The following is a 144,179-nucleotide window of genomic DNA, read 5'->3' on the forward strand; positions in this document are numbered from 1 at the left end:
TCTTTCAATCCATGAGCCGGGATTTCTTTCCATTCTTTTATGTCTTAAAATTTAGGTTGGCAGGGGATCCCTGGGTGGCGCAGCGGTTTGGCGCCTGCCTTTGGCCCAGGGCGCGATCCTGGAGACCCAGGATCGAATCCCACGTCAGGCTCCCGGTGCATGGAGCCTGCTTCTCCCTCTGCCTGTGTCTCTGCCTCTCTCTCTCTCTCTCTCTCTGTATGACTATCATAAATAAAATTTAAAAAAAAAATTAGGTTGGCAGTGTTTGTGGTTTTCATTGCTAGTGTATATAATTGCAACTGATTTTTTGTGTGTTGTAGCCTACAACTTTGATGAATTTATTAGCTGTATCAGATGTGTGTGTGTTATCTTCAGTGTTTTCTACGTGTAAGATCATGCCATCTGTGAACAGAGACAATTTTACTTCTTCATTTCCAAACTGGTTGCCTTTTCTTTTCTTTTTTTCTTTTGCCTAATTGCTGGCTAGAAATTCCACTACTGGGATCCCTGGGTGGCGCAGCGGTTTGGCGCCTGCCTTTGGCCCAGGGCGCGATCCTGGAGACCAGGGATCGAATCCCACATCGGGCTCCCGGTGCATGGAGCCTGCTTCTCCCTCTGCCTGTGTCTCTGCCTCTCTCTCTCACTGTGTGCCTATCATAAATAAATAAATAAATAAAATTAAAAAAAAAAAAAGAAATTCCACTACTGTGTTGAATAGAAGTGGCAAAGGAGGACATTCCTGATCTTTTTTTTAAAAGATTTTATTTATCTATTCATGAGAGACACACAGATAGAGAGAGGCAGAGACACAGGTAGAGGGAGAAGCAAGCTCCATGCAGGGAACCTGATGCGGGACTCGATCCCAGAACTCCAGGATCATGCTCTAGGCTGAAGGCAGGTGCCAAACCACTGAGCCACCCAGGGGTCCCTGTGGTCTTTTTTTTTTTAATTTTTATTTATTTATGATAGTCACACAGAGAGAGAGAGAGAGAGGCAGAGGGAGAAGCAGGCTCCATGCACCGGGAGCCCGACTTGGGATTCGATCCCGGATATCCAGGATTGCGCACTGGGCCAAAGGCAGGCGCCAAACCACTGCGCCACCCAGGGATCCCCGTGGTCTTTATTATGTTGAGGAAATTACTTTCTATTCCTAATTTATTGAATTTTTTCTTATCATAAAAGTTTTGGATTTTATCATATGATTTTTTGGTTTATTGAGATGCTTGTGTTATTTTTATTCCTTATTATATTAATATGGTGTATCACATTGATTGATTTGCATATGCCAAACCATCCTTGCATCCCAGGGATAAGTCCTACTTGGACATGGCATATAATCTTTTTAATGTGCTGTGGAAATAAGTTCGCTAGTATTTTTTTGAGGATTTTTACATCCATGTTTATTAGGGATAATGGCCTATAGTTTTCTTGCAGTGTCTTTTGTCTGTATTTGGTATCAGAGTGATGCTGGCCTCAGAGGGAATTAGGAAGTGTTTCCTCCTCTTCAATTTTTTGGAAGAGTTGGAGAAGGATTAGTGTTGATTCTTCTTTAAATATTTGGTTGAATTCACCAATGAAGCCATCTGGTCCTGAGCTTTCCTTTGTTGGGAAATCTTTACTGTTTCAATATCTTTACTACTCATAGGTTTTTACAGATTTTCTATTTTTTATGGGTTGGTTTTGGTAGATTGTATGGGAAACAGACATATTTGTTTCCTCTACCAATTGAATACTTCTGCATTCCAAATTTGTGGGTGTTTTTCCCACACCAAGCTATTATCCTGGTCTCCGCAGACACCAACTGGGTATTCTATAACTTAACTCAATCTGACACTGTCTCCTGGAAATAGCATTATATCCCACAAGTTAAGGGCTCAGTCCCACAAATCTACCCCTATTTCAGATGCCAATTGCAAGTCCAGGTTGTCATTTGTGCTCCTGACTGACTAGCTACATATTGGGGGTCCCCATAACCCTGTCCTTATATTTGATAATTTGCTGGAACACCTCACAAAACTCAGGAAAACAGTTCACTTACTAGACTACCACTTTATTATAAAATAATGAGACTCAAGAACAGCCAGATGGAAAAGATACAGAAATGTGTAGGGAAAGGAGTGTGGAGCTTATATGCTTTCTTTGGATGCCCCCCTCTCAGTCCCTTCACATGTTCACCAACTTGGGAGCTCTCTGAACCTCTTCAGTTTGAATTTTTATGGACGCTTTATTGCATGGACATGATTGATTACATCATTAGCCTTGGTAAGGCTCCAGACTCTCCCCCTTCCCTATCCTCTATGTAAATGATTGATTCTCCTGGCTACCATCCCCCGTCCTGAGGCTATCTAGAAGCCCCTAGCTACCAGTCTTCTGGTTTATGGTCTTGTTCACATTTCTGTTTCTGCAATGACCAGCCTGGTTGTACTATCCATTATTGAAAGTAGAGTATTGAAATCTCCAACTTATTATAGAACTGTCTATTTCTCCTTCAGTTTTGTTAATATTTGCTTTGTATATTTTAGGGCTCTGTTCTCATGTTTACGAGTACTATATATTCTTGCTAGATCAAACATTATATCAATATGTAAAGTCACTTTTTTGTCTTTTGTGACCTTTTTATATTTAAAGCCTATGTTTTTCCTGACAGTAATATAGTCACCCCTGTGCTGTTTTGGTTACTATTTTCATGGAACATATTTTTCAATCCTTCTACTTTCAACCTCTTTATGTTCTTATGTATTTTTAAAAAGATTTTATTTATTTATTCGTAAGAGACACACAGAGAGGCAGAGACATAGGCAAAGAGAGAGAAGCAGACTCTATCCAGAGAGCTGGATGTGGGACTCAGTCCTGGGACTCTAGGATCATGTCCTGAGCCGAAGGCAGGCACTCAATCACTGAGCCACCCAGGCGTCCCTGTATTCTTATATTTATTTTTTAAATATATGTATTTTATTTATTTATTCATGAGAGACACAGAGAGAGGCAGAGGGAGGAGAAGTAAGCTCCATACAAGGAGCCCAATGTGGGACTTGATCCCGGGATTCCGAGATCACGCCCTGAACCAAAAGCAGACGGAGCCACCCAGGCGTCCCTGTATTCTTATATTTAAAATGAGTCTCTTGTAGACAGCATATAGATTCTGCTCTTCTTTTTTAAATCAAATCTGCCAAGCTCTGACTTTTACCAGGAGAGTATAACCCATCTACATTTAATGTGACTACTGATAAAGAGAAATTTACTTCTGTCATTTATCTGTTTTCTTCCCCTCACCCCATGAAACAACCTCTGCTCTGGTAACCATAAGTTTGTTTTCTACAGTTAAGAGTCTATTTCTTGGTTTGTCTCTCTAATTTTTTTTCCTTTTCTAGTTTGGCTTGTTTCTTAAATTCCACATATGAATGAAATCATACGGTATTTGTCTTTCTCTGACTAACTTATTTTGCTTAGAATTATATTCTCTAGCTCCATCCATGTTGTTGCAAATGGCAAAATTTCATTCTTTTTTATGGCTGAATAGTATTCCACTGTATACACATATCACATCTTCCTAATTCATTCCTCAACCAATGGACATGTGGGCTGATTCCATCATTTGGCTATTGTAAATAATGCTGCAATAAACATAGGAGTGCATATATCCTTTTGAATTAGTATTTTTGTATTCTTTGGGTAAATACCTAGAAGTGTGACTCCTAGATGGTAGGGTGGTAGTTCTATTTTTATTTTATTTTGTTTATTATTATTTTTTAAAGTGAACTTATGCCCAATGTGGGGCTTGAACCCCAAACCCTGAGATCAAGAGTTGCATGCTCTTAAAAAAAAAAAAGTTGTATGCTTACTGACTAAGCCAGCCAGGCAGGCCAGGTAGTTCTACTTTTAAATTTGTGAGGAACTTTCATACTGTTTTCTGCAATGGCTGCACTGGTTTGCATTCCCACCAGCAGTGCACAAGTGTTTGTTTTTCTCCACATCCTTGCTGACACTTGTCTCTTGTGTTTTTTATTTTAACCATTCTGACAGGTGTGAGATCTCATGGTAGTTTTGTATTTCCCTGATAATGAGTAATGTTGAGCATCTTTTCATGTGTCTGTTGGCCATTTGTATGTCTTCTTTGGAGAAATGTCCAAATGTTCATGCCTTCTGCCCATTTAAAAAATCAGGTTATTTGGGTTTTGGGTGTTGAGTTTGATAAGGTCTTTATGGATCTTGAATACTAGCCTTTTATCTGATAAGGCATTTGCAAATATCTTCTCCCATTCTGTAGATTGTCTTTTGGTTTTGTCAACTGTTTTTTTTAGCTATACAAAAGTTTTTTTTTAAATCTCGATGAAGTCTAAATAGTTCATTTTTGCCTCTGTTCCCCTTGCCTTTGGAGAGGTGTCTAGCAAGAAGTTGCTGCAACTGAGGTTGAAGAGGTTGCTGCTTGTGTTCTCCTCTAGGATTTTGATGGATTCCTATCTCACATTTAGGTCTTCCATCTATTTTGAGTTTATCTTTGTGTATGGTGTAAGAAAATGGTCCAGTTTCATTCTTATACCTATGGCTGTCCAATTTTTCTAGCACCATTTGTTGAAGAGACTGTTTTTTCCATTGACTATTCTTTCCTGCTTTGTCAAAGATTAGTTGACCATAGAGTTGAGGTTCTATTTCTGGGTTCTCTATTTTGTTCCATTGATCTATGTGTCTGTTTTGTGCTGGTACCATATTGATTTGATTACTACAGCTATGTAATATAACTTGAAATCTGGAATTGTGATACCTCCAGCTTCGTTTTTCTTTTTAAAAATTTTTATTTATTTTTATTATTTTTTTATTGGAGTTCAAATTGCCAACATATAGCACAACAACCAGTGCTCATCCCGCCAAGTGCCCCACTCAGTGCCCATCACCCAGTCACCCCAACCCCCCACCCACCTCCCTTTCCACTACACCTTGTTGGTTTCCCAGAGTTAGGAGTCTCTCATGTTTTGTCACCCTCACTGATATTTTCACTCATTTTCTCTCCTTTCCCTTTATTCCCTTTCACTAATTTTTATATTCCCCAAATGAATGAGACCATATAATGTTTGTCCTTCTCTGATTGACTTATTTCACTCAGCATAATACTCTCCAGTTCCATCCATGTCGAAGCAAATGGTGGGTATTTGTCATTTCAAATGGCTGAGTAATATTCCATTGTATACATATACCACAGCTTCTTTATCCATTCATCTTTCGATGGACACCGAGGCTCCTTCCACAGTTTGGCTATTGTGGACATTGCTGCTATAAACATTGGGGTGCAGGTGACCCGGCGTTTCACTGCATCTGTATCTTTGGGGTAAATCCCCAGCAGGGCAATTGCTGGGTCGTACAGCAGATCTATTTTTTTTTTTTAGGGCAGATCTATTTTTAACTCTTTGAGGAACCTCCACGCGGTTTTCCAGAGTGGCTGCACCAGTTCACATTCCCACCAACAGTGCAAGAGGGTTCCCCTTTCTCCACATCCTCTCCAACATTTGTTGTTTCCTGTCTTGTTAATTTTCCCCATTCTCACTGGTGTGAGGTGGTATCTCATTGTGGTTTTGATTTGTATTTCCCTGATGGCCAGTGATGCGGAGCATTTTCTCATGTGCTTGTTGGCCATGTCTATGTCTTCCTCTGTGAGATTTCTGTTCATGTCTTTTGCCCATTTCATGATTGGATTGTTTGTTTCTTTGCTGTTGAGTTTCATAAGTTCTTTATAGATCTTGGATACTAGCCCTTTATCTGATAGGTCATTTGCAAATATCTTCTCCCATTCAGTAGGTTGTCTTTTAGTTTTGTTGACTGTTTCTTTTGCTGTGCAGAAGCTTTTTATCTTAAGTCCCAATAGTTCATTTTTGCTTTTGTTTCCCTTGCCTTCATTTTTCTTTCTTTTTTTATTTTTTATTTTATTTATTTTTTAAAATTTTATTTATTCATTCACGAGAGATACAGAGAGAGAGAGGCAGAGGAACAGACAGAGGGAGGAGAAGCAGGCTCCATGCAAAAAGCCCGATGCAGGACTTGATCCTGGTAAGCTGGGATCAGGCCCTAAGCCAAAGGCAGACGCTCAACCTCTGAGCCACCCATGCATCCCTTCTTTCGTTTTTTTTTTTAAGATTTTATTTATTTATTTATTTATTTATTTATTTATTTATTTATATTTTATTTTATTTATTTATTCATGAGAGACACACACAGAGAGAGGCAGAGACACAGGCAGAGGGAGAAGCAGGCTCCATGCAGGGAGCCCAACGCAGGACTCAATCCTGATCTCCAGGATCAGGCCCTGGGCCTAAGGCCGTGCTTAAACCACTGAGCCACCCAGGCTGCCCAGATTTTATTTATTTTTTCATGAGAGACACATAGCGAGAGGCAGAGACATTGACAGAGGGAGAAGCAAGCTCTTCACTGGGTGCCCAATGTAGGACTCGATCCCAGGACCCCAGGATCACGCCCTGAGCCGAAGGCAGATCCTCAACCACTGAGCCACCCAGTGGCTTTATTTTTTCTTTTTTTGTCTTCTTTTTTTGTTGGTTTTTTTTTGTTTTTGGTTTTTTTTTTTAATTTTTTTTTTTTTTTTTTTTTTTATGATAGTCACACAGAGAGAGAGAGAGAGGCAGAGACATAGGCAGAGAGAGAGGCAGGCTCCATGCACCGGGAGCCCGATGTGGGATTCGATCCTGGGTCTCCAGGATCGCGCCCTGGGCCAAAGGCAGGCGCCAAACCGCTGCGCCACGCAGGGATCCCCTGTTTGTTTTTATTTAAGTTCCATTTACCAACATATAACACCCAGTGCTCATCCCATCAAAAGTCCTCCTTAGTGCCTGTCACCCAGTTACCCCAACCCCCCACCCACCTCCCCTTCCGCAACCCTTTGTATTTTTTTTAAGATTTTATTTATTATTCATGAGAGACACACAGAGAGGCAGAGACATAGGCAGAGAGAGAAGCAGGCTCCAAGCAGGGAGCCCGAAGTGGGACTGGATCCCTGGTCTCCATGATCAGGCCCTGGGCTGAAGGTGGCGCTAAACCGCTGAACCACCCGGCTGCCCTGTATTTTTCTTTTTTAAGGTTGTTTTGGCTATTTGGAGTCTTTTGGGTTTTCATACAAATTTTAGGGTTGTTTGTTCTAGTTCTGTGAAAAATACTTTTGGTATTTTGATAGGGATTGCATTAAATGTGCATATTGCTTTGGGTAGTATAGGCATTTTAACAATATTTGTTCTTCCAATCCATGAGCATGGAATGTCTTTACATTTCTTCGTGTCATCTTCAATTTATTTCATCAGTGTTTTAGTGTTTAGTGTTAAGTTTATTCCTAATATTTTGTTATTTTTGGTGCAATTGTTTTATTTTGTTTTGTTTGATTGCTTTCTTAATTTCTCTTTCTGTTGCTTCATTATTAGTGTATAAAAATGTAATGGATTTCAGTACATTGATTTTGAATCCTGAGATTTTATTGAATTCATTTATCAGTTTTAATAGTTTTTAGTGGAGTCTTTAGGGCTTTCTATATAGAGTATCATGTCATCTGCAAAATTGGAAGTTTTACTTCTTCCTTACCAATTTAGATGCCATTTATGTATGTATGTATGTATGTATGTATGTATGTATGTATGTATGTCTAATTGCTGTGGCTAAGCCTTCCAGTACTTTGTTGAATAAAAGTGGTGAAAGTGGACATCCTTGTCTTGTTTCTGACCATAGAGGAAAAGCTCTCAGTTTTTCTCCTTGAGTATGATTAGCTGTGGGTTTTTCATATATAGCCTTTATTATGTCGAGGTCTGCTCCCTCTACACTCAGTTTGTTGTGAGCTTTTATCATAAGTGGATGTTGTACTTTGCCAGATGTTTTTTCTGCATCTACTGAGATAATCATATGGTTCTTATCCTTCTTCTTATTAATGTGATGTATCATGTTGATTGACTTGCAAATATTCAACCACCCTTGCATCCTGGAAGTAAATTCCTCTTGATCATGGTGAATGATTTAAAAAAAATTTTTTTTTAGTAATCTCTACCCCCAATATGAGGCTCCAATTCATGACTCCAAGATTAAAAGTCTCATATTCTTCTGACCGAGTCAGCCAGATGCCCTGTGAATGATTTTTAAAAATTTCCTGTGGATTTAGTTGGCTAATATTTTGTTGAGAATTTTTGCATCTATGTCCATCGGAGATATTGGCCTGTAGTTCTCTTTTTTTGAAGTATTTTTATCTGGTTTTGGTGTCTGGATAATGTATGCCTTGTAGAATGAATTTGGAAGTTTTCCTTCCTCTTCTATTTTTTGGAGTCTATTTATTTTCCTTGTGCCTTATCTGCCTTATGCTGCCTTTGTTGGTAGTATGCCATTGTGATTTCCTTCTTTCCTTTTTGGAATATTTTAAAGTTATTTCCTTACTAGTTACCTTGGGGATTACAATCAACATCTTAAATTTATAACAACCTACTTTGAATAATACCAGCTTAGTTTCTTTTTTTTTAAGTTTATTTAAGTATTCTCTACACCCAAATATGGGGCTCCAACTCATAATCCCAAAATTAAGAGTCACAAGCTCCACTGACTAAGCCAGCCAGGTACTCCAATACCAGTTTAGTTTCAGTAGTATACAATTACTCTGTTCCCATCCCCATCTCTCCCCTTTATTATTGTTATTGTCACAAATTACATCTTTATATGCTGTAGACCCACTAACATAGATTTCCAATTATGTTTTATCCATTTGCCTATGAGATCGTATCAGAAAAATAAGTAATAAATCATACCAAGAGTACAATAATACTGGCTTTTGTATTTACTTATATAATTGTCTTTTCCAGTACCCTTTATTGTTTTTCATAGCTTCAAGTTATTGTCTAGTTGCTTTTCATTCCAGCCTAAAGGTCTCCCTATAGCTTTTCTTGTAGGTTAGATGTACTGGTAATAAACTCCCTCAGCTTTTGTTTATTTGGAAATGTCTTCATTTCTCCTTCACTTATAAAGGATAGTCTTTCTGGATGTAGAATTCTTGGTTTATATTTTTCTTTCAGAATTTTAAACATATCATCCTACTGTCTTACGACCTGCATGGTTTCTGAGGCAAAATCAGGCATTAATCTTATTGAGGATCCCTTGTACATGATCAGTCACTTCTCTCTTAATGCTTTAAAAATTCTTTCTTTGGTGCTCCCTTCAGCACATATACTAAAATTGGAATGATACAGAGATTAGCATGGCCCTGTGCAAGGATGACATGCAAATTTGTGAAGTGTTCCATATTTTTGAAAACAGTATGGAGATTCCTCAAAAAGTTGAAAATAGAGCTACTCTATGACTCAGCAATAGCCCTGCTGGGTATTTACCCCAAAGATACAGATGTAATGATCCAAAGGGGCACCTGTGTCCCAATGTTTATAGCAGCAATGTCCACAAGAGCCAAACTCTGAGAAAGCCCAAATGTCCATCAATAGATGGATGGATAAAGAAGATGTTGGGATGCCTGGGTGACTCAGCAGTTAAGCGCATCTGCCTTTGGCTCAGAGTATGATCGACCTGGGATCAACTAGGTTGATCGAGTCCCGCATCAGGCTCCCTGGATGGAGCCTTCTTCTCCCTCGGCCTCTGCCTATGTCTCTGCCTCTCTATTTCTGTGTGTCTCATGAACAAGTAAATAAAATTTTAAAAAAAGATGTGGTATAAATATACACAATGGAATACTATGCAGCCATCAAAAAATGAAATCTTGAAAAAAAAATTAAAAAAAAAAAGAAAAAAAAATGAAATCTTGACATTTGCAATGATGTGAATGGAACTAGAGGATATTATGCTAAGCAAAATAAGTCAATCAGAGAAAGACAATTATCATATGATCTCTCTCATATGTGAAATTTAAGAAACAAAACAGAGGATCATAGGGGAGAAGAGGAAAAAATAAAACAAGATGAAATCAGGGAAACAAACCATAAGAGACTCTTAATCATAGGAAACAAACTGAGGATTGCTGGAGGGGAGTGAGGGGGACAGGGTCACTGGGTGATGAACATTAAGGAGGGCATGTGATATAATGAGCACTGGGTATTACATAAGACTGATGAATCACTGACCTCTACCTTTTAAACCAATAATACACTATATATTAATTAATTGAATTCTTTGTCTTTGGATTTTGACCTCTTGACAATAATGTGTCTTGATATTGAGCTTTGAATTTGTCCTGTGTAGCATTCATTTAACTTCTTAGACGTATATATTCATGTATTTACTCAAATTTGGGACAAATTTGGCTATTTTTAAAATTTTTTTAAAAAGATTTTATTTAGGGCAGCCCCAGTGGCTCAGCGGTTTAGCGCCGCCTTCAGCCCAGGGTGTGATCCTGGAGACCCGAGATCGAGTCCCACGTCGGGCTCCCTGCGCGGAGCCTGCTTCTCCTTCTGCTTCTCCCTGTGCCTCTAACCCCCTCCTCTCTCTGTGTGTCTCTCATGATTAAATAAATAAAAAAAAATTTTTTTTAAGATTTTAAGATTTAAATTTTTCAGCCTTCTCTCTCTTTTTTCCTTCTAGGACTCCTATGTGAACTGCAGTGCATTTGATGATGTCTCACGGGTCCCTCAGGCTCTGTTATTTTTCATCATTCTTTTTTTTCCTTTCCTTAGAATGGATGATTTCAATGGTCTCATCTTAAAGTTTGTTGATCTCTTCTGCCTTTTCACATCTGCTGTTGACCGCTGGTGAGTTGTTTTTTTTTTTTTTTTTTTTTTTGATTTATGATAGTCACAGAGAGAGAGAGAGAGAGAGAGAGAGAGAGAGGCAGAGACACATAGGCAGAGGGAGAAGCAGGCTCCATGCACCGGGAGCCCGACGTGGGATTCGACCCCAGGTCTCCAGGATCACGCCCTGGGCCAAAGGCAGGCGCTAAACCGCTGCGCCACCCAGGGATCCCCTGGTGAGTTTTTTCATTTCAGTTATTGCACTTTTCAGTTCCAGAATTTCAGTTTGGTTCCCTTTTGTAATTTCTTTTTTTTTAAAGATTATATTTTAAAAATAAAAAATAAAATTAAAAATTTTATTTATGTGAAAGAGAGCCATGAGAGCGAGAACAAGCAGAGGGAGAGGGAGAAGTAGATTCCCCACTGAGAAGGGAGCCTGATGCAAGGTTTGATCCCAGGACCCTGAGATCATGACCTGAGCTGAATGCAGATGCTTAACCAACTGAGCCACCCAGGTGCTCCCCTTTTTGTAATTTCTATCTCTTATTGATACCCTCATTTTTTCATACATTGTTTACCTGATTTCATTTAATCCTTATCCATGGTTTCTTTGAGATTACTGGACATATTTAAGACAGTTTATTTAACATCTTTGACTAGTAATTCCAATGTCTGGGCTTCCTCATTCAAATCTTTTCCCTGTGATGGAGCCATACTTTCTTGTTTATTTGTATATTTTGTAAACTTTTAAAAAAGATTTTATTTATTTATTCATGAGAGACAAATGGAGAGAGAGGCAGAGACATAGACAGAGGGAGAAGCAGGCTCCCCACAAGGAGCCCAATGCAGGACTCAATCCCCAGACCCAGGATCACCCCCTGAGCCAAAGGCGGACACTCAACCACTGAGCCACCCATGTATCTCTATTTTGTAAATTTTTTTGAGAACTGGACATTTTGAGTATTACTATTGTGGTAACTCTGGACATCTAATACTTCCACTCCTCTGGGATTGATGAATCTTGTTTGTTGAGGGTTAGAGCCATCTATTTGTGACTTTTGCAAACTATTTTTATAAAGCGTGTATTATTTGTTATACATGGACACTGATGTTTCTATTCTGTTATATCTGTGGTCAGTCAGTAACCTGACAAAGATTTCCTTAAATGTCTCTGTATCTAAAGGGGGAAAAGAAGCAAAATATTTTTTTAAAAATCCAAGTACTGTTTCTTTAAATCCCCTGTAAACTGCCTTAGCCCATGGGGATTGAAACAATGGTCAGCCTCTGTGCCAGCCTCTCAGCCCTCATAAATAGCAATCAGAAATCAAACCACATAATCTTGATATTTAGAGGACAATGTCTTTATTGCCCACTTAAGCTTCAGGAAGCTGCACAAGGAACTGTCCCTTTAGGCACCTGACTCAGTGCTGGGGGATGGCAACTACTGGGTAAAAGGCCAACATTTCAAGAAATTTACCAAAACTTATAAGCCTCTTTATCAAGCTCTCCCCTAGACTCTGCAAGTATTTAACTAGAGTCCATAGTTCCAAAATTGTTACTTCAGACAGTTCCTGCCAATTTAATAATTGTTTCAGAGGATGGATGGTTTCCTAGAGCTTCCTGTTCTACCATCATCTATTATATCTGGCTGGTATTATTTTACTCCTTGGAATCTATTATTATTTTCTTGTAGCCTAGTACATGATCAATTTTATAAGTGTTCTATAGCCTTTGAAAAGAATGTATAATCTATTTTGAGGTGTAAATTTCTACACAAATCTATTAAATCCAACAAGTTATTTGTAGTTTTCAAATCTAAATCCTTACTTAATTTGGCTCTTTGTATCTGTCAGTCTGAGTAATGTCTGTCTCTGACCATGATTTTGTCTTTGTTATTGTCTTGTATTTCTAATAGTTTTTGCTTTATGTTTCCCTACTATGTTGTTCTATATAAAAAGTTCAATGACAGCTGTATCTTCCTTTTCGGTCAATTGTGTTCTTTTGCCAGTTTAAACAAATGGTACCTTTCTTGTATAACTTAACACACTTTGTCTTAAATCCCACTTTATCCAATATTAATATTGCTATTTCTCCTTTTTTTAAAGTTTATTTACTTATTAATCTCTACACCCAATGTGAGGCTTGAACCCATGACCTTGAGATCAAGAGCTTTCTGACTAAACTAGCCAGGTACCCCTCCATTTCTGCTTTTTTAAAAACCATATTTACCGGATGAGTTTTTATCCTTTTATTGTCAACATTACTCTGTCATTTTGTTTTAGGTCTGTCTCCTGTAAATAACATATAATTGGATTTTTAAATTTTTTTAAAGATTCTATTCATTATTTGAGAGAGAGCGAGCATGAGCCAGGGGTGGGAGAGGGCAAAGAGAGAGGGAGATACAGGCTCTTCAACGACCAGGGAGCCGGACAAAGGGCTTGATCCCAGGACTTCAGGATCATGACCTGAGACAAAGGCAGATGCTTAACCAACTGAGCCACCCCAGTGCCCCTGGATTTTTTTAAGTAGGCTCCACACCCAATGTGGGGCTTGAAATCACAACCTGAGATCAAGAATTGCATGCTCTACCTACTGAGCTAGCCAGGCACCTCATAATTGGATTTTTTAAAAACTCAGTTTTCAGGGGCGCCTGGGTGGCTCAGTTGGTTAAGCAGCCGATTCTTTTTTCAATTTATTTTTTCAAATTAAATTCAATTAGTTCACATATCATGTATTATTAGTTTCAGAGGTAGAGTTCAGTGATTCATCAGTCTTATATAATACCTAGTGTTCATTACATCACATACCGTCCTTAATGTCCATCACCCAATTACCCCATCTCCCCAACCCCCTCCCCTTCAGCAGCCCTCACTTTGTTTCCTATGATTAAGAGTCTCTTATGGTTTATCTCCCTCTCTGATTTCATCTTGTTTTATTTTTTCCCACCCTTCTATGATCCTCTGTTTTGTTTCTTAAATTCCACGTATGAGTAAGATCATATGATAATTGTCTTTCTCTGATTGACTTATTTCACTAGCATAATACCCTCTAGTTCCATCCACATCATTGCAAATGTCAAGATTTTGTTTGTGATGGCTGCATAGTATTCCACTGTGTATAAGTATACCACCTCTTCTGTATCCATTCATCTATTGATGGACATCTGGGCTCTTTCCATATTTTGGCTATTGTGGACATTGTAAGCAGCTGACTCTTGATTTTAACTCAGGTCATATCTCAGGGTCTTGGGATCAAACCCTGAGTTGGGCTTCACACTCAATGGAGCATAGGATCCTCTCCCTCTGCCCCTCCCACCACTTGCTCTCTCTCTCTAAAAGTAAATAAATCTTTTTTTAAAAAAAAATCCTCAGTTTTTACAGTATTTTTTAAATAGAGAAATTTACCTATTCTTGTTTATTGTCATCATTAATATCTTAGGTTTTATTCTACCAACTTATTTCATGTTATTTTATGCTGCTTTTTTTGCTTCTTAATTTTCATCTCATACCTTTTGCTTGACTGATCAAGTTGATTCTGTTCCTTTTCTCCCTCTAATCTAGTTCCTATTTCTAGTCAGTGAGCAATAAATTATATTTCCACACACACAAAAATTTACGTATACTTTTTCTGAAAATAGCATTAATTATTCAATATCTATAATCCTTTCTTCTCCACCTCTAATCATTTTGTAAAACCACTCAAAATTTTGGTTCCAGATTTATTAAAATTTTTGCCTATATGATCCCTTTATTTTAGGAATACTTTCTTGACTATTGTATATAAGTCATAACCAAATTATTAGAAAATATTTTTTTTTAAGTAGGCTCCATGCCCAGCATGGAGCCCAATGCAGAGCTTGAATTCATGACCTTAAGAGTCTGATTTAAAATCAAGAGTTAGACGCTTGGGACGCCTGGGTGGCTCAGCAGTTGAGCGTGTCTGCCTTTGGCTCAGGGCGTTATCCTGGAGTCCTGGGATTGAGTCCCACATCAGGCTTCCTGCATGGAGCCTGCTTCTCCCTCTGCCTTTGTCTCTGCCTCTCTCTCTCTCTCTCTCTCTCTCTCTGTCTGTCTCTCATGAATAAATAAATAAGATCTTTAATAATAAAAATAAAAATAAAAACTTTCCTCTCTTACTCCTAATCTGTGCAGGTTCTATTTCTAGGAAACAACTAAAGTTATCAATTTCTTGCATATTTTATCAAAGATATTCTTTGCATATACAAACAAGTATTCCTAGACTTTCTTTTAATTTTTTTCTTATTCAAATAATAGCATACCATCCACATGTTCTGAATCTTTACTTTTGTCTTAACAATATATCTTGGAGTTCATTCCCAACTATTTTTAAGCCTTTTATTGTGGAAAATATCAAACGCATACAAAGGAAAAAGAATAGTATAATTACCCCCCCATGTACCCATCACCCAGTTCAATGATAGTTAATACCCCATTATTATTGTTTTGTATATCCCTCTCTTATTAAGAATTGCTGGAGTATTTTATTTTGTTTTAAATAATTAATTTTTACTGGAGTAGTTTAAGGCATATTCTGGGCATCATATCATTTCACTTTTATGTATTTGGGCTCAAAAGATAAAGACTTAAAAAACACAACCATAAGACCATTATCATACTCCATAAAATATATAATTTCTCAATATCATCTAATACTTAGTCTTTGTTAAGTTTTCCATTAGTATGTAAAAAATGTTTTATGTCACAGTTGCCAATCTAAGGATATTTTTATTGACAATTTCAGAAGACCCACTGCTCCCATTCCTTGTTTCCCTTAAGTTCTTTCTCCTATTTGACACTGTTAATTATTCCTTATAACTTGTAAAGCTATTCTAGATAACCTTCTGTTCTAAATCCTTCTTTTCTCTTTTTTCTTGGCTCACTTACTTCCTCCTCCCTTCATCTTGAGGCCCAATGTTGAACTCTTTTTCTTTTTCTCTAACTTCCCATATTTTTAAAAAATATTTTATTTATTTATTTGAGAGAGAGGGAGAGCATAAGCAGAGGAAGAGGTAGAGGGAGACGGACAAGCAGACTCTCCACTGAACACTGAGCCTGTCACTGGGCTTGATCCCAGACTCTGAGATCATGACCTGAGCCAAAGTCAGCCACGTAATCAGCTGAGCCACCCAGGCACCCCTAACTTCTCTTCTTTCAAGTAACTAATCCACATTATTATTTCAGCTATCACCTTTGCTGATGACTCTGAAGTACTTTTCTCCAGCCCAAGCCTCTCATCCAAATGCCAGTTCTCTATTTCTAACTGTCTAGAGGACACCTCCGAATGAAAGCCCTATGGTAAACTCAAAATGAAAATATCCAAAATGGAACTTATCTTTCTCTGAAATAACTTTCTTTGTTGTTTCATTTCTGATAATGGCAACTTCATTCTCCCTGTTCCTAACCTTAACATCCAAGTTATTTCTAAAGTATAATTCTCTTTCATCCTCCTTGTTCAGTTAGTTACCAAGTTCTATTGATTCTTCCTTTGTAATGTCTCTGGTTTCTCTCCAGTCTCACTGTTATTCCTTAAACCTGAATCACAGACTTTCACTGGTAAACTAGCTACCATTCAGCATTATGCTACAAGTCCTAACCAATGCAGTGAAATGAGAAATCAAAATAAGAGATATAAATATTGGCAACAAAAGCTATAAAATACATTAAAAATATAGGCAATGATCTTACACAGGAGATGACCGAAAAAATAAATAAATAAAGGCACTAAGCATAAAAGAAAAATTTGAACATATTAAAATTTAAAACTTCTGCTATTTCATTTAAGAAAATGACAGGCAAGCCACAGAGCAGAAGAAAATATCACAAGACATATGTCTGACAAGGATTTTTTAAAAAGATTTATTTATTTATTTTAGAGAGAACACGTGCACACATGGCAGGGAGGGGCAGAGGGAGAGAGAGAGAGAGAGAGAATCTCTAGCAGACTTGTATATGAGCACAGAGCCGATCTCACACTCAGCCGGGGCACGATCTCATGACCCCCAAGATCACAACCTGAGCTGAAATCAAGAGTCAAATGCTTAACCAGCTGAGCCACCCAGGTGCTCCTGAGAAAGGATTTGTATCCAGAACAGTTAAAGAAATTTTACAGCTCAAAATAAGAAAACAACCTAATAACAAAATGGGCAAAAGATTTGAGCAGACACTTCATGAAGAAAGACATATGGATAGCCATTAAATAAATGAAAAGCTGGTCAAATCATTAGGTATCAGGGAAATATAAATAAAAACCACTGTGAAACATCACTATATGCCCATTAGAATTGCTAAAATTAATTACTAAATATTGGTAAAGATACGGAGCCACTGAGAGTCTCATACATTAGAGGGTAAAATGGTACAACCACTTTGATATACTATTTGGTAGTTCCTTATAATATTAAATATACAAAATTAAACATACATCCACCCAGTGGCCCAACATTTCTATTCCCTAGATATTCCTCAAGAGAAATTAAAACATATATTCACAAAAGACTTATAATTATTCATAGCAGCTTCATCCATAATAGCTCTGAACTGGAAACAAATTGCCATATATTCTTGCAATTGATATTACTAAGCAATAAAAATTAATGAACTACTGTTGTGCCTGACAATATGAATAAATCTCAGATACATGCTGAGCAAAAGAAGTGGATGCAAAAGAGTACATGCTGAAAGATTCCACTTACATGAAATTCTAGAAAGGCATAATTAATCTTTAGTGACAGTATGCAGAATCTTGGTCTTCTGGGGCCAGGGGTGATAGAGATTGACTGCAAAGGGATAGAAGGGAACTATTTCGGGTGATGAAAATTTATATCTTGATTGTGGTAATAATTACATAGTGCATACATTTGTCAGAAGTCATCAAACTATCAGGATGCTTGGCTGGCTCAGTTGGAGGAGCATGTAACTCTTAATCTTGGAGTCATGAGTTTGAGCTCTACATGGGGTGCAGAGATTACTTAAAGCTTTAAAAAATCATCATCAGCTATAAACTTAAAATGAGCTTATGTAATGGCATATAAATTATAACTCTATGAATTTGATTTATTTTTAAAAAATATTTATTTATTAATAAGAGACAGAGAGAGAGAGAGAGAGAGAGAGAGAGAGGCAGACATAGGCAGATGGAGAAGCAGGCTCCTCGCAGGGAGCCCAGTGCGGAACTTGATCCCAGATCCCGGGATCATGACCTGAGCTGAAGGAGGCACCCAACCGCTGAGCCACCAGGCGTCTCTATGAATTTGATTTAAAAGTACAAGTTGGCAATAAAAAGGGATGAAGTACTGATATGTGCTATAATGTGGATGAAACTAAAAAACTTTATGCTAAGTGAAATAAATCAGATACAAGAAAATGAAATATTGTGTGATACCATTTATGGGAAATGGTCAAGAAAGACACCTTTACAGAGAGAATTAGTAGATTAGTGGTTGCCTGGGATTTGGGAGCAGGGAGTGACTGCAACTGGGCAAGAGGGATCTTTCTGGGGTGATGGAAATGTTCTAAAATCAAATTATGGGACACCTGGATGGCTCAGCGGTTGAGCGTCTGCCTTTGGCCCAGTGTGTGATCCTGGAGTCCCAGGATCGAGTCCCACATCCGGCTCCCTGCATGGGGCCTGCTTCTCCCTCTGCCTATGTCTCTGCTTCTGTGACTCTCATAAATAAATAATAAATAAATAAAATCTTTAAAAAATAAAATAATATTGTAATGATAGCACATTGTCAATATACTAAAAATCATTTAGTTGTACATTTTAAATGGGTGAATTTATAATGTATAATTTTTTACCCCAATATAGCTGTTTTAAAAAGATTATTGCCCATTTGGGCCAGCAATAACATTCATATTTACCCAAATGAGTTGAAGATTCATGACCACACAAAAACCTGCACTTAGATATTTGTAGTGCTTTATTCATAATTGCCAAATCTTGGAAGCGACCAAGATGTCCTTCAGAAGATGAATGGATAAATAAACATGGTACATCCAAACAATGGAATATTATTCACTAATAAGAAATGAGCCATCAAGACATGAAAGACATGGAGGAACCTCAAATGCACATTACTAAAGTGAAAGAGCCAATCTGAGAAGTATATGTATTGTATGATTCCAACTATATGACATTCTGGAAAAGGCAGAACTATGGAGACAGTAAAAAGATCCATGGTCGCCAGGGATTGTATGGAGAAGGGAATGAATAGGCAGACCACAGAGAATTTTTAGGACAGTGAAACTATTCTGTATACTCTTATAATAGTGGATATATGTCATTGTACATTTGTCAAAACTCATAGGATATACAATACCAAGAGTGAACTCTAATGTAAACTATGGACTTTGGATAGTAACAATGTGTCAATGTAGGTTCATCAATTGTAATGAATGTGCCATTCTGGTGGTATGGGATGTTGAGATAGTGGGGTAGGCTGTGCTTGTGTAGGGGCTGGAGGTATATGGAAATTCTCTGTACTTCCTGCTCAGTTTTGCTGTACCTAATACTGCTCTAAAAAAATAAAATCTATTGGGGCGGCTGGCTGACTCAGTTGGTAGAGCATGTGACTCTTGATTGTGGGGTCATGAGTTCGAGTCCCATGCTAGGGATACAGTGTACTTAAAGGAAAATAAAATAAAGTCTATTAAAAATTAACCATATACCTGCACCCCGATGTTTATAGCAGCAATGTTCACAATAGCCAAACTGTGGAAGGAGCCTCGGTGTCCATCGAAAGATGAATGGATAAAGAAGATGTGGTTTATGTGTACAATGGAATATTACTCAGCCATTAGAAACGACAAATACTCACCATTTGCTTCAACGTGGATGGAACTGGAGGGTATTATGCTGAGTGAAGTAAGTCAATCGGAGAAGGACAAACATTGTATGTTCTCATTCATTTGGGGAATATAAATAATAGTGAAAGGGAATATAAGGGAAGGGAGAAGAAATGTGTGGGAAATATCAGAAAGGGAGACAGAACATGGAAGAGTCCTAACTCTGGGAAACGAACTAGGGGTGGTGGAAGGGGAGGAGGGCGGGGAGTGGGGGTGACTGGGTGACGGGCACTGAGGGGGGCACTTGACGGGATGAGCACTGGGCGTTATTCTGTATGTTGGTAAATTGAACACCAATAAAAGTAAATTTATTATAAAAAAAATTAACTATATATGGGGCCCCTAGGTGGCGCAGTCGGTTGAGCATCTAACTCTTGGTTTTGGCTCAGGTCATGGTCTCCTAGATCATGGGATTGAGGCCTGCATCAGGCTCCATGCTCAGTGGGGGTGCTTGAAGATTCTCTCCTTCTGTCCTTCTCCCCACTTGTGCACACATTCTCTCCGTATATATAATAAATAAATCTTTAAAAAGATTAATTGTTTAGGGCCGCCCTGATGGCTCAGCGGTTTAGCACCACCTTCAGCCCAGGGCATGATCCTGGGGACCCGGGATTGAGTCCCACATCGGGCTCCCTGCATGGAGCCTGCTTCTCCCTCTGCCTGTGTCTCTGCTCCTCTCTCTCTCTCTTTCTCTGTGTTTCTCATGAATAGACAAATAAAATCTTTTTAAAAAATTAATTGTTTAAACAAAAATAATAGCAATGTATTATGGGGTAAAAGTAACATGCATAACAACAGTGTAAAGTCCAGGAAGAGAGAAATGGAAATATATTAACATAAGTGCATAACATAACATATAACTCTTCTGAAGTGGTATAATACTTGAAGGTAGACTAATAAGTTATGGCTGTACATAATAAACCTATAAGCAACCACTAGAATAACAAAACAAAAATGTAAAGCTAATAAGCCAATAAGGAGGTAAAATGGAATTAAAATAATATTGATTAATCCAAAAGAAGGTAGAAAAGAGGAAAAAGAGAAGAGATGGGACAAATGGAAAACAAATTGCAAAATGATAGACTCAAACTTTAACCATATTAACAATTATGTTAGATGTAGATGGTCTAAACACCCCAATTACAGGGTAGAGATGATCAGGTTGGGTAAAAAACAAAAGCAAGACCCAACCATTTGCTGCCTACAAGAAATGTTCCTAAAATACAAAGACACAAATAGGTTAAAAGCATGTAAAAAAGATGTGCTATGATAACACTGGTTAAAAGAAAGGTGGAGGGGCTATATAAATATGGGACAAAGTAGATTTCAGAACAAAGATACCAGGAATAAAGAAGGTAATTTCATAATGATAAAAGGGTCAATAGATGAAGAGGACATAAAAATTATAAATATGTGTATACCTGATGTAAGAGCTTCAAAATACATGAATCAAAGACTGATAAACTGCATGGAAAACCAGACAAATCCACAAGTCTACTCAGAGATTTCAATACCCTTCTGTCAGTAATTAATAGAACAAGTAAGCATAAAATTAGTGAGGATATATAAGTGAGCAACACTATCAACCAAATTGACCTAGTCGACATTTTTAGAATACTCCACCCATTAACAACAAAATACACATTCAAGTTCACACAGAATATTTACCAGGATAGACCATATTCTAGGCCACAAAAAAAAAGTCTCAATGAATTCAAAAGGGTCAAGGCATACAAAATATATTCTCTAAAAACAATGGAATTAAATTACACACCTACAACCAAAAGATCTCTGGAAAATCCTCAAATATTTGAAAATGAAACAGTCTACTTCTAGATATCTCATGGGTTAAAGAAGAAATCAAGAGACAAATTAGAAAATATTTTGAGTGGAATAAAGATTAAACCACACATAAAATTTATGGCATTCTGCTAATGCAGTATTTATGGGGTAATTTAAAAAATATATTTCTTTGATTTATTTAGAGAGAGCGTGCAAGCACTCACGAGCTTAAGGGAGAGGGAGAGGGAGAGAGAATGTTAAGCAAGCTCCATGCTAAACAGAGAGCCCCAGGTGGGGCTCAATCTCATGACCCTGAGATTAGGACCTGACCTAAAATCAAGAGTTGGTTGCTTAACCCACTGAACCACCCAGTCACCTCTTATGGGGTAGTTTTTATGCAATAAAAACCTGTATTAGAACAGAAGAAACAATGACCTTAGCTTTCACTTTGGTAAAAAGAAGAGCAAATAAAACTCAAAGTAAAGGAATAAAAATAATGAAAATCAAAGTGGAAATCAGTGAAAAACCAGTAAAGTTAACAAAACCAGATTCTTGTAAGCCAATGTTCATAACAGCATTTTTCACAAGTCCAAAGTCGAAAAAAAAAACACAAAATGCCCATCAATAGATGAAAGGTAGCTAGAAAAGTCAAATTCATGGAGACAGTTGGTTCCCAGCAGCTGGAGGCAGGGGGAATGAGAAGTTATTGCTTAATGGATACAGAATTTCTGTTTGGGGTGATAAAAAAAAAGTTTTGGAAATATCAGTTGTGACAGTTTTGCACAACATTGTGAATGTACGTAATGCCACTGAATTATACACTTGAAAATGGTTAAAAGGACAAATTTTGTTATACCTATTTATCACAATTTTAAACGTTAATAATGTAACATATCAAAAAACATTGAATTGTACAAATTTTTAAAAGGATTTTATTTATTTATTCATGAGAGACACAGAAAGAGAAAGACAGAGACATAGGTAGAGGGAGAAGCAGGCTCCATGCAGGGAGCCCGATGTGGGACTCCATCCTGGGTCTCTAGGATCACGCCCTGAGCTGAAGGTAGAAGCGCTTAACTGTTAAGCCACCCAGGCGTCCCAAGTTGTACAATTTTTTTAAGGATTTTTTTATTTTGGGGAAGCCTGGGTGGCTCAGTGGTTGACTGTCTGCCTTGGGTTCAGGTTGTGATCCTTGGGTCCTAGGATCAAGACCCCCATCAGGCTCCCCGCGGGGTGCCTGCTTCTCCCTCTACCTATGTCTCTGCCTCTCTGTGTGTCTTTCATGAATAAACAAAATATTTTTAAAAAATAAAATATAGACTTTTTATTTGTAAGCAATCTCTACACTAAACCTAGGGCTGGGATTTATAACTCCGAGATCAGGAGTCACAGGCTCTATTGAGTGCACCAGCCAGTCACCCCTGAATTGTACCATTTAAATGAGTGAATTGTGTGGTATGTGAATTTATAGCTCAATAAAGCCTCTAAAAAAAAGAGTGCATACTATATGATTCCATTTACTGGAAACTCTAGAAAATGCAAAATAATACGGTGACCGAAAGGAACCCTAATTCACTATCTCATTTTTTTTTATCGCCTCCATTTTTCCTAGTATTTGTTTCTTGACTGACTCCTTAGTATTGGTTTTGAGGGAAACGGGGATCTGGGGAGAAGGGGACAGCCTCCCTTTGCCAAGGAAAAGATGAGCCTTGGGGAGCTCTGAAGCGAGTGACTCGTCTTGGGGTCCGCACCTGGGGGCCGGATCTAAGGAAACCTGGATTACCCCAAGGGGTGGTTCTAGAAGCCCGTGACTTGCAGACAGTGAGGCGGGCCCTAGAACTCCACTTCCCAGGAGGTGTCGGGGCACTCAGCGAAGACTGCGTCTGACGACTGGGTGGGACTCGGTAGCTGCCCGGATGTGGCGCCGATCCCGCCGAGCCTTGCCCACCCCGGCGAGAGTCTCCCGGGAGCCTCTGCCCGCCGCAGTGAACAGCGTAGGAGGACGACCACTTTGCCAGGTAATCTTTACGGGGACTCCCCGCCCCAACGTCCCCCCGCCACTCCCGCTCTTTAACTGAGTCTCCCCATCCTCGGTCTGTGAACCATTCCCTGGATGGAAGGCATTGGAGGGTGGGATGAGGTGTATGCCTGTAGGGGAGACTGAGCCAGCTCTCCCTATTTGCGAATCCCATGTGGGGCATGACTCTGTCCCGGGCTCGCGAGTCCATATGAAGTCCCGGAACCAACTAGCCTTGGGGGAGAAAGATGTGAGGGAAGTGCCGAGCGGACTTGTGGTATTGCCGGGTCACTACCACTGCCTCTCTGGCTAAGTTTCCAGCCGCGGAATAGTCTTCTCCTGGCTCCGGTTTGGGGAGTGTTCACCAGGCTTCCTTGGCCCGGAGAGTCCTAAAGCCTTCTTCCACTGGACTTGAACCAAAGAAGTCAGTCTTCAGTGTGAAAAAGCTTCCCGGGGGTAGTGGATTAATGTGGAGAGTAATAAATTCAAATGGGGGTCTTCTGCCGAATTGTTTTGGTTTCAGAAAGTTCCAGAGTAATTTCAAGTGAATTAGACTTGGACTTATGGAAAGGGGGAGACTTGGAGGAGAATGTGCTAGAAACAGGAATACTTTGAGCTGCATTCTTGTCTTGACTGTTACTGGGTCTTTTACATTGTGTGTCCAACCTAGGAGAAAATTGACTCCTATGCAGACTTGTACATGTGAAGAAGGATGCTTTGTCAGAGATAGAAAAATTTAGAAGAAACTGTTAATATCAAGTCACTGCGAATGACTGACTTGGAAGGCAACTTTTTTTTTTTAAATTTTTATTTATTTATGATAGTCAGAGAGAGAGAGAGAGAGAGAGAGAAGCAGGCTCTATGCACCGGGAGCCCGACGTGGGATCGCGCCCTGGGCCAAAGGCAGGCGCTAAACCGCTGCGCCACCCAGGGATCCCGGAAGGCAACTTTCTGAGGGTGCTGGTTTTCTGCAGCACCAGGCCTCTCCCAATTTCCAATCCTAGGGGCATACCTACAGATCTCTGAGCTGCTCTTATGTATACTTCATGGTGCCACTGTGAGGCTTAAATAAGATAGGTAAAAGCACTTGTTCCTTTTTTTAATGTTTTGTGATTTTTTAAAAAGATTTTATTTATTCATGAGAGATAGAGAGTGGCAGAGACATAGGCAGAGGGAAAAGCAGGCTCCCTGCAGGGAGCCTGATGTGGGACTGGATCCCAGGACCCCGGGATCACGATTTGGGCCGAAGGCAGATGCTCAACCACTGAAGCACCCAGGTGCCCCTATAAACGTATTTGGCACAATGCCTCTAACCAACTCTCATTTTTTTGTTTTCCTTTGCTTCCCCCTAGCAACATTTTTTTTTCCTGTGAGCCATGCATTACTTTGTATTATTGTTTGCCTTTTCATAGAAGTCCTGTCTTTACCACAAGATTGTAAGCTTCTAGCAGTCTTTCTTTTTACTCTTTTCTGAGTCCCTTCTAGCAGTGCATTGCCCGTAGTAGTACCTGGGAGACTGTAGATAGTGGTGGTGATGAGGAGGGGAAAGCTGTAGGTATTCTGTAACAGGACAGCATTGTGCTAGATCCTGAGGCTAAGGTAAACAAACTTTTCTCATTTGCCTTTCTCTTACAACTCCTAGTCTTCTCTCAGAGCTCCAAACCCTTTAAAAATATTTTATTTTTAGTATTTTAAGCCATTTAAAAATATATAGTACAGTAGCGTTAACTATATGCATATTGCTGTGCAGTAGCTCTCTAGAACTTTTCATCTTGCAAAACTGAAACTTTCTTTTTAAAGATTTTATTTGAGAGAGAGAAGGTGTGAGCACCAGGGGGGGATGGACAGAGGGACAAGCAGATTCCCCACTGAGCCTTCCAATGCAAGGCTTGATCCCAGAACCCTGAGATTATGACCTGAGCAGAAATCAAGAGGAAGATGCTTAACCGACTGAGACACCCCGCAAAACTGAAACTTTATCACAACTCCCTATTGGGGTGCCTGGGTGGCTCAGTGGGTTAAGCATCTGACTCCTTGTTTTGGCTCAGGTCATGATCTCAGGGTTGTGGGATCAAGTCCTGCGTCAGGATCCATGCTCAGTGGGGAGTCTGGTTGGAGATTCTGCCCCTCTCCCCACTCTCTCTAAAATAAATAAATCTTTATTTTTTTATTTAAAAAATTTGTTAAAAGATTTTATTCATTTATTCATGAGAGACACAGAGAGAGGCAGAGACATAGGCAGAGGGAAAAGCAGGCCCCCTGCAGAGAGCCTGATGCAGGACTCGATCCCAGGACCCTGGAATCATGATTTGAGCCAAAGGCAGATGCTCAACCACTGAGCCACCCTGGCATCCCTAAAATAAATATATCTAAAAAAAAAAAAGCTCCCCTTTTTCCCCTTCCCTATCCCTGGCAACTACCATTCTACTTTCTGTTTTTATGTGTTTGACCACTCTAGATACCTAATGTAAGTGGAATCATGCAGTATATGGCTGTTTGTGACTGATTTTGAGCATATGTCCTTAAGGGTTTTTTTTTTTAGCAGTTTTTTAAAAGATTTTATTTATTTATTCATGAGACACACACACACACACACACACAGAGAGAGAGGCAGAGACAGAGACAGAGGCAGAGAGAGAAGCAGGCTCCCTGCAGGGAGCCCGATGTGGGACTCCATCTTGGAACTCCAGGATCATGCCCTAGGCTGAAGCAGGCACTCAACTGCTGAGCCACCTAGGCATCCCTGTCCTCAAGTTTCATCCATAGTGTAGTGTATGAAGAGTTCCTTCTCTCTCTCTCTTTCTCTCTCTCTCTTTTGGAATTAACAGAGCTTTCTAAGCCAGGGTCCTTTATTTTTTCAAGAAAAGATTTTATTTATTGGGACCCCTGGGTGGCTCAGTGGTTGAGTGTCTGCCTTTGGCTCAGGGCATGATCCTGGGGTCCTGAGATCCAGTCCCACATCAGGCTCCCCGCAGGGAGCCTGATTCTCCCTCTGCCTATGTCTCTGCCTCACTCTCTGTGTCTTTCATGAATAAATAAATAAAATATTTTTTTAAAAAAACTTTAAAGATTTTATTTATTTATTAGAGAGTGCAAAAGAGAGAGCATGAGTAGGGGGAGGGAGGGCAAGAGGCAGAGGAAGCAGGAGGAGCAGACTCCCCACTGAGCAGGGAGCCTGACACCGGGCTCAATCCCAGGACCCTCAGACCATAACCCTCAGATCATGACCTGAGCTAAAGGCAGATGCTTAACCGACTGAACCACTCAGGCACCCCATCTCTTTTTTTAAGTAGGCTCTGTGCCCATTGTGAGGCTCGAACTCAAGGCCCTGAGATCAAGAGTTGCATGCTCTACCCATTGAGCCAGCCAGAGGCTCCACGATTTCCTCCTTTTTAAGGTTGAATAATATTCAAAGTTAAATATATCTATATATCTCACATTTTCTGCATGTATTCCTCCATTGATGGATTTCCACTTCTTGGCTCTTGTGCATAATATTGCCATGAATGTTGGTGCACAAGTATCTCTTTGAGATCCTCTTTCCAATTCTTTTAGATATATTTTTTAGTATTTTTAAACTATGGATAATTCCAAACATACATAGAAGTAAATAAAATAGTAATGAACATGCAGGCTGAATCAATGATTCAATTAATTATACAGAGGAGCCCCCCAAAATACCTGGGACTTCTCCTGAACCCCCCCCTTTCACAGAGAATTTGCTACAGGTGAGGATGTTGGGATGTTCCAGCTGCACTTCATCATCTAGGCCTTTAGCCCTCAGTGTGACTTGAAGGCCCATCTGCAGATCATTATGCCAGGACTGTTAGTGGAGATAAGCAGAAATGAGTGTAGATGCCTTTTCCTAATTACAGAGATGTGAGGAGCTGAGCTTGGGGTGCAAAGTGTTCTTTGGGCCTAAGAGTTTGCTCTGGTTCAGCAACTCCCTCGGATGCATGGTCATCCGGAAAACAGTCACTTTGAACAGAGACGTTGGATAATGGATGATACCAGTAGCAGGCTGGGAAGACGAGTTGTTCACGCAGTGATTGCTATAGGATAGGAACTCAGAGGAGAAAGAAATGAATCCAGCCTGAGGAAATCAAGGAAGGCTCTTCTCAGAGAATGTGATGGTGACTTTACCCTGTTTCCATTGACCTTGTATGTTTGAGCCTTATGCCTCTTCCTAGATGGAAAAAAACAGGGCTAATGGTCAGTGAGTACTGGAGTGGAATTACACTCTGGACTTTTACCTGTGGGACCTGTGCTAATGAAATGAAGGCTTCGAGGTGGAATGCCTTGTTAGTCAGAATTGGCTGTACCTCTAGTGGGGTTGTGTGAAGCGTACTCAGGCCAACTTTTCTTTCTTTTTTTAAAAGTTTATTTCTTTATGTATGTATATATGTCTGTAATCTGCACCCAATGTGAGGCTCGAATTCATGACCCTGAGATCAGGAGTTGCATGCTCTTCTGACTGAGCCAGCCAGGTGCCCCAGAAGGCCAACTTTTCTTTGCTCTGACTGAAAATTAGGTGTTTTGTTTTGTTTATGATATGGGCCTAATGTGGACTGTAGCTAATAAGACAACAGAATGAAGGATGTACCCCCCCAAATTCCCAAGGTGAAGAACTAATTGATTCTCAGTATTTTTTCTGTAATCAGATACATATGACATTTGTCCCCTTTCTTCCATGTTTCAATACTTGAAGAAACTAATGCTATCTGGATCAAGTCTGAAATTAGTGCAGTAGTTAAGAAGCTAGAGGAAATGGACTGCTTTGGGGGCGCTGACAGGGTAGGGGATTTTTTTAATGTTTTAACATGGGGGTATAAACGTGGGAGGTCATCTGTGCCTTACCATTAATTTTCAAATACTTGATTCATGAGGAAATGGATGGGGAAAGTACGGTGGTGGTATAACCAATGGTTTTGCCAAGATAAGGTGGGAGGGGATGAGATCCCTGATTTGTTTAGCATTGTAATCACATTACAGAACTTTTGCCTTCCCCAGAACAGTAGAAGAATTATTATGAAGTCATAGTAACTTCTAATACTTAAGGAGTACTTCCTATGTGGCAGATACTAATAAGCACTACACATACATTCTTTCATTTAAGCCACAGGTTAAAAGCTTGTCCAAGTTCACAAAGCTTGGAAAAAGAAAGGACTAGTTTTGGACTCCGGGTGGTCTGACATAAGAGCCTGGACTCTTAACTACTTCTCTGGATGGCTAAATCTGACTGGCCTACTTTTCTCCAATTTTATGATGTCACTGTCAGGAACAGGTTTCTTTGCTGAGTCTATGACCACAGACCCAAAGTAAGAGCCATATTTCTTTTGTTTCAACCTTTAAAACTTTTCTTTCTACATCAGTGTGTTTTTCTAAATATTTATTTGTTTGAGAGAAGGAGCACATGCATGCATGAGTGGGAGGAGCAGAGGAAGGGAGAATCTCAAGCAGACTCCGTGCTGAGCACAGAGCCCAACGTGAGGCTTGATCCCATGACCCTGAGATCACGACCTGAGCCAAAACCAAGAATTGGATGCCTAACCGACTGCACCACCCAGGCACCTGAACATCAGTGGTATTTAAAAATTAGTTTCCGGGATGGCTCAGAGGTTGAGTGGTTGAGTGTCTGCCTCCAGCTCAGGTGGTGATCCCAGGCTTCCCTGCAGGAAGCCTACTTCTCCCTCTGCCTATGTCTTTGCCTCTCTCTGTGTGTCTCTCATGAATAAATAAATTAAATATTTAAAGAAAAATAGTTTACATTTATGGAGCACCCACTGTGTTTTAGCACCTTTGGTAGAGTACAGCCAGATGTCATGACAACAGTGTAACATAAATATCTAAGTATATGAGTGGTTTTTAATCTTTATGGGCTCACAGCCCTTTGTGACAATCTGATGGGTTTTGGATCTTCTTTCCAGAAAAATTCACTTATGTACATACACATAATATTACATACTTCAGAGGCGGCTTCTAGGATCTATTGAAGTTTATCCTCTAGCAGTTCATGGACTCCACGGTAAGAACTCTTGCCCTATATAGCCTTTCCCAGCTGACTCTTCTATGGTGTTAAGGGGATGGGCAGTGGTGGTGGTGGTGGGGGTCTACACTCCTCTCTTTCTCCTCAGAGAGAAATGTTGACAAAGCTTAGGCCCTCCAGATGAACCCAGCATCTGTGAACATTTTTTCTTTCTCTTTTGCACACAGGACTCCAAGGGAAGAATGCAGACAATCAAATGTGTGGTTGTAGGAGATGGGGCTGTCGGGAAGACCTGCCTCCTCATCAGTTACACAACAAATGCCTTTCCTGAGGAGTATATCCCCACTGTCTTTGACAACTACAGCGCCCAGACCTCTGTAGATGGCCAGATCGTCAGCCTGAACCTGTGGGACACAGCTGGCCAAGAGGAGTATGACCGACTGCGAACGCTGTCCTACCCCCAGACCAATATCTTTGTCATTTGTTTTTCCATTGGCAACCCATCCTCGTATGCCAACGTGAGGCATAAGTGGCACCCGGAGGTCTCCCATCACTGCCCCAATGTACCTGTTCTGCTTGTAGGGACCAAGAGAGACCTGCGGAATGATGTTGAGACAGTGAAGAAGCTGAAGGAACAGAGCCTAGTGCCCACAACTCCTCAGCAAGGCACTTCCCTGGCCAAACAAGTAGGGGCAGTGAAGTATCTGGAATGTTCGGCCCTGCTGCAGGATGGAGTGCATGAGGTGTTTTCAGAAGCTGTCCGGGCTGTGCTTTACCCTGCTACAAAGAAGAGCACCAAGAAGTGTGTACTGTTATAGCTTCGGGGGGTGCTACTTGGAGACTGCACCTAGGGAGAAAAAGAGGGACTCCTTTGATAGCATTGGACAATGCCAGCATGAGCCATTTGTCTCTTCCCAGAAACCCTAGACTCCAGGCTATTGGAGGAACAAAGACAGCCTAGTTTATACCTGGCTGCTTGGAAGTTTGTGGAGGAAGAGAGAGAGAATGAGAGAGAGACTGACTTTCACCTCTAAATGTGGCTTTCCTAGCCATATTTACTATTGAACAAGTGCCTCAAAGAAGGACAAATCTACAGTTTTCATATCATGGCCTTAAGCTTCTTGATATACTAATTTTGGAAAGCCATCTTATGTGTGATTTCTGGGTGTTCCCAATGTCGGCATGTTCTTGAGATGAGACATGCTTGCAAAAGTGCTTAAGCAGCATTTTTTTTCAAAGTACTGGGAGATACTAATAGATAAATGTTCTGTAACAAGGTTCTGTGGTCAAATAAGTCAGGAACCAGTGGGGTGTTAAATGTTTATTTAAATCCTAGTTAGTTAACACACAGTGTACTATTAATTTCAGGTGTGCAAGATAGGGATTCAATACTGCCACACGGACCTGGTGCTCATCACAAGTGCCCTCCACCTTAATCCCCATCACCTATCTACCCCAGTCCCTCACCTACCTCCCTTCCGATAGCCAGTGATTTCAATAAAGCTGAAGTTTCCTCTGCTGCAGGAATGTATGACAATATTTGTATTGTCGTACAAATGTATGATGTATTTATTTGGCAATATTTCCCAAATTTATTTCACTGAACTTTTTTTGGGTCCATGCAACACCTGTTAACATCTCTAGAAACAATTTCAGAGATTCTGGGCTAATAGGAACTAGAAATTCCCAAAGAGGCTGTGAGAAAAAGCATAACTGTGGTCCTGTGCTTTTTGATGTTTCCTTCTTTAGGCCTTTGAGAGGAATTTTATCGCCATGGACTTGTTACTAGTTCCTCTCTGACCCTTAGGAGGTGGGTTTGGTACTTAGTCATGATAGTGCATTGGATGTGGGGTCTGATGGGCGGATCTGCTATCAGATTATGGCCCTAGTGATGTGGAATTAATCCCCCATAAAGCTGTGTCCTTGAGGTCTCTATGAGGCCCTTTTTTTCTGTCAGCTTCTGCTTTAGGGAAAGACCACTGAAGGTTAACCCCATAAATCAACCAACCCACCAACCAAAATGTTCTTCCAGTCATTATCAGGGAGTTATGTGATTGTTCTCAGCGTCCTACCTTGCTCTCTTCCTGTTCCTCCCTCCTCTATATTGTGTGTGTGTGTGTGTGTGTGTGTGTGTGTGTGTGTTTTCAGTCCTGGTTGCCTTTGAAGTCTTTTAGTTGCCCCAAGAAAGTTGGGAGTATGTAGGATCTCCAGACCCCAGGGCTGTCACATTTGTGGGGATTTTGCTGGAGTTGTTCAGCCTGCCCAGGTGCAGTACGAGTCAGATTCCTTACCCCAGTAAGCCTGCTTCTCCTTATTCTCCCTAGTTGTACTTTTGACCTTCATTTGATATGGAAGGAAAACTCTACCTGGCAGATGGTGGTTGACAACTCCACTCTGCACATACCCTCTCACCCTGCCAAAATAAGCATTGGATCTTCGAGAGTTTGGGAAATGGAATTAAAAGAATCACATACCTCCTTCTGTGGTGAATGAAGTGTCTCTGTTTTGCTCTGTGATAGTCTTACTGTTGCTCTTTGTTAATATATGATAAGATTAGTCCTCAGGTTAACTGAACCTCCTGGATACAGTTGCCAGATAAAAGAGAGTAAATAATTCTTTAGTGTAAGTAGGTACCATGCAATATTTGGGACATAGAATGAGAAATTATTTGCTCTTTATCTGAAACTCAAATTTAATGGGACATCATGTATTTTTATTTGCTAAATCTGGCACCCTTATTCTCTGAGAACTTGAAACCCAGAGGTCAAGCAGATACCAAGTATTGTTAGAAGGTAAAAGGTTACATAAGCTCACTATTCTTCCTTTTCTCCTCTCCCTCACCATAGACTAAAGTGTTCTGTTTTGCTTTTCCTTTATCACTGCACTTTCCACTCCATATAGTAATTCATTTCTACACCATTTATTGTCTAAAACTGTGGAGGATCCATGATGAATAGTATTGTCTCGTAGATGTCTTCTTTCTCAATTTCAGTGTACTGTATTTATTTCTGGTGTTTGGCCCAGAGCTTCCTGTTATGGGGTTGTAGGGACCCTGTATGAGCAGGTTGTTAACTGGAAGAGGGTGAGGGTGGCCCTCCTTAACTAAGGCCCAGTAACACTTTGGAAAGTGGGGGTCCATTATAGTAGTGTGGTGACTGTAGGAGTCAATTGGCCTGTGGGCATGTGTGCCAACTGCTCTGTGTATTCACTGAGTTTTCCTACAGGCAGCCAAATGAGGCACCTATTGCTTGAGTGTATTCTGGTCTCAGGATGTTCTGATTGATGCTGCCTGAGGTGCTTACAGGACTTCATGGTTGAAAGGGGCTAGAAACATGGCTGTCACTGGTGTCTGGGAACTTTCCATTTAGCTACTGAAATCTTTTTAATTGGCTTATAATAGTGCCTCCTGCTCTCACTTTGCGTAGCACATTGCCAAATGTAAGCCTGGGCTGGGTTTGGTCAAACTCATATCCTCTTAGGAATGGAGGTGTGACCCACAAGTCTGAGAGTATGGTTCTGTATTAGACTGATCTGATGGTCTTAAACATACACTGACATCTTGTTTTTATACTTAAAAGGAATTTGTATGAAGACTAACATGCTAATAGTCACTTTTCAATTGTTTGTAATGAATGGTAATAAACTTTTCTGATTTTACCGGGTCTGTTGCTTTCTAAAAATCAAAAATTCCTCAACCTTCCTCCTTTGCTCTGAGTGGTTTCTAAATGCCTTTAAACTTGCAAAGGATGAAAGGACTATAATTGTATTGCACATTACACCTGTGTGTAACTGTACTTATTTTTCTACCTCAGACAGGATAGGGAGCTGTCTTCCCTGCTAACATTGATTCTCTAGTTCCTGCTGGTTTTCACTAGTGACAGACCATTTAGTTTCCTGTAGGCGATTTTTCTCACTTATCACACTACATTCAGTAAATAATTATCAAACTCCTATTGTGTTATAGGTATTACAGTGCTAGGTGCCAGGGCTTGTAAATATAGGACATAATATTTAATGTCCTTTGCCTCTTGCAGTTATCTCAAGGTCTCCATCCTCTGTCATAAAAATGAACTGATACTGTTAATCATATATAGCGCTGGTGCACTATTAAGTGACTAGTAAGGAAGAGCAACTGATGTGTTTTGCTTTGAAAACCACATACCAAAAAAATTCACCCATTCCAGGTGTACAGTGTAATGACTTTTAGTAAATTTACTGACTCATGCAGCTGTCACCAAAACCCAGTTTTATTTTTTAAAAATATTTTTAAGTAATCTCTATACCCAATGTGGGGCTCAAATTTACAACCCTGAGATCAAGAGTTGCATGTTACCAACTGAGCTACCTGGGCACCCCAACTAACATCCCATTTTTATTTTTTTAAAGATTTTATTTATTCATGAGAGACACAGAGAGAGAGAGACATAAAAGAGGGAGAAGCAGGCTCCCTGCAGGGAGCCCGATGCAAGACTCAATCCCAGAATCCTGGGATCACAACCTGAGCCAAAGGCAGACGCTCAACCACTGAGGTGCCCCTAAAATCCAATTTTAGAACATTTCCATCACCCCAAAGGGATCCCTCATGCAGTTAATCCCACCCCCAGCCCTAGGCAACTAGTAATCTACTTTGCTTTTTCTGAGTATTTCATGTACATGGAATCAATATGTGGTCTTTTTTTTTAATCAGGAAGACCCTGAGAACAAGAGTTGCATGCTGTCCTGACTGAGCCACTCAGGCACACCCAATATGTGGTCATTTGCAACTCACTTTCTCTATTTAGCATAATGTTTTCAAGGTTTATCTATATTGCAGCGTATATGGGTACTTTCTTGGGGGGGCAGATTTTTAAAGTTTATTTATCATCTCTACACCCAATGTAGGGCTTGAACTCACAACACCAAGATCAAAAGTCACATGCTCCACTGACTGAGCCAGGCAGGCACCCCTCCTTCATTTCTTTTTATTGCTGAATAATATTCCATTGTATGGATATAAAATATTTAATCTATTTATAACTGAGGGAAATTTGGGTTGTTTCTATCTTTTGGCTATTATGAATAGTGCTGTTGCCTTGTATACAAGGTTTTTTTGTGGACATGTTTTCAGTTCTCTTGGATATAAACTGGAGTGCTGGGAATTGCTGGGTCATATGGTATATTTATGCAAAACCAAGTTTTGAGGCAAGAATACCATCTTGAGTATTTATAGTATCTGAAGTCCCCTTCCCCTTTCCATAAGCCTCCATCCCCCTCTTGCTGAATCTGCTTTTCCTTAAGCATAAGCATCTAAGAAGCAGTATAAAGTACACTTAGGGCGCCTGGGTGGCTCAGTTGGTTAAGCATCTGCTTTCAGCTCAGGTCATGATCCTAGGGCCCTGGGATCAAACCCTGAGTCTGGCTCCCTGCTCAGCGGGGAGTCTGCTTCTCTCTCTCTCTCTGCTGCCCATGTCCCCGGACAATCCTGGGTCTCCAGGATCACACCCTGGGCGGAAGGCGGCACTAAACTGCTGAGCCACCCGGGCTGCCCGGGAACCAGAATTTTAATTGTAAGAAAAGCAAGACAGAAATATGAAATAGGTAAAAGTGAAGGAGAACCCTGTGGTGTTGGACTTGAATTGGAGGTATTAGTATAAACTCATTTTTTAAAATTTCTATTGTTTTAAAAGTAAGCTCTTCACCCAATGTGGGGCTTGAACTCATGGCCCCAAGATCAAGAGTCACTTGTTCTACTGACTGAGCCAGCCGGGTGTCCTTTAAACTCATTTTTTTTTTTAGTTCTCTCCACTGAAAGGGCCTATTAAGCAATGATGCCCCAGTTTCTAAATATAATTCTCCACTAAAAGAAATCAGGGCTCCTTGGAGAAATGGCTTAAATCAGGTCTGGGACAGGGAATGTAGAGAGTAAGCCTAGAACATCTTGTGCCAAAAACCAAGGAAGTACTCCGCCAATAACACAGGAGCCAGAGTGAAGTGGTTCCCACTGGACAAATTTGGAACAGTTTGAGCATCAAAAAGGATAATGATGGTGCTACATTATAACACATAAAAATAAAAATGGGAGAAGGGAGGTAAGAGCAAGTTCTTTACTGAGTAAGTCCACTTAATAAATGTAGAAGGAGGGCAGCCCCGGTGGCGCAGCGATTTAGCGCCGCCTGCAGCCCGGGGTGTGATCCTGGGGACCCGGAATCGAGTCCCACGTCGGGCTCCCTGCATGGAGCCTGCTTCTCTCTCTGCCTGTGTCTCTGCCTCTCTTTCGCTCTCTCTGAATAAATAAATAAATAAATCTTTTAAAAAAATAAATGTAGAAGGAATTTAAGAATTAGAAAAATCATCATTTTGCACTCAACATAACTGATTCAGGCAAGGATCATTAAAGGATGCTAAACCCACTGGGTGAATATTCACACAATCTCAACCCTATTTACTAATTACAAAAGGAAAAATGTGCCTGTGCAATGGAGAGATCTGGTGCTCAAATAGAGCAGCACCAATTTTGTGACAACCTGACTTTTTGCCTTCTGATGGTCGGTGAAATATTTAACCTTAACCAATTCGAAGAAACAATCAGATGAATTCAGAATATGGGATATTTTCAAGACAACTTGCCTGGATTCTCCCCCCAAAAAAATTTAGTGTCATGCAACATCAAGAAAAGGCTGGTGTTTCTGGATTAAGGCTGAAGGGAGATTACCAAGTGCGGTGCAAGAACCTCAAATGGATCTTGGATTGAAGTGTAAAATGCTCCAACCAGGACAACTGGGGAAATCTCTCTTTTTTAAATTAATTAATTTATTTATGAGGTAAATACAGACATAGGCAGAGGGAGAAGCAGGCTCCCCGCGGGGAGCCCGATGCGGGATTCGATCCCCGGATCCGGGACCCGCACCCGGAGCCAAAGGCAGATGCTCAACCGCTGAACCACCTAGGCGTCCAACTGGTGAAATCCCAATATGAACTGTATGTTAAATGATAATGATTTAATACTAACTTTTAAGATGCAATAATTTTGTGGTTATGTAGAAAAATATTTTTAGGGCTGGAGAATCACAATATTTTTGTAACCTACCTTCAAGTGGTTCAGAAACTTTAAAAAAGCAAACCTGTAAAAATGTTAATCTAGGTGAAGGGTAGGTTCTTTTACTCATCTTTTTCACATCTCCCGAAAGAAAACGAGGGGGAGGGGACTCCATTTCCATGGGGAAAATGTCAATCAATTCAAAACAACTTGCATAGGTACCTCTGGCACAGTGCGATTGATGGCCAGTTTCTCCTTAACACGAAGCGGCAAAACAGCTGGACGAAGGAAAAGCCTGCTTCTAACCTTCACTTCCGCGTACCACGGCCGTGGTGAGTCGCAGTCACTAGGGCGTAGGCTACGTGACCCAGGCAGCTCCTTATGATTGGAGAAACAGCTGTGGCTCTACCCAACGCACAGAGAATGCTGTTGCTCAGATAAGTTAAAGGGGGCGGGACCAAACGTTTTCTTTGACCAACCGCTTTCCACATACCCAACCTCCTGATCGCGTATGGTCGAATCAGAAGCCGTTAGTAAAGTAGTGCAACCAATTTTCCTTTTTCGTAGGACCGCCCGTCTTTCCGGTTATTCCCACCACCACCCCTTTCCACATCCGGTAGGGCCTGGTGAGGTCAAGGAGCCCTGTAAGTCACTTCTGGGCGACTGATGTTTTTATTTCCGGTCTATGGGACCTGGCTGGGATTTGCTGCTGCCTGTAGCCGCCGGAGACACTACCAGCGCCATCATGTCAGACACGGACAGCGATGAAGATTCTGCTGGAGGCGGCCCATTTTCTCTAACCGGTTTCCTTTTTGGCAACATCAATGGAGCCGGGCAGCTGGAGGGGGAAAGCGTCTTGGACGATGTGAGGGGGGTGGGCGTCGGGATAGGGTAGGGGGTGGTGCGGCTGAGGAGAGGCGGTGGGGTGAGCAGAGTAGAGGATGGTTAGAGTAGAGCCTCTGTGAAAGGGCGCGGTTAATGTAAAGAGAGGAAACCAGAAACGGAGTGTGTATCCTAGTAGAGTGTCTATAACGTTGAGCGTGCAGGCTCAGTTGTGCGTGAGCATGGGGAGAAGAGAGATTTGTAGGGAAGCCCTCGTAGGCCGAGCGCTGATGTGGGCGGCTTTGGGGATGATATTCATCCTAACAAGGCAGCCGGAAAAATAGCGTGACCTAGTGACGTTGCTTTTAAGCCGTTGCTATGAGACCCTTGAAGATTCTTGAAACGGCACCTTCTGACCATCTTTGACCGGAGGTGGCTCTAGAGCAAGAGGACTGGACAGACCCTGTAACAAATCCTGTGGTTCAGGCCTCAGTTCATAGAACCGTGAATGTTTAAACTATTAGGGACAGACCCCCTTCTGGTCTACTTCCTAGGTAGTTTTCCCGGTGTTCACTGGCATTCATGAAATTGTTTTCTGTGTCCAGATGAGCCTTACCTACTTTGATTTAGGTTCATTTTCTCAAGGAGAAAATATTGATCAATATTCCTCATCTGCATCATACACAAACACACAAAAGGTAGCAAAAAAAGTTCTTGCCGTCCCTTCTCTAATCCCAATGATCTTGTTTGCTTTAGGCTTTAGAGAATTGCTGTTCCCTTTGTTTAGTCTTGGTGATGGTTCTTTGAATAATCTTATTAAAGCATGGTAATGAAGTTGGACATACTATGTTAATAAAGATCTGATTAATGTGTGGAGTTTAGCAGAAGATTTACTTTACAGTTCTGGAAGGTGATGCTCCTTTTAGCACACTGTAGAGTTGTATTTAATATGGATTTATAGCTTTGTGCTGGACCAGAGAAATAAGCCTTGTGGTGTGGGAAACTTAGGTTTAGTTGTTATCTTCGACTCTGGTGCTGTCCCTTTTTCAGGAGTGTAAGAAGCACTTGGCAGGCTTGGGGGCTTTGGGTCTGGGCAGCCTGATCACTGAACTCACGGCAAACGAAGAATTGGCTGGGACCGATGGTGCCCTGGTAAATGATGAAGGTGAAGTCTGGGGTCATGGGGAGTAAAGTGGGGGAGGAGGCTAGCCACTTAACCATGTACACACTTTTCAGTGGGCATTTACTTGCTCACTTGGGAGTGAGAGTTACTTGCTCTTTGTTGAAATATACCTGCCCCTCCTTTTATTTATAGGATGGATCAGGAGTACAGAAGATGCTGTGGACTATTCAGACATCACTGAGGTAGCAGAAGATGAAAGCCGAAGATATCAGCAGACAATGGGGAGCTTGCAGCCCCTTTGCCACTCAGGTGATTCTCTAGTGTCATCAGTAGAGCATTCCAGTTCATTTTCTTGCTGTGTAGTCTATTTTGTTTCTGTGTATGCTTTCTGCCGTTATTCCTGCTCTCTGTCCTGTGCTTCTCTCTGTCAGCTCAGTTCCATGTAGCTGCTTTTTTTGTTCTGGGGCATGTTCTCAGACATTTATTCCTCATAGTGGTTATTCCCAAATTCTTGGTGAATGCCAAGTAAGGATGCTAATGCTGTCCTTATCATCTGGTACTTAAGTACCTGCAGGGTTCATGGCACTGTTTTAGATACTATTCAAACTCAGCCTTTGCCCTTAAGGACTTGGTAGTTCAAAGAGGGTTAAGTATTTACAATGACATATATAAATGAGCACATGTATTTATTAGCTCCACTTCTGTTAATCACCCACCACCTGTAATGGTGACAGAATGCACTTAATGCTTGCTCACAATACAGATTTCTCTCCCTGGTGTAAGGTGCTACATGTAGAATCAGAATCAGAGCTGGAAGGAGTCTTAGTAATTATTTATTACTAACCTCATCACAGATTTAGACCTTGACTTTAATAAGATGTGAGCCTTTATTAAAAGTTCTAGGGACGCCCAGGTGGCTCTGTGGTTAAGCGTCTGCCTTTGGTTCAGGGCATGATCCTGGAGTCCCCGGATTGAGTCCCGCATCAGGCTCCCTGCACGGGGCCTGCTTCTCTCTCTGCCTGTGTCTCTGCCTCTCTCTCCGTGTGTCTCTCATGAATAAATAAATAAAATCTTTAAAAAAAAAAAGTTCTATAAGTTAAGTAGTGGCAGACCTTAACAAATTCAATAATTCAGATTACTAGACTTTTATTGAGCACCTATTATGGGCTATAAACTATGACAGTATTGTACAAAGATAATAAAATTAATTTTCCTATCTTGAGGAGCTTAGTTCTGTGGTCTAGAACGTAGGGCTACTGATCATAGTTCCTTTTTCTTTTTGACTTTTAATTTTTTACAACTTTTAATTGAGGTATAGTTGACACATATATAATTCATTGTTTCCACTGCCCTATACTCACTATTCTCACTGCTTGACACTTTTTTTAAAGATTTTAAATATTCATGAGAGACACACAGAGGTAGAGACATAGGCAGAGGGAGAAGTAGGCTCTCTGTGGGAACCTGATGCGGGACTCGATCCCAGGACCCTGGGATCATACCCTGAGCTGAAGGCAGATGCTCAACCACTGAGCCACTTAGGGATCCCTGCTTGACCCTTTTGTAGGAGGCTGCTCATTGTTTGTTCATTGTCCACCTTGTTGAATTAGATTTTAGGACCAGTCAATGGATTGGAGTGCTTGTTATATAGAGAGAATTAACTGTACCACATATACAAGAGGTAACCCAGAAAAAGAGAAGATACAGGTTTCACTGTTGTGGATATTATTATCATTTGGGGAAAATGGGATAAACAAACGTGAAGTGTAATTACTCATAAGAAGAAGACATAAGCCAGCTACAAGCTCATATTTCTGTATATTGTATTTCGTTTTGAGAGGTTGACAGAATATCTAAAACAAATATCATGACTATTATTTTTGAGCACCCTGACTTAGGCTAAGGGACAGGTGGTAGCAGCTCTGATTTTCAGGGAATATTGTGGTTTTTCAGGTTTGGGTTTGTTGTCTTGGCTAGGGACGTGAAGGAAGAGGAAGAGGATAAGTGCGGAATTCCTAGTTGGGTTTTATGAGCTAAAAAAGGAGGATGCTGCATTTGATAGTCTCAGTAATCTAGGATGCTCGTTTCCAAGTTCTCTTACTTAGTGAAGGTGCCTTCACCTGTGCCCTTAGCTTCCTCTTTCTCTGGCACTGGCCACTTCACATGGCTTGATTTACAAGGATTCTTCTTTGGAATAGTTTTGAGTGGAGGTCATTATAAAAGATATCATGGAGGTGAATTTTGAGCAAAATTTTGACAAAGTTTCATGGAGAGGGAGCAGCAGGGCATTTTGGTTTGGAAACATGGCTTGTCTAAAAGTTTAGAGACAGAAATAATTGAGTAGTGTGGGGGGTGGGAATTGGCCAGCAGGTTTTCTTGAAAGGAGTGGAAAACATAGTGCTAGATAGGAAGAACCAAGGGTAGAGCAGTTTGACAGCACTTGTATGTATGCCTTACTTGGGATTTGATGCTATAAAGGATTGTAAACCAATATAGATTGTTGAGTTAGGGTCAGGGTGGTATAATGAAAAGAAAATGGTCTTTGGAGTCAGAATGATAGATTTAAATCCCAGCTCCGTATTTAGTTTGATCCTGGGAAAGTTGCTCAGTTTTTGAGGCTTGGATTTGTAATAATCGCTCAGTTTTCTTGTCATCTATAAAGGTGATAATACCCAACCTATTAATAGGTCTTGTGTGGGAATTTAAGCTCATTGTCACTTGGTGTGAAAGCACCTACATAGTATGGTGTCATAGTGGGCATAGTGGGACTATTACATAGTCATTACAGATGCTCTGTAAATGTTAGTTGCCTTTCCTTCCTAAATGAAAATGAGAAGTGATGCTTGTTGCTTTGGGGTTTTGATTAGAAAAAGGGTAAAGGGGTAGACTTTTTGCCCACTAGATGTAAAGTTATCAAGGTCTGGGAAAGTGACAGTTGTGGAAAATGTTAAGCAGAATTAAACTTGCGAGTTGCTAATAAAATATCAGTAGGACTAAGTAAGTGAGGAAGTGCGTGAGAAAGCATATAGGCTTTGTTGTTCAACCAGCCTTGAATTCTGTCTTTGTCACTTAAAACTGTGTGACCCTGAGTAAGTCATTTTACTATCTCAGAATAATTCTTACTTTGCCAACATTCTTGGGAGGATTGTAGATAAAATAACTACAAATACCTGGCACATAATGGAAGCTAAGTAAATGGAAGTTGCTATAATGACTACTATTAATGATTGATTGGAAAAGGTGTGTTTTCCAATCACATAATGGGAACTAAGTAAATGGAAGTTGCTATAATGACTATTAACGATTGATTGAAAAAGCATAAGAGATTGATGGAAGGGACAAGAGACAAAGTCATAAGGTGGGAAAATAAGGATGGAAGTGGTATTAATAGTAAGGAAAGAGTTTTAAAGAGGTGAAGGATATTTCAGTGTGATGAGAGATGGAGTTGTGAGGTATCTGAGTGGAAAGGTTCTTTAGGCAACAGAACATGTACAATTATAGAGGGTGGGTAAGTCAGGACAAGACCTACAGATTGGAGTTTAATCTGGATAAGGGTGATTCTTGAGTAAGGGAATGGAGCTTGTGTAGAGGAATGAAAGCAAAATGTTCACCATCTGGTATTGAGTGATGCCAGAGGTTAAAGGTCAGTGAAAAGAATAAACTGCAGAAGGTAGACCAAAAAAATGTGTCAAAGACTTGGGGAGTGGGGCGCCTGGGTGGCTCAGTGGTTGTGGCTGCCTTTGGCTCAGGGCATGATCCCGGGGTCCTGCAATCAAGTCCCACATCTGGCTCCATGCAAGGAACCTGCTTCTCCCTCTGCCTATATCTCTGCCTCTCTCTTTGTGTCTATCATGAATAAATAAATGAAATCTTTAAAAAAAAGACTTGGGGAATGGGAAGAGAGAAAGTCCAATCTTAAAGGAAACTGACAGAGAAGAAAGAATGTTAAATTCAATTATGAGATTGAGCAGAATGAAAATAAAAAATTAAATAGGATTTGATCAGGAGAAGGAACAAAGGTTTTAGACAGTTCTTAGGAGCTCCCTAAATTTCTATATGTGGCATACATTGTGTCCTAGTATTTGGTAATAACGTGTCATCATCTCTTTCTCAAGGCAGAGGCTGCACCTCTTGTGTGTTCTTAAGGGATCTACGTAGTGTTTTGCGTGGTACTTTAAATTCTTGCGTAACAGAGGAACTCAGGACTGTTATGTGATATTTTGGGTATTGGGATCATTTTCCTGATTTTATTAGATTATGATGAAGATGACTATGATGCCGATTGTGAAGACATTGATTGCAAGTTGATGCCTCCTCCACCTCCACCTCCAGGACCAATGAAGAAAGATAAGGACCAGGATGGTCTTACCGGTGGTGAGTAGAGACTATCTTCTTTTGTCCAAGGAACATATTTCATTTATAGGTCTAGGCTTTTGGCATACCCATAGGGAGCTATTAAAATTAAGATGCTAGGAAAGGATACAACTTACGGAAGTAAGCATATAATTTTCAAATTTTAATGTTAAAGGGAAGTTTTAAAACATTTGGCAACAGTATTTTAATATTTACTCAAGAAAAGGTAGTTTAGGTCAGTGTTTCTCAAATCTGGCTGTCCATTACAATCATCCCAAGCATTTAAAAAAATAAGATTTCTGACTCTCACACCAGAGAATCTGATTCCGAAAATCAGCGAGAGAGCCCAGGAATTTTAAAATGTTCTCCAGTAGTTGCTGATGCAACTGATCTGCATACTGGTATTTGGAAACTACCTATTTAGATGACTCTCTCTAAAAGAAATGACCAAATGGGGAAGGCATCGTAGAATGTGCATAAATCATATAGAGCCAACTACTAGATTCAGAGATTTCAAAGGCAGGGGCTTTAGTGATCCTCTCCACCTTTCCTATGTTGGCCACAGTAGTACAGTAGTAACTTTGTCCTAGGCTAGGAGGTTGCAGAGGAGCAGTGTCTTTGAGCTCTTGTTTTTTTGAGAATTATGTTAACCTAAATTCCTCCTATTAGAGTTTTAGCCATTTCTGCATTAGTCTGCAGGCTAAACAAGATCTGATAACTTTATGTTCTACATCTTATTTTATGTTAAAGAATTTCATTATCATCCTGTGGGCTTAAAAAAAATCTTCAGTTTATGTGTCCCTGAACTAGAAATGATAAGGCCTGATTGGTATAAAAGTATTATATAATTTTGCTATTGATCACATTCCTTTAAGCTAATACATGTATAGAAAGTAGTAAATGTAGTAATAGTGTTTGTTTTCTCTCATCACAACCCTAGGGTACCAGGTATAAGGTGAGTTGGGGATGGTGGGAGATAATGAGTTGGAATGAGTTTTCTGGGTTGCATACTAGTAATCTGGGTGCTTGGAACTATATCCCCTGCCACTGAGCCATCCATATAGCCTAGAGAGTGGGTATTGACTGAATCGGAGGAAATATGCTCACAGTTACATGCCAAAGGGGTTTCTCTTCCTTGTTGCAGTGTCTGAGGATGGAGAAGGCATCATCTTGCCCTCCATCATTGCCCCTTCCTCTTTGGCCTCAGAGAAAGTGGACTTCAGTAGTTCCTCTGACTCAGAATCTGAGATGGGACCTCAGGAAGCATCACAGGCAGAATCTGAGGATGGAAAGCTGACCCTACCATTGGCTGGGATTATGCAACACGATGCCACCAAGCTGTTGCCAAGTGTCACAGAACTTTTCCCGGAATTTCGGCCTGGGAAGGTACTTTCTGTGGAGAAAGCCCACATTGCAAACTCCTGACCTCTCCTAAATACTGAGTTCTATTCTAAGATGTTGAATATAGAATGAATAAGATTTAGAAGTTTTGGGATGCCTAGGTGGCTCAGTGGTTGAGTGTCTGCCTTCGGCTCAGGGTGTGATCCCGGTCCAGGGATCGAGTCCTGCCTCGGGCTCCCTGCAAGGAGCCTACTTCTCCCTCTGTCCATGGCTCTGCCTCTCTCTGTGTGTCTCTCATGAATAAATAAAGAAGATCTTTAAAAAAACAAAGATTTAGAAGTTTCCTCATTCGACTGCGTTGTATTAGGTCTTTTTAAAAAAAAAAAAGTCATATGCATTGATGATAGTACATGTGATTTTTGTAGTTCTCATTAGAAATTGCCCTTGTCTTAAATGAATGAGTCCAAATTATTAAAGGATACTTCTTTACTTTCTCAGTAGATGTTATAACTCTGAGTTCAGCACTCCTGGTCCCTCCCCTACAGTCAGGTAGACCCCTCAGGGGAGTTTGCAGACCCAGACACTACTTTTTTCCTACCTGATACTGAGTCTTTGACTTTCCATGTCCTAGGTATTACGCTTCCTTCGTCTTTTCGGACCAGGGAAGAATGTCCCATCTGTTTGGCGGAGTGCTCGGAGAAAGAGGAAGAAGAAGCACCGTGAGCTGATACAGGAAGAACAGATCCAGGAGGTGGAGTGCTCAGTAGAGTCCGAAGTCAACAAGAAGTCTTTATGGAATTATGACTATGCTCCACCACCACCTCCAGAGCAGTGTCTCTCTGATGATGAAGTAGGCAAAATAGAGACCTGGGATCGAGACCTATGAGAGGAACAAATGAGTTCTCCCTAGCTTATGTCTAAATAGGAAGTACCACCTTAGCAGGCAGAGTCCTGTGCTGATAATGAACGAGAAATTGTGAGTTCAGTCTTAGTGGCTGTCCCTTCCCTATTACAGTAGAAAAGGATTGAGGGCAGGCAGTTGGTGATACACATCCTGGTGAATAGGAAAGTTTGAATGATAGGCAGAGTGTGGCATGATAGCACTCCATTGTTAACATTCTAACTCCAGTCCCATTGAAGAACTGTCCTTATGGCTTCTCTGACTTCCCTTCCTGACTATGGACTCCCTATGATAGCCCTAGGACATCTGGGATCAGGAAATCCTTCCCTCCTACTTTGTTCTGTTACAGATTACAATGATGGCTCCTGTTGAATCAAAGTTTTCCCAGTCAACTGGAGATATAGATAAAGTGACAGATACCAAACCAAGAGTGGCTGAGTGGCGTTATGGGCCTGCTCGACTGTGGTATGATATGCTGGGTGTCCCTGAAGATGGCAGTGGGTTTGATTATGGCTTCAAACTGAGAAAAATGGACCATGAGCCTGTGATAAAATGTAGAATGATGGAGGTAAGCGATACTGGTACGTAAGAAAGGAATCTGTGCCCAGGGCCCTTGCAGTTTTACCTAACTTTACTTTTCAGTTGAGGACATACCAGATAGGATATCTTTGGTGGGAGATGGAGGTGTTCAATTCTTTTGCTTGTTATATAATATTGCCCTGGCAACTAGACCCTGTTGCAAGGGTACTGTTTGTGTTGGACTAGGAGTGGGAGGAGGCAGATAATGCTCCATTATCAGGTTCTTTCAAGTCAAGGACTACATTTGATGTATCTCATGTGAGATCTGGAGTGGGAACTTTGACCGTTGACCACTCAGGGATTTGTTGTTCTTTTCCTGTTTCTGTAGGACTTGAGGAAATTTGAGGAAAACAATGGCTCTGACCTACTGGCTGATGAAAACTTCCTGATGGTGACACAGCTGCACTGGGAGGATGATATCATCTGGGATGGGGAGGATGTCAAGCACAAAGGAACAAAGCCTCAGCGTGCAAGCCTGGCAGGCTGGCTTCCTTCCAGCATGACTAGGAATGCCATGGCCTACAATGTTCAGCAAGGTGTGCTTCCATGCCAGCTGTGTCTAGCACACTGCCCTTTGCCTCAGTTATCCTAAGTGGGGTTAGGTGTGCCCTATGCTGCTGCTGAGGGACAGTGAAATGTTTCAGACCTGAGCCCTGATTCTAGTCTTTAATAAGTTTTTTTACATGATTACTAAGCTAGGATGGACTCTGATGTCTCAAAAATATGTGAAAACCAAAAAATAAATTAATTAAATTTTAAAAGAAAAATGTGAAAACCACTTTGAAGTTAAAGGTCTTTTTTGGACTAGAATAAGGCTTGATCTCCTAGTCTACTTTGGTTTTCAAAGCCAACCCCTTTGTTTTTTATCATGCTGGAATTTGCTTTTTCTCTCCATACGCCCAAAAAAGGTATGTCATGCCTAATGTAGAAAACTTTGAAAACAGAATACAGTGTCAAAAATCACTGATAACACCAAAGAAAAAAAAATCACTGATAATCCAGCTATCCAGAGATGATCGACTATCTATTAACTTTGTGGTACACTTGGTTTTTGATTTTCTGTTTTCTGTGTGTATGTGTAGTTGAGCTCATTTCTGTAGACATAGTTTTGTATGTTGTGCTTTTCACTTGACATAAATACTATTCTGTGTCATTCCGAGTTCTTCATAAAAATACTTAATAACATGGGAAACTCGAGTAAAAAAAAAAAACAACATAAAATGGCTTATACGATGCCCTGTTTGTGTGAGTGGGGAAAAAAGCACACTATGTTATAATCACAGAAAGCTGACTGAAAGGAAATGTGCTATGGGATTCACAGTGGTTATTTCTAGTTTGTGAGATCACAGACAGTTTCCTTTATATTTTTTTGTGTCTTCCTTCAGTTAACCTGGATTACTTTTATAATTCAGAGGGAAACAAAATTGTCTTAATTTTTAATTCTAAGAAATAGTTTTTTCCTCCTTTCATTCTATCTAAACACTTTGTTTATTGCATAGTATTATATGGATGTTTTCATAATTTACCAATAGTTACTCTGTTTTAAATATATTTTACTACCATTTATTGTTAGTATATTTTACCATATCATTTATTACTGTAATTTCTTTAGCCAGTCCTTTATTGAACACACTGGCTGTTTAAATTTAGTCTTTTTTTTTTAATTTTGAGTCACAAAAAATATTGCAAGAACATTTGCAACTTTTTTTTTAAGTGAGAAATAATACAAAGAAAAATAAAGCGAGAAATACACTGTGTGTCCTAGGTTCCTTTTCAGTAGCCCCATGAGTAACTGTACTAACATTTGCTCCTTTTCCCTTTGCTGGGATCATTATTGAAAGGGGCATAGATACTTTGTCGGTTATTAAGTGTTTCCTCCTCTTCTGAGTAGGTTTTGCAGCCACCCTGGATGATGACAAACCTTGGTACTCCATCTTTCCCATTGACAACGAGGAGCTGGTATATGGACGCTGGGAGGACAATATCATTTGGGATGCTCAGGCCATGCCCAGGCTGTTGGAGCCTCCTGTTTTGACACTTGATCCCAATGATGAGAACCTTATTTTGGGTATGGTATTGGCAGGGACCAGTGTTCCTTCTCCATAATTGAAAGCTTGCTGCTAATGTCAAGGGACAGGGAGAAATCAGAAAGGTTGGGAAGGTCAAGACTAGAAGCTTCTTGGAGGTGGCTGGCTGGCCAATTCTGTGGAGTATGTGGCTCTTGATCTCAGGGTTGTGAGTTCAAGCCTCACATTGGGTGTGGAGTCTACTTTAACAAATAAATTAGGCCAGCCCTGGTGGCTGAGAGGTTTAGCGCTGCCTTCAGCCCAGAGTGTGATCCTGGAGACCTGGGATCAAGTCCCATGTCGGGCTCCATGTATGGAGCCTGCTTCCCCTTCTGCCTGTGTCTCTCGTGAATAAATAAATAAAATCTTTAAAAAATAAATTAAAGAGACTAGGACTTTTAGGTAGCAGTTTGAGAGAGCAAAGTTGTGGCTCTTAGTTTCTAGTATTTCTGTTTTGCTTAGGGAAAACTCATAAAGTAGGAATATTGAAAAGTAGTACCTTTGAGATTCCAGGAGTGTAGTTTGGGCTAGAGGGAATCACCTACTAGAAGTTGTCTAGGATGGGATGAGACATCTGGTTAGGAAGCACAAAGATATCTGTAGGAAAAGTGAATCTTCAGGGATAGCATCTCCAGAGTGACTTTTGTTTCATCCTTAGAAATTCCTGATGAAAAGGAAGAGGCCACTTCTAACTCCCCCTCCAAGGAAAATAAGAAAGAATCATCTCTGAAGAAGAGCCGAATTCTCTTAGGGAAAACAGGGGTCATCAAGGAGGAACCACAGCAGGTCTGTGAAGAGAAAAGGGACTTAGGGCATTTAGAAGAACAGAGAAAGGTGATGGAGAAGGGTAGTCTAAGATTTATTTGATGTCCTGTCATTAGAACATGTCTCAGCCAGAAGTGAAAGATCCATGGAATCTCTCCAATGATGAATATTACTACCCCAAGCAACAGGGTCTTCGAGGCACCTTTGGAGGAAATATTATCCAGGTAAAAGTAACATTTTTTCTGGGATGGATGGGACCCACTTCCTTGTTTTGATAGAGGATATGGATAAATCTTGCCTAGGCTGGAGTTCGTATTTAATTTGAATTCTTATTTCCTGCTTTAGCACTCAATTCCTGCAGTGGAATTACGACAGCCCTTCTTTCCTACCCATATGGGGCCCATCAAACTTCGGCAGTTCCATCGTCCACCCCTGAAGAAATATTCCTTCGGGGCACTCTCTCAGCCAGGTCCCCACTCAGTCCAGCCCTTGCTGAAGCACATCAAAAAGAAGGCTAAGGTATGATTGAATTCTGGTTAGGAAAAAAACAGCTATAAAAGACATTAGAGTACAAACTGGGGAAATGGACTGGATATTAGGTGATTTTAGGGAATTGCTTTTTTCTCAGATGTGGTAGAATGTTATTGATGTTATTTAGGAGAATGTCCTTGTTCTTAGGAGATGCATGTGAAAATACTTAAGAGTGAAGTGTCCTGATGACTACAGCTTTCAAAAATGATTCAGTAATATCTATAGAGATAGTTTTAGATAAAACAAGGTAAAATAGAAAGTTATATCTAGGTGGTGAGATAGTTAAGTGTTCATAGTTTCAACTTTCTTTTTGAAACTTTTTGCATGAAGTTAAAAAGGAAGGCAAAATCATTTTTGGTGTCATTGTCTCAGTTTGAAGTTATTGTCCCATCAGGAGCTGGACTGTATTCTCTTTGTTCTGAGCAGATGAGAGAACAAGAGAGACAAGCTTCTGGTGGTGGAGAGATGTTTTTTATGCGCACACCTCAGGACCTCACAGGCAAAGATGGAGATCTTATTCTTGCAGAATACAGTGAGGAAAATGGACCATTAATGATGCAGGTTGGCATGGCAACCAAGATAAAAAACTATTATAAGCGGGTGAGTCTCTGCTCAGAAAACCTTCGTTATTAATACAATTGTAATTAGATATCCAGCAATAATCTGCAAACATATATTTTGTCTTTTTTTATACCGTAAATTTCTTGGGAAAAAGAAATAGTATTTTCTTTGTATTTAGTAATACTAGTAAAAGTTCAAGGAATATTTTGTGTAGGCTTATTGATTATATTCTGTGATAGTAATTGTGGGTCTTCTGTGTTTGATCTAGAAACCTGGAAAAGATCCTGGGGCCCCAGATTGTAAATATGGAGAAACTGTTTACTGTCATACATCTCCTTTCCTAGGCTCTCTTCATCCTGGTCAATTACTGCAGGTGAGGGATTCTTTCCTGTTTTAACTCTTTCCTAAGGAACTTGACAGGTGAGGAGCTAGTCAGCCCAGAAAGAACCAATTCTAGTTGATTGAGTAGTACCTTAGTCAACTGTGGGGAAGATCAGCATAATCCTCAAATGATTATAATCCCCAACATTCTTTGGATCTTCTTATTAAAACTTGCTCCTAATAATGTTATTTGTAAACTAACTTTGAAATCGTTTTTTAAGGGACACGTAGGTGGCTCAGCGATTGAGCATTTGCCTTTGACTCAGGGCGTGATCCCAGAGTCCTGGGGTCGAGTCCCACATCGGGCTTCCTGCATGGAGCCTGCTTCTCCCTCTGCCTGTGTCTCTGCCTCTCTCTCTCTCTGTGTCTCTCATGAAAAAATAAAATCTTTTAAAAAATGGTTTTTTGAAAACACACACTGGTACGAAGTCAGAAACATCTGGGTGGCATTTGAAAGTCAACCTGGGATTAATCATTTACTGTAGTGACTTAATATTTAATTTGTATCTGCAGGATTGGCAGGTTTTGATTGTATTAGTCATGGTCATTTTGAGTACTAAAGCACGCCTGAAGTGTGCCATTTACAGTCCCTAGCCATAGTGAAGTGTGCCCCCTCCCCTTTCTGTTCTGATGGGTGTAGAGAGGCCCTCTGGTAGTCTAGCTTTTACGTGTTAAAGGCAAGTATAGATATGTGCAAATGATATGAGGACATCTCTAGCACTCTCCTCCCTTGTTTTGTTTTGTTTTTTTTTTTTTTTTGTCCTCCATTTCATTTCTCTTGGTAGGCTTAACCACTTTTCCTTCTCTCATAGCTAGTGTATTCTATTAATACTGTTGCTTATTCTCCCAAAGCATCTTTAGACTGCTGGCATTTCTCTCCCTGTTCCTGGCACTTCTCTCCCTATAACCTTCTGTGGAGATTTTCTACCAATCCCTCCCTTCTTTTGTGGCTACTTTTTAAAAAATATTTATTTATTTATTCATGAGAGACACAGACTGAGAGAGAGAGGCAGAGACACAGGCAGAGGGAGAAGCAGGCTCCTTGCAGGGAGCCCGATGTGGGACTCGATCCCAAATCTCGGGATCGTGACCTGAGCCAAAGGCAAGCACCCAACCACAGAGCCACCCAGGCGTCCCTTGTGGTTACTTTTATAGCCTCTTAAAGATCCTCTTTTTTATCTTCTGTAATTTTGTTTTTCTCTCCATTTCACACTTAGAATTTTCTTTTTTTCCCCACACTTAGAATTTTCTATTCATATCCATATGTTGAAGATTTGTCTCTCTTCTGTCCTCCTTTCTGATTTTCTGAGAAGTCTTTCCTTCAAGTCACAGGTTTGATTGGTCCCCATCTGGCTGCTGCTTAAACAAGCTCAGATGTTTCTGTCCTGTGTGTTTAGTCTGTTTTTTTTTCTAGCACAGTTTCTACTCCACTAATTTTTGTTTTTGTTGTTTTATTTAACAAATGTTTTGGGGGATCCCTGGGTGGCTCAACGGTTTAGCACCTGCCTTTGCCCCAGGGTGTGATCCTGGAGTCCCGGAATCGAGTCCCACATTGGGCTCCCTGCATGGAGCCTGCTTCTCCCTCTGCCTGTGTCTCTGCCTCTCTCTCTCTCTCTGTGTCTTTCATGAATAAATAAATAAATAAAATCTTAAAAAAAACATGTTTTGATCTTACTTATATTATGACAGGAGCTATGCTGGGGTCTAGGGTAATAATATATACTTGTTAGTTTATAAAGTGATTTTCATATATAAGCATAGCAATTCTGCAAGGTATAGAGATTTTTAAATACCTAGATATAGATATAGATGAGGACAATTTTAATTTCAGAGATATTAAATAACTTATCTGACATTCAGTGAGTAGCAGAGTCATTATCATCTGAATCCAAATCCTGTGATTTCCCTACTACTGACTCTTAAAGATAGCCAGTGGGTAAAAAATTACCTTTTTTTAAAAATTACTTTCTAATCCTGTTTGACATTCCATATTTTAATTTGTTTATATTACTGGATAGATTTTAGATGGCATTATGGGGATGCAGAGCAAATAAGCTTCATTTTCCTTTCTCAGTTGACTAAATTTCCTAGGGCTTCTCTGTATATAATTTTTGTATTTTTACTTTTGTTAGGCATTTGAGAACAATCTCTTTCGTGCCCCAATTTATCTTCATAAGATGCCAGAAACTGACTTCCTTATTATTCGGACAAGACAAGGTTACTACATTCGGGAGTTAGTGGATATTTTTGTGGTCGGCCAGCAATGCCCCTTGTTTGAAGTTCCTGGGCCCAACTCCAAAAGAGCTAATACACATATTCGAGACTTTCTCCAGGTAAGAATGACAGAATAGGGAGGTGGGTCAGGATGCATATAACAGGGTTTGTGGATTTGGGGGGCACATCAGGAAAGATCAAAATGCATAGGGGCTTAGCAGGGGAAGGAGTCCTGGCAAGGACTTTTATCCTTTACTTTGCCAGATGAAAAACATTGGATTTGTTTGGCAGGTTTTTATTTACCGCCTCTTCTGGAAGAGTAAAGATCGGCCAAGGCGGATCCGAATGGAAGATATAAAAAAAGCCTTTCCTTCTCACTCAGAAAGTAGCATCCGCAAGAGGCTAAAGCTCTGCGCTGACTTCAAACGCACAGGTCATGAGTTGTGACTAAATATTTGTTTTCTCTTTCTCTGTCCAAGAAAGGAACTCTGGCTTTCAATGAAAGGATCAGCATACAGCTCACAGAATTAGAAATTGAGAGTCATCAAAAGAAGGAAATAGTAAATCTTTAATTATGGAGGCTCTGATTGCTTTTTGATTTTCTCCTTCCAGGAAGTTTATTGTATGTTGGATGTCACAAGGTATAGGAAACGTAGCAGCAGAGGTTTTCTTTGGTAGGCAGGCTAACTGGCTAAACCTTCTGGGAGATTGCTTGGTTCAGTCTTGGTTTGTTATCCTTGTTGCTGTCAGGGGAAGGGCCTTTGGGTTTCAAAATGGTCTCATTCTCTCTACTTTTTCTAGGGATGGACTCAAACTGGTGGGTGCTAAAGTCAGATTTTCGTTTACCAACTGAAGAGGAGATCAGAGCTATGGTGTCTCCAGAGCAGTGCTGTGCTTATTATAGCATGATAGCTGCAGAGCAGCGACTAAAGGTGAACACCTTCCTCTTAGGCCTTGCCTTTGCTCGTGGATTCGTGTCAGAGAGATGAGGATGAAGACTATCCTCACTGGCTTAGAAACGATGGTTACTAGATTATTAACCAGTTACTCAAAAATTCAGGCCATGAGGTACTCTGTGTATATTGGTTCTGAGGAAAATTATAGTGGAACTAAATAGTAGTGGGAAGGCTTAATGTGGGACTCAGGGCATATTGTTTCGTCCACTTGGGTGGTGACTTTAATCTTTGTTCTTTACAAGACAGGTATGTAAACAGGGCAAATACTTCTCAGTTGTTTTCCAGAGCCTTCCAAATGGGCAGAGATGATGGTGCTGGACATGTGCTTTAGAGAAGCACAGTATCCTTCTCAGGCCCAAACAGGAAAGGTCTAGCCAGGGTGAGAGAACACAGCTATACACCTGAGTTCATGAGTCTGCAGTGACAAGTGTCTCTACTTAGCTTTCCTAATGGGCCTTAACTATCCACACATCAGCTGGCAAGTTCCCTGAAACATAATATATCTTCTGATAGTCCAAGGATGTAGAATGGGGACAGATATAGTGAAGACTTTACAGAATCCATTCTCTATGCAAAAATATACTTTGATATTTTGTTCTTGGTATTTATTGAAACTTGTACATTGTGTTTTCCAGTGTGTTGATTGGTTTATGCTTAGATTTGTGCTCTTCCAGGATGCTGGCTATGGTGAGAAGTCCTTTTTTGCTCCAGAAGAAGAAAATGAGGAAGATTTCCAGATGAAGATTGATGATGAAGTAAGGCTTTACTCTAATTTTTAAAAAGATTTTATTTATTTATTCATGAGAGACACAGATTGAGAAAGGCAGAGACATAGGCAGAGGGAGAAGCAGGCTCCATGCAGGAAGCCTTCGGGGAGACTCAATCCCGGGATCCCAGGATCACGCCCTGAGTCAAAGGCAGACGCTCAACCGCTGAGCCACCCAGGCATCCCTACTGTAATTTTTTTAGCTAGTTAATATATTTATTTGAGAGAGAGAGAGCCATGTACACAGGGGCTGGGTGGGGGGTGAGCAGAGTGACAGAATCTCAAGTAGACTCCATTCTGAGTGTGGAGCCTAATGTGGGGCTCGATCCCACAACCCTGAGATCATGACCTGAGCTGAAATCAAGAGTTGGATGGATGCTCAACCGACTGAGCCACTAAGGTGCCCTGGCTTTACGTTAATTTTTATTAGTGTACATCCCACTTAGTCTTTTTTGTTAATTTATTTTTTCCCCATTTATCCTTTAAAAAAACAGCTTTATTGAGGTAAGATTGATACTATAAGCAGCACATTTAAAGTGTGCTATTTGATGTTGTGATGTATGTTTATACCTGTGAATCATCTTAACAGGATAGTGAATGTATCTGTCACCCACAAATGTTTCTTTGTACTCCTTTGGAATTCCTTTCTTCTGTCTCCTCCCTTCTCTCCACCTTCCTTATGCCCTGACAACCACTGATGTTTGTCACTATAGATTAGTTCACATTTTCTAGCGTTTTAGATAAATGGACTCATACAGCGTGTACTTTTTTATAACTGTGATAAAATATACATAACAAAATTTGCCATCTTAACTTTTAAGTGTACAATTCAGTAACATTAGGTACGTTCACACTGCTATATAACCAATCTCCAGCACTCTTTTCATCTTGCAAAGCTGGAACTCTATTACCCATTAAACGACAAGTCTCCATTCCTTCCTCTCCCAGCCTCTACAGCCACAATTCTACTTTCTGTCTCTAAATTTTACTACTCTAGGTACTTTCCCTAAGTGGAATCCTACAGTATTGTTTTTATGTGACTAGTTTATTTTATCCAGCATGATATCCTCAAAGTTCATCCATGTTGTAGCATATATCAGAATTTCCTTCCTTTTAAAAGCTGAATAATATTCTACTGTGTGTATATTCCACATTTTGCTTATCCATTCATCCATTGATGGACATTTGGGTTGCTCCTACTTCTTGGCTATTGTGACTAGTGCTTCTGTGAAGGTGGGTGTGCAAATATCTCTTCAAAATTCTTTCTGTTCTTTTGCATATATATCCAAAAGTGGATTACTGGATCACCTATTTTGAGTTTTTTAGTTTTTTTGGGGTTTTTTTGTTTGTTTTTTATTCATGAGAGAGAGAGAGAGGCAGAGACACAGGCAGAGGGAGAAGCAGGCTCCATGCAGGGAGCCCGATGCAGGACCTGATCCCGGGTCCCCAGGACCACACCCTGGACCGAAGGCGGTGCTAAACTGCTGAGCCACCCGGGCTGCCCTTTTTTTTTTTTTTTTTTTTTTTTTTAAAGCAGCTGCAGCATTTTACATTCCTATCAGTGGTATATAAGAATTTCAATTTCTCCACACTCTTGCCAACACTTGTTATTTATTATTTTTTGATAGTAGCCATCCTAATGGTTGTGAGGTGGTATCTTATTATGATGTTGATTTGCATTTCCCTAATGATTAGTGATGTTGAGCCATCTTTTCATGTACTTATTGAACATTTGTGTATCTTCTGAGAATGATCTATTCAAGTCCTTTGCCCAGATTTGAATCAGTTTGGTTCCTGTTGTTGAGTTGTAGAAATTCTTTATATTAGTGAAGATGAGATAAATCTTTTATGTTAATAATCTCTCATCAGATACATGCTGTGCAAATATTTTCTCCCAAGGTTGCGTTTTCATTCTATTGTGTCCTTTGATGCAGAGTTTTTTTTATTGAGATACAGTCCAGTGTATCTAATTTTACCTCAGTTGCTTGTGCATTTGGTTCCATATCCAAGAAATCATTGCCAAATCCAGTGTCATGAAGTTTTTCCTCTATGTTTTTCATCTGAGAGTTTTATATTTTTAATTTTTACACTTAGGTCTTTGATCCATTGTGAGTTAATTTTTGTATATGGCATAAGGTAAAGGTCCAGCTTCATTATTTTGCATGTGGTTGTTCTATTTTCATTTGTTGGAAGTACATATTCCTTCTTTCACTACTATTATGTTGAGATTTATCCAGGTTATTATTGATCGTTTGTTTTTTGTATTGCCATATAGCACTCCATAATGTGCATATATATCAGTTTAGCTGACCGCCTACTAAAGGACATTTTGGCCGTTCCCAGTTTTTGGCTATTATGAATAAAGTTGCTATCAATATTCATGTATAAATATTTAGACATTTTTCCTTTTTTCTTGGTTAAATACCTAAAAGTAGAATTATTGGGTTATATAGTAATTGTTTCAGTTTTTAAAAAATATTTTATTTATTAAAGAAAGCCTGAGTAGGGAGGCAGAGAGGGAGAGAAGCAGACTCCCTGCTAAGCAGGGAGCCTGACATGGGGCTCGATCTCAGGACTCTGAGATTGTGACCTGAACCAAAGGCAGATGTTTAACTGACTGAACCACCAAGGGGCCCCTGTTTCATCTTTGAAGGAACTACCAGACTGTTTTCCACCATGACTGCATTATTTTTACATTCTTATTAGCATTGTATAAGGTTCCAGTTTTTCCACATCCTTGTTAACACTTGTTATTTTTCTTTTTTTATTATTACTATTATGGCTCTCCTGTCAGATATGAAATGGTCTTTCACTGCAGTTTTAATTTGCATTTCCCTAAAGGCTAAGGGTGTTTAGCATCTTTTCATGTGCTTATATATCATCCAGACATCATCTTTGATCAAGTGTCTGTTTATCTCTTTAGCCCACTTTTATTTTTAGTTGGTTGCTTATTTTCTTTTTACTGAGTTTTGAGAGTTCTCTATGTATTCTAGGTCTGACTACGTATTCTAGGTCTGACTCTTTATCAGGTATGTGATTTATGAAGATTTTCTCCCAGCCTGTGGCTTGTCTTTTAATTGTTTTAACAGTGTTTTTTTCGAAGAACAGAAATCCAAATTGTCAGTTTTCTCTGTTACTTGGGGTTTTGATATGTCTAAGAAATTATCTAACTCAAGGATGCGAAGGTTTTCTTTTATGCTTTCTTCTAAAAGGTTTGTTGTTCTAGATCTTATGTTTAGATCATTTTGAGTTAATTTTTGTGTAGAGTGCAAGGTATAGATTAAGGTTCTTTTTCTTGCATATGAATGTCCAATTATTCCAGCACCATTTTTTAGAAAATTGAATGACCTTTTAAAATAAGAATTTAAAACAAAAATGTGATCATCTGACTTTCTTTCACAAAGACTTCTTTGGATCCTCACTTCTCTTAGAAGCTCCTCACATGATTTACAAGGTGCTACATGATTTGGGTCTTTTTTTTTTTTTGATTTGGGTCTTACATATAACTCTAACCACCTCTCATCTGTCCCTGCCCATCTTGTACTCTAAGCTCCAAACATAATAAAGTTCATTCAGTTCCCAAATTTCTTTCTGTTGCCTCCTGGGATTTTACAATGGCTTTTCCCTCTGCCTAGAATATTTTCTTGCCACTCTTCTACCATCCTATCTTCATCTATAATTTATATTTCATTGGAAGCTTACCCTGATTCCTGCCCTCACTCCCACCATTCATTCATATTGGATTATCATTTTTCTCTTCTTTATGTACATGTAACACTTTTTTAAAAGATTTTATTTATTTACTCATGAGAGACACAAACACACACACACACACACACACACACACACGCACATGCAGAGTAGAGACACAGGCAGAGGGAGAAGCAAGCTCCATGCAGGGAGCCCGACGTGGGACTTGATCCCGGGTCTCTAGGATCATGCCCTGAGCTGAAAGCAGAGGCTTAACCACTGAGCCACCCAGGCATCCCTTTTCTTTATGTATATGTAACACATTTTACTTTGCTGTCAATGCACTGATCGTGTAGATTAAATTTGGTTGGTTATTTGTCTCTTCCTCACAAATGTGAGGTCCATGAGAAAGTAGTGCCTGGCATGTGTGTTAGGTGTTCAATAAATATTTGTTAAAATCATTGAATGATTGTAAATGAGGTCAAACTGAATGAGTGAAGAAGCATCGTTGTGTTCTTTTGAGTTGGAGTAGAAAATGAGTGGATGTCTAAGAATTTCAGAAAGTAAAGATTTTGTCAAATAACCTTTGAGATTGAATCTTGAATAGAGAATTGGCCATTTTTTAGCTAACTGTGTATACTCTTAACTGGTCTGTGTGGACAAGCACATTCCTCTTAATTCCCTGATTGGGGCACCTGGGTGGCTCAGTGGTTGAGAATCTGCCTTTGGCTCAGGTCATGATCCCAGGGTCCTGGGATTGAGTACTGTGTCAGGCTCCCTGCAGAGAGCTTGCTTCCTCCTCTGCCTGTGTATTTCTCTGTGTCTCTCGTGAATAAATAAAATCTTTTTTTTAAAAAATTGCCTGATTATTTTGAGGGGTCAGTAAAATACTATTCAGGGTCCCAGGAGAGGACTTCTCCCCAGGAGAGAACAGACATTTTTGACCAAACCAGTGGCAGAGGTAGAAATGGACCTGGGGTTAAAGCTGCTACTTTGCAAAACATGCTTATTATTTAATTATAGAATATATTGGCTATTCTAAAAAAGCCTTTTGAGCAATTGGGCAGTCAAATGCATCATCATCCTCTTTGAGCATCATGAGGGTGGGGCAACACTGTCTCTGAGAACTCTCAATATATCCCAAGTGATATGGGGCTAAAGGGTACTGCTCTTCCACATATTCTTCCTTACATTGGCTGAGATCTTGATTTCTATTTAATATCATAAGTACCACAGGGGGAGGAAGAGTAAGCTGAATACTGGGCAGCTTTATGCAACTATTCTTTGTGGATAATTTAAGAAAGCATAAAATCTACATGATTGTAATTATTCCTACCATCTAAGAATTGGCTACACATAGAGCAAATGTTTCCCACAGCCCTTAGAATTTTTCTCTATACCTCAGGTTCGCACTGCTCCTTGGAATACCACAAGGGCTTTCATTGCTGCCATGAAGGGCAAGTGTCTCTTGGAGGTGACTGGGGTGGCAGATCCCACAGGGTGTGGTGAAGGATTCTCCTATGTCAAGATTCCAAACAAACCAACACAGCAGAAGGTGAGACTATCTGATATCCTAGAAGCTAAAAATCAAGGGAAGAAGAAAGGGAGATTAGGAGTGGAGGCGAATGGGCTGGAGGATCTGGAAAACACTTAGGTTGACAGAATGGTTTAGGTGCCTACTATAAGGAGTTCAGCTTATTAGAGTTCTTGCCTGTTTTGTTTCATGTTTGAGGTAGGATGATAAGGAGCCTCAGCCAGTGAAGAAGACAGTGACAGGAACAGATGCAGATCTCCGTCGCCTCTCACTGAAAAATGCCAAGCAGCTCCTACGTAAATTTGGTGTGCCTGAGGAAGAGGTGAGTGTGGAAGAGGACGACTTGAGTCTCCTAGGGGCTGTGTATATAGAGAGAAAACCAAGGAGGCAGATGCAAGGAACTATCTGAATAATTTTGTGGTATCGGTTGTAGTATACTGGATCTTGGGCACTTTTTCAGGAGTTAGCTTTCTCCAAGCTTTCTGTTTAACCTGCGTTGGGTAATATATATATATTTTTTGGTCTGGCTCTCTAAGTGCATGCCTTGGTTTATTTATTTATTGAAATCTCTGATGATTTAGGTATATATATTTGTGTCTGTCTCTCTCATAGATTAAAAAGCTGTCCCGCTGGGAAGTGATTGATGTGGTACGCACAATGTCAACAGAGCAAGCCCGCTCTGGAGAGGGGCCCATGAGTAAATTTGCCCGTGGATCAAGGTTTTCTGTGGCTGAGCATCAAGAGCGTTACAAAGAGGAATGTCAGCGCATCTTTGATCTACAGAACAAGTGTGTTGTTTTAGTGCTGCAGCAAATCCAAGCTGGAAAGGGGAGGGGTCCCAGACACTATATTATAATAAAGAGGAGGTGGTTAGGTATCTGAGATTTCAGGGTGGTGTCTGTTCATAATACTGCAAGAATACCTATTCCTTTCAGAGCATCTTGGCAAAGGTTATGCATTGGCAAGAGATACTCTAGGTTCCATGGCAACTTTTGTGAGTGGTGATAGGGGACAGTGAATGTTTTTTCTGAAGGCTTACTTGTGAGAGGCTGGTAATGCTCTGTTAAAAATAATCGATGTGCTGATGTATTTCTCAGGCTTTCTCTAAAATTCTTTTTCTCTAGGAATTTTGTTTTTTTTTAAACATTTTATTTATTTATTCATTAGAGATACACAGAGAGAGAGAGGCAGAGACACAGGCAGAGGGAGAAGCAAGCTCCATGCAAGGAGCCCAATGCGGGACCCGATCCCGGGTCTCCAGGATCACACCCTGGGCTGCAGGCGCCGCTAACCTGCTGAGCCACCTGGGCTGCCCTCTCTAGGAATTTTGAAAGAGTTGCTGTGCTATTTCATGTTTCAAACTTGCCTTGTTGAGAGATGTCTAGGAAAACTTTGTAAAGCTTTTCCGTTAAGGCCCTCATGTCTTAGTGGATTTGGGGTATTCCTTTTTAAGGGTGATTTCCCAATTTCCTGCTGTTGCCTAAAGCCGTATTTCTTCAGCTCTTTACATTCTTTCATGTTTCCCCTCATCTTAATTTTTAACATTGTTTTTTCTCTTTTTAGGGTTTTGTCATCAACTGAAATATTGTCAACTGACACAGACAGCAGCTCAGCCGAAGACAGTGACTTTGAAGAAATGGGAAAGAACATTGAGAACATGTTGCAGAATAAGAAAACCAGCTCTCAGCTGTCACGTGAACGAGAGGAGCAGGAGCGGAAGGAACTGCAGCGGATGCTACTGGGTGAGGGTAGTGACTTCACAGGCAAGAAAGAAAAGGATCAAAAAAGTATAAATAATTGCAGACTAATAACTGAACCAGAGCTGGAGAAGGAAGAAGTAGGGGATGAGTGGAGAAAAGCCTGTAGATGAGGTAGAGAGGTTACTGCAAACCAAACTGTAGGTTTGTCAGGAGGCACAGATTGAAGAGATGCTGGCAATCCACTGTTGCCTTTGTCCATATCAGGCTTGTCCAAGCCAGGGCTATCAGTGCTGTATATCAAGTGAGCTTTCTGATCATTTATCCTAGAGGGTAAGAGTTATTAAAAACAGATGTTGTGGGTGAATTTGGAGGCTCTTGAACCCTCTGAAATCATATGTAAAATTCTGTGCAAATGTGCCTTTTCTGAGAAGATCCCCGACTTTCAGAAGATTTTCAGAGGAGTCCTAGATCCTAAAAGGAGTTAAAAATCACCAATGAAAAATTGTGGAAGTTGAGAGTGGGGATTGATAAGGGCCTGAACTGGTTTGGGATATGGATATTGGAAATGAAAAGAGGTGAAAAATCAAGGTGGCCTTAAGATTTCACTCTGGGCTTGCCAGAAAGATGGTGGTACCATTGATTAAAGTAGTAAATTTCAGAGGAAGAAGCAGATGTGAGAAGGGAAGATGTAATGTGTGGAGTTAGAGGTCCCCATGATACTTCCAGTGTAGATGTCAGGCAGACAAATGAAAATCTGGATATAGATACTATGAGAGAGAGGATAGAGGCTGAAGATGGAGGCTTAAAACTGTTCTCACTCCTAGTAGTCTTTTCCTTTGTTTCCTCCTCTCTATAAAAGCTTTGTAAAATTTTGTGTTCTGACTACTTTGTAAAGATGTGATAAAGTCTTTTCATCAGTACAGTCCTACCAGCAGGATCTACATCACACAGGAGCTCATTAGAAATGCAGCTTCTCAGGCCATACCCCAAACTCTGCTGAATTGGAATCTAGTCTAATGAGAATCCTCAGGTGGATCCTATTCATTCATGTTCAAGTTTGAGAGGCATAATCTAGGCCTTAAGACTTGGGACTTGTTGGCACCATTTTTCCCTTTGGTGCTTTTCTTTAAAATGATCAACTACTTGCTACTTGGACTTTCTCCTTTTGCTACTCAGAGGAATCAGAATACAGCTGCTATTTTTCTGTCCGCTATGTTATAACAAACATAGTTCTTTGAGTTCCTTTCAGAACTTCATGCACTTTGGAAAATGGGAACAGTGGCAGTGGTAAAATGAAGTCAGGAAAGGACAAATTGGTATATTTTGGGCCTGGTTGTGACATTGATACTTTCTGTAGAATGGTACTTCTGTAGCATGTTGAGCTTCGAGGTCTCCACTCAAACCCAGGAAAATGACCATTTGAGTGGTAGGGGGAATGTGTGGAAATCTCTTTCTGCCTTGCAGCAGCAGGTTCTGCAGCATCAGGAAACAATCACAGAGATGATGATACAGCTTCTGTGACCAGCCTTAACTCTTCTGCCACTGGCCGTTGTCTCAAAATTTATCGCACATTTCGAGATGAAGAAGGGAAAGAGTATGTTCGCTGTGAGACAGTCCGAAAGCCTGCTGTCATTGATGCCTATGTGCGCATACGGACCACAAAAGATGAGGAATTCATGTGAGTGTGACTCAACACTTTCCATTATGATAGGGAGGATGATAAAAGTGATGGGGAAAGAGGATGAGGTAGGTGCTTGAGTTTTAGTGACCGGATTCTGTACAGTTGGAAGTTGGAGGTCTGTGTTGGTTGCGTGCCTTTATTTAGGTCTTTGGGTTCTTACAGGGCCAAATCACAGGGAGAATTTCAAATTTGCTACAAAATAAAGGCCTGTTTTCAGTTCAACCTGGGTCCTTTGCATTGTGGTTGGTTGGCAAAAAGCTTAGGGATGACTCAGAATGTCTTATTCTGAGAGAGATGCCTCTCTACATGTGGAAGGCTGATGAGTGGGAGAGTTGGGAATGCCAAGTAGTCCCTTTTATTTCTAGCTGGATGGATTACTTTAGTTCTGAGATGTTTAGCTATCATGACAGTCATCTTGGTTTGGCTTTGCTTACGGTCCCGTGATATTTTCCCCTTTGTTATTCAGTCGAAAGTTTGCCCTTTTTGATGAACAGCATCGAGAAGAGATGCGAAAGGAACGGCGGAGGATTCAAGAGCAACTTAGGCGGCTCAAGCGGAATCAGGAAAAGGAGAAGCTTAAGGGTCCCCCTGAGAAGAAGCCTAAAAAAATGAAGGAGCGTCCTGATCTAAAAGTAAATATAATGTGGTGTGACCATAGCTAACAAGGCAAAGGAAGGAAGCATACCTTTTCCCTTAGCTTTTGGCATCTTCCCTAACCTAGGAATAAGGGCAGTATTGTGGAAAGCTAGTTTGATTTGGTGTGGCTACTCAGGTGTTACCAGTACCAGTGTGACTGGTACCAGCAACCTAATCTGGTGCCATTGGGTGTCATTTTATACTTTATCCGTTGGAAATATTTCCTAGGAGTTGAGGTAGGCTTGGTTGAGATAGATTTTTTTTTAAAGATTTTATTTATTTATTCATGAGAGACACACAGAGAGAGAGAGGCAGAGGGAGAAATAGGCTCCATGCAGGGAGCCTGACGTGGGACTCGATCCCGGGTCTCCAGGATCACGCCCTGGGCTGAAGGTGGCACTAAACCCCTGGGCCACCAGGGCTGCCCGAGATAGATTTTTTTTTAATGTGCACTTTTGTGTATGTGTGTATACATACATACATACATACTTTTAAAATTGTGCATATTAAAAGAGGCAACAAAAAAATTACCAGTACAGGTTGCTTTCCATAACTTAAGTAGGATTCCAGACATTACTATACAAGGTAACTATAATGTACAACATAAAAAGAGGACACTGTGGTATAGTGGAGAGAACCATGATTTTGGAAACAGATCTGCCTTCAGGTTCTGGTTCTGCCATTTAGTAGCTCTATGACCTTAACCTTTACCACTATACCTGTTTTTTTTTTTGAAATGGTAGCTGTTTCATAGTGTTGGAGTGATATAATGCATGGGAGGTACTTTATAAACTATAAAATTCTCAGCAAATGTAAGCTGGTGGTAACATGTACTGAGGTGATTAAATATTTTCAAGTTGCTTTCTTATATATGATATAAATATACAGTTGACCTCATATTACAGCTGAAACTGAGGTCAGTTGCAAAACTGAGACAGAAACTTGGTATTATTGAACCTTTTCCTTGGGACTGAAAATACACCCATGCTTGGCTGCCTGTGCTGCTGAATACAGTCTTCAGCTTCCAACAGACTTTCTCCTGCATATTTAACATTTTCATACTCTACAACTTGACTCGAGAGTGGAAATAGTCTCCCTGTTCTTCCTCACCAGAGGAATTCAGTCTCTGGATTGCATTTTATTTTGAATTGTCATTTCCATACAAGCTCTTTTGTCAAGTGGCTTCTTGTTGAAAGGTGTATAATAGTTATGTTAAAACAAAAGTTCAGCACCTGCCTTGTATGTATTTTGTAAAGCAAACATTAGGCAGCCTGTTTACCTCTGACACGTTGATACTTTTTCTTTTTCAGCTGAAATGTGGAGCTTGTGGTGCCATTGGGCACATGAGGACAAACAAGTTCTGCCCCCTCTACTATCAAACAAATGCTCCACCTTCCAACCCTGTTGCCATGACAGAGGAGCAGGAGGAGGAGTTGGAAAAGACAGTCATTCATAATGATAATGAAGAACTTATCAAGGTTGAAGGGACCAAGATCGTCCTGGGAAAACAGCTAATTGAGAGGTAAGGGATAGCAGGCAGGAAGTGCTATGGAGAGATCTGTTCAAAGTTGATGATATCAAAGGGTGGCAGGGGTAGATATGAGTGGAAGTCAGAACATGGGAACTTTGATGGATTTTCCTCAGTAATTATTGCCAGTAATGACAATTATGGTCTTTTGTCATGAAGCATTCCTTTAGGTTCTACCACTTGCCTTGGGGCTTGCTACCTAACTTTTCTGAGTCTTAGTTTCCTTATTTTAACCAAATAAAACCACCCTTACCAAGGTAGTTATGAAGATAAAATGACAGACTATATAAACATGTAGCACAGTGCCTGGCATGCCGTAGGTGCTCTTCCTATTTTACTTTAAGGCACTCATCCTATATGTAAAGTCCCTAATCTCAGAGAGTTCCAGTAACTGACCATCCTAAAAGATGGTTATCACAATGTCCTTTATGGCCTGCCCTACCCCCAATTCAGGATCCAATCCCAGTTCAAACATTAAATATTTTGAGTGTGTGTGTCTCTCTCTCTTTTTTAAAGATTGTATTTTTTTATTCATGAGACACACAGAAGCATAGGCAGGGGGAGAAATAGGCTCCTTGTGGGGAGCCGGATGGGGGACTCGATCCTGGGACTCTGGGATCATGCCCTGAGCCAAAGGCAGATGCTCAACCACTGAGCCACCCAGGCATCCCATTTTGAATGTCTCTTAATCTAGAACTGTTCTCTCTGCCTATTCTGTTTTTCGTGGCATTGACTTTTTTGAAGAGTCCAGGCCAGTTGTCTCCTAAAATATCCTATATTCTGGATTTGTTTGGTTGTTTTCTCATTGATTATGTTTAGATTAAATGTCTTTGGCAAGTTTACTAAAGAGGTGATGTTATGTACTTACTATACCACATCAAGAAGCACATAATGTCAGGTTTTCTTACTATTTTGATCATCTTGTTTAAGTGGTGATCCCCAGAACCCTCTATAATAAAGGTATGTTTTTACCTTTGTAAAGGTACCTATGCATGTGGGCGAATATCCTGTACCCTAACAATCTTTCAGTAGTTGTAGCATCCATTGATGATTGTTGCCTAACTCAATTGTTACATCAAGGGTTGTAAATAGTGGTTTTTCTAATTATAGCATTCTTTCTATATTAACTGGCATTTTTATAAAGAAAAGCTTTCCTTTCCTTTCTGTTTGAGTATTTCTATAGATTCTGAAATTCTTCCTTTTGTAAACTTAATATAATTTATTAACACTGTTTTCAATTGTGATAACCATATTGTCTCACTTTTGACCTCTTAAAGCCAGATCCTGTGTCCTTTTGAAACAATCCTGTAAATCTTTGAGAACGTCTTTGCTTTCTGACACAAGATGTTTTAGGCTGTCCTTGAAATTTCCTTGTTCAAGACTTAGAATCAGCCATTCTTCAAGGAGCCCTGGTTCCTTTTATCACAGAATGGTATTTAGAACCAAGATCTAGGTGTTAGGTATGCTCATTGCCACTGAGATGTCATTGCTGCTAGGCTTTTAGTGGATAGGCTAGGAAATACACATAAATTATAGATCACATCAAAATCTCCAATTCAAATCGTATCTACAGATTTTTCCTCCTCTTTCCCCATTTATATCTGTATCCTATTCCTGGTTTCCACCATCAATATGTTTATTCATTTGCTCTGTCTGTATATCTGTCATATACAAAGTATTTTGGGAATTGTAATACCAATATCACTAACAACAAATTTATAAAGTAGATTCAAGGTGTTTTCTGTAGTTTATTGTCCTTAAACTATATACCATTGAAGTTGTACAGCCAGGGTATTCAAAATATATTTGAACTCTTTTTTGAGTATAACTTTTTTTGTGTGTGTGTGTATAACTTTTAGTCAATTTGACGTATAGTTATATTCATTTGTCTCTGATTGAGACAAAATTGATGGGTACCATTATGTAATTTTCAGATGTATGTACAGTGTTGTAGATCGGTATTTATATACACTACAAAGTGGTCACCATCATAAGTCTAGTTACCACCATACAAATTGTTTCTGCTTCTATTAAGTGTGGGTTTTTAAAAATTTTTTTTAAAGTTTTTTAAAGATTGTTTATTTATTCATGAGAGAAAGAGACAGAGACACAGGCAGAGAGAGAAGCAGGTTCTCTGTGGGGAGCCTCATGCGGGACTCAATCCCAGGACCTCAATATCAGGACCTGAGATGAAGGCAGATACTCAACCTCTGAGCCACCCAGACACCCTGGGTTTTTTTTTCCATTCTTGATTTAATTTATCAGTATCTATAGTAGTCATGTTTTGAAGCACACTATGAAAGGAAATTGTAGTGTCTTGATCCCATACAATGGAAAGGAAAAAGGTGAATGGGCTTTTAATGATTGAGGGAAACTCAAGCTAGTTTTTTTTTTTTTTTTGCATACCAGTTTTTAATTTCTTCCTTGTTTCCAGTATAAGTTTAGCTTCCTAGCCCTTGAACCCTGAGATAGAATGTTGGAGCTGGAAGAATTCTTAAAATTCCTTTAGCCTAGCTCCCTTATCTTCTAAATAGGAAACTGAGGTGAGGTTGTGTCTTGCCTGGTTCTTTATTAATTTGGAGATCCTATGAGGCCTTGCCTGATCTGAGCCTTAGAATTTGGATATCTAGGGACACCTAGTCCTACATTGGGCTTCCTGCATGAAGCCTGCTTCTCCCTCTGCCTATGTCTCTGCCCCCTCTCATGAATGAATAAATAAAATCTTTAAAAAGAAAAAAATTGGATATCTGGCCTTTGGTTTGGCTTTTCCTCCTCAGGCTCATGCTCAGGTACTTTGGACTTCTTCATTGTAGTTGTTTTTTTTCTGGGGACTAGATTTAGGGACTATATGCTATGAAAGTGTCATTGATTACAGTGCAGATGAGGTTCGAAGAAAATCTCTGGTTCTCAAGTTCCCTAAACAGCAACTTCCTCCCAAGAAGAAACGGCGAGTTGGAACCACTGTTCACTGTGACTACTTAAATGTGAGTATCTCCATTGCTTCTTTCTAACCAGGTGGGGTTCTCATTGATTCCTTCAGCCCTCTAACCCATGGCTCTAGCACAGCCTTAGATTCTTCCTTTGGCCTTGCCCTGAAAATAATGTGTACCGTTCATTACAAGATTTCTAAGCTATAGCTAGAAAGGATTGTTTTTCTTATCTAAAGAAGCACTCTGATTTCCCGTTTCTCCTTAGAGACCTCATAAATCCATCCACCGGCGCCGGACAGACCCAATGGTGACATTGTCCTCCATCTTGGAGTCTATCATCAATGACATGAGAGATCTTCCAAATGTGAGTTCATCACATTCATCTCTACAGTAGGAATGGCAAAGCCCTTTGTTCTATCTGTGATTTCAGATAGAGGGCAGTAGAGTATACTCATAGGTATATGGAATTCCTAATCTTTGGGATGTAGTTTTTTGGTTTGTTTTATTTTTTAAAAAATAGTTTAGTAGAGGAAACAGATCTACCTGCTTCATCTAGAAAGATTCCTTTGAGACTTGATGGCCAGGTAGACAGGTAAGATGTGAGAGTCTTCAGGAACTGTCTCTGCCAGGTGTTCTTTGCTCATGGATAATGCTGTCTCTTATTTGCACAGACCTACCCTTTCCACACTCCAGTCAATGCAAAGGTTGTAAAGGACTACTACAAAATCATCACTCGACCAATGGACTTACAAACACTCCGTGAAAATGTGCGCAAACGCCTTTACCCATCTCGGGAAGAGTTCAGAGAACATTTGGAGCTCATTGTGAAAAATAGTGCAACCTATAATGGTAAGAATCACCTGTTCCTTGACTGCAAAGATCACCTTTCAGATCCTTATTTGTCTCTAACTAGTCCTAAATTCAGACTAGATTGTACTGACTGAAAGGATCTACAGTGTATATGCATTTTGGGATTATGAAAATCAGTGCACATTTTTGTCCTTTAATGTTGCTTCTTGGAATGCCTGGGTGGCTTAATTAGTTAAGCGTCTGCCTTCAGTTCAGTCATGATCCTGGAGTCCCAGGATCGAGCCCCTCATTGGGCTCCCTGCTCAGCAGAGTGTCTGCTTTTCCTACTCCTTTTGCTTCTCCCTCTGCTCACGTGCTTGCTCATGCGTACTCTCTCTCTCAAATAAATAAATAAAATCTTAAAAAATAATAATATTGCTTCTTTTTAGTGCCACTTTTTTAATAATAAATTTATTTTTTATTGGTGTTCAATTTGCCAACATATGGAATAACACCCAGTGCTCATCCCGTCAAGTGCCCCCTCAGTGCCCGCCACCCAGTCACCCCCACCCCCAGCCCTCCTCCCCTTCCACCACCCCTAGTTCGTTTCCCAGAGTTAGGAGTCTTCCATGTTCTGTCTCCCTTTCTGATATTTCCTACCCATTTCTTCTCCCTTCCCCTCTATTCCCTTTCACTATTATTTATATTCCCCAAATGAATGAGACCATATAATGTTTGTCCTTCTCCGATTGACTTATTTCACTCAGCATAATACCCTCCAGTTCCATCCACGTCGAAGCAGATGGTGGGTATTTGTCATTTTTAATGGCTGAATAATATTCCATTGTATACATAAACCACATCTTCTTTATCCATTCCATCTTTCGATGGACACCGAGGCTCCTTCCACAGTTTGGCTATTGTGGTTAGTCCCACTTTTTAATGTATTCTCTGGAGAATTTGAAGTCTTTCTATCGAAATGAAACAGTTGCATGAAGATTAGTGGAAGGAGGAAGTGGGACTGATTAAATTGAAGGAGGAGACAGTATGGATGGAACCTGTGCAGAATGTGTGCCTATGACCATATTTGCTGTGTGTGAATCTTTGATTTGATCTATAGATTTGTTATAGGGGCTCTTACATGTTCACTTTGCTCAAGATCTGCAAAGAGAAGGAATAAGAAATCTGCTTTCTGTTCTTAAAAGGGGGGAAACAGTATAGCTTCTGCATATAAGGGATAAAGGTTTCTGATCTCCAGTTGTATCCTTGAGCACAGATTCATGTATTAGTGTGGGGATTAATAATACAGATAATGAGGGATCCCTGGGTGGCGCAGCGGTTTGGCGCCTGCCTTTGGCCCAGGGCGCGATCCTGGAGATCCGGGATCGAATCCCACGTCAGGCTCCCGGTGCATGGAGCCTGCTTCTCCCTCTGCCTGTGTCTCTGCCTCTCTCTCTCTCTCACTGTGTGCCTATCATGAATAAATAAAAATTTAAAAAAAAGAATACAGATAATGAGTCATGGCCCTGCCACTTACTAAGATACCCTAGACAAATTCTTAGATAAGTTACCTTAGACAGCCTCTCACAGCCTCCTCAGTTTTGTCATCTGTAAACATGAGACAATAGCAGTACCTAGATTCTTTCTTTCACAAGCATGCCTAACCCATTTATCTAGTCTCCTGTCCAGTGCCTGGCACCCATACGTACTAGAGACTCCTACCACATTCAGCATTATATTTCACTAACTCTCCTATGACATTTCTTCACGCCTCTTGCATGGTCTTTGCCCTGTCTGGAATGCCCTTTGTTCCCTTTCAATGGTGAATTTCCATTATTTCCAGACCAACTCATATCATTTCTTCATGAAGACTTATTCATACTGCCCAAAATACCCATTTTTTTTATCTTCTGTCCTCCCCAGTACAATTAAATCAACTTTTATGACTTTTCTTAAAAAGATTTTATTTATTTATTTATTTATTTATTTATTTATTTATTTATTCCTGAGAGACACACAGAGAGAGGCAGAGAGATAGAAGGAGAAACAGGCTCCCTGCAGGGAGCCTGATGTGGGACTCGATCCCTGGCCAGAGATCATGCCCTGAGCTAAAGGCAGACGCTCAACCGTTGAGCCACCCAGGCGTCCCAACTTTTATGACTCTTAACTGTGTTCTATATAATTACTGAATCTGAATTATTGTATCCGAATCTCCAGTCACTTTGTGACCTCCCAGAGAGACTATGTATTATTCATCTTTGTATTCTCAGGGCCTAGCAGAGTGCTCGACACAGAAGGGAAGAACACATTTGTTAGGCCCAACTGTCATTCAAGTTACAAGGATAAATACTTAATGGAAGAGGAATGAGAAGATGTTAAGAGTCGACTTAGAAAGTACAGAGCTGAGGTACCTGTAGGTCATTTAGGTAGAGATTGTTAGTACAAAATAAAAATCTAAGTTACGACCTTTTTACAGCCTGACAATTTTCTTTTTTTTTTAATTTTTATTTATTTATGATAGTCACAGAGAGAGAGAGAGAGGCAGAGACACAGGCAGAGGGAGAAGCAGGCTCCATGCACTGGGAGCCCGACGTGGGACTCGATCCCGGGTCTCCAGGATTGCGCCCTGGGCCAAAGGCAGGCGCCAAACCGCTGCGCCACCCAGGGATCCCCTGACAATTTTCTCTAGCTCAATCCCCTTTCTTCCTCATACCCGTTGCTGATAATAGAAGTAGTAGCAATGCTACCAGTGGCTCCAGGTGCCCTTCTGGCAACTCTATCTGGTTGCCTTATTTAGACTGATGATATTACCATCTATCTAGTTGTACATCCTAGACATGGTGGTCATTGTTGCTTCTACCCTCTCTTCTGCATATTCATAGGTTACTAAGTCCCATGAATTGTACTCTCTACATACAGTTTGCTGGAACACATCCCCTTCCTTTTGGTCTTTGTTGCTACTATCTTGGTTGAAGCCCTTGTCATTTATTTGACCCCTTGCAGCAGCTTCCAGATTTTCCCTTTGCTGCTTGCCATAATTCTTCACACTGTTGATAGGGTAATTTCTTCTAAAACACAGATTTGGAAATTTTTTCAGCATGGAATCTTTAGCGGCTTTGTATCATTGGCGAGATCTTTCTAATGTGGCCCCTCCTGCCTTTCCAAGTTCCATTTCCTGTTTATCCTCTACGCATACTGTGTTGCAGTTGTATTAAACTACTTATGGTTCTTGCGAAATGTGCTGCCGCATATTTCTGTTATTTTGCTTATCTTTGTATCTCTGTATACTTTTTCTTCCCTCTGGAATGTCTTTCCACTGTCTTGTCTACGTGATGGTCTACATGGTGGATCTCTACTCTTCACTAATGACACTACTCAAATGTCAGCCACAGCAAGCCTTTCCCACTTCCCAGTATGCAGATTTAATTGTTGTAAAGCAGCTTACAACATGTTTCATATGCAACCCTCCCATATTTCCTAGAAACCAGTGTATTTCTCTATTTGCACTATACTCAGTTTTTTAAAAAAATTATGGAAATTGTTAGGTATATACAGAAGTAGAATAAACCTCAGCACACCTATTCACCTAATCAACAATTACCCTCCTATGGCCAATTCTTGCTTATTGTTTAGTCTGTATTTCCAGACTATCCAGCTTATCGGTGCATCCATAAATATTTCAGGCACTCAGACTATTTTGGCAGTGATTTATTTTCATGTCATTTTCTTTGACCCAAGAGCTAAGGTAGGAACTGTGTCTTATTTTCCCTTTATTTTCATCATTGAATACATCACAGACTATCCCTAATCATTCATTGAATGAATAAACAAATAAATGCTAGATTAATTAATTAGTTGAGAACAGAGTTGAGGCTTAGGGTCTCGGGAACACTTACATAAACAAATAGAGAAAGATAGTCAAGCAAAGGATACTGAAAGGAAATAGTCAGAATTACTGCACCTAGATGAAAATGTTTTAATTATCTCTATAATGAGCGTAAATCAAAGCAGCCATAAGTGGGGACTGTAGGAAATAGTTCGAGTATTTTCTGAAGCTCTTGTTGGATTTCAAAGAAATTCAGTAGTCTGAGATGAGATGGAGAATCTTTTATTACAAAGGCTTTGGATTAGCCTCATGTTGGAAGGACATTCTAAACCATGAGTTGTATAAACAAAGATTGTGATCATGAATTTTATATGTTAAGTGTGGAAAGATTGTATCATGCATTCATGTCTTCAGCCATTCTTAAATTATCATTCCCTGCCGATAGTATTACTTTCAAGGTATTAAAAGCAGCAGTATCAATAGTAGTACTGTTGCATATATATAAAAATAAGAAAGAGTTAAAATTAGTTTATTTATCAATACTGTGTATCTGTCATGTGTTAGCACTGAAAAATGGAGATAAAACTAATATATCTGTCTAACCTAGCAGCTGGGATGGTGCCTGGCACATCCTAGGCATTTAAGTAAATGTGTTAAAAGTCTAGAGAGGTATTGGCAGCTCTCGTCTCCCATTTTTAAAGGCCTCACTTATTGTTCCTCTATAAATTTAGGTCCGAAGCACTCATTGACCCAGATCTCTCAATCTATGCTGGATCTCTGTGATGAAAAACTCAAAGAGGTAAGATTTTTTTTTTTTTTGAGGTAAGATATTTAAAATGAGAGAAAGCCAGTGGCTATATTGGCTGGTTCATTCAGAATATGGGGGTCATAAATTTGAATCCCATGGTGGGTGTAGAGATTACTTAAATAAATAAATATTTAAAAATAAATAAATAGGGGATCCCTGGGTGGCTCAGCAGTTTAGCGCCTGCCTTTGGCCCAGGGCGCAATCCTGGAGTCCCAGGATCGAGTCCCACATCAGGCTTCCGGCATGGAGCCTGCTTCTCCCTCCTCTGTCTCTGCCTCTCTCTCTCTCTGTCTATGTCTATCATAAATAAATAAATAAATAAATAAATAAATAAATAAATAAATAAATAACTCTTTAAAAAATAATAAGTAAATAAATAAAAATAAATAAATAAAATGAGAAAAAGGCGTGGAACTTGAGGATGGCTAGTAGCAGGATTGAGGAAGGAGGGAATGGTAACAGAAGGAAAAGTAGAGAAATGTAGAAATAGCAGATCTTTAGTATGTTAGAGAAATTATATAATCCAATTCCTTCTTTTGTAGATGGAAAAACTGAGATCCATAGAAAAAAATTACTTGCCCTGGGCAAGTAAATATTATATATTAACTATTAAATAGTTATTAAATAGTGTAGCTAAGAGTGAAATCTAGAACCCACAAAATGTTAAAAAGGGCTGAGAAAAGTGAATTCCCGAGAAGTCAGCTAGAGTTAAGAGACTGTGAGACTGTTTTGGCAGAGAGAAACTTTAATTTTTTAAAGATTTTCTTTTTTTTTCTTAGGGAGTGGGGAGAGGGGCAGAGGGAGAGAAAGAATCTTAAGCAGGCTCCACACCCAGCATGGAGCCTGACACAGGCCTCGCTCTCGCAACCCTGAGATCATGACCTTAGCCAAAATCAAGAGTCATATGCTTAACCAACTGAGCCACCCAGTGCCCCTATATCCATTTTCTTACCAAAAAAATAGCACCTTCCAAGCTTATAAAAAGTGGGAGTATGATGATGATGTGAATATTAAAGTAGACATTTCATAAAAGAGGATAATCAAATGGCTCATAAACATGGAAAGATTAACTTGATCAGTCATTGGGGAAATGCAAATTTAAACCATGTTTAGATGCTACTGTATGCCCACCAGAAAGGCTAAAATCTGAAAAGACTAAAAAATAACTGCTAGTACTAAGTGTTGGTGAAGATGTGGAACAATTACAACATAAACTTATTCCTAGTATAGTCTGAAAAGAACTTTTTGGGTTCAATTCCCATATGTAAAAGTCAGTAACCAACAGTATGTTCAGTGTTTTCAGCAACAGTTTACAGCAAAAACAGCATAATAGGGCAGCCCGGGTGGCTCAGCAGTTTAGCGCCTTCGGCCCAGGGCCTGATCCTGGAGACCTGGGATTGAGTCCCACGTCAGGCTCCCTGCATGGAACCTGCTTCTCCCTCTGCCTGTGCCTGTCTCTCATGAATAAATAAATAAAATCGTTATAAAAACAGCGTAATATTAAAACCTAACTGGGTGAAGATATTTTTGTTGTGGGAGCTAGTTATCAGTTCCCAGGGATGTGTATCTTTGTGACCTACAATAATAGAAGATAGAATACCTAAAGTAGCGGTTGGTACATCCCTTTTGATCCTTTCACTAGAATATCATTTCTCTTATTTGGACTCTCTGCCTGGAACTGAAGTTGAGAATTCAGTTAGGCTTTTTTGGGCAAGGGCAGTAGGTAACTGAACCGTAAATTATCAATAAGTTTCTGCGGTGATTACACATCAGGGAAACCTCGTTTCTTCCTTGCTTTGTTTCATATCAGAAAGAAGATAAATTGGCTCGTTTAGAGAAAGCTATCAACCCCTTGCTGGATGATGATGACCAAGTAGCATTTTCTTTCATTCTGGACAACATTGTCACCCAGAAAATGATGGCAGTTCCAGATGTAAGTAGTCTCTGTGCTAAATGTTGTGGAGAGGGGAGTCCCTGGGTGGCTCAGTGGTTTAGCGCCTGCCTTCAGCCCAGAGTGTGATCATCAAGTCCCGGGATTGAGTCCTGCATCGGGCTCCCTGCATGGAGCCTGCTTCTCCCTCTGCCTGTGTCTGCCCCTCTCTCTCTCTCTCTCTCTGTGTGTCTCTAATGAATAAATAAATAAAATCTTAAAAATAAATAAATAACTATTGTGGAGATAATACAGGGGAAGGGAAAGGACAGTAGAGTATATATGGGTATGTATGTTGGGGAGTCTGAAGGGTAGTGTTTATAAATGCAAACTGGCATATAATTTTAAAAACTGACCTTTTTGCTGTATGAGTGTTTTATCATTAAAATCAGAGGCCATGGGCAGCCCCGGTGGCTCAGCGGTTTAGCGCCACCTTCAGCCCAGGACATGATCCTGGAGACCTGGGATCGAGTCCCACGTCAGGCTCCCTGTGTGGAGCCTGCTTCTCCCTCTGCCTGTGTCTCTGCCTCTCTCTCTCTCTCTCTATGTCTCTCATGAATAAATAAATAAAATCTTTAAAAATAAATAAATAAAATCAGAGGCCAGGAATCTGTAGATATAGAATCTTTTTTTCCTATTGTTGACATTCAGTATATGAAAGCTCCTGAATAGCCCAGGAGAGAAATTAGGATGCCAGCTAATGGGAGGCTTTTGATTGAGAGGTGCTTCTTAACAGATGGCAGTTTATTAATTATCCAGTATTTGTTATCTTTTGTTTGATTTTTTTTTGTCTTTTACAAACTTTATGGCAGGACTACTATGTTGACTGTATCATTTTTTGGTAACGATTCTTCCTTAGGAATTCTGAACTGAGTTTCTTTTTGTGTTGTAGGCATATGTTATATATGTGTTCATGCTATAAAACTTCTGGATAGGACTGGGGAATAAGAAGTTTTAATTGTGAGTATAGAGCAGGGATTCTTCCTTAAAGGAATCCATGAACCCCTTAAATTGTATACAAAATTTTGTGTGTCTTTCTGGGAAAAGGGGTTCATAGCATTTGTTGGAACCTTTAGAATATTTGTGACCCAATGATGGTTGAGAATCTCTTGTATAAAGAATGGTTTCCATTTAATTTTTCGTGCTTTCTGTTTTCTAGTCTTGGCCATTTCATCACCCAGTTAATAAGAAGTTTGTTCCAGATTATTACAAAGTGATTATCAGTCCAATGGATTTAGAGACTATACGTAAGGTGAATGATTTGAGATAAAATGTCTTTTTGGAAGCCAGTAAATTTGTACATATATTTAAGTCCCTGGGTTCTTTTAATTACAGAATATCTCCAAGCACAAGTACCAGAGTCGGGAGAGCTTTCTGGATGATGTCAACCTTATTCTGGCCAACAGTGTTAAGTATAATGGTGGGTATTTCTCCTTTTTTTCCCCTTCCTATCATTCTCTCCATCCAGTGTTAGTTAGCATTACTAAAATTTAATTACATGAAGTAGCCTTGAAAAGTACTCTGCCTTTTTTTTTTAAGCAGGCATATGTTTTAGTGTGTTTTGTAAAGCTTGCTAATAACTGTTAATGATGAAAAAGCAATATACATATACTTTTTTAAACTTTGGAAAGCACAGAAAAATGAGAAGAGAATAAAAATCAAATGGATCTTAACTTTGGGCTTTGAGCTGTCATGCTTTCCATGAGATGTGAAAATTCACCTATGCCCTGGGCCCTTAGATGGAGCTTAAGGAAATGTGTAGCTATAGACCATAGTGAGCTTCCTCAGAGTGTGGAGTTTTGGTTCAGTACACAAACCGATAATACATGCCCAGCTAGTTACTTCCTTCTATATTAGCAACTGAATCTACTGGTCAGAAAGACATAGTTACTCTGCTCACATAATTCACAATCCAACTGACGGAGAGAGACTGTTAAAATGCAGTTTTACAAGAGCTGTATTAGAAGAATGTACAAAGTGCATTAGAGGAGAAAAAGGAGCATCTCAACCTAAGAATGAGGAAAGGCTTCATAAATAAGCTAACAAAGACCAATGTTGAATGACTCACTTGTTAGGAAACATTGATTGAGCACCCTAATGTATGCTGGCACCGATGGATGCTACAAATATAAAATCAAAATCAACTGACATATGATTCCTGCCCTCAAATTGGTTGTAGTTTATTTAGGGAAACAGAAAAGAAAATTTTATCTAGTTAAATATTATGCTAGATGTAGGCCTATAATACCATAGGGATACAGAGACACCATATCTAAATCAGAGTGGAATTCAAGGAAACTCTCTAGAAGAGAGTTTGCTTAAGCTGAGTTCTAAAGGCTCAGTGGAGTTGCCAGGAAAAGACTAAGGAGAAAATGTTCTAGACATAGAAAAGCAGCACATAAAGATACAGAGTCTGAAATTACATTATAGGCTTAAGAAACAACTGGTTGGGGTTGCAATGATGTATACATGTTGGTGAGTGACTGGTTCTATGTAGAAGTCTCTAGGAGTCAAATCCTAGAGACCTTTGTGTGTGCCCTGTGTCATATTTAAGGGATTTTACTTTATCCTGAGCAGAAAGACATTGAGGAATTAAGCACTAAAATGGCAATCTCATATAATTCCTTAAGCAAAATAGAAGAGGGAGCTAAGGGCATTTGAGAGAATTGCCTAGCATACTGAGGTCTCAACTAAAATACCCACGTGATTGTGTGACTTTTTTGCAGCAATATTCAGCAGCTGAACTAGTATGGCTGTACATTTGCTAGATACAAGGGACAGAGAATTGGAAGGAGGAGGTGAAGGAATGGACAGCCAGAAAGACAGATGAGGAAATGGATATAGAGAAGAGAATGTTTAATGCCATAGAGAAATGAAAGAATAAGCAAGTTCAGAGAATGATACTTGTCTAGAACTTATATATATCATTAAGGGAAGGTGATTGGAGATGAGCCTTCCATTTTTCTTCCATCTGGGTTGGTTTAAAAGAATCTGCTTTCTCCCTTGTACTCTTTTTATTGCTCACTGGAAATTAGAGAATGGAAATGCCCTTTGTTAAGTCAGTTATGCTCCATCATTTTCTCCTAAAAACACCTAAAGCTGATCACCCAGAATTCTGGCAAAAGAAGTGTTGAGAGGCTCACAGATGTCTAAAAATGATTGTAACAAGTGATAAAGCAAGAGTGTTAGAGAAAGCCTGCTTGGCCTTGGTGATGGCTGGCTTAAGATAAAAGGCAGATTTAAAAGGCGCTAATGTAAGACAATAAGAAAAACCCAGAAGACGCTAAGTGAAAAATGCACAGAGGGCAAACAGGCAGATCACAGGAGACTGACATGAAATAGCTAATGAACATGAATAAATACTGAGTTGCACCCAATAATCAAAGAAATGCAAATTGAAACAAAAAGATACCTTTTTCCCACCTATTAGATGAACTCAACTTTTTTTTAAATATTTTATTTCTTTATTCATGAGAGACACAGAAGAGAGAGAGGCAGAGACACAGGCAGAGGGAGAAGCAGGCTCCACGCAGGGAGCCCGACATGGGACTTGATCCCGGCTCTCCAGGATCAGGCCCTGAGCTGAAGGCAGGCGCCAAACCGCTGAGCCACCCAGGCATCCCTCAACTTTTTTTTTAATGAAAGTATTCAATGCGCATGAGGCAGGTGCTCTCACATATTGCTCTTGGCAATATGTAAGACATTTCTGGAAAGCTCTTTGGCAGCATTGAGAAACTTAAAAATAGGTAAGTAAACAGATTTCATAATCAAGTAAACTTGAATTTGAATATTGGTCCTACCACTTAATAGCAGCATGACTTAGGGCAAGTAACTTAGCCCTTGCTTTCCTGTCTATAAAATGGAAATAATAATAGTACCATCCTCAGAGAGCTATTGTGAAGATTCAGTAAAATAACACATGTAAGGGCAGCCCCGGTGGCTCAGCGGTTTAGCTTCACCTTCTGCCCAGGGCATGATCCTGGAGACCCAGGATCGAGTCCCATGTCAGGCTCCCTGCATGGAGCCTGCTTCTCCCTCTGCCTGTGTCTCTGCCGCTCTCTCTCTGGGTCTCTCATGAATAAATAAATAAAATCTTAAAAAAAACACATGTAAGTTTAATGTACATGTAGGGTATATCCAATATGGTAGAATACCCTAATCAGAGATACAGGCAAAGATATTCATAATAATGTTATTTATATTAATGAGAAATAATCTGAATGGTTAATGTTGAGGGAATGATTATTGTGCCATCTATATGATGGATTATCATATAAAGATTGAGCACTCTTTTTAAAAAATAATGATAGTAGTGTTCACAATGTTAAGTAAGCAAAACATAACACAAAACTTCTTTTATCTCAGTTATGCTTTTTTTAAAAAAAAAGATGTATACATAGAAAAAAACTGAAGGAAACATCAATGTGATAATAGTGGTTATTTCTGAGGTAGGGTTAGGATTTTTTGTTTGTTTGTTTTCATCTTTTGTATGTTTTCCAAGTTTCCTACTAGTATGAAAGACCGGAAATTCTTCCTAGAGGTTTTTGAATTTTGAAGGATGATGATTATAGTAGCTAATTCTATATTTGGCACCTTCTGGGCCAAGCTGAATAGTAAAGTAGAGAAGGGTGAAGAAATTCTAGGCAGGGACCACAAACAGAAAAGTAAGGGAGAGTGTCTTGGATAAGGGAAATGTAAATAGTTGTTTGGCTAGTATGAAGAGTGGGAGCTACTTTTGGTGATAAGAGAGGAGTTTTTCAAGGTAGATGGGGTCAAATCACAAAAGGCCTAGTATGTCACACTAAGCCTTTAAAAGGAAAGAGGATTATATCAGGTATTTTAATGAGATCATTCTGGAAGCTATCTAAAGGATAGATGAGAGGGGAATCAGGTATAGACCAGGGAGCACCTGGGTTGCTCAGTGGTTGAGCATCTGCCGTTGGCTCAGGTCGTGATCCTGGGGTCCTAGGATCGAGTTCCATATTGGGCTCCCTGCAGGGAGCCTGCTTCTTCTGCCTATGTCTTTTCCTCTCTCTATCTCTCATGAATAAATAAATAAGATCTTTTAAAAAAGATAGAAACCAGTAGAGAAACTATTGATAATAGTCCAAGTTAAAAATACTGAGGGCAAAAAAAAAATACTGAGGTCTTGGAGCACCTGGGTGGTTCAGTTTGTTAACTGTCTGCCTTTGGCTCAGGTCATGATCTTGGGAGTCCTGGGATTAAGCCCCAGTTGGGCTCCCTGCTCAGTGGGGAGTCAGCTTTTCCCTTTAACTCTGCCCCTCTCCTCCACTCATGCTGTCTCTCTCTCTTTTGAATAAATAAATAAAATCTTTTTTAAAAATACTGAAAGCTGGAGCCAAGGTTAAGTAGCAGTGAGAATGGAAAGATGGGGACAGATTGTAGAGATACTATGGAGGGAGAATTGATATCTTCATAAATGGTTGGAAGTTGGGGGTGTTGGGTCAAGGTTAGGGAGAATTCAAGATAATGCAAAGCACTCATGCTCTTGGGTAAAAACATAAATGGGTACAAACTTTTTAAAGGACGGTAAATGGGCATTACTTTTGATCAGTTTCACCTCTAGGGAATACTCCACACATAAATAATTGCAACATCATACAGTTGACCCTTGAACAACATGGGTTTTAACTGTACAGGTCCATTTATACACAGACTTTTTGCAGTAGAGTACTGTAAATGTATTTTCTTTATGTAGCATTTTCTTTTCTGTAGCTTACTTTACTGTAAAAATACAATATATAACATATAATATACAAAATATGTGTTGACTGTTAATGTTTATCAGTAAGGCTTCCAGTCAACAGTAGGATCTTTATCAGTTGTTAAGTCTTTGGGGAATCAGAAGTTATAAGCAGATTTTTGATTGCGTGGGGTGTTGGCACCCCAAACCCCTATGTTCAAGAGTCAACTTGTAATTGCAAAAACATGGGAACACCTTGAATATCCAACAATAGGAAATCAGTTAAATAAATCTTTAAAATAAATTATGGTACCTATATATGATGGAGTACTGTTTAGCTGTCAAAATGGGAAATTAGCTAACAAAGTAAGGTATACTTGTATATGCTGATATGAAAATGTATTCAGGATGTATTGTTGAAAAATAGATTACTCAACAGTATGTACAGAAGAGGTTGTAAATTCAGATCTTATAAAGGCCAGAGAGGTATGGGTGAAATGAGCACAGTAGGGACTGATTAACTGGAGAGGACATATCCATCTAAAGGAATCAGTCACTACTTGGTTTATTTGTTGCCATGGACTAAAATTACTAAAGCACTTATTTGTGCTTAGGTGTTTTGAGTTATTTTAATTGAGCACACAATACTTTCATAATTTAAAAAAATATTCCACTTTCAGAGGATGGATAAATCAGATGACATCTAGAATTCTGACTTGGATAACTGGTGGTGCCATTGACTAATACAGGAAATAGATGGGGGGGTGGTTTTGGAAAAAAAAGTGGTCAAGTTCAGTTTGGACTGTGTTATATTGAGGTAGAGCATCCAAACAAAGACTTAGTAGAAAGTTGGCTATATACATGTCCTAAGCTCAGAAGTCCTTACTGTAAATATGGATTTTTTTTCAGATTATTAGCATATGAAAGTAGAAGTAGATGAGCTCAAATAGAGATTAGGGGTATTTTCCTTGAACCCCCAATACTGTACGTAAAATTATGGTTGCATGTTTTTCAGGCAGAAAGACCATAGGTTTATCAGATTACTGAAGTTTTACGTAACCCAAAAAAGTTAAGACCCATTGATTAGTTGAGAGAATGTAGAATAGACTTGACAGATTTCCACATTAAAGGGACCAACCAGATGGAGAATACTGAGGAGTGGCCAGAATGAAAGAATGAAAAACTGAAGAGGCTAAGACTTGGAAACCAAGAGGAGAGGAAGATAGCCTACAGGTCAAGTGCTACACAGAAAACCAGGGAGAATGGTGGTTTAAAGAGCTGTTTCAGTGAGGTGGTTAGAATCAAAAGCCAGACTTCAGGGGTGCCTGGATGGCTCAGTCAATTAAGTGTCCAACTCTTGATTTCGGCTCAGGTCATGATCTCAGAGTTGTAGGATTGAGCCCCACGTTAGGCTCCGCACTCAGTACTGAGTCCACTTGTCCTTCTCCCTCTGCTCTTCCCCACTTGCACTCTCTTCTCTCTCAAATAAAGAAATAAAATCTTTAAAAGCCAGACTGCAAAGGATATGAAATGAATGGGAAGTGAGGAAGTAGAAACTGAAATTTGCCTGTGAAGGGAAGGAGGAAAATTGTAATCAATATATGGAAGGGGATGAATGCATTTGGACAAGGGACCTTCGTATAGGTGAAAGAAAAGAAAATTAAGGAAACGAAGTGAGTTTCTTGTGGAAGGTAGGAAGATAGACACTGAGAAAGTTTCTGCCCATAGCCTCTTATTTTTTCTCCAAAGTAGGAAATAGGGTCTTCTGCTGACGGTGGGTGAGATGAAGGGAGAAGGAATTTGAAGAGAAATGTTGATAAGGGTTTGAATTATCTGTTGTAGGAAGTTTATAAAGTAGCTGACTAGGGACATTACAGAACTATTGAGAAGCCTTTGAGGGTCCAGCTGATGTTGGAGACCATTTTTATAGTAGCATCAATTGGCATGGTTGTATTATAATTGTCAGGGAACTAAGAAGGCAGATGATAGAATTGCTTCAGGATTGGGACTTCGTTTTCTGGATGTGCTGAAAACATTGGAAATTGAAGGTGTCAGCAAGGGAAAAAAAAGGTTGAAGTTTGAGCTTCTCAAATTTTGTCACCAAAGGACCCTTTATAGCAGAGGATTCTAGTCTCTGGTTTGGGGGGGGGAGGTATTCCAAAGCAGCTCTACAAAGGCTTGACATTTCTTGGCAATTCATGTTTTTTCTTTAAAAGTTACTCAGATTTTGCCTTTGATACTTACACACATTTGGTACTTAGACACATTTCACATTTCTTACCAAATTATTTTCTTTTCTTCTTTTTAAAAATTTTATTTATTTATTCATGAGAGACACAGAGAGAGAGAAAAAAGGCAGAGGCACAGGCAGAGGGAGAAGAAGGCTCCATGCACGAAGCCCGATGTAGGACTTGATCCCGGGACTCCAGGATCACACCCTGAGCCAAAGGCAGACACTCAACCGCTGAGCCACCCAGGCATCCCTTATTTTCACTTTTTAAAGAGAGTTTACTTAATTATTTGAGAGAGAATGCGCACAAGCTGGGGGAGGGGCAGAGGGAGAGGCACAAGCAGACTCCTTGCTGAGGGCAGGAGGCTGGGACTGGATATGGGACTTGATCCCAGGACCCTGAGATCATGACCTGAGCCGAAATCAGGAGCTTAACCAACTGAGCCATCCAGGTGCCCCCAAATTGTTTTATCCCCCAGCCTCCATCTTCAAATACAATTGCTAATGAAGGGAGATATACCATACTACACATTACCTTACTTTTTAAAGCATGGGGAGTGATGAGGGAGGAAACTAAAGCCAAGAGAAGCTTGATAGATTGGGAAATAGGAATTAGTGGGCTTTTAGGCTTGTAAGTTTCCTTGAGGTCAGAGGAAATGAAAAAAAGCGGGCAGATAGAAGGCTGTAATTTAAAAAGGATATTGGTGGGGCACCTGGGTGGCTCAGTCAGTTAAAATATCTGCTTTCGACTCAGGTCATAATCCCAGGGTCCTGAGATTGAGCCCCATGTAGGGCCCCCTGCTCAGTGGGGGTGCCTGCTTCTCCCTCTCCCTCTGCCCCTGCCTGTACTCTCTCACTCTCTCTCCGTCAAATCACATCTTTTTAAAATGTAGGTTATTGGAATTGAAACTTTCAGAAGTCAATCTGTTTTCACTTAAAGACCACATTCTGGGTAGAGCCTTGGATATATTTGGCTAGAGTGGAAGTGCAAACTGTTGGCATGAAATTAGCAAGGATTTTGGTTCGGTGGTACATGTGAGCATTAGAGTAACCCACCATGATAGGTAGGGATTTGGAGCCAAGAGAATGACTCTGCCAGGTGTGTAGGCCCTTGGTGAATGTGAGTAGGTTCATAATGGTGAGTAGAGATGAAGAGCAGAGATCTCAAACTCAGGTGGCTTGCAGGGGCCAGGCAAGTAATAGAAATGAGTGAAGTGAGCCCAGTGTGGATTGTATTAAAAGAGTACTAGGGATCCCTGGGTGGCGCAGAGGTTTGGCGCCTGCCTTTGGCCCAGGGCGCGATCCTGGAGACCCGGGATCGAATCCCACATCGGGCTCCCGGTGCATGGAGCCTGCTTCTCCCTCTGCCTTTGTTTCTGGCTCTCTCTGTCTCTCAGTCTTTCATGAATGAATGAATGAATGAATGAATGAATGAATAAATAAATAAATAAATAAATAAATAAATAAATAAAATCTTTAAAAAAAAATAAAAAAAATAAAAGAGTACTATTCCATCTAAAGAGTCATTTTCTTCATGTGATCATTGCCCTAAGGAAATGAGTATAGTGTTGCTAGCTAGTTTCAATTTTTCAAGAGAAGCTGAAAATGTGGGTTTTTGTGTGTGACATTTCCCAATTTTTACATATTTGCAAATTTAAAATTTTTTAAAAATTCTGTGGGCCAATCAGAAAACCTCTATCTGCAGGCCACGTCTGGCTCCAAGACAGCTGGTTTTCAACCTCTGGCACAGTAGAGAACAAGTCTCAAAATAGGTTTTTTTTTTCCCAAGGTGGGGAGTAAATAATGATTTGGTAGCAACAGTGGACAGCTTAGAAGGCTGACTTTTCCCCCTCCTAAACAAGTTGATGAGAGTAGAAGAAACTTCTGACTAGAGCTGTAATGGTTCGTAGTATCATAGGATACAAGATGTGACATCTTTTATACTAAAAGGACATCAGTCTTGGAGTTGAAGGCCACAAATGAGATGTTTCCTACTATCAGGTACCATGTGTAAAATTCTGTATAAAATTTTGTTGATTTGGTCAGATTTGTTTGTTCTTTTTAAAGGTTTTATTTATTTATTCATGAGACACGCAGAGAAAGGCAGAGACATAGGCAGAAGGAGAAGCAGGAAGGAAGCTCCCCACAGCTTGATGCAGGACTCAATCCCAGGACCCTGGGATCACACCCTGAGCCAAAGGCAGACGCTCAACCACCGTGCCACCCACGCACCCCGATTTGGTCATATTTGAACATGCTCTGTTTTTTTTTTTTTCATGCTCTGTTTTTAATTAATAGTGATAGAGTTCACATAGGGTTTATTCCCTACTATAAAATTTTTATTTCAAAAAATTTTACTAACCAGGGATCCCTGGGTGGCGCAGTGGTTTAGCACCTGCCTTTGGCCCAGGGCGCGATCCTGGAGACCCGGGATCGAATCCCACGTCGGGCTCCCGGTGCATGGAGCCTGCTTCTCCCTCTGCCTATGTCTCTGCCTCTCTCTCTCTCTCTCTCTCTCTCTCTCTGTGTGTGACTATCATAAATAAATAAAAATTAAAAAAACAAAAAAAACAAAAAATTTTACTAACCAAAGTTAGTAGAATAGTATATCTAGTTAACATTATCTTGACTCTTTCCATTCAGAGCCTTCCCACATAGTATCACACTACATATAAACATATTCCTGTAGCATTTTATGTAACTCCATCAACTTATCCTATATTATCGTGTGTGTGTGTGTGTGTGTGTGTGTGTGTATGTGTATTTACAGTATGTAGCCAGAATGCTAGCACTGAGACTAGGGTCATTAGGCAATAAGTGGAAGATAAGTAATACTCCATGTAAAAGTGTACCTGGAAGGGTGCAGGACATGTCAGAGGACTGTCTTGTACTTACATGGTGGTGATGGCCTGCACACTAATAGAGTTCAAGCCCTTATGCCTCCTGCCCACCACATAGGTACTGAATCAATCTCAGAGCCTCTCTCCATGTTAAAGTCACATTTGAAAGGAGCATTAATAACCAGGGAAACCCAGAATTTGGAATTGGAGCTCTTTGCAGTAGCCTCAGAAGGCATAGAACATTCTGTGTTTGTGACAGGAGAGAGACATATAAATCAAGAAATCCCTTCTGAAAAACACAACCCAGGGACGCCTGGGTGGCTCTGCGATTGAGCATCTGCCTTTGGCTCAGGGCATGATCCCAGAATTCCGGGATTGAGTCCCACATCGGGCTCCTTGCGAAGAGCCTGCTTCTCCCTCTGCCAGTGACTCTGCCTTCTCTCTGTGTCTGTCATGAATAAATAAATAAGATCTTTTTTAAAAAAAAAGAAAAAACACAACCCAAACATTTTGCCAGGCTTTATAAAACCGTAAGGTCATAAGTTGTTGATAGAGATGAGTTAGTACTTAAATGTTGGGTTAAGTTTGAAGTGAACTACATTGTCTGTACCAGTAGGTGATGCCAAGCTATTCATAATATTTCTTTTCCCAAAGAATTTCCTAGCAAGTTCCTCCTCTGGTGCTCTTCAAAGCAAAAATCAGCTCTGATGAGAAGCCATCATCAGGGTAGGCCTAGGATAGGTAGATCATGTATCCTTAAACCCAAGACCCCAAACTTTTAGAATGTTCAGTGGAACCCTACAATCTAGATAAGATATAACTTTACAAAAAGAAAAGAAAACTGCCAAAAAAAAAAAACCCTAAAAAACTCCTGGGAGGGATTTTTTCCCCACTTTCATTTGAGTAACTCCCAACCCTGTTTGAGCTCTGATAGTTGCTCTGGTTAAAGAACCCCTTGTAGAATCTCATCCTAGACAGTTTATTATTCAGCCAGGGGCTCAAGGGAGCCTCTGCAGATCTTAGGTTATTTTTCTGTGGAGGTCTCTCCTCTCCAGTTCTACCCTGCTATTTCCAGCAGTCTTCACCTCCAATTCCAGTATTGATATCTGTGGCTCTGTTAAGACTGCTGTGCCTTGCTTGGGTTGAGTAGAAAGCTAAGGGCAATTGTAGAGCCCACCTCCTTTATTTCCCTTATCTCAGGGATCCTAGGCCCACACTTCTTGTGGGGCAGTGTTTGAAAATCGCTATTTCATAATAGGCTAGTAGCAGTTAGTCCATCCATCCAGTTTGTTTGTAATGTTTTCTGACACCGAGAAACTTGCTTTTTGAAATTGTATAATTAAAATAACAATGTTCTGTTAGTTTCAGGTGAACAGTAGGATTCAAACAGTTTTATACATTTCTCTGTGCTCATCAAGATAAGTGCAGTCTTTAATCCCCATCATCTACTTCACCCATCCCCCCACCCACCTCTCCTCTGGCAATCACTAGTTTGCTCTCTGTATTTAAGAGTCTGTTTGTTTGTCTTTTTCTTTATTGTTTTGTTTCCTAAATTCTACATAAGAGTGAAATCATATGGTGTTTGTCTTTCTCTGATTGCTTCACTTAGCATTATACTCCATAGCTCCATCCATGCCATTGTAAATGGCAAGATTTCATTGTTTTCATGACTGAGTAATATTCCATTGTGTATATATATATGTCTTTTGTATCCATCTATGCATGGATACTTGGGCTGCTTTCATACCTTAGCTATTGTAAATAATACTGCCGTAAACATAGGGCTACGTATATTTCTTCAAATCCATATTTTCATTTTCTTTGGGTCAATAGACACATGAAAAGACATTACTAATCATCAGGAAAATGCAAATCAAAACCACAATGAAACATCACCTTACTTACACCTGTCAGAATATCTAAAATCAAAGACATAAGAAACAAGTATGGATGAGGATGTGAAGGAAAAGGAACCATCTTGGTGCATTCTTGGTGGGAATGCAAATTGGTGCAGTCATTGTGGAAACAGTATGGAGCTTCCTCAACAAATAAAAATAGAAATACCATATGATGCAGTAATTCCACTACTGGGTATATACCCAGAGCAAATGAGAAACTTCGTTTTTATGTAGTTGTATTTATCATCTGTCTTTTCATTTATGATTGCTATCTTTGGTATAATTGTTTAAGAGATCTCCCCTATCCCTAAGATATCCAACTATGTTCTCTTCTAATACCTACCATATTTTAAATATTTGAATGTATATGTATATGAATATTTATTGATTTTTAAAAATAGATTCTATGGAATAAGGTAAATATCGAACTTCTTTTCTCTTCCTTTTTTTTTTAAAGATTTTATTTATTTATTCATGAGAGACAGAGAGAGAGGCAGAGACGTAGGCAGAGGGAGAAGCAGACTCCATGCAGGAAGCCCAACGTGGGACTCAATCCCAGGACTCCAGGATCATGCCCTGGCCTGAAGGCAGGTGCCAAACCGCTAAGCCACCCAGGGATCCCCTTATTTTCTCCTCCAAATGATTTAGCCAATGTCCCAAATTCTATTTATGGAATAGTCTGTCATTTTCTACTACATGAAATGATACCTTTATCATGTACTAAATTCTTACATATTACTGAACCCATTTGAGGTTGTCTATTTTCTTTTACTTACCTATCTAATACACACAATTATCACCAGATATTATCACTATGATCATCACTCAGAATTTATAATTTTAGCAGTGCCTGGGTGGCTCAGCAGTCGAGCATCTGCCTTTGGCTCAGTTTGTGATCCCAGGGTCCTGGGATCAAGTTCTGCATCAGGCTCCCAGGAGGGAGCCTGCTTCTCCCTCTGCCTATGTCTCTGCCTCTCTCTCTGGGCCTCTCATAAGTAAATACATAAAATCTGTAAAAAAAATAAAATAAAATAATTGAAGAAAGCCAAGGAATTTAAAATTATACTTTTTTTGCACTTAAAAAATTAATTCATTTGTGTGTATATGTTTCATGCAGTTTATGTCATCATGTAGCCTCCACTGCAATCAAGATTTGAGAACTGTTCTATTACCACAAATGAACTCCCTGATGCTACCTCTCTGTATCCACATCCACCCACATGCACCTACCACTGTCTTGTCACCTGGCAACCGCTTATATGTTCTTCATCTTTATAGTTTTGACAGTTGAGCATGGGTTTTTTTATTATTTTATTTACATTCAACTAATTAACACATAGTATATTATTACAGAGACAGAGTTCAGTAATTAATCAGTTGTATATAACACCCAGTGCTCATTCCATCATGTGTCCTTCTTAATGCCTGTTACCCATTTAGTCCCACCACCACCCCCTGCCCCTCAACCCTGAGTTTGTCTCCTCTGATTTCGTCTTGTTTTTTTTCCTCCCTTCCCCTATGCTCCTCTGTTTTGTTTTTTAAATTCCATATGTGAGTGAAATCATATGATAATTGTCTTTCTCTGATTGACTTATTTTGCTTAGCATAATACCCTGTAGCTCCATCCACGTTGCAAATGGCAAGATCTCATTTTTGATGGCTGAGGAGGATTCCTGTGTGTGTGTGTGTGTGTGTTATATATATACTGCATCTTCTTTATCCATTCATCTAGTGATGGACATGTGGGCTCTTTCCATAGTTTGGTTATTGTGGACATTGCTGCTATAAACATTGGGGTGAGGGTGCCCCTTCAGATCACTACATCAGTATCTTTGGGGTAAATACCTACAAGTGCAATTGCTGAGTCGTAGGGTAGCTCTATTTTTAACTTTTTGAGGAACATCCATACTGATTTCCAGAGGGGCTTTACCAACTTGCATTCCCACCAGTAGTATAAGAGGGTTCCCCTGTCATCACATCCTCACCAATATATGTCGTTTCCTGACTTGTTAATTTTAGCTATTCTGACCAGTATGAGGTTTTGATTTGTATCATTGTGGTTTTGATTTGTATTTACCCAATGCTGATATATTAACATGCCCAGATGCTCAACATCACTCAGCATCTGGGCATGTTAATATAAAAAATAATACTGTTTTTGACATTGACTTTTTCACTAAGTGTAATTGTCTTGAGATCTATTCAAATTGTTGTGTGTACCAGTAGTTCATTTTTTTCAAATTGTTGAGTAGCATTTCATTGTGCCAGAGTTTGTTTAACCATTCACTTGCTGGAGGTCTGTCAGATTTCCAGTATTTTGTATTGTAAATAAAAGCTGCTGTGAACATTTGTGTACAGGGTTTTGTATGAGTATAAATGTTCACTTCCCAGGGATAGATGCCCAAGAGGATGATGGTAAACATATGTTTTGTAAGAAACTGCCAAACTCTTTCCAGTGTGTCTGTACCATTTTACATTCCTACAAGCAGTATGTGAATGATCCAGTTTGTCTTTAGTATTTAGTATTATCATTTTTTTCATTTTAGACATTCTTTTATCTCCTTGTGGCTTTACTTTTCATTTCCCTAATGGCTGTTGGTGTTAAATATCCTTTTATATGCTTATGTACCATCCACATAATTTCTTTGTTGAGGTGTCTGTTCATTTCTTTGCCCCAGTTTTAATTGTGCTGCTTTCTTTTTTGTGTGTGCTGTTTTCTTTCTTTTTTAAAAAAATATTTTATTTATTTATTCATGAGAGACAGAGAGAGAGAGATAGAGACATAGGCAGAGGGACAAGCAGGTTCCCTGTAGGGAGCCTGATATGGGACTCTATCCCAGGACCCTAGGATCATTACCTGAGCCAAAGGCAGATGCTCAACCACTGAGCCACCAGGTGCCCCTGTGCTATCTTCTTATTAATGAGTTTTGAGGGTTATTTTAGGTAGTTGTTCTTTGCTAGATGTATGATTTTTTTAATTTGCATTTTTAGAAATAAAACCAAAATGTATTCAAGTATAGTTGACATAGTGTTATATTAGCTTCAGTTGTATAACATAGTGAATCACCAATACTATACATTATGCTGTGCTCACCAGGATAAGTGTAGTTACCACCTATCATGGAACATTATTACAATATTATTGACTACATTTCCAATGTTATACTTTTTATCCCCATGACTTACTTATTTTATAACTGAGTGTTGGCAAGAGCATGGAGAAAAAAGAACCCTCATGCACTATTAGTGGGAATGTAAATTGGTGTAAACACTGTGGAAAACAGTAAGGAGGTTCCTCAAAAAGTTAAAAATAGAGATACCATAGAATCCAGTAATTTCACCACTAGGTATTTACCCAAAGAAAATGAAAACACTAATTTGAAAAGATAATATGGGCCCCCTATGTTTATTGCAACATTGTTTATAATAGCCAAGAGATGGAAGCAACCTAAAGTGCCCATCAGGAGATGAATGGACAGGGTAGATGTATAATCTACAAAGATTTTCTCCCAATCTGTCTTCTCGTTCTCTTGACAGTATCTTTGGAAGAACAGAAATGTTTAATTTTGAAAAAGTCCAATTTATCCATTTTTTTCTTTTATGAAGTGCACTTCTGGTATATCTCTAGGAAGTCTGTTTAACCTCACAAATATTTTCTCTTATATTTTCTCCTAAAAGTTTACAGTTTTAGTGTTTCACATTTAAATCCACATCCACTTTGAATTAATTTTAGTATATGGTATGAGGTTTCGGTTGACGTTCATTTTGTTTTGCCTGTGGATGTCCAGTTGTTCCATTTCATTTCTTGGGAAGGCTGTCCTTTCTCCATTGAATTGCTTTGAGCACCTTTGTCAAGAATCAGTTGAGGGGCATCTTGGTGGCCCAGCAGTTGAGCATCTGCTCAGGTTGTGATCCCAGGGTCCTGGGGTCAAGTCCCACATCAGGCTCCCCCGCAGGGAGCCAGCTTCTCCCTCAGCCTATGTCTCTGCCTTTTTGTATGTCTCTCATGAATAAATAAATAAAATCTTTAAAAAAAAGAATCAGTGGAGTATATGGGTCTATTTCTGGGTTTAATTGTTCCATTGATTTATGTATCTATCCCTCTGCACAGTACTACAATTATTGTAGCTATTATAGTAAGTCTTGTCATCAGGTAGAGTGATTCCTTTCGTTTTATCTTTTTATAAATTGTTTTCTTATTCTTTTGTCTTTCCACTTAAATTTTAGAAGAGTATTTATATCTACAGAAAAGACTTGCCAAGATTTTGATAAGAATTTAGGTAAACCTATAGATCAGTTTTGGGGAAAATTGACATAGTTATTGATTCTGTCTTATTGTTAGTACATATTGCTTTCTCATCCTTTTTAATGTATTACATGGCATAGATGTATTAATTTATTTAACTCTCCCCTTGTTGGGTAGGTACTTCAAGTATTTCTATAATGCTGCCTTGTGAACAGCTTTTCACTATTTATATATTTCATTGATCATTGTGCACTTATAGGAGTATTTTTATAGGAAATTTTGATATATGTTCTAAAATTGTGTTCTAAAAATCTGTACACCTATTTATAGTGAAAAAGAATAGTGAGGAGAATGCCTGTTTCCTATAACCTCTGCAACATCGGGAATTATCAATACTTAAAAATCTTTACCAGTGAAATTATTTCTGTAAAATTCAGGTGTATAACTGAAACTAAATTTTTCCATCTTAAAAAATTACATGCTCATTTCAGAAAAAAAAATCAAACTATGTAGAATTGCATTAAGGGAAAAGGAAAAATCTTTATGTTTTTCTCCTTTTCCCACCCCAGTCTCCACAGTGGCCACTGTCAGGTTTGGTGCGAAGCATTCTGGATCTTTTTCTATACATATGATATACTTTTTCTTTTCTGACAAATCATATATTTACATTCTGTTTTACAGTTTTCTTTTTTCACTTGATAATGTGTTATGGACAATTTTTCATTCATGTATGTGATCTTGTTTAAGTAAAATCTGTTCATATTGACTCAAAGAAAAAAGTTAAATGAATGTCATTATGAATGTTTCTGCAAAAAGTATCTAGACTGGAATTCCACTTTAAAAAAATACTGTGGCTGAAGTAGAGGGAGATTGCTCAGTGGTAAATGTCATTTGATTTTTCATTTTTATGAGAATACTTGCTCTGTTCAAGAATTCAGTTTCTACTTATATTTGATAGGGACTGAACATATGATGTCCATAACTTGTTAGCTCTCTTATGTACTGTATTGAGTTAGTGGATAATGATATAGCAACCTGGTATAAGGCAGTGTCAGATAGCAATAACACTTACTTTTCCTCTCTAACTAGAACCATTTTTCGCGATTTGATGGAAAATCAGCTTTCCAAAGCTGTCATTGGAATTACCACTATTTAAGGACATTTGGATTTGAATTTTATGTGATTCTGTAGGTTACTGCTAATCCTTATTTGGAATGAGACAAAGTATAAATCTATTTCCTTAACAAGACATTTGCAATTGCATTGCTGTGATTTAATACGGAGAGAGTAAAAGCAAAGTATATGTGGAAAAATATTTCTTTTTGTAAATGGTAGCTAATTCTCCTGTAGGGCACAGTGATAATTCATAGATGGTCTTATCTTTTATATTCATTTTTGTATTGTGTTGAAAATTACTCTTTCAAAAATTAATTTTGGTCTTCCATGTGGAAGTGGTGTAGTTATAGACTCCTTTAAGAGTCTGATGAAAAACTATGGATATTCTACCCAGAAAACTGTATATTACATACAGAATTTTGTTGACAGTTTCAGGACATTCATGGATCTCTTTCTCTTACTACCACCCCATTCAAGAATTATTGGATATGAAAACATCTAGCATTTTACCCCGTTTTTTTGGGGGGGTGTACATTTATTTATATTTTTATTGAATCTTTTTGTCATTTCTAAGTTAATTTACCTCTTTAGTGATGTGAGAAGAAAGTCACAAGCATGGTGAAATCATATGGTATTTGTCTTCCATTGTCTGACTTACTCAGCATTATTCCCTCTGGTTCCATCTGTTATCAAAAATGGCAAGATTTCATTCTTTTTTTCTTAATTTTTTAAAATTTTTTTATTTATTTATGATAGTCACAGAGAGAGAGAGAGAGAGGCAGAGACATAGGCAGAGGGAGAAGCAGGCTCCATGCACCAGGAGCCCGACGTGGGATTCGATCCCGGGTCTCCAGGATCGCACCCTGGGCCAAAGGCAGGCGCTAAACTGCTGCGCCACCCAGGGTTCCCAAGATTTCATTCTTTTTAATGGCTGAGTAATATTCCTCTGCATGCGCACATGTGTGTGTGTGTATACCACATCTTATATCCATTCATCTCTCTCTTTTTTTAATATTTTATTTGTTAGAGAGAGCACAAGTAGGAAGAGCAGCAGGCAGAGGGAGGGGGAGCAGCAGGCCTTCCTGCTGAACAGGGAGCCCAACGAGGGGAGGGACTCAGTCTCAGGACCCTGAGATCATGACCTGAGCTGAAGGCACTCAACCAACTCAGCATTGCTTCCATATCTTGGCTAAATAATGCTGCAAAAAACATAGGGGTACATGTATCTTTTGAAAACACTAATTTGAAATTAGTGTTGACACTAATTGACACTAAATTGAATTAGTGTTTTCATTTCTTTGGGCAAATCAGATATTTTATCCTTCTTTGGTCTACTTTGCATATAGCAGAGTAACAGAGTTAAATAGCCAAACCCTTCATAATGCTTGAGAGCACAGACTGTTAAAAACTGAGGACACAAACAGCTAGTAATCCAAACACAGGGACAGGTATATCAGTTTATGTAAATAACTGTGTTTATATATATCCTAGGGTTATTATTAGCAGGTGTTTATCTTTAGAGTTCTGTGTTGCAAAGAAAATGGGCAAGGAAAAGGTCCCATCTTCAAAGTGGTTAAGAGAGAAAATTGTGCAAATACAAAAAAAAAACAAATTTTCCCTATATTTTAAATGAGAGCAATGAGATGTTAAATGGTTAGTTTATGTTTTAACTGAAGTCGAGTAAGGTCTAAATTCTTCACTTTTATAGGCTGGAATTGTAGCCACAAGGCAAGTTCCCATAGATAGAAGAGTCCATGTACCATAAGAAGCTGATGTTGTTTTGGCTAAATGAAGGCCTGTAGACTGTATGCAGCCTGTTTTTACCCTAGCATCACGCATTACTATCAACATGGACAAGCTTTCTGATAACTTTTACAGTCTGTCTCCATCATTATTTTGAGGACCAGCCTACTGGTGGCCCTAGGAGATTAGAACTCTGAAACTGGAGCTGCAGTCTTATCATTCACACTGTTCTTGATGGTGAGCCAGCTCTGGCTGTCTTTATACATGTCCTAAATATCTTGATGGTCAACTTTGTCTTCTTTCTGGTTTATTTGTGTTTGGCATAGCTTGTGTGAAGATACAATTTTTATTACGTCTTTGAGGAAACAGATGTCCTAGCTTAGGTTTTAACTGAGACTTCTTTGTTCATATAATAGTTTGTCATAATTAGAATAGGTCCAGCATGAAAGTTGCACATACACATCATGTATTATATATTTTATCCTTTGCATCCTAGTAAATAGTAAGTCTAATTCAGGGATCATCTCCTCTGTGAAGCCTTTCCTAATTCCTTTTTCCCTCTCACTTCCCATAATTGGCTGCTTCTTCCTCTGTACCTCTACTGAACCCTGTATGATTTTTCCCACTTCATTATATTGCCCTGTTTGTTTCTAGTTGTCTGACTGTCCTAGACCATAGGCTTCTGGGGGATATGGTCTGTATCATACTCATTTCTGCCTGGCACATAGAAGGTACTCAAATGCTTGAAGAATGAATGAACAGATGAATGACCAGTAAGTATATGAAAGAATATTAAAGTCAGATGCCTTCAGGGTCCTGGCAAAAATGAGTTAAGCAGACCTGGTAGGGAGTATGGTAACCTGTGGAACACACTATCTAAAAGGGGCAGCTGCTACTCAGCTCCAGCCCATTGGTGCTTTGCGGGATTGATGCCTTGGAGTTACGGCTTTTTAATTTAAGAGAAGCCAGACATTTGGGTTTTTATATGAAATTTCTCAATTATTAAATGTTGTCAATTAAGATTTTTCTAAAAACTTTTTATTGAGGTATAATTTGCATATAAAAAGTGCAAATGTTATGGATGTATAGCTCAGTCTGTCTTCGCAAGCTGAGGTGATTTTTCATGTGGACCAAACAAAACTGGATTGACTTAGAAGCTACCAGTTGACTGACATGCAACTCATGACAGAGACCATACGGGGAACTGTGTAGTCTAGTTAAGAATCACCTAATAGGGGGATCCCTGGGTGGCTCAATGGTTTGGCCTCTGCCTTCGGCCCAGGGCGTGATCCTGGAGTCCCAGGATCGAGTCCCACGTCGGGCTCCCTGCATGGAGCCTGCTTCTCCCTCTCCCTCTGCCTATGTCTCTGCCTCTCTCTGTCTTTCATGAATAAATAAATAAAAATAAATAAAATCTTAAAAAAAAAGAATCACTTAATAGGTAGTAAAAGTATCTCAAAGCAGTGTGTGGAATTTATTTGAATTATGATTCAAAGAAATCAAATGTGGAAGAACCTTACAAAACAGTTGGGGAATTTAAATGTTGACTGGCTATTTAATGATATTAGAGAATTATTGTTAACTATGTCAGACATAATATAGTTGGTTTGGTTTAGATACATAGATAGATGTATATATAGATATATATATAGAGAGAGAGAGAGAGACAGAGAATTTTTAGAGCAGTTTAGGGAACAATTGAGTGGAAGGTATAGAGTTCCCATACACCCCCTAACTCCACACATGCATAGCCTCTCCATTATCAACATCCCCTACAGGGTGGTACATTTGTTACATTTGATGAACCTGTGTTGGCACATCATAAACCAAAGCCCGTGGTTTACATTAGGGCTCATTCTTGTACATTCTGTGGGTTTTGACAAATGTCTAATGATACATATGTACCATTATATCCTCATATGTAGTTATATTTTAGAAGAGTTCTCAGAGATACATGCTAAAACAATTTATGAATGAAATAAGTGATGCTGGAATTTGCTTCACAATAATCTAAAAGGAGTATAAAAGTTGAGGTGTGAATGAAACAGGATTGGCCATGTATTGACAATCATTGAAGCTGGATAATGTGTACATGGAAGTTCATCATATTAGTGTCTCTGTCGTTGTATGCGTTTGAACTTTTCCACCTCCAGAAGTAGAGCACGAGTCCAAGATAAAGCTGAGGCATAGTTTTTTGAGTCTAGGATAACATGGGACACTACTGCTGGCAGAAGTAAATTTCTGAAACTGAAGTCTGCAAAAGCCATGGTATATTTCTCTTTTCTTTTGTAGGGCCTGAAAGTCAGTATACTAAGACTGCTCAGGAGATTGTAAATGTCTGTTACCAGACATTGACTGAGGTAGGTGGTAAAGAGAAGGTCTCTTTGGGATGTAGTATTCTGGAATACCTTTGTTCCCTTGGGTGAGGAGGCCTTCCCTGCCTCTCTGATTTTCAGATGTGACCTCCCGCCTCCTACCCTCACCCCACATCCCTCATTTCCTTTCCTGTTTTATTTTCCTACCTAGCACTAAATGTTTTTAACAAACTATATAATTATTTACTTTAGTTATCATATGTGACCTGCCATTAAAAGAAGTTCCATGAAGAAAAGGATTTTAGTCTACCTTATTTACTATTTTATCTATTAAGTAGGCGCCACACCCAATGTGGGGCTCAGACTCATGACCCTCAGATCAAGAGTCAGATGCTCTACCTATTGAGCCAGCCAGGCACCCTACTTCGTTTACTTTTATATGTCTCCGCTGCCTAAAGTGCATGTTCAGGGAATTCATTAATTTTCTTTCATTTCTCAGTATGATGAACATTTGACTCAACTTGAGAAGGATATTTGTACAGCTAAGGAAGCGGCTTTGGAGGAAGCAGAATTAGAAAGCTTGGACCCAATGACCCCAGGGCCTTATACACCTCAGGTGAGTCTAAAGACTAGGAACTGCCTCTTAAAGTTTTCTTATTGGTTTGGGAAATTGGGAACATGTCAACATATATTTACTGAGATACCCTTCTTCTCTGTCCTTCCTCTTCATATGCCTTTCGTGTGCTTTCTTGTCTTCTCAAAGGCTAAGGTGAGTGAGGGCCATGGGTCTTGGTGGCCTTGTTGAATCCAGAAGAAGCAGGTGTGGGATAAATGACGGGGTGGGGTCTTAGTTGTTGAGGCAGTATTTAGGAATACCAGATTCCTGACTGCTGTGGCCAGAGGTATCCTCTTGAGTCTCTGGAGTTCCCTTGCCCATGAACTAGGACATCCCTAGAGTAGAGAATTCTCAATTACAGACATTCGCCATATTGTTCCTGTGCCTCATAGGTACCTGATTAGTCATTTCCTCAGATGTATCTCAATGTAGCTCAGATGTCAGCCATTTTCCTGGATTGACTCCCTCTCCTTGTAAATAACGATAGGTAACATTTATAATATTCTTAAAGTTACATGTCATGAGAGTAGGGAGCAAGATTAATAAGAAATTCTTAATCTTTCTGTTCTGTCCCTTGAATATATTTGAACAGAAGCGTATGTTTCCATATTGGAAGAATAGGACTCACCAGAATGTAACCAGTGCTTGGTTTCTGTATTGAAAGCGCTATGGCAAAGTGGGAAGTACATGAATTTTGGCAATAAAACAGGCCTGGGTTTGAATCTTAGCCCTGCTGTTTGCTAGCTTTGTGAACTTGGGAAGTTACTTAAGCCCTCTTGCTTAGTCTCCTTTTCTCTAAAATGTACATTTCGAGATTATTATAAACATTAAATGAGTGAATTTGCCTGGCACGTAGGAGACATTCAGTAAATGTTTCTTAGTCTGTGTGAAAATTGTCTAGAGTTCTCAGACTTCCTTTCACATTTAACCAAATATTTCAATACAAAATTCACCAGATTTCCACTGGAAAACTTTTTTTTTCATTCTACTCTGAACTAACACCACAACCTGTATGGTCTCTGTTGGATTATTGCTGTTTTTATTTCATTCATGCACTCTCCCTATCTATCTTGTACTCTCTTTCACCCCAAAACCTAGGTTACTGAGGGGCCAAGTAGAAAGAGCCCTCAGATCCTACTTCCAAGCCCAGAACAAGGAAAGGCTCTTGGAGTGTGTGGGCAGATTGGGGCCGGGGGCTCGGGTGAGTGCTGTTGCCCAGGAAGGCCCTTTTTGCTAATAGGCCCACAGCTCCCACAAGGGCCCTTTCTGGTAAGTTAAAGCCTCGGTTTTAGCCATCATTCCTCAGAAGAGTCTAGCCACTGAGCAGCATATGGTTTGTTCTAGTCTGTGACAGCATAAACCTAGTCCTTTGATGAATCAAAACCTTAGACCCAAAGGTTATTATCCATCCTTTCCTGCCCCTGCCACACTGTCTCAGATGGCCAAGGAAAGCCTGGCACCTGTTCTCCCTTCTGAGCAGTAGCTACTGTTCGGTACAGTTAGAGGGTCCCCTGTGAAGAGTAAGGTGTAGATAGCACCTCTTCATTATTCCAGTTCACCCTCTCATCATTGCTTTCACTCCTATATACACGTTGTGAAATAGTAAACCCAGTGCATTTTCTCTTAACCTGAGGAAGACGCGCCTGAATGATTGCCCTCACTCATTGCTACTTTCAAATACAGATGTTACTAAAGAGTATTGGTGTAGGTTTAACCTGTCATAACTCTAGTTGTAGAGAAACATAACAGTAATCATATTTTACTTCCAGCCTTAAATGGTGGTAATAATGTATTTTCACTCACCTGTTTCTACCTAGCTTGGATTACATCATACATTCAGCTCAACACTTTATATTAAAATTGCTCACTTCGCAGTTTCCCACTAGTCCCTCATTCCCTGATATTCTCTTCTTCTGTTCAACCATTAGTTTACCTACTCTATAATGCTTTAAATTCTCTGTTGCCTCTCTTTTTCCAAAACCCTCTTCAGCCTTGCTTGCTTTTGATTTTTTTAAGGATTTTATTTTATTTATTCATGAGAGACACAGAGAGAGAGAGGCAGAGACACAGGCAGAGGGAGGAGAAGTAGGCTCCATGCAAGGAGCCTGATGCAGCACTCGACCCCAGGACCCCGAGATCATGCCCTGAGGCAAAGGCAGATGCTCAGCCACTGAACCACCCAGGTGGCCCACTTGTTTGCTATTTAAAAAAACCCACAAAGTAACACATATGTGGGAGTTTTTTTGTTGATAAAAGCAACATGTTCATTGGGAAATATAAAGGAGAACTACATCACCTGGAGTTAAGTCCACCACTCAGAAAGAACAAACCACTGTAAACATCTTGGTGTGTTTCTTTCAAATCTGAGAAGTGTGGGTGCGTGTACACACGTGGGGATGTAGACACTTTTTTTTTTTTGATGTAGACACTTAAAGTAAAATTGGTCCATATGTTTTTGTGTCTTATTGTTTTCATTTCATATTATATTTTGAACATTTTGTCTCATTAGTCTTTGAAAATATTATTTTTAAATAGCTACATAATATTTCTACCCTCTGCCAAAGTTTTAGAGAACTCTTTCCTACTTCTCCAGCTTATTTATCAGTTCCCTCTGTCCTCGTGTCACTGAAAAGTCCATTTGCTAAATTCCTGGTCTCTTCAGAAGAGGCAAGAGGAAAGGGATCTATAATTTGTTGAATACTAGGCATGGGCTAAGGAGCTTACACATATCTCTTCATTCTCCCAACAACTTTGGGAGGCAAACATTATCATCCATGTTTTATACTTGAGGAAACCAAGGCTTAGAGTGATTAAATAATTTGTTAGTTACTCAGCTAGCAAGTGGTGGATCCAGGACTCAAACCCAGGGTCTTTTATTCCAAAGCCCATGTGTTTTTCACCATACTATTTTGCCTCATAGCATCCTCTGATGAGCTCATAAACTATTAACCCACTATATGCTCTTATTAGAATTGAAATTTCTTTATCCGATTTCCTATTAGATGTCTCTAAACCAAACAATCAAGATTGTTTTGCACAGGTATGAAGCCCTAGACCTGAAAAACATAAGACAAGGCTTAGAAGACACTAGGTTATTAACCAGAAAGACTGTCAGGGCATAGAATTGTCCCATAGCTTTGTTGCTTTTCTGCTTCAAGCTTCTGGTCATATACATCAGATGCCTCTCTGCTAGAATGAGCAAGCATTTTTAAGATTCCTAAAAATCTGTCCATCAAGTTGTGTCAAACCATTTCTCTTTAAATGGATTGCTCTGCATGACTTTTTTCTGCAGTGAATGCTCTAAAGGGGAGTTCTGTATTTGCTCCCTTTCCTAAATAGAAGCTAAGTTGTACATTTGTGCCACAGCCTCCTGATTTGTATGACACCAACACATCCCTCAGTATGTCCCGAGATGCCTCTGTATTTCAAGATGAGAGCAATATGTCTGTCCTGGATATTCCCACTGCCACTCCAGAAAAGCAGGTGACACAGGTAGACTGTTCTTTTTCTCTTTGTGACATTGTTAACATGCTTTGGTGGGGAGTTGGGGAGTAATGGTGGTGATATATGACATGTATCATGGATAATTAAGCCCCTTTGACCCTGGGAATGAAGGCTTAGAAGTGTGATTTCAAGGTGGGCTGGTGGCAGGTCACATGACTGGCATTGTCTTCTGTCTGTCCCTATGGGCAGAGTCAGGCACAACAGACTTCAGGGAAGGCACAAGTATGAAAAGTGTATGAGGCATCAGAACAACCTCACAGGTTACTGGAAAGACCAACTGCATTCAGAGACAGAGTTCAAAATAATTGGCCCTGCTACTGTACTGTATGTATGCTATAATCTAAATTAAAATTATTTATAAAATTAAATTTTAAAAACTGGCCTGTTCTAGAGGTGTCAGAAGATACTCCTGATCTGAAGCCAAAAATCCTATCATCTAATCTCAGTCAGGGTTCCACTGGAGAGTCAAAAACCCAGGAGAGTTTTTCTGTCCTGAAGAGTCCCCCAAAAGAAGCTAAGGAAATCTTGGTTTAGGAAGGAAGAGTCTCCTTGTGATGACACAGCAAAAGCAGACCAAGGACTGTCCTATTCTTTGGGGTTTTTTTGTTTGTTTGTTTGGTTGGTTGGTTTTTTGTTGGTTTTTGTGGGGTTTGTGGGGGGTTTTCTAGTTTTTTGGGGGGGTTTCCTCTACCAATGATTTCCAAAGAATGAATGTGAAAAAGCACACATGCCTTGAGCTGTGTAAACAGCCCCCACTAACTGTGGGGTTGGCTGGGATATCAGGGAGGAGCATCCGCCCTGGGTGAGAACCCTTGGTTAACTCCTCCTACAGGCACGTCCCTCAATGATGTGCTATTTGTGTTCCTTACTCAGATGCGCCAGGGCCGAGGTAGGCTGGGCGAGGAAGACTCTGATGTAGATATTGAAGGGTATGATGATGAGGAGGAGGATGGGAAACCTAAGACTCCAGCCCCAGTGAGTATGCTTACAGAAAGCTTATGGTTACATTATACCCTTGTGTGATAGGAGCCCCTCTAGTACAGGGCAGGCCAAATCCCAAGGTGATACCAGGGTCTCCATAGTGAGGCCCAATCGGACTTTAATCCTTGGAATCAGCTGAACGAGTCTATCCACCACAATTACTTAACTTCTTGTGAGGCAGCAAGGGGGGTGCTGGTGGTGGCTTCTGAACTCTTACACGGTCAATTGATGGGACTTTGACCCTAACTGGTCTCATTCAGGAAGGTGAAGATGCAGATGGTGATCTTGCAGATGAAGAGGAAGGAAGTATGCAACAGCCTCAAGCCAGTGTCCTGTATGAGGATTTGCTTATGTCTGAAGGAGAAGATGATGAAGAAGATGCTGGGAGTGATGAAGAAGGAGACAATCCTTTCTCTGGTAAGTCTTGTTCCTGGGCTTCTGTTATAGGTAGCTCACCATAGCACCCTGAGGACTGAACAGATGACTCTTGGCCACATATGCTGTTACCAGAAGCTGCTCTTTTCTTGAAATCCCATTAGTAGACTCAGTCCTGGGCACTCACAGGGTGAGTACATTCGTTAGCCTTAGAGGAGGTGAAGAAATATAACAAAGAAGTGCAAAAGATGACAGTGGAAGAGGCAGTGCCCAAATAGCATCTTTGACTTGAATATTCATTATGATAAAGATGAGAAAGAAATGTTATATCTGTAATAGGGAAGGGGAAAATAAAGAAATAAAATCCCGCTTTACTCTGCCGTAAGAAAGAATGAGATCTTGACATTTGCAACAACATGGATATACCTAGAGGGTATAATGCTAAGGAAAATAAGTCAGAGAAAGACAAAATACCATACGATTTCACTCATATGTGGCATCTAAAAAATAAAACAACCAAACAAAGCAGAAACAGACCCATAAGTACAGAGAACAAACTGATGGTTGCTAGAGTACAGTGGGGTGGGGGAATGGGCAAATGGGTGTGAAGGGGAGAGGGAGATACAGGCCTCCAGTTATGCAGTGGATAAGTCTCGGGAATAAAAAGCACAGCATGTGGAATATAGTCAGTGATATTGTAATAGTATTGCATGTTGACACATGGTAGCTACACTTGTAGTGAGCATAGCATACTATATGCATTGCCAAATCACTATGTTGTAATCCTGAAACTAATAAAACATTGTGTGTCAACTACACTTCAATTGAAAAAGAAAGATCCTAATCAGTTTATTTTGTCAATTAATAGCAATGGCAGGGAAAAGTATAGGAGATGATAGAGGAAAAAGAGTAAGACTGGACTGAAACGAGAAAAGGAAGTGGTTGTTTGGATTCTGTTTCCATGCTATGGTCTTGCCAGTGCTGGCCCTAGGCACTCCTCCAAGCTGAGGGGAGTCCAGGCAGGATGCCTTTATAGATGTATGGCAATAACGGGTTTTGAAAGACCAAGCCAAAGACATTAATTCTGTCCAGCTAATCTCAGGACCTCCTTCTTTTCACAGCTATCCAACTGAGTGAAAGTGGAAGTGACTCTGATGTTGGATCTAGTGGGATAAGACCCAAACAGCCCCGCATGCTTCAGGAAAACACAAGGATGGGCATGGAAAATGAAGAAAGCATGATGTCCTATGAGGGAGATGGTGGGGAGGCTTCTCATGGTTTGGAGGATAGCAATATGAGGTAATCAGCAACGTGCTACAGGGGTATGGCATCAGTGCCCAGCTATACCCCTCTATATCAGAGGGCCCAGCATCAGATTATTTTCATCCACTGACTATTTCCTGAGCTGTGCTAAGCCCTTGGGGATACACAGAGGAGTAAACCATATTCTGCCCTTGAGGAGCTCACAGTCTAGTGGAAGCGACTAATAACAAACAAAATCATTACCCATACAGTTGTGGTAAGTGCTGTAGTGGGAGTTAAGTAAAGAGAGTGCCAAGTCACCCCTGAGAAGGGGGTGTCTCACTCTGCTTGGAGTGATCAGGGAAAGTTTTGCAGATGAGGGAACATTTGAACTGGACCTGGCAGTAAGGCTGAAATAGGAGTCTGCTAAGTAGAAAAGTGACAAGAGGTGAGGAGACCCTTAGAGATGGAACAGTATGTTCAAAGGCACAGGAATATAAAAAAAGATGTTCCAGAGTGAAGGGAATTGTGGCTCCAGAAGCAGCAAGGGATTATATTGTAGAGGACCTTACATGGCGTGTTGAGACACTTGGAGTTTGGGTAACGGGAATCATCACTTCAAAGAAAAGGAAGTAACATCATATAAATAACTCTAGGCAATGGTAAGAGTTTCAGCTGGGATCAGTTAGAAGTAGGGGGAAAGGAAGGGACATATTTAAGAGCTATTAAAAGGATAGATCAATTGGATTTAGGGTGGGAGATAGGTATATAATGAATGGGAATGTCACTGAGAGAGAAAAGAGAAAAAGCGCAGGTATTAGATGAGGTGGGAGAGGAGGAAAAAAATGAATGTGTCTTTGGACATGTTAGATTTAAGGTACATTGGATACATCTAGCTAGAGGTATCTAGCAAGCAGAGTATTTACTCATTAAGCAAATATTTATCACAAGTTCAAAAGCAACTAAGATGTTCAAGGCATTCGGTCTGGTGGGAAACCTAGAACAGGTTAACAGACGATTGTAGTGTAACGTGGAAAGTGTTGTGATAGGCAACCATGGTGTTTTTCCGGGAGTTGGATAGGAGTGGGGTAGGGGAACTATTTATAGAAGGAAACTGAGCTAACTCAGAGTAGGAATTAACTAGATGAAGAAGAATGCAAAGGACGCTTGAGCAAGAATAGCATATGAGGCATGAAATAGTTCTAGAAAATGCAAGCAGCCTGATGTGGCTGGAGCTTCTGATCCACGACCCATGTGATAGAGATGATTTACATAGGTAGGTAAGGACCAAATCAGGACCAGAAGTTTAGGGCAGATACTGAATGAGAGGTATGAGCAGATCTTGGTATGAGCAGTTTTGGAAAGAGCGCCCTGCACTCCAACAGAAATGCACACGGCCAATAAACAACATGAAGAAATAATGCTCCTAAGAATGAAAGAAAGGCAATAAAACAATTAAATGTATTTTACCTATAAGATCAACAAAAATTAAAATGAATGATAATACCTGGTGTTGGGAAGGTGTGAGGAAAAAGACATTCTCCAATGACTGCTGGTAATGTGACTTGATAAAAATGGGGTGGGTGGAGACCAGTATAACAGTTTATCATTATAAACCAAATGTAAAAAATGTGCATCTCCTTTGGCCCCCAAGATTCCATGTCTTGGAAATTATTCTATGGCAGTAATAAAACACCTTCATCCAGTTGTTTGTATAAGGAGTTTAATCACGGCATTATTTTTAATAGTGGGAATATTGGAGACAGCTTAAATGTCCTAGTGAGAGATTGGTAAATAAATCATGTTGCAGCCATATAGTGGACTACCATATAGCTGTTAAAATGATGCTGTTGATGTATGTTTATTGACCTGGAAAGATGCTCGTTATAATCATTAGTGTAAAAAGCGAGTTCCTGAAGATTATGTAGAGTATTCCAATTTTGTAAAATAAAATGTGTAAGCATCTAAGTTAAGTGCATTAGAAGAAAATTTGGACGGTCATATACCAAAAGATTATCTCTGGTAGAGTTACTAGTGATTTTTTTCCTGATATATGTATATATATGTATACATACATATGTGTATATATATATATATTTATTAAACCAGTGGACATGCATTGCTTATGTGGGTTTTTTTAAGTAAAATTAAGAATAAACAAAATTAAAGAGCACTTTTGCAGCAGTGTGAAGAATTAATTAAAGGAAAGCAAGACTACACCCAGTTTGCTAAAGACTGACTTGAGTGGCATGGGCCAGAGATAACAAAGGACTAAGCTAAGGCAGGCAGAGTAGAGATGGAAAGGAGGGGACAGAGACAAGATATATTGAAGAAGTAGAATCTTCAGGATTGGTGACTAATTGGATCCATAGATGAGTGAAGCTGTAAGTGGGAGATGAAACTATGAGGCCATCAGAGCACTTATGATCATGCCAGCCGGCAGCATGTTGTCCAGCTGTAGGGGAGTTTCTTTCATTTTGGGTTCTTGTGTATAAGTTGGCAGGTGGATGTTTTGAACAGGATCATTTTTCTCTCAAGTACCTAGAGAACAGTCTGGAACAAATCCTTTTAGTGTCTCAGGGAAGTGAGATGGGCTGATTCCTTGGTGGCACCAAGAACGGGACTGGCCGGCTAGAGGGTGGTGCCTGAGCTTAAGAGATGATGTGTTTCTCTTCTCAGTTATGGGAGCTATGAGGAGCCTGATCCCAAGTCGAACACCCAAGATACAAGCTTCAGCAGCATCGGTGGGTATGAGGTATCAGAGGAAGAAGAAGATGAGGAGGAAGAGCAGCGCTCTGGGCCAAGTGTACTAAGCCAGGTCCACCTGTCAGAGGATGAGGAGGACAGTGAGGATTTCCACTCCATTGCTGGGGACAGTGATTTGGACTCTGATGAATGAGGCTTCCTTTGGGCCTCCTTGGTCAGCCTTCCCTGTTCTCCAGCCTGGGTGGCTCACCTTCCTTAATGTGTTCATAATTGTGTAGTGTCAGATCCTGAAATCACCAGATTGACTAATACCTTAGCCTTTAAGAAAGAATAAATAAAGGATAATAAATCATCTCTTCTGACCTTCCTGGGGCAGTGTCACACCTTGATTTAAAGCCAAGTAACCCCTTTTCCCCTACCACTAACAGAAAGAAAGCAGTCTGCTCCTTCTCCAGTGCCCTCCTTTAGCTCCACTTGCCACTCATGTTATCACTTTTCCCTTGGGAAGGAGGAGAAATTGTGAAAGGACTAAAACTTTCTGTCCCCTTGGTGTATTAGACCTTTCCCAAGCATGATATCATCTCAGTTTTCTAATTTGCAGGCTGGAACTGGTGACCACCTCCTTATTGAGACAGAGAATTGAGTACTGGTCGACTCTGTGCCCCAGTAAACACATAAACCTATTGGACAACCTCCCTGTTACTTTATTATTCAATTATACAATGCCTTATTCCTAAATGGATTTGAGGCAAATGACTATAAATCTTTGAAACCGCCTGTATGTCAGAAATGATGTGTTGCCATGTGAAATGTGTTCTGTGGTAAGTGCCTTAGGGCAAAGACTGTGTGTCTTCTGTTTCTTTTCATGCTCAGGATATGGTTCTGTGCACAGTGGGTACTCAGTAAATGTTTGTAGAATCAGAACATCCTCGAAAGACGCGTCTTTGAGCATCTGCCCCGTGATAAGCACTGTATCAGATCCTTGGGATGCAAAGGTAAATAAGACACACTGCTTTTGCCCAAAGAGCTCACCCACAGGTTGGGAGAGGGGGAGTGGAATTCAAAACTTGTTTCTTAAATCATTGCAGTGGTGCGGTGAGATAAGTGCAATGAAGAATCTAGATAAAAGGAGAGGGGAAAACAGAGGAATGACCATGTCAGAAAAAGTCAGGGAAGTCTTCCTAGAGGTAATTGATAAGCTTACTGTTAAAGAGTGAATAGGAACTTGCCAGATAGAAAAGTCCAGGCAGAGTGTAACGTAAGTGAAAAGGCCGATAGCAGAGCATGTTCCTGGTCAGTTGGTTGGTTTGTGCCTGCCTTGTTTCAGAAAGGATTGGAAGGAGTTTATGCTCTAGTCATTTAATGCTGGAAAGGCTAGAGATGAGACTGAAAGACTGGCAGGAAACACATCCTCGATGACAACAGGTGTGAACTGTATATTTCAGGAAATGAGCACTAGTGGATTGATTTCATCATATTTGTGTTCTAGAAGTTTTCTGTATGTTGATTGTGAAAGAAATTGAAGAATCTATGTGTAACAGAAAAGTTTGACCCCACTTTTGTAAGACAAAACCACGGGTGTATATCTATATGTGTGTGTGTATACTTGTATATGCAAGGGAAAGGGTCTGAAAGGATATACACTAAACTGTTCACAGAGATAACCTCTGAGGAATGGGATCAGAGAGGAGGTGGCTATATGGTTGTATGTGTACTGGGAACGTACTGTGCTTTTGTTTCTGTATCGTTTGAATTTTTTTACAAGTATGTACTATTTTTGTAATAAAAAATTTAAAAACCCAGCTATAGTGTGGAGAACGGTTTTGGAGGGGAGCAAATCTAGTTCAAATAAGGGGTAACGGAGCCCAATCTAGGGCTGTGGCATGAAGATGCGGAAGAGGGGCATGAATCTGAGAGCTCTTTAGGGGGTAGAATGAACAGGACTTGATGACCAGTCGGCATTCATGGATGGAAAAGGCAGAATGGAATGGATGGTGGCTTTCAGAATTTTGGTTCGGGAGATTGGGTGGGTATGTGGTATTCATCCATTTGTTCATTCAACATATATCCAGCCCCTGTCTTTATCAAGCGGTCTGCTAGATGCTGATAAAAAACGTAAGTTCTAGTTTGTAATTGCAGGGAACTTTAGGAACTAGAATGAGAGACAGGTAAATAAGTTTAATAAAATGTGATCATGGCAATAAATAATGAGAATCTGTGGTCAGAGGAAGGAGTTAACCAACTTTGCTCATGGAATAAGGATGGGAAGGCTTCAGAGAAGAGATCACTGAGATGGATCATGAAAAGTAGGTAGGAGTTTGCTGGAGAGAGGGAAGAGCATTCTCGGCAGAGGATGTGAAATTACATGGTCTGTTTGTGGAACAAGTAGTTCTGGATGGTTGAAAGAGAGGGAACATGTAGTATGGTGATTACAATGCTCAGGATCAAATGCTCATTTTAGAGAGATCTCCCTGGTGGCACTTTGAGAATGGATAAATGGGGGAGAGGGTGATGCCAGATGAGATGATGGAAACTCAGGCTGGCAGAGGCATGGGCAGTAGAGAGGGGCATGGTGAGGCTGATTGATAATGGAAGGGAAGAGGGTGGAACCTAGATTTCTGACTTTGAGGTGACTGGGTCGATGGTGATGCTGTTCACAGGCTGTGGGGGGAAGGTAGGAGAAACAGCTAAATTTGGTTAGAAGCCTGGAAGTCAAAAGGACAATGGGTAGAAAGCTTAGGATTTGTGCAACCTCGGGAGCTGGTGAGATCAGCCAGGAAATGTGCAGGCAGAAGAGCATGGAAGACAGAATCCTGGTAAAGACCAATATTTAGGGTGGCCAGAAATAGAAGCAATACCGGAAGAGTGCCATTTCTCAAACCAAAGGAGTTTTAAGACAAAAAAGGCAACATGGATGCCACAAAGAGGTAAAGTTAAAGGAAGCCTGAGCAAGAGAGCCCTTGGTTTTGGTAATTAGGAGGGTCCCTGGTGATCTTAGCTAGCAAAAGCAGTTGTAGAGTTATGAGATTGCAAACCAGCCAGCAGCAGGGTCTGAGGAGCAGATGGAAGATGAGGAAAGTGTAGAGATCACAAGACTACTGTTAAGAAACTAGGCTAGAAAGAAAGAAAGAAAGAAAGAAAGAAAGAAAGAAAGAAAGAAGAGAAAAAAGAAAGAAAGAAAAGAAAGAAAGAAAAAGGAAGGAAGGAAGAAAAAGAAAGAAAGAAAGAAAGAAAAAGAAAGAAGAAGAAAGAAAAACTAGACTGTGAGGCAGGAGAGGGGGAGAGTCTTAAAATGGAAAATAAGTAACCATGCTTACTTAAGCTTAGGGGAGAAAGCAAGAGAGAGAGGTTGGGGGAAAAAAAGCCACTGAGAGGATAAGCCCTGTGTGAGAACAAGTGGGACTGTTAGGTAGCAAAGCTAGCATTCACTCTGCAGAAGAGATCCTCTCCCCTGAGACCAGAAAGGATGGCTAGAGTTTCAGATCAGTGTATAGATAAGGGAGATGGGAAGCTGGAGGAGTTCTCTGTGAGAGAGGGAAGAAGATCCTTGTGAGGAAAAATGAAAATGGGATGAGAGCTTGAATAAAAGTGTGGAACTACCAAGGGAGGTCATGAAAACCCGGGAACTAGGTAAGTGTCCACCTGTAGCAGACAGGTTGAATTATGGCACGTCCATTCAGTGAAATACCATGCTGTGGTTAAAAAAGAATGAGGAAGATCAGTATGTGCTAATATGGAAAGGTATTCTTGAAAAAAAATAAGAAGGTAGGCAGTGATGTTTTATTTCATTTGTTTGGGGGACAAAGGGGATATAATCCATGTTTGCATACTCACAGAAAGGAGGTGGCAAGAAGCACTTCAAGCTGTTAACAGCTCTAGGAGTGAAGTAGAGCAGGGGGTGGGGCTCAGCCTTTTCACCCAAACCCCTCTAGTCACATTGAAGTATTTCTCTTTTGTTTGTTTGGTTTGGTTTTTTAATGATCCCTGAGGGAGGAAATGAGGGCTGGAACTGACAGGATTTTTAAGATTGTATTTATTTATTCATGAGAGATGCAGAGAGAGAGGCAGAGACATAGGCAGAGGGAGATGCGGGCTCCCTACAGGGAGCCCGATGCAGGACTAGATCCCAGGACCCAGGGATCATGCCCTGAGCCAAAGGCAGATGCTCAACCACTGAGCCACCCAGGCATCCACAGACATTCATTTTATAATGGTAGCAGTTGGGATGCCTGGGTGGCTCAGTTGGTTGAGTGCCTGACTCTTGATCTCAGCTCAAATCTTGATCAGGTCATGAGTTCAAGCTGTGTGCTGGGCTCCATGCAAGCCCACCTACTTAAAATACATACATACATACATACATACATACATACATAGTACCAGTTTACTTTATTGTGTGATTTTTTTCCAGAGGTACTTAGCAACACAGCTATTGGTGTAGAAGCAAAGGTAAAGCAGTTTGGGGCGAAGACCCAAATATAAGAGCAAAATTGGTGGAATTCCTTTCAATCACTATTTCTTGACTACTCTCCACCAAGACTTTGCTGCTGTCATTGGCATATAGAGAGGCCATGTATTACTTTAATAAAGTTAAGATGTTTTTTATTTTTTATTTTTTTTAAAGATTTATTTATTCATGAGAGATGGAGAGAGAGGCAGAGACACAGGCAGAGGGAGAAGCAGGCTCCCCGTGGTGAGCCCGATGTGGGACTCAATCCCAGATCCTGGGATCACACCCTGAGCTGAAGGCAGACACCCAACCGCTGAGCCATCCAGATGTCCCTAAGATGTTTTTTAAAAATCTGGAAAGGTAAGCAACGAAAGAACCACAAGAGTTGCTTTAAGGGCAGCCTGGGTTGCTCAGTGGTTTAGCGCCACCTTTGGCCCAGGGCATGATCCTGGAGACCTGGGATCGAGTTCCGTTTTGGGCTCCCTACATGGAGCCTGCTTCTCCCTCTGCCTGTGTCTCTACCTCTCTCTTTCTCATAAATAAACAAATAAAATCTTTTTTTAAAAAAAGAGTTGCTTTAAAAGACTGGCCAGAGAAGTATGAATAAAACAGAACACACTGTTTTTAGGGAAGCCAAAGGAGAATTTCAAAGGATAGAGTGGTCAGTGATGTCTGGTACTTGCAGAAAGATTAATCAGATAAGGACTGAAATTTGTCCTTTGGACTTGGCAATTGGTGAACCTAGTACAGTTTTCCTTGGAATGGCAGGTACAGAAACCAGATGGCAAGTGGGTTGAAGAATTGAATTGAATGTGAGCATAGACACAGCTTGATTTGATTAAATAATAGCCATCATTCGCTGTGCCAGCCTCTATGCAAAGAGCCCTTCTTATGTGACCTCATTTAATCCTGAACCATCTATGAGATAGGTATTATTATTCTCATTTTACAGATGAGGGAACACATTTAGACATACAAAGGGTAGAGGGATGAGTCTTGGACTGGAGAAGGATCCCCTTTATTTATTTTTTTAAAGATGCATTTTAGAGAAAGTGTGAGCTGGGGACAGGGAGGGGCAGAGGCAAAGGGAGAGAATCTTAGGCAGACTCCCCACTGAGCATGGAGCCCGACATGGGGCTCAATCCCACAATCCTGAGGTCATGGCCCAAGCTGAAATCCAGAGCTGGACCAATGTTCAACTGACTGATCCACCCAGGTGCCCCAGAAGGACCTCCTTTAAATTAAGACTGGGGGCAGCCCGGGTGGCTCAGCGGTTTAGCGCTGCCTTTGGCCCAGGGCCTGATCCTGGAGACCCGGGATCGAGTCCCACATCAGGCTCCCTGCATGGAGCCTGCTTCTCCCTCTGCCTGTGTCTCTGCCGCCCCCCCCTTTATGTCTCTCATTAATAAATAAATTTTAAAAAATAAATAAAGACTGGGAGAATGAGTGTTGGATGTATCTAAGCAGTAGGAAGGAGGCAAACCAGGCCTCTAGGTATTGTAGAATCTAATAAGGAGTTTTGTCTTTATCCTGAAAGTAGCGAGACACTTTTCAGTGGGAGAGGAGTGGAGCTGGAGAAGGTAGTCTCAGCTTTGTGTTTCCAAGGCCTCAATCCCTTATCAGTGTAAAAATAGCCAATATTTTTCCTATTGGTAGTTTAAGTTTCTTTTCCAACTCCAAGGTCTTAGGTATCACAGTACAGTATTTGCCTAAATATAATAATAGTCTAACTTGTTTCCCCCTGACTTTAGACAACTGGTGTGCCTGTTAAAAACACTGCTTCACGGGGCCCCTGGATGACTCAGTTGGTTAAGCATCAGCCTTCAGCTCAGGTCGTGATCCCAGGGTCCTGGGATGGAGCACCCCTGCCTTGGGCTCCCTGCTCAACAGGGAGTCTGCTTCTCCCTCTGCCCCTTCCCCTGCTCATGCTTGTGCTCTCTTTCTCTCTCAAATAAGTATATAAAATCTTTAAAAAAAACCCCACTGGTTCCTAGGTCCCAATTCAGCCCTCTTGAGTCAGAATATCTAGAGAAGAAGATGCTGGTCTGTGTATTTTACTGATGGCCCAGGTAATAGAGGTTTGAGAAACTGATCCAGCAACATTCCCAAATTAATGCTAGTCTCTGTATCAGCTGTTCTTTTATTTATTTCAAGCGTGTGAGTGGGAGTAGGGGGGCGATGAGGAGCAGAGGGAAAGGGACAAGCAGACTCCATGCTGAGCACGGAGCCCAACACAGGACCTGGAGATCACAACCCCAGCCAAAATCAAGAGTTGGATGCTCAATTGACTGAACCACTCAGGCACCCTCAGCTATTCTTAAACTAGTATACATCCAGGTGACAGTAGGGGTCACTTACTGTAAAATCAAATTCCTGGGCTTGGAATGCAAGCCTTCAGTAATAATAGTAATTTTAATATGCATACCTTAATGTAATAATAGCAACAACATTAATAATAGTCTTTGGTAACTATAAGTGCTTTAGAAGAAATATACAATCACAGTTTTAAAATTATCAGGTAAATAATGCAAATTTATCGTTTGCTTTTTGGTTCATAAAAACACTCAAAGGTTTTAAAAATAAAAAGTTATTTTTTTTAAAGACGTTATTTATTTGTGAGAGTGTGGGGAGTGGGGAGGGGGTAGAGGGAAAGGGAGAAGCAGACTCCCCACTGAACAAGGAGCCTGACACAGGACTCAATCCCAGGACCTAAGCCAAAGGCAGATGCTTAACTGACTGAGCCACGCAGGTGTCCCTAAGTTACCTTTACTGTTATGTATCTCACCTATTATTTATAAATGTCATACACAAACTGTGACAGTTTAAATTACATATAAATTATAAATTCTGCAAGTTGGTATAAATAGATGTAAGACTTTGAAAATCACTTCTCTTGAATTTTACCTATATAGGTTTGGATTTTCTATAATTGGGGGACTTGGAATCCAGTATTTTCAATCAACTCCATTTTACAGCTTTTCAAGTTTTTAAAATATTCATCCATCCTGATTTGCAATAAAATAAAGATGCATGCTTTATAACCTATGTTTGTGACTCTCTCATTTCTATAGTACAAGTAAGACCTTCTACCAACCAAAAATTTGACAGAGGAAGCAGAATTATATTACATTTTAGTAGGTGGAAAGTAAGTAATATCAATGATCACAGAGCTGTTCCCTCTTCCTTTGTTTTCTTCTTATGAAATCAGGAATATTTTAAGAGGAGGAAAAGACTATATGGGAAAACTGGGAGCAAATAAATGTTCTAAAGTAGAGAAATAGTTAAATAATTAGGGAGGAAAAAGATTTTGCAAGTGAGAAATGCAGATTGCTAGGGTGCCAGATATATTTCCCTCAATTTTCCCAACTGCATTTCAGAAGAATGCATACCGGTAGTAAGTGTATTAGATGTTGTGTTTTTTAAGATTTATTTATTTATTAAAGAGAGTAGGGGGAGAAGCAGAGGGAGCAGGAGAAACTTAAGCAGGCTCCACCCCCCAGTGCAGAGCCAGACACCTGCCCTTCACACCCTCTCCCTCTCAAGAAAAAAAAAAAAAAAAGAAAATATGGTAAAAGCTGTGAACTCTTCCTCCAGAAAAAAATGTAAATATATACATAAGGTTATGTGTATAATATCATGTTTCTTTGACTCCTGGTTAAGAAGCTAATTTAAGGGATGCCTGGGTGGCTCAGGGGTCCAGTGTCTGCCTTCAGCCCAGGGCCTGATCCTGGAGACCCGGGATCGAGTCCCACATTGGGCTCCCTGCATGGAGCCTGCTTCTCCCTCTGCCTGTGTTTCTCATGAATAAATGAATAAAATCTTAAGAAAAAGAAGCTAATTTAAAAGAGGTGTGGCCTGAGGTCTAAAGAAATTTTCCCTCCAAAGGTGTCTAAATCTCAAAACAATAGAGCCTAATATAAATACTCCTAAATCTTAAGAATCATTAGCAAGTTACAGGCTGGATGTCCATCTAACAAGAGAAAGAAAAGCTGGGGCAACATATTTTCATTCTCTTGAGGTAAGCTTACAAGACATTCCACTTTCTACAACCTTCTACATGTCAGCTATAACTCCGGATTCCAATAAAATCTCTTCATGGACTACAGGGGAAAAAAACACATTTCAACAAAAGCCCGCATTTCCGATCCAGAAATATCTTGGAAAAAGTGTAGTGTGGTGGTTTGAAATACAGGCTTCAGGGATCCCTGGGTGGCTCAGCAGTTTAGCACCTGCCTTGGGCCCAGGGCCTGGTCCCGGGGTCCTGGGATCGAGTCCCGCATCGGGCTCCCTGCATGGAACCTGCTTCTCCCTCTGCCTATGTCTCTGCCTCTATGTGTGTGTGTGTGTGTCTCTCATGAATAAATAAATAAATAAAATCTTAAAAAAAAAAAGAAATACAGGCTTCAGGTTCACACTTGCGACTCCCATAACTTACTATCTGTGTGACCTGGAACAGTTAGCTAAAGTCTAGTTTCCTCAGCTACCTGACAGGGCTGTAGGGAAAATTAAAGGCGCTAATGCATAGAAAGTGCTCAGCAGGGTGCCTGGCACATAGTCCGTACTCAGTAAATGGTAGCTGTGATTATCACATATTCTGAATAAACAAGAGTTCAACAGACCAATTAAAGTAATTCTAACTCCTTAAAATGAAATCTTGAATTCCAAACACCAGTTAGTCTTACTATATTCCAGACTAAGTAGAAATTCTTAAGGAAGGATGGTTTGTCAGAATTACCCAAGAGAATTTTTCAAACTCCCAATTCTCCCATTAATCTTCTTATCCACATTCATATTTGCTTCCACCATCACCCCGAGTTGTATGTTGCCCGTGGCTGAAAATCAGTGCCTTGGTGAGCCACTGCTACCAATGAAAATGTGTAAAGGTAGAGGAAAGCTGAAAAGCTTCAGAACCACATACTGACCTCATTTCCTATTCCAGCAGGCCCAGAAAATTGAACTGTTCAATTTACTTGACTCCCCTTTATTGAGAATTAACTCTATGAAACAATCGAAATGAAAACAAATACCTGAGGGCTCTAGACATTTCCAAGTACTATAATACAGCCAAACTTTTGTGGCTATGAAGAAAGTACAAGAATTTCTTCATCACTAGCTTTTATTTCTTTATTTTAAAAATTTTAAGTAGACTCCATGCTCAATGTGGGGCCTGAGATCAAGACCCTGAGATCAAGCGAGGCATGCTCTACTGACTGAGCCAGCCAGGTGCCCCTTTATTTATTTACTAATTTAATTTTTATTTTCAGTAGGTTCAGCCCTAACTTTTGTAATTTAAATTTCATTTTAGCTTTTCTACAAGTGTCTTGATGTGTTTCCAGAATCCAAGTTTCGAATAAAAATTGGGGGTTTTTAAAGGTTGGCTTCTTGGGATCCCTGGGTGGCGTAGCGGTTTAGCGCCTGTCTTTGGCCCAGGGCGCGATCCTGGAGACCTGGGATCAAATCCCACATCGGGCTCCCGGTGCATGGAGCCTGCTTCTCCCTCTGCCTGTGTCTCTGCCTCTCTCTCTCTCTCTCTCTCTCTCTCTCTATCATAAATAAATAAAAATTAAAAAATTAAAAATAAAAAAAATAAAGGTTGGCTTCTTGTTTCCTCTTCTTATGATTTCCTTTTTTTTTAAAATTTTAGAATCAAATTATAGGTTATCAGATTTAACTTTCAGATCACCATGTAAGTATGGCTTCTCCTAACTTCGAGCAATAAATATCAAACTGGACAGAATGTATTTACCAGAATTAATATAATTCTTAAAAAAGTAAGATGAGATTTCTTTTTTTAAAAAGATTTTATTTATTCATGAGAGACACAGAGATACAGAGAGAGGCAGAGGGAGAAGCAGGCTACCTGCAGGGAGCTGATGCACAGCTGGATCCCAGGTCCCTGGGATCATGACCTGAGCCGAAGGGAGATGCTCAAACACTGAGCCACCCAGGCACCCCATGATGACTTTATTTTTAAGATTTACTTATTAATAAATAATTTAAAAGTGGGGGGCTCCTGGGTGGCTCAGTTGGTTAAGTGTCTGCCTTCAGCTCAGGTCATGATCCCAGGGTCCTGGGATGGAGCCCCATGTCGGGCTCCCTGTCCAGTAGGGCTGCTTCTCCCTCTGCCCCTCCCCCTGCTTGTGCTCTCTGTCAAGTAAATATTTTTTAAAATAATAATAAAGATTTATTTATTTGAGAGAGAGCACATGCGCAAGTGGCAAGAGGGGCAAAGGGAGAGGGAGACAGAAACCTCAAGCAGACTCCTGGCTGAGCAGGGAGCCTGACATGGGGCTAGATCTCACAACCCTGAGATCATGACCTAAACTGAAATCAAAAGTCAGATGCTTAAAACAGACTGAGCCACCCAGGGGCACCACATGATGACTTTTTAAATCGTTATTTAGAAATAAGTTATTACATAGTAAGACATCCATTTGATTAATACACATTTTATATCCCGGTTTAGTCTATTGACTTCTGGTTTCAAGAGCTCTTCATTTTCTAACATACGAAGTCTAGGTTTTCCCACGCAAACCTCTAATTATTAACATTCAAACACTTAAACTGCTTTTGATGTTGATTGGAGCTGTGGGACAAGGACTGCCTGGAGCTTTCCCTAGGTGTCAAGTCTTAGAGCCCCAAGACTGAGAAGATAGTCTCTAAATATATAGGCAAAAGAGACTAGGCTGCTCTGTCCCCTCGCACCCCCCCCCCAGTACTCATCACAAAATAATAATTGTGAATTTCCATGAACTCGACTGTTCTCCAATATATGCTATTCTTATGCATTTTGCCAGGAACAAACTTACCTGCCCAGTGTGTAATATTCTGCTTCAGAGCCTAGAGGCAGTTCAGAGATGCTTATGTGCATGATTTACAAAATAATTAGACAAGATAACTTCTGACATTGTTTTCAGATTAAGATAATACATCACAGTGCTAAGAACATGGCTTTGAAGCCAAACTCTTGTGCTCAAACTCTGGCTCTTTAAGGCAAGTCTCCCAGGCCTTAGTTTCCTCTTCTGTAAATGTAGGATCATCATAAAGATAAAATGAAATAACACATGGTGAAGTGCTTAGAATGATGTTTGGCACATAGTGAGCCCTCAATCTGTGTTAACTGTTATTTTAGTATTTACTATTATACTATTTAAATAACAATAACGGGTAGAAGAGAGGTAGACCTTCCCTTGTCCTGACTCCACAGCTGATGGATTCCTAAATCACAGTCTACCAGTGTTGAAGTTCAAGTAGAAAAACAAAGCATTCTGGTAAAACAGTGAATGCCAAACTACTGAGAGGTAGTAGGTTTACTCAAGGGCAACCATCTTGCCACCCAATTGGTTGGCCACTGGCAGCATTCATCCCAGTCCATGGCCTCATCTCACCAATCAGATGCTATTCCAAACCTTAAAGTGATTTATGAAGATTTACTAAATTGTTAATCAGCAGTGAGAAATTGAACACATAGACAAGGATTTGTATTTGCTCATCAGTACATGCTGTACTGAATGACAAATCTAGATGAGAAGACAATGCAATCAGGATGTTGCTGAGTGAGGAGAAAATCAGAACCAGAAAAGTAAGTTGGATTCTACTTCTAACTTTTCACTATAGAAAATTTTAAACATACTTAAAAATAGGAGAGTAGAGACGCCTGGGTGTCCCAGTCGGTTGGGTGTCTGCCAGTTCAGGTCATGAACCCAGGGTGGATCTCCATATGTTTTCCATCGCAGCTGTACCTGTCTGCATCCCCAGCAACAGTGCATGAGGTTTCCTTTTTCTCCACATCTTTGCCAACACCTGTTGGTTTTTGTGTTGGTGATTTTAGCCATTCTGACAAGTGTTAGGTGATATTTCATTGTAGTTTTGGTTTGCGTTTCCCTGATGGTAAGTGATGATGAGCATCTTTCCATGTGTCTGTGGGCCATCTGTACATCTTTGGAGAAATGTCTGTTCGTGTCTTCTGCTCAGTTTTTAATTGGATTATTCATTTTTTTGGTGGCCAGTTTTATAAGTCCTTTATATATTTTGGATACTAACCTTTTATCAGATATGTCATTTGTGGGATGCCTGGGTGGCTCAGCGGTTGAGTGTCTGCCTTTGGCTCAGGGTGTGATCCTGGAGTCCGGGGATCGAGTCTCACATTGGGCTTCTTGCATGGAGCCTGCTTCTCCCTCTGCCTGTGTCTCTGCCTCTCTCTATGTGTCTTTCATGAATGAATAAATAAAATATTTTTAAAAAATATGTCATTTGTGAATATCTTCTCCCATTCCATGGGTTGCCTTTTAGTTTTGTTGATTGCTTCCTTCACTGTGCAGAAGCTATTTATTATGATGTAGTCCCAATAGTTTATTTGGCTTTTCTCCCCCTTGCCTCAAGGGACCTATCTAGAAAAACAAGTTGCTATAGCCAGTGTCAGAGATGTTACTGCCTGTGGTCTCTTCTAGGATTTTTATCATTTCAGGTCTCACATTTAAGTCTTTCATCCATTTTGAATTTATTTTTGTGTATGGTGTAAGTCATGCAGTTTCATTATTTTGCATGTAGCTGTCCAGTTTTCTCAACACCATTTGTTGAAGAGACTGTCTTTTTAAAGATTTATTTATTCATTTTAGAGAGGGAGAGGGAGAGAGTGCCACAAACGTGAGAGGTGAGGAGTGGCAGAGGGAGAGGGAGAGAATCCCAAGCACACTCCACATGGAGCACAGAGCCTGGTGCAATGGCCTGATCTCATTACCCCCAAATCATAAACCAAGCCAAAATCAAGACTTGGGTGCCCAACCCCCAAAGAGATTGTGTTTTTCCCATTGGATATTCTTTCCTGCTTTGTTGAAGATTAATGGACCATACAGTTGTGGGTGCATTTCTGGGTTTACTATTCTGTTGCATTTTTCTATGCTCTATTTTTGTGCCAGTACCATACTGTTTTGATTAATACAGCTTTGTGATATAGCTTGAAGTCCAGAATTGTGATGCCTCCAGCTTTGCTTTGCTTTTTCAGGTCTTTTGTGGTTCCATACAAATTTTAGGATTTTTGTTCTAATTCTGTGAAAAATGCCATTGGTATTTTGATAGAGATTGCATTAAATCTATCCATTGCTTTGGGTAGTGTAGCCATGTTAACAATATTTGTTCTTCCAATCCATGATCATGGAATGTCTTCCCATTTTTTGTGTCTTCTTCAATTTCTTTCATAAATATTCTATAGTTTTCAGAGTACAGATATTATATCTCTTTCATTAGATTTATTCCTAGATATCTTATTGTGTTTGGTGCAGTTGCAAATGGAATCAACTCCTTAATTTCACTTTCTGCTGCTTCATTACTGGTCTATAGAAATACAACAGATTTCTGCATGTTGGCTTTGTATCCTGCAAATTTACTGAATTCGTGTATCAGTTCTAGCAGTTTTTTGGTGGAGTCTTTCAGGGTTTCTATATAGAGTATCATGTCATCTGCAAATAGTGAATGTTTTACTTCTTCCTTACCTATTTGGATGCCTTTTATTTCTTTTTTGTTGTCTGATTGCCAGGGCTAGGACTTCTAATACCATGTTGAATAAAAGTGGTGAGAGAGGACATCATCGTCTTGTTCCTGACCTTAGGGGAAAAGCTCTCAGTATTCCTCATTGATTATGATATTCACAGTGGGTTTCTCATATAAGGCCTTTATTATGTTGAGGTATGTTCCCTCTAAACCTATTTCGTTTAGGATTTTTGTATACATGTTCATCAGAGATATTGGCCTCTTTTTTTGGTGGTGTCTTTATCTGGTTTTGATTTCAAGCTAATGCTGGCCTCGTAGAATGAATTTGGAAGTTTTCTATCCTCTTCTATTTTTTTTGAATAGTTTGAGAAGAATAGGTATTAACTCCTCTTTAAATCTTTGGTAGAATTCATCTATGAAGCCTTCTACTTCTGAACTTTTGATCGTTGGGAGTTTTTTTTATTACTGATTCAGTTTATTTGTTTGGTAATTGGTCTGTTCAAATTTTCTATTTCTTCCTGTTTCAGTTTTGGTAGGTGATATGTTTCTAAGGAAATTATCCATTTCATCTAGGTTGACAAATTTGTTGGCATATGGTTTTTCATAATATTATAATTGTCTCTATTTCTGTGATGGTTGGTTTTTTTTAAGATTTATTTATTTATTTATTCATGACAAACATAGAGAGGCAGAGACACAGGCAGCGGGAGAAGCAGGCTCCATGCCGGGAGCCCAACACGGGACTCGATCCCTGGACTCCAGGATTGCGCCCTGGGCCGAAAACAGGCGTTAAACCGCTGAGCCACCCAGGGATCCCTCTGTGGTGGTTGTTATTTCTTCTCTCTCATTTGTGATTTAAAAAAAATATTTTATTTATTGATTTATTTGAGAGAGAGAGGCAGAGATAGCAAGAGAGCACGAGCAGGGGAGGAGAGGGAAAAGCAGGCTCCCCACTGAGCAGGGAGCCTGCTGCAGGGCTCCATACCAGGACCCTGGGATCATGACCCGAGCCGAAGGCAGACACTCAACTGACTGAGCCACCCAGGCATCCCATCATTTGTGATTTTATTTGGGTCATCTCTTTTTTTCTTGATACATCTGGCTGGAGGTTTATCAATTTTGTTGATCTTTTCAAAGAACCAGCCCCTGGCTCACTGATATGTTCTTTAAAAAGAGAGAGAGATTTTCTTTATTTGAGAGAGAGAGAGAGAGCAGGAGTAGGGGGAGGGGCAAATGGAGAGGGAGAAGTGGACTCCCTGCTGAGCTGAGAGCCCGATGCTGCTCTCTCCCAGGATCCTGAGATCATGACTTAAGCTGAAGCAGATGCTTAACCGACTGAGACACCTATTAGCTGATTTGAATGGCTGGTATCATCAAGTTGTGATAACCTCATGTGCCCATCTCCTCTATAGGGATGGATTTGATACCAGAACTTCTCACTACTAGACAATGCTGGTGAATACTGATGAATTTGGCCCCTATTGTGGACTCTCTTATGTGATGTCTTAAGACTACCCTTTTTCTGTTAATACATCATTTTATCAGATGAAGGTCATTATAAATGCTGAAACCAAAGCCTTCTATACTAGAACAATTCATCATGTGTTTATCTTATCTTAAATCAAATGAATTGAATTTGGAGTATTAAAAATTTCATAGATCCGGGATCCCTGGGTGGCTCAGCGGTTTAGCGCCTGCCTTTGGCTCAGGGCGGGATCCTGGAGACCCGGGATTGAATCCCACGTCGGGCTCCCGGTGCATGGAGCCTGCTTCTCCCTCTGCCTGTGTCTCTGCCTCTCTCTCTCTCTCTCTGTGTGACTATCATAAATAAATAAATTAATTAATTAAAAAAAATTCATAGATCCCTTACACAGATAGCTTAGTTTAGATCCCTTACATTTTTTATTGTTTATTTTAAGATTTTATTTTTTTATTCATGAGAGACACAGAGAGAGAGAGAGGCAGAGACACAGGCAGAGGGAGAAGCAGGCTCCCCACAGGGAGCCCCACGCAGGACTCGATCCATGGACCCCAGGATCACGCCCTGAACCGAAGGCAGATGCTCACCCGCTAAGCCACCCCGGCATCCCTCCTTTATTGTTTTTTAATTACGAGATAGTTCATGTGTATAAATGAATATAATGGATATACTAGATATAAAGAATAATAAAACCATGAAATGTACCTACCACCTAATTTAAGAAATTACATTTTTTCTTCAATTGTATTGAAATAATCTTGAATTTACAGGAAAGTTTCAAATATAGTACAGAGAATTCCTGTATACCCTTACCTGTCTTCCCCTGATGTTAACATCTTATCATGGCATATTTATCAAAACTAAGAAATCAGTATTATACAGTTCTATTAGCCAAACTACAGATTTTTTTCAAATCTCACTAGTTTCTTTTTTCTAAGATTTTTATTTATTTATTCATGAGAATACACAGAGAGGAGAGAGAGAGGCAGAGACACAGGCAGAGAGAGAAGCAGGCTCCATTCTGAGAGCCCGATGTGGGACTCCATCCAGGGTCTCCAGGATCACACCCTGGGCTGCAGGCGGCGCTAAACCACTGAGCCACCAGGGCTGCCCTCACTAGTTTCTTTTTTTCACTTATGTCTGTTTTCTATTCCAAGATTTAATCAAGGATACCATGTTGCATTTAGTCGTTATGTTTCTTTAGTCTCCTCCAATCTGTGGAAGTCTCTGGGAATTTCCTTGTCTTTCATGCTTTCCATGACCTTCATTCTTTTTAAAGGGTACAGGTTGGTAGACTGTCTCTCAATTTGGGTTTGTCTGATATTTTTCTCATTAGGCTGGGATTATGCATTTTGGGGAAGAAAACCACAGAAGTGAAGTATCCTTCTCACTGCATCACAAATGTCAACATGACTTACTACTGATATTAACCTTGATCATTTGGTTAAAGTTGCTATCTGCCAGGTTTCTCCACTATAAAATTACTATTTTTCCTTTTGCATATACTTTTCCTTAGAAGCAAATCATTAAGTCTAGTCCACACTCAAGGTGGTATTAAAAATTGGAAACAGGGACGCCTGCATGGCTCAGCAGTTTAGCGCATCTGCTAAAACTTTTTTGTTAAAAAAAATAACTATAGAAAAAGTCTGGGGGCACCTGGGTGGCTCAGTCAGTTGGATATCTGACTCTTGATTTCAGAACCTGAAATCAAGCCCTGCATCAGACACTGCATGCTGGGTGTGGAGCCTGCTTAAGATATTCTCTCTCCCTCTGCCCTCCCTGCTCATGCTCTCTCTAATAAAAAAGAAAAGATAGGGGAATATTTCTATAACATTGGTATAGGAAAGGATTTCTTGGGATCCCTGGGTGGCGCAGTGGTTTGGTGCCTGCCTTTGGCCCAGGGCGCGATCCTGGAGACCCGGGATCGAATCCCACATCGGGCTCCCGGTGCATGGAGCCTGCTTCTCCCTCTGCCTGTGTCTCTGCCTCTCTCTCTGTGACTATCATAAATAAATAAATAAAAATTTAAAAAAAAAAAAAGGAAAGGATTTCTTGGACAAAATATAAAGCACATTAACTGGAATTCAAATTAAAACTTGGGGCAAAATAATAAAAAGAAAAAATATAAAGCACAAACCATAAAAAGTTGATATATTTGATTATGTTAAAAAAAAAAAAAAACAACTTCTGGGCAGCCCGGGTGGCTCAGCGGTTTAGCGCCACCTTCAGCCCAGGGCCGGGTCCTGGAGACCCGGGATCGAGTCCCATGTCGTGCTTCCTGCGTGGAGCCTGCTTCTCCCTCTGCCTGTGTCTCTGCCTCTCTTTTCGCTCTCTCTGAATGAATAAATAAATAAATCTTTAAAAATAAATAAATAAAATATTTAAAAAGCCCAACTTCTGTTTATCAAAACACATTATTTAAAAAGGCTACAGGGTCTGGCAAATGATATTTGCAATTTACATAACTAATAAGGGATAACTATCCTGAATATATATTTAAAATATTATTTATCAATAAGGAAAAGACAAGCCACCCAACAGAAAATTGACCAAAAGAACTCAATAGATATTTCCAGAAGTGAAAACAGGAATGATCGATAAACAATGAAAAGATGAACCACCTCACTGGTAATCAGGGAAATGCAAATGACCATAATAAGATTAATTTTATACTCATCATACTGACAAATATTAAAAAGTCTAATACCAGTGTTGTTAAGGAGGTTGTACAATGGAAATCTTGCAAGCAGAAGTGTAAATAGGTATAATATTTTTTTCTTAGAGAAGAAGGAGAAAGCAGGGGAAGAGGGTCAGAGAGAGAGGGAGAGAACAGGCTCCACACTCAGCACAGAGCCCTAGGTGGGGCTTGATCTCACAACCTGAGCTGAAATCAAGAGTCAGATGCTTAACTGACTGAGCCACCCAGGTGCCCCATAACCACTTTTAATACATTTTTGCCATTTAATAAATCTAAAAATATGGTTATACTGTATGATTCAGCAGTTCTACCCCTAGAATATACCCTAGAAAAATATTTCATAAATGTATCAGAATATATGTACAAGAATTCAAGTGTGGAGGCATCTGGGTGGCTCAGTCTGTTAAGTGTTCGACTCTTGATTTCAGCTCAGGTTGTGAGATCGAGCCCTGTGTGGGGGTATACGCTGAGCATGGAGCCTGCTTAAGATTTTATCTCCCTCTCCCTCTCCCTCTGCCCCATTTCCCCCCACTCCCTCTCTAAAAAAAGTAAAAAAACAAAAAACAAGTGTGTTCATAGCAGCAGTGATCTTAATAACAAAATAACAAACATTGTAAGAGACTACTAAGCCAGAAATAGCCTAAATATCCAGCAGGATATTTGGCTTAATAAATTGTGGTGTAATCATCAAATGGAAAACCACATCAGTGAAAATAGATACCTACAGTTACAAATATCAATATGATGAATCCCACAAATGTAAAGAGAGCAAATTCAGGGGAAAATCATATGTCATGATTCTATGATGTAAAGAGCAAAAACTCAGGCAAGAAAGCAATAAAGAAAAGCAAAATTCCTGATAGTAGTTATATCTTGTGGGGAAGGAGAGGGATGCAATTCTGAAGGACATATAGAGGGTTTCAGAGGCTCTGCTGTTCTGTTTCTCAAGCTGAGGGATGGAATTGCAGGTATTCGCTTTATTATTCTTTAATTCGCATACACATTTATGATTTTATTCTTTAGATATATATATGGTTCAAAGAATCAAATCTGAAGACTACATATGTATGTACTCTTGTATTTGTGATACATTTTCTAAAAGTTTTTATGCTAAAAACTTAGTGATTAGAAGATATGGATATCTGGGAGAAGATCATTCCGGGTAGAGAGAACAGGACCCTGAAACAGTAAAGGTGTGTTAGACGAATAGCAAGGAGGCCACCTTGTCTGGCGCAGTGTAAACAAGGGGAGAGAGGCAGGAGATGAGGTCATAGAGGTTTCCAGGAGCCAGATTATGTAATTCTGTGTGGCCTGGGAAACCATTAGAAGGTTTTAAGCATGGAGCACATAGAGGGCCATAATTTTATTTATGTTTTATAAAGGATCACTTAGGCTTTGTGGTAAATACTAGGGGGCAATGGTTTTTGTTTTCATTTATTTATTTTTAAAGATTTTATTTATTTATTCATGAGACACACACACAGACAGAGACACAGGCAGAGGGAGGAGAAGCAGGCAGATGCACTTAACCGCTAAGCCACCCAGGCGTCCCTAGTGGGCAATGATTTTGTAAAATGTTACCATTTAGAGAAACTAGGTAAGGCGTACAAAGGATGTCTATTATTTCTTACAATTATCTCAATAAAAATTTCAGTTCGAAAAGAGTGAGCGTTCACAGTAGTCTCTTACAATGTTTGTTATTTTTGTAAAGTCCATAGTTTTGTCCCCTCCTTCATTTCTGATGTTAGTACTTTGAGTCTTCTCTCTTACTCTTTCTTAGTTTAGCTAAGGGCTTGTCACTTTCATTCTTCTCAAAGAAGTCGATTTTTGTTTCATTGAATCTTTGTGTTGTTTTTCTAGTCTATTTTTATCCTATAATCTTTATTTACTTCCTTCTGCCAGCTTTGGGTTTAGTTTGCTCTCTTTCATGGGGTAGGCTTTTTCATGTATCTTGTGCTTGGAATGTAGTTCATTGGGATTCTTAGATTTCTGTGTTTGTTTTTGTTTTCATGAAATTTGGAAAATTTTCACCTATTATTTTATCAAACATTTATTCTGTCCACCTTTTTCCTTCAGGGACTCCAATTACATGTATAGAAGTGTGCTTGGAAAAAAAAAAAGAAGTGTGCTTGGAGTCACCCTCACAGTTCACTGGGTTCTCTGTTCATTTTTTCAGTATTTTTTCCTCTGTTTCATTCGGTTTCTATTATGCCTTCAAGTTCACTAATATTTTTCTTCTGCAGGATGTATCTGCTATTAATCCTATCTAGTGTACTTTTTATTTTAGACATTTTTTTCCTTTCTTGAAGTTTGATTTGTACCTTTTTTATCTTTTATGTCTCTGCGTAACATACTCATTTTTTCTCTGCCATCTTGAATATATGGAATATAGCTAAAATAACTGTTGTGGGGGCGCCTGGGTAGCTCAGTGGTTGAGCGTATGCCTTTGGCTCAGGGTGTGATCCAGGGGTCCTGGGATCCAGTCCCGCATTGAGCTCCCCGCAGGGAGCCTGCCTCTCCCTCTGCCTACGTCTCTGCCTCTCTCTGTGTCTCTCACATGAATAAATAAAATCTTTTTTAAAAGACTGTTTTGTTGTCCCTGTCTACTAACCTTACACCTGTGTCATTTCTGAGTCTATTGATTGATTTTTCTCCTCATTATATTTTCCAGCTTCTTTGCATACCTGTTAATTTTTTTATTGGATGCCAGACATTGTGAACTTGACCTTGTTGGATGCTGGATATTTTTGTACTACTAAAAATGTGTTTGAACTTGTTCTGGGGATTTCAATTACTTGGAAACAATTTGGTGTTTTTGAGGCTTCCTTTTAAGTTTGTATTTTTTAAATATTTTGTTTATTTATTTTAGAGAGTAGGGGGAGAGGAAGAGGGAGAGAATCTCAAGCAGACTCCCTGCTGAGCATGGAACCTGATGCAGGGCTCCATCTCTCAACCCTGAGGTCATGACCTGAGCCCAAACCAAGAGTCAGATGCTCAACTGACTGAAAAACTAGGCAAGGTGCACTCAGGCACACCTTAAGTTGTTTTTTTTTTAAAGCTGGAATCAAAGGAGACTTTTAGCCTCCAACCAATTTTTTCCCACTACTGAGGCATAACTTTTCTCAGTATTCTACCCAGTGTCTTATGAATTATAATATTTTCCCGCTTGGGCGGTTGGGAATGCAAATAATCTGGTCCCTGTGTGAACTTTATTTTTCCCTCTAATCCCTTTAGGTGCTTTTTTTCTCCAAATTTTAGTAGTCTCTTACATTCACTAGCGACTCAGCTGAAGACTCCAGGGGGATTGATCCTCTGCAGATCTCCAGAGATTTCTCTCTCTGCAGTTCTCTTCTCTCCAATACTCTGTCCTGTGGATTTTAGCTACCCTGGCCTCCCAAGACTCTCAATTTTGTCTTCTCAGCTCAGAGATGCTAGGCTTTGCCTACCTCTCTATATTGTGGCCTAGAAACTCTTTCCAAGCACTGTGCTAAGGCAGTCATAAGACTCAGCTTGTTTGTGTCTCCTCTTTCTGTGATCATTGTAGTGAGGCGCCTGATGCCCAATGTATAAAAACAACGTTTCATATAGTTTGTCCATTTGTTGTTGTTGTTTCAGGCAGGAGGGTAAATTATTCAGTCTTGACCACAAGTGGAAGTCCCCTCTGGATTTCTGCGAGTGGGGATTACGATTTCAGAAGTCCCAATTTTCTGGTCCCAGGAAGCCTAAGACCTGGCTCTGAGAATGGAGGCTGAAGTAGAATGGAGAATGAAGTTCCTAGAGTAAAGGCAGAAAAAGAAATGGAAGGCTAGATTGTTAAATGAGTCATTCATATGGATGCTCAACAAGCAAACTACGTGGGGGTGGAACTGGCATTACAGACAGAGGGATGAGGATGGCAAAGGGCTTGGAGGAATAAATTAACAGTGGCTTTGGAGAACTGTAAAGCACTTCTTAGAGCTGGAATATAAAGTACCTAAGAAGCCATGTCAGAGAATAAAATAGATTGGTGACTATATTTGAAAAATGCTGTCTATCAGCTAAGGAATTTCGGTATTTTTCTTGAAAGCATTGAAAAGTCAAGAAATTGAGAAGCCAGAAAGTCAGATGGTCAACCAGATTAATGGCGGTGTCTTCTAGCTGACGATAAGACAAGGGATAGAAAGGAAAACTGAAAGCTGAATTCAAAAATTTTTGCTGAATAATGAGGCTGGAATGAGAGGGTTTTTTAAAAAGATTTATTTATTTATTTTAGAGAGAGAGAGAGAGTAAGAGAGGCAGAGAAAGAGGGAGAAAGAGAATCTCAAGCGGACTTCCCACTGAATGTGGAGCCCAATATGGGGCTCGATCCCACAACCCTGAGATCATGACCTGAGCTGAAGTCAAGGGTTGAACCCTTAACCAAATAAGCCACCCAAGTTAGGTTTTAATCCAGTTAGTTACCATACACTGTTATATTAGTTTCAGGTGTATATATAGTGATTCAACACTTCAGTACAATAACCTGGTGCACATCATGAGAAGTAAACTCCATAATCCTCATCACCAATTTTTTTTCTCTCATCACCAATTTAATCCAACCCCCACTCACCTCTCCTCGGATAACCATTAGTTTGTTCTCTATAGTTAAAGTCTGCCTCTTGATTTCTCTCTCTCTTTCCCTTTGCTCCTTTGTTTCTTAAATTCCACATATCAGTGAAATCATGTTTTTCTCTAACTTATTTCACTCAGTATTATACTCTCTAGCTCCATCCATGTCATTACAAGTGGCAAGATTTCATTCTTTTTTATGGCTAATATTCCATTATATATATACCACCTCTTCTTTATCCATTTATCTATTGATGGACACTTGAGCTACTTCCATAATTTGGCTGCTGTAAATAATGCTGCTATAAACATAAAGGTGCATGTATACCTTTGAATTAGTGTTTCTGTATTCTTTGGGTAATAGCCAATAGTTTGATTGTTGGATTGTATGGTAGTTTATTTTTAACTTTTTGAGAACCTCCATACTGTTTTCCAGAGTGGCTGTGCCAGTTGCATTCCCACCAACAGTGTAAGAGGCTTCCTTTTTCTCCACATCCTCACCAACACCTGTTTCTTATGTTTTTTATTTTAGCCTTTCTGACAGGTGTGAGGCGATATCTCATTGTAGTATTGGTTTTTATTTCCCTGATGGTGAGTGATGATGAGCATCTTTTCATGTGTCTGTTGGCCATCTGTAAGTCTTCTTTGGAGAAACATTTATTCATGCCTTCTGCCCAGTTTTTAATTGAATAATTTGTTTTTGGAGTGTGGAGTTTTATAAGTCCTTTATATATTTTGGATACTAACCCTTTATCAGATAGGTCATTTGCAAATCTCTTCTCACATTCCATAGGTTGCCTTTTAGTTTTATTGATTGCTTCCTTCAGAGGCTTTTTCTTTTTTTTTTCTTTTTTTTTTTTTTTCAGAGGCTTTTTCTTTGATGTAGTCTCAATAGTTTATTTTGGCTTTTTACCCCCTTGCCTCAAGGGACCTATCTAGGGAAAAAAAGTTGCTATGACTGATGTCAAAGAAGTTACTGCCTGTGCTTTCTTCTAGGAGTTTTATGATTTCAGATCTCACATTTAAGTTTTTCATCCATTTTAAATTTATTTTTGTGTGTGGTGTAAGAAAGTCATCCAGTTTCATTCTTTTGCATATTGCTGTCCAGTTTTCTCAACACCTTTTGTTGAAGAGACTGTCTTTTTTTGGATATTCTTTCCTGCTTTGTTGAAAATTAATTGTCCATATAATTGTGGGTTTATTTCTGGGTTTTCTAGTCTGCTCCATTGATCTATGTGTCTGTTTTTTGTGCAGTACCATACTGTTTTGATTAATACAGCTTTTAAAAATTTATTTATTCATGAAAGACACAGAGAGGCAGAGACATAGGCAGAGGCAGAAGCAGGCCCCCTCCAGGAAGCCTAATGCGGGACTCGATCCCAGGACCCCTGGATCATGCCCTGAGCCGAAGGCAGATGCTCAACCACTGAGCCACCCAGGTGCCCGTAAACCTATTCTTTACTCCTTTCCTCCCCAAGTTTTAGATATATGGTGTCATAATTTGCATCCTTTTATTTTATGAGTACATTGATTAATTTTTTAAAGATTTAAAAAAATATTTCATATATTTATTCATGAGAGACACAGAAAGAGAGGCAGAGACATAGGCAGAGGGAGAAGCAGTCTCCATGCAGGGAGCCCGATAGGGGACTCGATCCCTGGAATCACGCCCTGAGCCAAAGGCAGATGCTCAACTGCTGAGCCACCCAGGAACCCTCACTGATTAATTTTTAAAAAGATTTATTTATTTATTTATTTATTTATTTGAGAGGGAGAGAGCAAGGGATGGGTAGGGACAGAGGGAGAGGGAGAGAGAATCCCAAGCAGACTCTGCAGTGAATGTGGAGACTGATGCAGGGACCAATCTCAGGACTCCAAGATCATGACCTGAGCCAAAACCAAGCATCAGATGCTCAACCGATTGTGCCACCCAGGTGCCCCTGCTTGATTGCTTTTTTACAGAAATATTCATTTTTACCTCTTTTGTATTTACAACCTTCATACCGTCACTTTTGTTATCTCCTTTCCACTCAGAGAGTTCCCTTTAATATTTCTTGCAGGGCTGGTTTAGTGGTCATGAGCTCCTTCAGCTTATGTTTGCCCGGGAAACTCTTTATCTCTCCTTCTATTCTAAATAATAGCTTCACTAGATAGAGTATTCTTGGCTACAGGTTTTTCCCATTCAGGACTTGAATATGTCATGCCAGTCTCTTCTGGGTTGGAAAGTTTCTGCTGAACAATCCGCTGATAGCCTTATGGGACTTCCTTTGTATGGAGCTTTCTACTTTTGTATTGCTGCTTTTCATATTTTTTCTTTATCACTGTATTTTGCCTTTTTACAATTTTATTTATTTATTCATGAGAGACAGAGAGGCAGAGACACAGGCAGAGGGAGAACAGGTTCCACGCGGGGAGCCCAATGCGGGACTCGACCCCAGGACCCCGGGATCACAAACTGAGCCAAAGGTAGATGCTCAACCACTGAGCCACCCAGGCATCCCTATATTTTGCCATTTTAATTACAATATGTCTTGGTGTGGATCTGCTTTTGTTGATTTTGTTAAGGTTCTTTGTGCCTCCTGGATCTGGATGTCTGTTTCCTTCTTCAGATTAGGGAAGGTTTCAGCTGTTATTTCTTCAGATATATACTCTGTCCCCTTTTCTCTCTTCTTCTGGGACTCCTATAATACAAATGTTAATGCTTTTATTGGAGTCACTGAGTTCCCTAAGTCTATTCTTGTTTTGCATAATTCTGTTTTCTCTCCTTTGTTCAGCTTGATTACTTTCCATTACTCTTTCTTCTAGGTCTCTAATTCCTTCCTCTGCTTCTTCTAGCCTGCTGTTCATTCCATCAAGCATGTTTCTCATTTCCTTTTATTGAACTCTTTATCTCTGCTGTTATTCCTTATCTCTGTGTTAAGGGTCTCACTGATGTCCTCCTCCACTCTTTTCTCAAGTCCAAGGTACTCCTTATGATCATTGCTTTAAATTCTCTACCAGGCATGTTACTTATATCTGGTTTTGCTTAGATTTTTGGCCATAGCCTTGTCCTGTTCTTTTGTTTCGGGCAAATTTCTCTGCTTTCTTATTTTGTGTAAGTCTCTGTGCCTGTTTCTCTGTGTTAGGGAAGTCAGCTACATCTCCTGTTCTTGAGTGTAATGAATGGCTTTAGGAAGAAGAGGTCCTAAAGTGCCTTGCAATGTACTGACCCTTGTTTCCCAGGACCTGGCTCTTTTGGGAGTATTTCCAATGTGTGCTGCGTGTGCTCTGTTGTTGTGTCCTGTGCTCTGTTGTTGTGTCCTGGCCCCTTTATCCTTCAAGCCAGTTGTCTGAAGAGGCTCTTTTTGTTTGTTGTGGGCAATGTTTGGTTCCTACTCTGATTGTGGTGAGTTTTAACTACGTGTGCTCTGGTCTGCTTGTGAAATTAACCTGTCGCCCACCTCCACCACAACCAAAGCTCCACAAAATTCCCAGGTAAGGTGACATGGTGTGGATTGGGTTTAGGCTGGTCTTCTGGGGGAGGGTACCCACCCAGCTGGGACTGATGTTAGGGTGACTGGGAGGGGTAGTTCCACCGGAGTGCAGGGTTTGGGGGCTTGGTGTAAGCAAGTGAGGTAGCAAATTTGGGCACTGCACTGGTTTCCACAAGTGGCCCTGTACTTATGCTGATGGGTGGGGGAGGAGATGGTGCCTGCTGGTTCCTTTGTTCCTGGAGGGGTCTCTGGGAATGCTGTCTCTCTGGGACACACTCTGCTCCCAAATGAGTGACTAATCTCCCCACTGTACCCCAGGTGCTCTTCAGATCACTGTTTTCATGCTGTGTCGAAGTTTATTTGCCTACCTTCTCTCCAAAAGCAGGACAATGGTCTCTATCCCACTCAAGCCCCCTGACCTTTAAAACTCCAGCCTTGGGATGCCTGGGTAGCTCAGTGGTTGAGCGTCTGCCTCTGGCTCAGGTCGTGATCCTGGGGTCCTGGAATCAAGTCCCACATCAGACACCCACAGAGAGCCTGCTTCTCCCTCTGCCTCTGCCTCTATGTCTCTCTCTCTCTCTCTCTCTCTCTCTCTGTGTGTGTCTTTCATGAATAAATAAATAAAATCTAATAAAAATAAAACTCTAGTCTTTAAGCCCTGCTGGTTGACAGAAGTCACAAAATTTGGCCCCTCTCACTTTTCAAGGCAATTGCTATGGGAATTCATTTCCCCCTGCACTCCCCTATTTGCTAGTCTGTCTGTTGTCCTTCTCTATGACCCTGTTCCCTTCCCACTGCAATGGCCATGATCTGTTTCTCTCCTAAGCTGTGTCTCCATACTTCCTACCTGTTTTAATGTGGCCTCTCCTCTACATTTAGTTGTGAAGTTCGTTCTGTCAGTCTACAGGTTGATTTCTGGGATATTTAGGATGATTTGATAGTTATCTACTTGTATTCCTTGGACAAGGTGAGCTGAGGGTCCTCCCATTCTGCTGCTGTCTTCCTATCTTTGCTCCTGGAATGATAGTCTTAAGGTTGCACAGAGAGTTATAAAGCCAAATGCCATGAGCCTTGAACAAACAGAAATTGTTTATTCATGACTGGTCGACTTTACAATGGGGTGCAAGGAGAAAGCTTCCTCATCCTCCCCTTCATATCTTTTGTATTCAGGTTATGAGAGAAGAAGGACTCTCCTTCTGGGAAGACTGCAGGAAAGAGCCTCAGTTCAGTGAAGGCAAAGGTTGGAGGGGAATATGCAGTTAAAACCAGGGAGAAGTGTAATTTGTTTCTCTTGAAACGGGCTCCAGAGGGCATAGTGGAAAAGGCTCTGAGAAAAGCAAATGATGGGGAAAACAGGTTGGGGGGTATGTGCAATAAACAGAGCATTTGGAACTCTCATATGAGATATTAGCTCCTTCCCAATCTTGTGAAAGTGGCAACACCTACTCTACTGTCATTTTTTTAATGCCATTCTTTTTTTTTTCTTTAGAGAGGGAAGGGGAGGCGGAGCAGAAAGAGAGGGAGATAATCTTAAGCATGCTCCACACTCGGCATGGAGCCCAATGTGAGATGCGATCTCACAATCCTGAGATCCTGACCTGAGTCAAATCAAGAGTCAGACACTTAACCAACTGAGTTACCCAGGCACCCCTCTTTAATGCCATTCTTAATGTGCTTCATTGCAACCAATTATAGTTTCACTTGAACATATTTCTCTTTCCTTTCTGCTTAAAATCCATAAAATAAGATTGGTATGTTTCCAAGTAAATACTCTCTCTCTTATGAAATGTCCTCATTCTATAGCTAAAACCCTGTTATTTCAGTCTCCTAAATCATGGTCCAAAAGGCCAAATTGATTTTTCTAACACTATAAAATAGCTATGAATAGCTATCAAATTCACCTATGTTCATATCCTCCCTGCTCTTCCAAAACCCCTGCCTTCAGTTGGATGAAGAAATGGAAATGCCCTCTTATGCTCCTAAGGGCTTCAGCTTTTGGCCAGGCACCATAAAAAATACGAGTGCTTTGCAAATTAGTTATAGAAGTGCTATTCAACCCTGTGTGAAACACCAGGAGCAGGTAGAGGCCAGAAAGTTTGATAGAGATTATGTGACATACTCCAGACTCACAGTTTGGGAAAACACCACCCCATCCCCTTTGAGCATTGCTTTATATACAGTATTTAATTTTTGTGTACATAATGTAGACTTCAAAAATTAAAATCTACAAAAAGATATGTGGAAAGAGTAAGTTTCCCTTCCTTTTATTTCCCCCAATTCACTTACCCTCCCTAGAGGCAGCAACAGTTATCAATTTCTTGTATATTCTTCCAGATATTCTATTTATCAACATGTATCTACGTTTTTTAATTTTTTTTATTTTTTAAAAATTTTTTTAAAGATTTTATTTATGTATTCATGAGAGATACAGAGAGAGAGGCAGAGACACAGGCAGAGGGAGAAGCAGGCTCCACGCAGGGAGGCTGACATGGAACTCGATCCCGGGTCTCCAAGATCATGCCCTGGGCTGAAGGCGGCGCTAAACCGCTGAGCCACTGGGCTGCCCTATCTATGTTTTTTAAAAGATTTATTTATTTATTTATGATAGACAGAGAGAGAGAGAGAGAGAGAGAGAGAGAGAGTGAGAGAGGCAGAGACACAGGAGGAGGGAGAAGCAGGCTCCATGCCGGGAGCCCGACGTGGGACTCGATCCCGGGACTCCAGGATCGCGCCCTGGGCCAAAGGCAGGCGCTAAACTGCTGAGCCACCCAGGGATCCCCTATATATTTTTTTAAATCTTCACAATTGAAGTATTATGTGTCCACTATTTTGCACCTTGCATTTTTTCACCTAATAGTACATCCTGGAGTTTTTTTCCAAGTCAGTCCATAGAGAGTCCCTAGTTGTTTTTGTGATTGCATAATATTACATGTTAACTGTACCCTAGTTTGTTTCATCAATTTCCTACTGGTGAACTTTTAGGTTACTTCCAACTGTTTGTTCTTGCAAACAATGTTTTAGTGACTATTTTTGTACATGTGTCACTTCAAATATCTATTTATAGAATATATAGAGGACAAATATATACACTATATACAGAATAAATATATAAAATATATAGAATAAATGAATATAGAAAACATCTCAAAGTGAAATTTCTAGATGAAAGACTATGGCACTATCCCTTTTGATTGACTACAAAGAGGCTTTATCCAGTGATCTCTTGAACATAAAAATGACTGTGGCAACAAGCCATCCACTTCCACAGAGTCCCTGCTACTCCTGCCAAGGGCAAATGTTTCCACTTCTTTTTTGTTTCCACTTACAGAATCCTCCCTCTTCTGTGGGACCTTCTGAGATTCTGTGGAGTATGTGATAAAACGTCTTGTCTAGTGGGTATGTACAGTTCCTTCATAGGGAATGCTTCATGTCTGTGGTATAATGTGGCTGGTTCAATTTGCTTTTCTTTTCATATCCTTCTACTTAAGATTATAACCTTGGTTATGGAAACCCTCTGCTGACCTCCTGGCATCTTCCTTCTCCTTTTTCTCTTTTTCCTATACTTCTTTCTTCTCCCTCTTCCTTCTTTTTTTTAAAGATAGTATTTTTCCAACTCTCTGAATAAGGTCCATGGTATTTTGATAGGGATTGCATTAAACGTGTAAATTGCCCTGGGTAGGGCAGCCTGGGTGGCTCAGGGGTTAAGCATCTGCCTTTGGCCCAGGGCGTGACCCTGGAGACCGGGGATCGAGTCCCACGTCGGGCTCCCCGCATGGAGCCTGCTTCTCCCTCTGCCTGTGTCTCTGCCTCTCTCTCTCTCTCTCTCTCTCTCTCTGTCTAATGAGTAAATAAATATAATCTTAAAAAAATTGCCCTGGGTAACATTGACATTTTCACAATATTAATTCTTCCAATCCATGAGCATGGAATATTTTTCCATCTCTTTGTGTCTTCCTCAATTTCAGAAGTGTTCTGTAGTTTTTAGGGTATAGATCCTTTACCTCTTTGGTTAGGTTTATTCCTACGTATCTTATGCTTTTGGGTGCAATTGTAAATGGGATTGACTCCTTAATTTCACTTTCCTCAGTCTCATTGTTAGAGTATAGAAATGCCATTGACTTCTGGGCATTGATTTTGTATCCTGTCACACTGCCAAATTGCTGTATGAGTTCTAGCAATCTTGGGGTGGAAGCTTTTGGGTTTTCTATGTAGAGTATCATGCCATCTGCAAAGAGGGAGAGTTTGACTTCTTCTTTGCCCATTTGAATGCCTTTTATTTCTTTTTGTTGCCTGATTGCTGAGGCTAGGACTTCTAGTACTATGTTGAATAGCAGTGGTGAGAGTGGACATTCCTGTCTTGTTCCTGATCTTAGGGGAAAGGCTCCCAGTGTTTCCCGATTGAGAATGATATTTGCTGTGGGCTTTTCGTAGATGGCTTTTAAGATGTTGAGGAACGTCCCCTCTATCCCTCCACTCTGAAGAGTTTTGATCAGGAATGGATGCTGTATTTTGTCAAATGCTTTCTCTGCATCTATTGAGAGGATCATATGGTTCTTGTTTTTTCTCTTGCTGATATGATGAATCACATTGATTGTTTTATGAGTGTTGAACCAGCCTTGCATCCCGGGAATAAATCCAACTTGGTCATGGTGAATAATCTTCTTAATGTATTGTTGTATCCTATTGGCTAGTATCTTGTTGAGAATTTTTGCGTCCATGTTCATCAGGGATATTGGTCTATACTTCTCCTTTTTGGTGGGGTCTTTGTCTGGTTTTGGAATTATTTTAAGATTTGTGTGGAATCAGAAAAGACCCCAAATAGCCAGGGGAATATTAAAAAAGAAAACCATAGCTGGGGGCATCACAATGCCAGATTTCAGGTTGTACTACAAAGCTGCAGTCATCAAGAGAGTGTGGTACTGGCACAAAAACAGACACGTAGATCAATGGAACAGAATAGAGAATCCAGAAGTGGACCCTCAACTTTATGGTCAACTAATATTCAACAAAGGAGGGAAGACTATCCACTGGAAAAAAAGACAGTCTCTTCAATAAATGGTGCTGGGAAAATTGGACATCCACATGCAGAAGAATGAAACTAGACCACTCTCTTGCACCATACAGAAAGATAAACTCAAAATGGATGAAAGATCTAAATGTGAGACAAGATTCCATCAAAATCCTAGAGGAGAACACAGGCAACACCCTTTTAGAACTTGGCTACAGTAACTTCTTGCAAGATTCATCCATGAAGGCAAGAGAAACAAAAGCAAAAATGAACTATTGGGACTTCAAGATAAGAAGCTTTTGCACAGCAAAGGATACAGTCAACAAAACTAAAAGACAACCTACAGAATGGGAGAAGATATTTGCAAATGACGTATCAGATAAAGGGCTAGTTTCCAAGATCTATAAAGAACTTATTAAACTCAACAGCAAAGAAACAAACAATCCAATCATGAAATGGGCAAAAGACATGAACAGAAATCTCACAGAGGAAGACATAGACATGGCCAACAAGCACATGAGGAAATGCTCCGCATCACTTGCCATCAGGGAAATACAAATGAAAACCACAATGAGAGCCCACCCCACACCAGTGAGAATAGGGAAAATTAATAAGGCAGGAAACAACCAATGTTGGAGAGGATGTGGAGAAAGGGGAACCGTCTTGCACTGTTGGTGGGAATGTGAACTGGTGCAGCTACTCTGGAAAACTGTGTGGAGGTTCCTCAAAGAGTTAAAAATAGATCTGCCCTATGACCCAGCAATTGCACTGCTGGGGATTTACCCCAAAGATACAGATGCAATGAAACGCCGGGACACCTGCACCCCGATGTTTCTAGCAGCAATGTCCACAATAGCCCAACTGTGGAAGGAGCCTCGGTGTCCATCGAAAGATGAATGGATAAAGAAGATTTGGTCTATGTATACAATGGAATATTCCTCAGCCATTAGAAACGACAAATACCCACCATTTGCTTCGACGTGGATGGAACTGGAGGGTATTATGCTGAGTGAAATAAGTCAATCGGAGAAGGACTAACATTATATGGTCTCATTCATTTGGGGAATATAAAAAATAGTGAAAGGGAATAAAAGGGAAAGGAGAAAAAATGAGTGAGAAATATCAGAAAGGGAGACAGAACATGAAAGACTCCTAACTCTGGGAAACGAACTAGGGGTGGTAGAAAGGGAGGTGGGTGGGGGGTGGTGGTGACTGGGTGACGGGCACTGAGGGGGGCACTTGATGGGATGAGCACTGGGTGTTATTCTATATGTTGGCAAATTGAACACCAATAAAAAATAAATTTATTAAAAAAAAGATTGTATTTTTTTTTAATTTATGAGAGACACAGAGAGAGAGGCAGAGACACAGGCAGAGGGAGAAGCAGGCTCCCTCCAGGGAGCCCCATGTGGGACTTGATCCCAGACTCTGGGATCATGCCCTGATCAGAAGGCAGTCGCTCAACCGCTGAGCCACCCACGCGTCCCATACATTTCTTAATATATGTCTTCCACTGGTTCTGTTTCTCTGGTTGAAATCTGACTAATGCATCTTTTAAAGTATTTTCACCATCCAGTCTGGGATTGATAAGCATAGGGAAGCACTCCCCAAAGGCATCCCTTTTATCTGTACCTCAAGGGGGAAAATCAACTTCAGTAAATACTTACAAAGAGCTATCATTGCTTCTGTCAAGGAAAACATCCTGCATGTCCCTGGAAATGTTTCCCAGCATCAGGAACAATGTGCTAGGGGTGTCAAGTGAACCGCCCTATTGGTTGTTTGATGCCAGAGTGCTGTTAATTGCATAAAAAGGAATGTAAAAATGAAAAATGATTGAGCCTAGTGGCTCAGCTTTGAGTGTCTGCCTTTAGCTAGGGATGGTCCCAGAGTCCCAGGATCGAGTCCCATTCGGGCTCCCTACAAGGAGCCTGCTTCTCCCTCTGCCTATGTCTCTGCCTCTCTCTCTCTCTCTCTCTCTCTCTGCGTGTGTTTCTTATGAATAAATAAATAAAGTCTTTTAAAAAAGAAAGAAAAATGATTGAGCATAAAAATGAGTATGGGACAAAGAATAAAATAAAGACCTGTGAGTCCGTACTGATATAAATAAGTGATTGAATAAAGAAATAGAAGAGACAAAAAAAAAAAAAAAGAAGAAGAAGAGAAGAGACAGATGTCCCATACAGAAAAATTCCAAATAATCAATGTAGTTACTCTGCCCTCAAAGAGGTGGAGCATTAATTTCTGTTTGCTATGGTTGGGTGTGTATAGTGACTTCCTTCCAACAAGTACAGTATGAAAAGGAGGGAAAAGAATAACTTTATAGGGGAGAAATCTGACAAACACTACCTCAGTCAGATAGTCAACATCAGCAGTGAAAACTCATGTTAATAGTATATATTGTAACTATGACACAATGGCAATGGCAATTTACATTTGTGGTCTTCCTTCTGAAAACTCATAATCCAGGTCTAATCATGAGAAAAGGGACACCTGGGTAGCTCAGCAGTTGAGCGTCTGCCTTCAGTTCAGGGCTTGATCCTGGGTCTGGGGATCGAGTCCCACATCGGGCTCCCTGCGGGGATCCTGCTTCTCCTTCTGCCTGTGTCTCTGCCTCTCTCTCTGTGTCTCTCATGAATAAATAAATACAATATTTTTTTAAAAATCATGAAAAAAACACCAGAAAAATCCAAATTGAGGGGCATTCTACAAAACACCTGACCAGCGCTCCCTACAATTATTAAGGTCATCAAAACCAAGAAAAGTCTGAGAAACCATTACAACCAAGAAGACATGATGACTAAGTGTAATATGGTATCTTAGATGAGATTATGGAACCAAAAAATAGGATATTAGGTAAAAACTAAAGGAGTCTGAAGAAAGTGTGGATTTGGGCTAATAATGGTGAATCAATATTGGTTCATTAATTATAACAAATGTACCATAGTAATATAAGATGTTAATAATAGGGGAAGCTGAATGTTGGATATATGGGGACTCTGTACTATTTTCTCAGTTCTTCTGCAAATATAAAACTTTTCAAAAAAATAAAGTTTATCTATGGAGATAATAAGGTCAGTGGTTTCCAGAGAGTCAAGGAGAGGAAGGAAGAGAGGTTGAATAGCTAGAGCACAGGGGATTTTTGGGGCAGTGAAACTATACTGAGCATCTGCCTTTGGCTCAGGGCGTGATCCTGGGGTTCGAGATCAAATCCTGCATCGGGCTCCTTGCGGGAAACCTGCTTCTCCCTCTGCCTATGTCTCTGCCCCTCTCTGTTTGTCTCTCATGAATAAATAAAAATTAAAAAAAGAAAAAAGAAGAAAACTGAGCATGTGTGAGTGGGAATGGGTAGAGGTGGAGAGAGTAAGTTGGGTATGTGAAACTCTATGTAATATCTGCTCAATTATTCTGTAAATGTAAAACTTCATTAAAAGAATTAAGTCTAGTAAAATCAATGGATGGGGTGCCTCGGTGGCTCAATAGTTGGAGCATCTGACTCTTGATTTTGGTTCAGGTCATGATCTCAAGGTTGTGAGATCAAGCCCTGCATCAGGCTCTGCACTCATTGGGAAGTATGCTTCTCTCTCCTTCTCCCTCTGCCCCTCCCCCTGCTCACATTCTCTCTCTCTCTCTCTTTAAAATAAATAAATAAATAAATAAATAAATAAATAAATCTTTAAAAATTAAAATAGGGGGCACCTGGGTGGCTCAGTTGGTTAAGTGTCTGACTTTGGCTCAGGTCATGATCCTGGGATCAAGCTCCACATCCAGCTCCCCACTCAGTGTGGAGTCTGCTCCTCCCTCTCCTTCTGACCCTTTCCCTGCTCGTGCTCTCTCTTAAATAAATAAAATCTTTTTAAAAATTGAAATAAATGGATGAAGGACTTGAATAGACATTTCTCCAGAGAAGATATACAAATAGCCCACAAATACATGAAAGATGTTTAACATTGCTAGTCGTTAGGAAAATGCAAATCAAGCCCACAATGAGATACAAATTTACACTCACTAGAGTGGCTATAATTTTTTTTAAGAAAAATAACAAGTGTTAGGAAGGATGTGGGAAAATTGGAACCCTTGCATGTTGCTGGTGGGAATGTAAAATGGTGCAGTCACTGTAGAAGACAATCAGAGAAGGACAAACATTATATGTTCTCATTCATTTGGGGAATATAAATAATAGTGAAAGGGAATAGAAGGGAAGGGAGAAGAAATGGGTAGGAAATATCAGAAAGGGAGACAGAACATAAAGACTCCTAACTCTGGGAAACGAACTAGGGGTGGTGGAAGGGGAGGAGGGCGGGGGGTGGGGGTGAATGGGCGACGGGCACTGAGGGGGGCACTTGACAGGATGAGCACTGGGTGTTATTCTGTATGTTGGCAAGTTGAACACCAATAAAAAATAAATTTATTATTAAAAAATAAATAAATAAAATTAAAGATGCATAAACAAAGAAAACAATTTGATGATTCCACAAAAAGCTTTAAAAAATAAAATTGCTATATGATCCAGCAATTCCACTCCTAGTTATATACCCAAAAGAATTGAAAACAGGTATTCAAACCACAACTTGTACACACATGTTCATAACAGCACTATTCACAATAGCCAAAAATGGAAACAACCCAAATATCCATCAGTGGATGAGTGGAATAAGATATAGTATATCAGGGCAGCCCGGGTGGCTCAGTGGTTTGGTGTCGCCTTCAGCCTGGGGTGTGATCCTGAAGACCTGGGATGGAGTCCCACGTTGTGCTCCCTGCATGGAGCCTACTTCTCCCTCTGCCTGTGTCTCTGCCTCTCTCTTTCTCTCTGTGTCTGTCGTGAATAAATAAATAAAATCTTTTTTAAAAAAGAAAAAAGACACAAAAGATGACATATTGTATGATTTCATTTTTATGAAATATCCAGAATAGGTCCACAGAGACAGAGAACAAATTAGTTGTTATCAGGACCTGGGGCGGGGGGGGGGGGCAGGCAGCAGAATGGGAAGTGACTGTTTAATGAGTATATGGTTTCCCATTGGGGTGATGAAACTGTTTTAGAAGTAGACAGAGGGGATGGTTATACAACGTTGTGAATATACTATATACTACTGAAATGTACTCTTTAAAATGGTTCATTTTTTCCGATTTTATTTATGTATTCATGAGAGACACACAGAAAGAGGCAGAGACATAGGCAGAGAGAGAGAGAGACTGATGCGGCACTTGATCTCAGTACCCCAGGATCACGACCTGAGCAAAAGACAGATGCTCAACCATTGAGCCACCCAGGTGTTCCCAAAACAGTTCATTTTTAAGGAGGGCACATGATGAGATGAGCATTGGGTATTATACTATATGTTGGCAAATTGAATTTAAATAAACTAAAAAAATAAATGAAATGGTTCATTGTATGTTATGTAAATTTTACCTCAAGTAAAGAAAAAAAAGAGGAATTTTTACAAGTGCATAGAAGAAGGAACCACTAACTGCTTTAGGAGAGGTCCAGAAAATGAGAGGACAGTGACGTTTAGAAAAATTTTCATAGAAGTGATGTATGAATTGAGTCAATCAATTTATGAATCAATTATCAAACATTTTGTGTGCATGCAAAATGCCAGACACTAAGGTAGACATTAAGGAGATAGATGATAGATAGATGATAGATAGATGATAGATAGATAGATAGATAGATAGATAGATAGATAGATAGATAGAATTTCAGTTCTCATTTTTCCCTTCAGAGAGCTCACAATCTAGGTGGGAGAGACAGTTACATAAATCATAAATGGATAATTATAGTGCCTTGCATTAAGTGCAATGATAGATACATGCACAAAGTATTGTGGAAATAAAGAGAAGAGTCACCTGACAAGCCTGGGGGTGTTTGAAAGAATGAGCAGGAAGTGGCCAAGTGAGGGGGTAAGGAATTTCATTTTAGTCGGAGGGAAGAGCACAAGTAAATGCACGGGAGCCAGGATATAGAGGATATATGTGTGTGTGCGTGCACATAGGGAGTAATTACAACTGGTTCCATGTTGTAATAGCAACATTTTTCACAATAGGAGGTGGCAAGAAATGAGCTTGAGAGCAAGTGAATGACAGCCAGGCTTATGTTTTAGATAAATCCCTCTATTAACAGTGTGGAGATTAGGACTAGAAGGGAGCAAGATGGGAGGAAGGAAGATTAATTAGGAGGCATTGTAGTCCAGCGGAAAAACTACCAGGGCCTGGACTAAGGAAGTGATAACTGGGATAAAGGGGAGGATTCAAGAGTGTTGGGGTGGCTCAGTCAGTTAAGTCATGACCTTTGGCTCAGATCATGATCTCTGGGTCCTGGGATCAAGCCTCACATCCATTTCCCTCTCCCATTGCCTGCCACTCCCCCTGCTTGTGCTCTCTCTCACTCTCTCAAATAAATAAATGAAATACTTAAAATAAAAAAAGGGAGAAGGGTCAGAATCAAGAAATGCCTGAAGGGTGCCTGGGTGGCTCAGTCGGTTAAGCATCTGACTCTAGATTTTGGCTCAAGTCACGATCTCAGGGTCGTGCAATTGAGCTCCACGTCAGGCTCTGGCTGGGCATGGAGCCTGCTTGGGATCCTCTCTCTCTCCCTCTCCTTCTGTCCCTCCCCCACTCTCCTTTTCTCTAAAAAAAGAAAAAGAAATGTTTGGAAGATAAAATTAAGAGGACTCACATTGATTGACTATTGGTGAGAAAGAATCAA

General features: G+C 40.1%; 2 protein-coding genes, 1 long non-coding RNA gene and 1 pseudogene across 12 annotated transcripts; 3 read left to right on the forward strand and 1 right to left on the reverse strand.

Moving 5' to 3' along the window:
- The first annotated feature begins 9,171 nt into the window (after positions 1–9,171).
- On the forward strand, positions 9,172–9,271 carry LOC112671954 (U6 spliceosomal RNA; annotated as a pseudogene).
- A 13,924-nt stretch (positions 9,272–23,195) lies between these two features.
- Positions 23,196–33,003, forward strand: LOC112671826 (rho-related GTP-binding protein RhoG-like). Of its 4 annotated transcripts, none has more exons than XM_025466156.3 (3): positions 23,205–23,361; positions 29,288–29,385; positions 29,574–33,003. In XM_025466156.3, exons 2-3 carry the CDS (start codon positions 29,374–29,376, stop codon positions 30,162–30,164), a joined length of 603 nt encoding a protein of 200 aa, XP_025321941.1. In that variant the 5' UTR covers positions 23,205–23,361; positions 29,288–29,373; the 3' UTR covers positions 30,165–33,003. The 4 variants fall into 4 exon arrangements, with proteins under 4 accessions (XP_025321940.1, XP_025321941.1, XP_048963059.1 ...); XM_049107102.1 differs by lacking the exon at positions 23,205–23,361 and adding an exon at positions 28,114–28,154; XM_049107103.1 differs by lacking the exon at positions 23,205–23,361 and adding an exon at positions 28,226–28,678.
- Positions 33,004–35,415: 2,412 nt separating this feature from the next.
- LOC112671829 (uncharacterized) lies at positions 35,416–36,939 on the reverse strand. Its single transcript, XR_003143878.3, has 2 exons — positions 36,584–36,939; positions 35,416–35,608 (listed from the first exon to the last, which is right to left on the reverse strand). It is a non-coding gene; the product is annotated as an uncharacterized LOC112671829 (long non-coding RNA).
- Positions 36,940–36,955: 16 nt separating this feature from the next.
- TAF1 (TATA-box binding protein associated factor 1) lies at positions 36,956–108,090 on the forward strand. 7 transcript variants are annotated; one of them, XM_025466159.3, is made up of 39 exons: positions 36,959–37,226; positions 38,234–38,348; positions 38,499–38,615; positions 42,561–42,680; positions 43,804–44,045; positions 44,632–44,850; positions 45,251–45,469; positions 45,809–46,016; positions 47,372–47,548; positions 48,205–48,332; positions 48,428–48,535; positions 48,657–48,830; positions 49,269–49,442; positions 49,672–49,776; positions 51,917–52,117; positions 52,290–52,431; positions 52,800–52,930; positions 53,629–53,709; positions 58,816–58,965; positions 59,147–59,266; positions 59,557–59,732; positions 60,508–60,686; positions 62,109–62,322; positions 62,792–62,957; positions 64,272–64,483; positions 67,365–67,473; positions 67,685–67,783; positions 68,091–68,268; positions 72,766–72,833; positions 74,653–74,775; positions 75,932–76,024; positions 76,108–76,192; positions 96,842–96,909; positions 97,364–97,480; positions 100,847–100,972; positions 101,858–101,959; positions 102,226–102,382; positions 103,462–103,639; positions 106,262–108,090. In XM_025466159.3, exons 1-39 carry the CDS (start codon positions 37,047–37,049, stop codon positions 106,479–106,481), a joined length of 5,781 nt encoding a protein of 1,926 aa, XP_025321944.1. In that variant the 5' UTR covers positions 36,959–37,046; the 3' UTR covers positions 106,482–108,090. The 7 variants fall into 7 exon arrangements, with proteins under 7 accessions (XP_048963058.1, XP_025321944.1, XP_048963054.1 ...); XM_049107097.1 differs by having other exon boundaries at positions 62,112–62,322; XM_049107099.1 differs by having other exon boundaries at positions 44,632–44,751.
- The last annotated feature ends 36,089 nt before the right edge of the window (positions 108,091–144,179 follow it).

The sequence above is a fragment of the Canis lupus genome, chromosome X, assembly GCF_003254725.2.
Source record: "Canis lupus dingo isolate Sandy chromosome X, ASM325472v2, whole genome shotgun sequence".
Classification (NCBI taxonomy): domain Eukaryota; kingdom Metazoa; phylum Chordata; class Mammalia; order Carnivora; family Canidae; genus Canis; species Canis lupus.

Coding starts and splice junctions, on each gene's coding strand:
- LOC112671826 (XM_025466155.3), top strand. CDS start 23,260: ATGTGGCGCCGATCCCGCCGAGCCTTGCCCACCCCGGCGAGAGTCTCC. Junction 23,362..29,573: donor GAGGACGACCACTTTGCCAG/GTAATCTTTACG, acceptor TTTTGCACACAG/GACTCCAAGGGAAGAATGCA.
- TAF1 (XM_025466159.3), top strand. CDS start 37,047: ATGGGACCTGGCTGGGATTTGCTGCTGCCTGTAGCCGCCGGAGACACT. Junction 59,733..60,507: donor ATCTTTGATCTACAGAACAA/GTGTGTTGTTTT, acceptor TTCTCTTTTTAG/GGTTTTGTCATCAACTGAAA. Junction 62,323..62,791: donor ACAAAAGATGAGGAATTCAT/GTGAGTGTGACT, acceptor TTTGTTATTCAG/TCGAAAGTTTGCCCTTTTTG.